Source organism: Paroedura picta, chromosome 7 (assembly GCF_049243985.1).
Source record: "Paroedura picta isolate Pp20150507F chromosome 7, Ppicta_v3.0, whole genome shotgun sequence".
NCBI classification, from domain to species: domain Eukaryota; kingdom Metazoa; phylum Chordata; class Lepidosauria; order Squamata; family Gekkonidae; genus Paroedura; species Paroedura picta.
The window spans coordinates 67,752,712-67,896,890 of NC_135375.1; the positions used below are offsets into that span (position 1 = coordinate 67,752,712).

Consider the following 144,179-nt stretch of genomic DNA (forward strand, 5'->3'; position numbering starts at 1 on the left):
TGGGGATTTCTTGTTATTCTCTCTTATTCTTCTGGTTTCAGACAGAAAATTCCTGCCAGATCAACAACTCTTAAAAAGCTACATGAATTACTGCTTGCAGTCAGCTTTGCCACCCTGAGTCATTTCAGCAACATCAAATGCTGTGGTTTTATCCCAGCAAGTCATTAAAGGAATTAAATATGCTACCTTTGATTTATAAGCATAACAATAAATGAAACTGCTGAGACCTGTAGTATATAACACGCAAATCATGTTGCTTGTGCTATGACAACCTCTCCAAGACATTCCATTCTAGCAATGTACCATCTGGTGTTCTGGAGATCCAACGCGTGCACATACAATTACAAACACACACACTCTTCCATCTTTCTTCTCCTGCCTTTTTTTTCTTTCTTTCCCTCCCCAACACCACAATCAACAGTCACAACTGAACTGATCTGACACTTCATCTGTCCAGAAGAGTCCCTAGCGAAAGGGTATATGTGGTGTGGGGGGGGAGGGTTGTGGAGTGTGTTGAGGGGAGGAGGGGTAAAAGGTTCAAAAGTAAAGCCATCAAAAATAATGAGGCTATTCCGCCCAGCTCCCACTGCAGCAAAGCAGCAAAGTACCCTTTCAAATTGGGTGTCCCAGCACCACAGCTGAAATAACCGGTCATGGAGAGCTGCAAGCAAATTGCTTTGACAAGGCTGTTACTGTTGTATGAGTTCAAGGGTTTGAGACACTAGGTCAGCGGCTGCCAATCAAGCGGACAGAAAAAGCCGCTCGTTGAGCCTGTGATTTCTACCTAGGCCGCAATTATCCCTGACTATTCCTGTACCTCAGCAGCGCCTCTGATTAAACCTGCCTCCCTTTTACATCTCTTTCAGAGTGCGATTCACACACTAATTAGTTGCCTGCTCTCCACTGAGATGTCAGACCCTCAGTCAATTTATCTCTATTTCAGCCTGTTCAGAGTGACTTCCCCAGTTATCAAAATTTAATCATGCCTTCAAAAATGTTGAAAAGTGGTCATTAGAGGCAAAAGGCCACAGGATACAATATTCATTTTTCTCTATCTTCCAGTCATCCAGCTGGCATCTATAATGGATATCCTGGGGGCTGTGAGAACACGTTGATTTATGCAACCTCGCTCTTGCTCTCACTGTGGTGCGCCAGGCTGCTTTAAAGAACAGGTTTTAACAAGGTCTGAGGTGGGAGGACATTAATCATGGTAGCATTGTATGTGAAAAAGGGTGCTGTGTAGTCAGAAGAACCCCCTACAGCAGGGCAGTTAGATTTTTTTTTAAACCACCTTCTCAGTGATAAAGGAGAGTTTGACAATTGATTAGACCTTTCTGTAACCTTGCAGTCCTGTGAAATGATGAGAGAGCGGGAGAGATAGGGAGGGGGAAGGGAGGGGAGAGATAGACGGCAGCGGGAAGAGAGAGAATGAGACTCATACTGACAGTTTTAAATGTGCAATAACTTTATGGTTCTTGACTGAAACGGGCTATCAAAATCAGTCCCAACTCAATACAGTCTAAAAAAGAAGATCATTCTCACTATAAGAGCCTTTTCAACTGCACATGTCAGAGCCAATCACAAGGAGCAGAGACCTGCAGTGCATTTCCTTGCAAACTACAGGTTGCATCAGGAAGCCTTAATACAAATCTCATCTGATAAGGGAAGTCTAAGTTACAATGCAAGGTTCAGGCAAATCAGATGGGAAGAATTGGCATTTGTTGGCAAGGCAGGTTTTGAATCATATTCATCGTTAATGAAGCACTTTCTTCCTTAATTTCTCTTTCTACAACAGATTGCTCTTGGAAAGAAAATGAAACATTGAGAGAGTACTGATCAAGAATAGACTTATTATTGCATGGTTTGGGAAATATATCTGCCTCTATAACCATGTATCCAAGTTTGGAAAGTATATAGGAATGAAGTTTATTGATTGCTGTATTATTTGTTTCGCTTACAAAACAACTGTGGGCTTGATAGGTTTCAACTGGAGTGCCAATATCTATGCGTCAAACCTTGACTTGCAGGAGGGCATTTGGGCTGGAATATGATGCAACACTCAGTTGTTGGGTATAAACAAGGCCACAGCATTATTGCCTCCCCATGGAAGGATTGGCTCAGCACAGGAGAGGGAGCCTGACCTAGCAGTCAGTGGACTGCACCAAAACCCGCAGAGTCCTGAGGCACCCTGGGGATCTGCACTTTTCCCAGCCGGGAGAACATATCCCCTTGCCTACTGAAGTCTGCCCTCAGGGAAGTGTCCCTATGTAGGGGAGCCAACCTCATTTGGCTATCCCAAGGCCACCTGGCAACAAGACCCTGGCCTCCCAGCTGGGTAAGCCACACTCATTTACGTGTTACCTCTTGCGGAGGTCTTGAAACCCAGGGAGTCCAATCACACACCAGACTCCCTGCCAACAGGCTCCATCCCATGCAAAACCCACAGCTATGACAAAATATTAACCATGAAACATCCATCTCAGATACAACCTCAAGGCTGTTTACCTATTACATAGAGTTGGAGGGAGGGAAGTTGCTCTGTGGTGTGCTGGGGGAAGAGGCTGGGCCTCACACACATGGTGCCTTTATAGATGCCAGGGGTCCCACCTGCATTTTTATGCTATGCATGCTGTGTAGGCACAGTGTGCACCCTGCACAGGCTGCTGGGGCAGTCATGTCTGCCTCCAGCCCACCCTCTGCTGCATCAGTTGATTCTTATCTACGCATTATGATTCCCATACAACTCTTAGAACACAGTATAATTTTTAAAAACCTCATTCATACCATAAGGAAGCCAAATCGCCCACCACTGTAAGCATTCCTTGCCATAGATATAATATCTGGAGAAGCACTGTTTGAAATGGATTGCCATTTGCTGTTGCTGCATGAGGGGTTTTCTGCTGGATATTTGTTAAAAGCCTTGTCAAGTATATGGGTAGCTGTCCACACAATGTTAGTAATGCACATTTCAGAGTGTTCTAGAGATTATAGAATTTTCTTTACTTCTGTCCTGTTTCTACACTGATTTGTGATGTTTATGATTAAGTTCTTCAACTTAAGGTATGTAAATTGGGCAGATTTTAAATGATATTGACCATTTTACTCTAGAACTTTAAGTAAGGCCATGACTAGAGAGGGGCCAATAGGACAACTTCATTCTGAGAACAGTGATTTACCTCACCTATGATTTTTCAAAAACCAAGTTCTAGCCTTGTAATATAGCTTCTATTTATACCAGTCTTTTTTACCATTGAGAAACCCCTGAAAAGTTCTTCAGGTTTCTTGAAGCCCCAGAAGTGGTACAATTATGCAGAATATGTTTGGGAAGCATAGCTGTCTACATGCCCACTTGGGACCTCTTCCCAGCCCCTCCAGGCCCATCACTGGCCTTTTTTTTTTTGGGGGGGGGGTATCAACATGACCACATATGGTCATATCACCCACTAGACATTAAACACATTTAAAAATCATATTAAAATTAATTAACTCCCACCCATTTGGGAAACACTTCCAGGGCTGTTAAAAAAAACCCAGGATTTCACAAAACCTTGCTTGAGAAAGCCTGGTTTATACAATGAGATCCTGGTTTTAGAATAAGATATTTTCTGGTTTATAAAGAATCAACGGTGGCTAATGCTCTTCAGATATGATTGTTCTGAAAGCTCCATCCATATGATACTCAACTTCTGCCTGGCCAACATTTCTCCAGGTTGGGGGATACCACCCCCCAACCCCAGGTCATTGATATTGTCACCACTCTCATCATGTCTAAATTATCCTGGGGGCAGGGGGGAGGGAATTCATCTAAAAGTGAAAATCCTGCAAGGTGATTCAAGGTAATTTATAGCCAACCCACCTAGCAAGAAAGACTGCCTATAATCCTGCTGCATGTGATCTTCACTGCCTTTCTTGAAATAGTCTAAGGCTAGATCTTTACAACAGTTTTTGTGCTAGATATGGGTTGAGTTTAACTTGTTTAATTTTATCTTCTTTTCTAGTGGCATAGTAAAGAGCTTGTGTGATAGCTCAAACACTATGGGATCGGGCTGCCAGAAAACCAAGTCACAGCCAATTTGAAGTTGGCCAATGAAAATCAGCTTTTATTAGATTTAAATGTTTTGGGGGGAGGAATCTGACTATAGGAGGCTTAATATGATAGGAGGATCTTCTGCTTCCTAGTGGTGTCTGAAAACCACATTATACATGTTTGTTTGTTTTTGCTTCGCCCATACTATATACCTGAGACAAAGATGAGCATATTAGTCCCACCCCTGCTGCTTTGTCTTAGGAAAGTGGCATGGGGAAGGCGGGAGCCCCCTCCCCATTGCCATTGTCAGGAATTGTCAGGCATTGTCAGGCATTGCCATTGACCGTTTATGCACTGGGAACTTCACTGCCCCAGCTCCTGTGCAGGAGCACAAATCAGGGGTGGATGGTGTGCACCAGGCCAAGTGCTCCTCCATGTGGGTGCAGGAAGAGGTGGGATAACCTGCCACGACTAAAACTCCAGCCTGCAGCCTGGCATGAAACCTTCAGTGCATAAACGGTCATTGTCATGACTTCAGGAAAAATAAATTGGATCCAGGCAACCCAGCCAGACCAGGGCAACGTGGATTCATTTCTTTATGAAATGTTATGTATAGTCTAGTCCTGAGAGGAAGAACTGCAGTTCTAAAGAAATGGCTATTTTTAGTGACCAGTATGGATAAATAATTTTATTTCAGATGATTTTGATGAAGGCTTCAGAGATTGCATCCACCATCTAAGCTGCCAAATTTCAGACATTTCTTAGAAAATACATTTCTTGCTTGCTGAGTTAGAGAATCATATATTAGGCATTCCTAAAAATCAGGCAGTATTACAGAGTAAGTACAGAGAATTGGTACCCCAAAATGGCAGGTAGTTATGGACGTGGAACAAGGAGGTTTTGGCACCTGAAAAAGACAGGTTGCCAGGTACAGACACAGCTCCTGTATGGTATTATGCATAGCTGCCACCTTTTTCTCATTGTCCAGAAAGTGTACATGCCTCGAGGAAGACAGAGCTTGGAATAATAATGCTTTGTAGAAATTAAAGTGTCTATTACAACAAGTGACTTGCACACAAGAGTATTCAGTGAGTGTATTCAGTATTAGGACCAAACTACACAATATTATTAAGAGTCAGCTGCTAACACCAATCTGTAGAGGCCAATTTGTCTTAGGATCATAGTGTAGAGAGATAAGGAGCTCTTGTTTCCCCTTCCTGAATGCCATTTTTTCCCAAACTAAAACAGCTGGGGGTGTTACTTGAAAATCCAGATCCAACTCATTAAAAATTGCAATGTGAAATTTGACCTTAAATAACACAGAAGAGTCAAGTATTTTTTCACATTGCAGATAGTAACAGTATACAAATCACTGAATTGGATCCTACTACCTTGTCTGCAGGAATGGTAGAAGACAGGAAGGCCTGGAGGATCATTGTCCATGGTGTCACAATGGTTCGGACACAACTTCGCACCTAACAACAACAACCTTGTCTGCAGGAAAAATTGAGAGGAGGGGCCTGTTTTGACCCCTACAGTGGCTATGCCAAGGATTTTGGGATACACAAGGGATGGTGCAGTGGTTCCCAACCTTTTCAGTATGGTGACTCACAAGTCCAAATATACTGATGATGACCCATCCAGAGCTGGCCCAAGATGTTCTGGTGCCCTTGGCAAACTATGACCTTAGCACCCATCCAGTATTCCATTTTCTTCAGAGGCTAACCAGATGTTTTTGAGAAACCAACAAACATTGCACAAAGGGCTCAACTGCTCCCACTATGAAGCCAAATCAAGTGGTATTTCAACATACATAGACATTGTATATGGAAGTTACATTCAAGTCTTTGTCCATCTTCTTCAGATTCCCCCTATGATTCTCACTCACTCTAGTGACCATCAGGACACATTTTACTTGATCAATATATACATGAACTGAAGGAAAAATACCACATAATCTATAACATGGAAGATGCAGTGCTAATATTAAATAAAAAGAGACTAGGTTGGAGCTGTGGCTCCTCAGCTGCTCATCATGTAAAAGGCCCCTTTTCAATCCCCAGTATCTCCAGTTAAAAGACTATCAAGTACTAGGTAACACAGAAGATCTCTACCTGGAGAGCCACCATTCACCCAAGGAGACAAAACTAACCTCGAGGGTCCTAGAGTCTGATTCAGTATAAGGCAGATTCATGTGTTCAAGATTAATGTTACTCATTAAATAACACATGCCCACTGGCAAAAATAGCAACTTCTACACATTTAGGTCAGTCATACAACAGTTATGCAACTTACAAATATGTAGTCTCTCTGAGAATAGGAAAATAATGGTGGGATCCAATATTTATATAATAAAGTTCTTCAAAAATTATCAAAGACTGGTAGAAACAATGTGGAAAGAAAGAACCATCAAGAAGAATGGCCACCTTTTTATTAAATTATGAAAAAAATATATTCTTCTTGGCCTAAGTTGCATATTACATCAACTAAACAGTTCCCATTTTTCAAACACTGTGGATGGGAACCATGATATTCCTAAAAATTATAATATAATATAAGCAGAGGAATTCACAGTGATTCACAAAGAAAACTACCAAAATTAAAGGTGGGAAAAAAACATTCACGATCTCTTAGATGGGTCAACAGGTATTTTGTTTCAATAGGTACTGTAGGCATGAAAACAGGATATTATGGCAAATATATTCACATTAAGGTAAAAGTAAATAGCACCTTGATTCCAACAAGGTATCTATAGATAATTATTAGGTGTCCTTAAAATGTGTGGGCGATATTGAAAGCTATAATTTTCATTAAGACTCTTATACGTTTTTGGAAGAAATTATATGGCTAAAGTCAATCAGGAACAATCAGCAACTAAGCAGTAAGATGGAACTTTTATAATATTTATTTCACATTCATGATGCAAATATAGAAACATTTGCAGTTATAAAGATCATGATGTTATATGGTATCACAACTTTACAGATATTTCTTGAAAATCTCTCATAAATTACTAAATAAATTAATCCCAATGAAATATATATTATTTTTGCTTCTACAAAGCATTGTAATACAATTACTTTGAAGTCCCAATTGAGTGCCCTGAGAAGTTGAAATGTTCTTCTACAGGTTTCTCAGGTTTGTGATTCCTGATGTCAGATTTGTGTCTATTTATCTTTTGGCATAGAGTGTGTGCCCTATGTAGAGAACTGAAGAGCATTGTTGGCATGTACAATGTTAGAAGATGAGCTAGTAAATATGCCTGAGATGGTGTAATTGAGGCTGTTAGGTCCAATGATTGTGTTGTCTGGGTGTACAGCAAAGTTGGCATCTGGGCTTAATGCAAACTCGGGTACTATTGTCCATGTTCCAATGACATGTATTATTGTTGGTGAAGAGTTTTTGAGATTGGGGGGCTGACTGTATGCAAGAAAATGTTTGTCCTCCAGTACTTGGAAAGAGAACTGTCATTATTCAGTAGAGGTTGTAAGTTGCTAGTGATGCATTGAACTGTTTTGAATTGAGAGCTGTATATGACCTCTAGTGGTGTTCTGTTATTGTCTCTTTTGGGTTTGTCTTGCAACAGGTTTTCTCTGGGTACCATTCTTGTTTCTTGAATTCATCAGGTGGATACATCAGGTAGGAATCTCTGTCTGTAGGACTGAAACAGTTGCATCTGTAGTGTAGAGCCTGGCTGAATACAATTGATCATAAGTTTGTCATTCAGGGGATTTCCAGTATAGTGTAGTCTGTATGCATCCATTTGTATTTTTACAGTAGCATCTAAGAAACATATTTCTTGCATAGATTGGTTCATTGTTAGGTTGATAGTGGGGTGAAAGTCATTTAATGTCTAGTGGAATGTGTCCAGGAATTCTTTATGATGTGTCCAGACTTGAAGTAGCACACCTATGGTTCTGACGCTTAGTGGTCCAAAAATTGGCATGGGCCACTCTTCTAAAGGTAGCGATTTCCTGTGGAACAAAGAGGAAAAAAGAATGTCTTGATACTACCATTAGCAAAATGGATATGTTTTTTCTAGGTTGACATATTCATAAGTAGGATAAAGATTGAAACAGCCAATGGCTGTCTAGAAGAACAACCTTGGTAGTACACTAGAGTGACCTGCTGCAACTAAAAATATGCCTTTCAGGCTAGATAAATTGGCAATGAAATCAGTGTGGTTAGACTGAAGTAAGTATGCATAGGACTGAAGCAAAAGTGAGCCACATGTTCTAAAGTAACCCCCATCTACCAAAATTATGACCTCGCTATATTTATACACATGGGTGCAGTTTTCATACACTATTATAGCCTCATATTATATATCTTTAAATCATGCTGCGAAAGTTTCTGCCTTCCCCAAATGCTTCCTCTAATTTAGGATGAACAACTACCCTCATAAAGAAAAACTGCTGCTGCTGCTGTTTATTGGGCTGAGAAAGGTCTCGCTGACGAATGTCCCAGGATTAAATGAATGTGGAATAATAAGAGCTGATTTATTTGTGCTCTGCTAGGATAAAGCTGCCACTGATTTTACAAGAAACTATTCATCTGAAGGCTACTATAGCCAGTAAATGGTGGCTGTTGCTGAAATTAGTCTCCAGGCCTCTGTGTAATCTACGGGGTGAAGTTGCTGTGTGGTAATAATGCCATTGTGGGTATTTGGTGTGTTTAAAAGGCCCTGATTTTATTCTTACCTTGTGAAATTGGGAAGTTTCATTTGAAATTCTGATGACACCCACTCAAAAACCTGGGAAACACACAAGAATGTCTATATCTATAACTATGTGTCTACAGCAGTTGATGAAAGAAATCAGAGACCTAAGGTTTAGATTTTGCTATAGTTTGGAGGGAAAATGCCCATAGCTCAGGGACTGAAATGTTAGAAGAGTCTAGGTTCAAATACAAGAATCTTTAGTTAAACAGATATTGTACATCAAGGATGGTAAAATTCTGGATAGCTGTTTTATTTATTTAATTTATACTCCCAACTTTCTTCCCAGCAGGAAGCCAAAGCTTCTTATATCATTCTCTTCTAGAATCATAGACTCATAGAATAATAGAGTTGGAAGGGACCTCCTGGGTCATCTAGTCCAACTCCCTGCACTATGCAGGACACTCAAAACCCTATCGCTCATCCACTATAGCCTGCCATCCCCTTGAACCTTCACAGAATCAGCCTCTTTGCCAGATGGCTATCCAGCCTCTGTTTAAAAATGTCTAAAGATGGAGAAAACACCACCTCTCGAGGAAGCCTGTTCCATTGAGAAACCACTCTGACTACCAGGAACTTCTTTCTGATGTTTAGACAGGATTTCTTTTGAATTAATTTCATCCCATTGGTTCTGGTCTGTCCCTCCAGGGCAAGACAGAATAACTCTGCTCCATCCTCCATATGGTACCCTTTTAAATACTTGAAGATGGCTATCAGATCTCCTCTCAAACGTCTCCTCTCCAGGCTAAACAGACCAAGCTCCCCCAACCTTTCCTCATACATCTTGCTCTCCAACCCCCTCAACATCTTTGTTACCCTCCTCTAAACATGCTCCAGTTTGTCTACATTACTCTTCAACTGGGGTGCCCAAAACTGAACACAGTACTCCAAGTGAGGCCAAACCACAGCAGAGTAAAGTGGTACCATCACCTCCCGTGATCTGGACACGATGCTCTGTTTTATACAGCCCCAAATCTCCTTTGCCTTTTTAGCCACTGAGTCATACTGCTGACTCTTGTTCAATGTATGGTCTACTAAGACTCCTAGATCCTTTCCCCACATACTACCGCCAAGGCAAGTCTCCCCCATCCTATATTGGTGTCTATGGTTTTTCCTACCTAAATGCAGAACTTTACATTTGTCCCTATTGAATTTTATTTTATTCAGTTTAGACCAGTTCTTGAGCCTATCAAGATCTCTTCCATTTTATCCTTACAACAAACCTGTGAAGTAGGTTAGATTGAAAGTGTGTTATTGGTCCAAAGGGACTGATCTAAGAAACTTCCATGGCAGTGGGGATTCAATTGGGACTGACATGCTAACCACTACACCAATGGTCCGCAACCTTTTTCAGGTTGTGGACCGGCGGCGGCAGGGAGGGCGATCACCCGGCTACGCATGCGTGGCCGGTTTGCACCATATGCGGCCACAAACGTGCATGTACGGCCCAGCGTGGCCCTGTGGAGGCAGGGAGCCACGGCCCGGTGCCAGGGCCTGCGCGGCCCGGTGGTTGGGGACCACCGCACTACACCATACTGATTCCCCAGTCAGATTGGACAATATGAAGTTGCATGGTCCTTTTAACACAAACCTAGTATTGGGCTTCACACCCAAGTTACTACTAAGTATGCTGTGAGTAATGGTGGTTAGATATTTACATAGCCATTGATGGATGCATGGACAACTTATTCACAATACCAAATGCTTAAAAATCAACTTCAGTCCAAAAACTACCCAGAAATGAAATGAGCCATGTGTTGTAAAAGATATCCCATCTTTTTGGAGTTCAAGGTAGAGTATACATTTTCAAATAAATAAAAAATCACCATATTATGAAGAGAAAGCTATCACTACATCTCAAATTATGCCTCTATTTGTTTGTGTGGTCTTATAAATATATTGATAGGTTAACACATTTACTTTGAATAAACGTTTGGTTGAGGCCAGGGAAAAGGATGCCCTGAATTTCAATCTGGGGTCCTGCCCTATGATTGGTTGCTATGGAAGATCTCAGCACATGAGAGCTGTGGTAGGCAATGGTGGCTGGAGTGGTGGAGCTATGGGATTCTTTTGTGATGTTTCCGCCATCTTGCTGTTGCTGTTGTTTTAATACTAGGTTGTTTTAATTAGTCTAACATTATGTGAAAACTGAAAAGTCCATGCATTTGCTGAAGCACAAAATATTTTTAAGTTCTACATCCCAAACATATGGACCCATATGTACAAGACAATGTCAATTATAGAATATGTGTTCTACCATGTTTCTGCTAGGGAAAGGAGGAGGAGGCAATTTTTCTCAGTGACCCCTCCTTATCCTTGCACCCAAGCATTTTATGCATGAAGATTAGTCTACCTTTAGCACTGGTGTTTTGAGGGTCATAGAGGGCTCCCTGGGCCAGATAGTACAAAAGGCTCCCTTCCAAAAACTCCTTGCACTGACTGTTCACATGATCTAACCTAACATGTTCATTACAATGTCTGAAATTCAGTGCAATTGTTCTCAAGCTGTACTTCACACAGTACTAGAGGTGTATGTGTTCCTACTGAGAGATTATCTCCATCAAACAGTCTTAGTTACAATATCTCTCATCAATGGCCAATTTCATATCTTGGCAGACTAACTAGAGACCAACCTTATTCATAGAACACATTGCACTTTGCGCTCTGGTTTTTTTTCTTAAATGAAAGGTTATTGGCCCTTTATTTTTGTACAATGTTTTATAATTGAGTTCTCTGGCTTGCAGTTTAGCTGCCCCATCTCCAATTTTAGCTATAGTCAGTCTCTTCTAGATATTATAAACATTTCTTGCAGTGTTCACTTAATGGACTCAGAGAGAAGTCCCACTGAGAAGGCCTATTGTCAAGCTAATACTACAGCTTTAAGTTCCTATTAAAGACTGTGTGAACTGTTCACTCAGATTGCCACATCACTGATAATTGTTGGCAACTTACCACTGCCACTAAGCTATCCAGGTCTTCACACTCTTAAGGCATAAAAGAAAGATTAAACTGCAAGAAACCAGTATTTTTCTGGGGTTGTTAGGCAAGCAAAAAAAATTTAAGTTGAATCTTACTACTCCATCTGTTTTCAAATCATTTTTCACAAACACTTCATATTAATTTATGAAGCAGCTCAATATGTTTTTAATTATGACAGCAAGGAAGTTATTTATTAGTACAGAATGATTTAGTGTTGAATTCTTCTTTCAGTGGATATCAAAGAAACGTTTCCAACACAAATAATAATAATATGTTAATTTCTAAATGAAGGGAAGTGCTAGGTTTCTGTCAAACATGGAACTACCACATTTTCTAAACTGGAACATCCGCCTCTATCAATTGCAGATGTGTTGAGCTGGGCTTAGAGTGCCCAAAAAGGAAGGACTATTACTTTACAAACTCAAATACTTTGGCCACCTCATGAGAAGGAAGGACTCCCTGGAGAAGAGCCTAATGCTGGGAGCGATTGAGGGCAAAAGAAGAAGGGGACGACAGAGAATGAGGTAGAATGAGGCTGGATGGAGTCACTGAAGCAGTTGGTGCAAACTTAAATGGACTCCGGGGAATGGTAGAGGACAGGAAGGCCTGGAGGATCATTGTCCATGGGGTCGCGATGGGTCGGACATGACTTCGCACCTAACAACAACAACAATTACTTTACATATACTCAGAGGTTTACTAATACTTCCGTGATACTCTAAAACAACCTATCAAATACTACAAGTTCACCAAGGGCAGATGGAAATTAAAGGAAAGGGTTCCTCAGGGGGGTTCATTTTGTCCATCAGCCCTATTAAAGTTGATAATTTTTCACAGACTGGAGAAGAACTAAGCTGTACTCTAGCAAGGATATATACATAAAAATAGTTTAAATGCCTGTTTTTGGAGAATCTCCATCTCTCCATTATAAAAGGCTGAGGAAGAAAAATCCAAATATATATATATATATATATATATATATATATATATATATATATATATATATATATATATATATATATATATATATATATATATATATATATATATATATATATATATATATATATATATATATATATATATATATATATATATATATATATATATATATATATTTTGGAGCCATGTGGCTGGAGGCCAAGCCACCATAGAACAAACTTCTAAGAAGCTGTTATTGTCTGAAGCCACCCTCAGAAATATACAAACAAAGGAGCAATCCTCTTTTAGGATTGTCCTTCTCCAGAGGTACCTAATGGAATGATCTAAACTAAATGGTGTCCCCTGCCGTTTATTAGCCTCTGGCACAGAGTTTATACTGCAAGCTGCCAAACATTCATTTTCTCATCACTTTCACTGTGATCTTTTCAAGGATATTTGTGTAGATTAATGGAGGTGCTTTTGTACATGAACAAAAAAGGACAGATGCTCAGATTAATGCTTTTATGTAATTCTGGTAATGCTTACACTGGTAATGGGTGTATATTCCATCCAGAGGTTCAGAGCTGATTCTATTCAATGTCTTCTATAATGCCTGTGTATTGAGGAAAGCTGCTTCCTGTATTTAAGCAGATCACATTTTATTGCTTTAATTTTGTTGGTTACAAATTACTGGTGGTTTTCATCACAGCTGTATACCCCTTTCACAAACATAAGGGGGTATCTAAGCTACAAATAATGAAATTTAGAAAGTCTAACTGTTTAAACTTACCTACATTGATCCTATTTTCTCATTTTCTAATTAGAAGCCTAAGAGACACATGGATCACATTTTGTTCTTTATAATTAACGTGAATGCTTCTTTTGGCCAAGAGCTAAATATACCCATTTTGCAAGCATAAAGAGATTACGGTTACAAATGCTGATAAGAGACTCCCCCCCCCCCCCCACTTACTGCTATCCTGCATGGCTGATAGCCTCTTAGCACAACTCTAGGAAAATTGCCCGGACACACAAAAAGTGTTTCTGAGCTAAATTTACACTCTGTAACCCTTTTAGATGTTCTTGGAATGTCTGATGAAATTTTCTCCCCTTTCACAATAGGCTTTTGTAGTCTTTCTTATTACTGAGGGCCTGAAGCCTGACTGCATTAAACATTAATCCTTTGCATAATGAAACGGTGAGAATAGATTTCTATGAAATTTCACACATTTGTTAGTTTGGTAAGGAAGATGCTCATTTTCATGTCTGGCTCTTCATGTTTTTCTGATATAAAATAAAAATACCTTTAAAAGCACGATTAGATGGGAATATATAAAGAAGTGGAATTCCTCTTTTGGTGTCAGTGTTTCAACAGCATATTGTATAGAACTTTAAATATCTAGAAAATATTGGTGTCTAAAAGATTAATATTCCTTGTTTAAATGTACTGAGCCCAAGCTGTTATAAAGGTACCCTGCATGAGTTTATAAAGGTACCCTGCATGAGTGAAAGCAAGAGTTTTAGTCCCATTTATTACAATATGAGAATTAACCATATACTTTTTTTCATTGAAATCAATGAGTCTTATAAGTGCTTAGTTTCAGATGGATTGTGCCTAATGTTTGGAAATTTCCTATTAAATACTGTCTTGTCATTGGGCACATCTGACTTTTGGAGAAGATACAAATCTAGGTCCAATTCCCAGTATTGTGGGCTATTGGCAAGCTACAGCTCTGGTTCCACAACACAATTGAAAAGCAGAATACTTTGTGTTAGATTGTATCTACTTCTAATGAGAGGATAGTCTAACTCTTACTTTAGATTCTGCTCACTCTAACTTTAGGTGTTGGAACAGGACAAATATTGTTCCGTAATCAAGGTAAAATTCCATTATTGTACATTTTAGCATCTGTTTTATACAACATCGTGGCCAGATTTCCAGCTGCACCCGGGATTGATAGGAGGAGGAGGAGGAGGAGTTGGTTCTTTTATGCAGCTTTTCTCTCTCAAAGTGGCTTACATTCGCTTTCCCTTTCCTCTCCCCACAACAGACACCCTGTGAGGTAGGTGAGGCTGAGAGAGCCCTGATATTATTGCTTGGCCAGAACAGCTTTATCAGTGCTGTGGTGAGTCCAAGGTCACCCATCTGGCTATATGTGGGGGAGAGTACCACCTTGAAAGTGCTGCCTATGGGGGACAGTACCACGTTGAGAGTACCACTTTGAAAGTTAGGTGATGTGGTCCAGCTGTGGCCAGATATATCAAGAAATAACTTCATCCTCAGATTCTTTACAGCTGTGAGCACTGTTGGTCCAAACATAAGTCACTAAAGGGCAACAGAGAGATGGGAGGTACAATTTGGAAGGATAGCCATAGCTGTCAAAAGCCAAGGTTGGATGAATAGGACAAGGAATGACAACAATGGCAGGAGACTAGCTGGAAGCCTGTGAGATGGCTCAGGCTGTCTTCCTGAACAGCTATTACTGGCAGTGTTCTTATTCTGGCTACAGAATAATTAGAGTGAACATTAGGTGACACAGCCCTGAAGGAAATGAACTAAATGTTTGACTTTGTGAGATAAATGAGATGGGAAGGGGTTAGAAGGGCCCTGTCCAAACTTAATTTAGCCCCCTTAAAATGTAAGAACTCAGAAGGCTATGCTCTGTGCTGAGCATTAAGAGTTGGATCCAGGTTAACGTTTCTACCCATAGCACTGGAGTGGCCAAACTGTGGCTCATTTCCATGGATTACAATGGCTCATTTCCATGGACTACAATGACTATGAGCCTCTGCCTCATCACCCCCACACACTCTTACAATCCTGTTCCTGGGAACAAGTAGACCATTGCCAGAACAGAAGAGGGGACATTTGGAGCTGCTATGAGAAGAGGGGAATATGAAAATAGCACTCTGTAGACAACAATCTTTTCAGTCACAGAAATGACCAGTCTGGGTCCAGGCCTAAGTGTACAACCAAAGCTACTGTCCATGATTTACCTGATTATATGTTGGGAACTGGTGACAGTGAATTCTAGTGGTATAAAAGCCTGTAAATCAAGGGAAATTAAATTATGGTGGTTAATTTAAACACGGCAGAATATATCTAATCCCAAAGTGCCAATTCCAGCCAACTAAGATCATACTATTATTATAACAGAAGATCATTTTGCTCACCCCAAGTCCCTTGATTCATGCATATAATTGCCTGTATTTAATATGCATTGGTATAGATGTAAGCCACAGGCTTAAGCTGTGTTATGAAGGCAGTACTTGGCAAGTACAAACATTATAATAGATCAGACCTGTATTTATGCATCAACACAGATGCCACAGAAGAATACTATTTTCTATGTCCCCTTCTTATTCAGAGATGGAATTGGTGACCATATGCCTGTAACGTGAAGGCCATACTGGTGTCAGTCTCCTAGATGTAAACTGCACAGAGCTTTTATTCCAACCCCAGATCGATTCAGTCCCTGCCCTCTTCACAGAATGCAATTTCTGTTTGGATTTGGGACGATTTAAAATTTCCTTCTGCAGCAAGAAGGATTGATCCGGAGTGACCCTACCTTTATTGTGCGATATCTTAGAGTGCTTTTAATCCTGAATATATTATAAAATCGCATTGTTTTGAATCTGGGCTTTCCTCCATGGTAGAGGACCCGTGATTGGCCACAGGTGGTCATGTGACGAATTTGCCTTAAAGGAGACACCCCTAATTTCTCTCAACTTCTGTTGGTCCTGGATTTTTTTCCCCTTCTCTGCCTTTTTCGATCTTCTCCCCCTCCCCTCCAAGAAAAGAAAGAGGCTCCCTGCTTGGCTCCTCTCCCCCCACCCTTCAAGAAAAGAAAGAAAGAGGCTTGGCTCCCCCCCCTTCTGAACTACCCTAACCACGTGCAGAAGACTTTCCTATTTGAATGGGGGGGGAGGAAGATCCGAGTTCAAAGCGATCTGAATTCAACAGGATTGACAATGGAATAAACAAAGTATGTGCAGACTCTGCCACAGATTAATCTATTTATAAGAACCATGGATTTAAGAAACATTTCCTGGGCAAAAATACTTTGAAAGAGAACTTAATGCGAAAATTCATACTGGAGTATGAAAATACCTCCTTTGCAGGTGAAGAACACAATAGCTTTCAGCTGAAGTAGCTCCTTCCCAGAGAGAAAAGTTAGCAATGGAGACCAAAAGCTTTTGATACACAAAAGCAAAAAGTCAGTGTGGTTTTGTATTGATCTGATGAAAGATTTCAAAGATTTTTTTCCCTGACACATTTTCAAAATGCAGTTTTAATAGACAAAAATAAAAATTTGGCAAAGTACCACAGTAATCTAAAGTCATCTCTATTATGTTCTCCAGCCTGCTGTTTTTATTGAAATTTGCAGACTCAGACAGTGCTGCTGAGACCTACCACAGACCCCAGGCAAGGATTCCTTCTTCACCACCCTAGCACCACCCAGACCTAACCCAGTGACCATATGAAAGTAAATCACATGACTTGCCAGTCTTCAGGGTACTTTGGAATTTTCCCCCTTCTTTGTTGGCCCTGGACTTAGCTAGGTGTATACACCAACTCAGCTTATCACCTTTTAACCTGTTTTAAAGGGACAGCGATGCAAGCATTGGTGTGTGTGTGTGTGTGAAACTGTTATGTTGGGACACCTATGCATCTAATCATAGATGTATAGTGCTTATTTTAATGCCGCCACCACCACCACCAGCCTTGAAGCTCAAGAAAAGTAATTTTCTTCATGATTTTGGGAGGGAAGGAGGTCTGAGAGGCATGCTTTGTGGGGGAATTTGTTTTCTCTGTCTGGATGAAGCAACACATATTCATTACTCCAGGCAGTTTGTTACCAAAAAAAAAAAAAGCCCTGTCCTGGGTAGAAGGGAGAGTGAGGTAGGCTCAAGGGCGGGCACTGGAGATGGAGAATGTGCTATTTTGCCCATTTTGGTTATGCACATTTCCTTGGCATGTGGCTTGCTGGTTGTTCTCCTCCCACTTGCACTACACAGCTGGAGGAATCCACTTTATGCGATTCCCAAGCTAGCGCATTAAAATGGAGGATGTAGCTGCCGGTTTGCTGATGTCGTACAAAATTCCAAAAATATGATGTCTGCATAAGATGAGTATTTCCCTCTTTTTATTAGGTGTGGAATGACCCTTGGAAATGGCATAAGGAGGGGAAACAGCAGCATAAAACTGATGCACTTCTGATTAGGACTGGGATATTTGGGACACCCATCTCCTATAACGAGGAAGCAATAAATAAAGGGTGAATTGAAGAACATTATTTTGCAAACATCAGCAAAAGTTGCTCTTTCTCATTGTGCTTTGTATGATCCCCCTCCCCCGAAATAGGACAAAAGTGTCTGTCTATTCAGTGAGAAATCCAAGGAGCATTGCCTTCAGTCTGAACTGCCTTTGTTTGCTGTTGTTGTTTTTGTGACTGAGCAAGAATCCCCAAAGTATTAATTTAAGAAGTTACGGAAAGAAAAGAAGCAGTATTTTCATTCCAAACATGGAAATGAATGAATATTTGGTGCAGGTTTCTAATTAGTCAGGATTAGTATTAGTATTGTTTACATTTTCCTAAATACTTTCCCCTGCTCTGCACACATATTCATAGGATACTAGATAGGATTGCTAGCCTCCTAGAGGAGCCTGGAGTTGTCCTAGAATTACAATTGATCTCCAGATTACAAATATCATCAACCCCAGATAAAATGGCAGCTTCAGAAGAATAACTAGATGCAAAACCATAGAGTCTAGGTGAAACCCCTCTCTAAATCCCCCCCTGTACAGTTATTCTCCCCCCAAATCTTCAGAAATTTATGAGGCCAGAGCTGGTCCACCTACACCTCTTCCCCAGAACATAGCCCCATGCTTTTCTAATACTTTCTGTAAGAAATAGCCACAGTAGCCTGTCAAGAGGTTGTGGTTCCTTCCTACATCCAATGTTTTTAAGATGAAGTCTCAAGATTACTGATTGATTGAAACACTCCCAAAATTATTGTGGCTGAAGTTTCTTCAACAGAAGAATGGTCCTTTTATGTTGCTTTGAGATGCTATGTTCTCCAGGCAAGTACACTCTGAAGCCGTTAATATCAATAACCATGTCACATTTTGGAATCGGTTCTCTTCCTTTCCATCTGAACATCATCCTGGCCACCTGACCTTTCCTGGTGATTTTTCTTTATAGGTGTAATTGAAATAGCATGGGAACAGACTGAAGAGAAGAAGAATGCCCTTGCAACTTTGTAATGTTTGTTTATATGCACCACTGTATACACATGCATAACAAGTTTTAGGATTGGGCCTTCCTGAAAGTGAGAATTGCTTTTCAATGCACATGAGATAATAATTTGCCATGCTTATATATACTGGCATTACAGAAACCAAAAATAGTCTTTGTGAATGTATTCATTCACCATTTGGGATATTGTTTCCATTCTCTGTGCACACATTATTAAACTAGCAGTTCATCTTTCAAGGGCTTTCTCAATGCTTATGATATAGATCATAATTAATAGCTGAGGGAAGCAGTGAATTCTGCTTCGTCCCTGTAGACCAATATAAGTAAAGACAATAGTAAAAAAATCAATAATGTCATTAGGTCAAGGGCACTTGATAGCACAGAGCCAATAAACGCCTCTTGCCCATATTTACTCTGAGTAGGTGTTTAAAAATAAAAAGACTTCAATAGCTATAATACCTGCTCATGTGAAAATCCTTTGCTTCCATAGATGTGGAAGTTACTGAACAGTACATATTTCAACCATCAGGCTTCTTCTGTCATTGCATTTTCAATCATGAAGTGCTTTTGCTGCTGATTTGGCTATTATGGGAGGAAAATGACCTGTTAAAGCTGTTTTGAGGAGCTAAGCATTTTGCATATATTGTAATAAAATGTGAGCTATAAGAAGAAGTGGAAAGGATGAGATTTCGCAAAAGTTGATTCAAGTGTTTATTTTAGATCTTTCACAACATGGTCTTCATGAACTAGACTAAAAAGAAAGAATCAAGATCAGAATTCAGGAACTTGAAAGACTCAGTAAGTGCAAAGTTATAAAATCCTCAAAACAACAAATGAAAACATATACATAATGGGCTCTTTGTTATGTTAACCATGTCACTGAAACCACAAAGTTCCTTGACACACAGCCATCTTGAATGGAAAAGTATGTTCTATATGTGTAGAGTCACTGTGACATAGTGATTAAAATTTTGGACTAGGCTCAGGTCTGAATCTTTGTCCTGTCATAATGACCTCTGGGTGACCAGCCACTCTCTCTCAGCCTGACTTACCTGACAGGAATGTTGTGAGAATAAATGAGAGGTGGGAAATCACCTTCCCTGGTTGGCTCAACAGGTAACATCAAGTTAAAACATTCCATAAAACATTATATATAACAATATGCATAATTTAGATTTTAAATTTTGTTTCTGGGAAATACCTAGAAGTAACATAGAGCAGTTCAAGGAATTGTAGGAAACCTTATGATCTTACTATAATTTCTGGCAATTCCTAAAGCTACTCTGTCTGGGTTTTCCCCAGAAGCAATGTAGTCAGTGTTGAGTTCCTCCAATTTCCCCATCCCCAGCTTGGCAACCAGTAACCCTCTTTTCTATGATGGTGAAAAGGGTGGGAGGTACAGTGGGTGATATTCCTGATATTTTTAAATAATCTCCTCCTATGCCCTGAATGGATCAATTGGAGACTTCCTGTTCCTTTGAGCACACTTTCTCTCTTATTGCCCCCCCCCTGGTGAAGTACAGCAGAATGACAGGGAGTTAGTATTCTCTCTCCTCTCTCTCTTTACAAAGTTGTTTCAATTCTCAATAAGGCTATTTATTCTTTAAGCAGCTGGTGCTGCAACCTTTGCATATTTAAATTCTGCTAACAGCTATATCTATTATCTATGTAGAAAACAATAAACAAAAAATCTTAATAGAAAAAAATAGATGCTGCCTAGCATTCCCATTTGCCTGCTACTACCAAACTACCACCAATGCTCCTACTTCCAAACAGGTACTCAGTTGAGCCGAAAGGGAAACTGGCAGGAAAGAATGTCAGTGACATGTCAACCTCACCTCTAACTGGAACTACAAAGTGATGTCACACACTAGGAATCTTCCCAATATCTGTACGTATTACCATATGGTTTTTTTAAATCATAGAGATCAGTAGAAAAGTTAGACCATTGGTGATGTCACTTCTGAGTTCCAGCCTGTGTCTTGCCAAAATTCATTTCCCCACACTCTGTACTCAAAAAGTTTCCCAGGGGTTATAGACTTATGCCTGACAACCCTAAGAAAGCCAAGCCCAGAGTCAGTGGCCTCTGTGAAACTAGGTCCAGGTGAACCCAACAGTGGCAACCCCTGCAGAACCTGGCCAGACTTTTTTCCAGAAGGAAAGAAGGAAATATCATTGGGATTTCCAAGGGAAGCAAAGAGGAAATACGGAGGGAACATAAAATGAGATCCTCCCCACAAGTCCTTGCAGGTTCCCCATTTATTTTAAGGATAATTTTCTATACTGCATTGTTTGGTAATTAAAATGTATTGGGCCTGCTGTTGATCTTTTTATTATTGTTTACCACCCTGACCACTTTGATGGGCAGCAGCACACAGCAAATATTAGGCACCACTGTGGTCCAAACAAGGCCCATTCAGAGCACAAGAAGACCTAGATTTGGGAGGTGCCAGTCTGGCGTCCACAGTACTTGCATGAAGTTTAAAATGGAGCTAGTTTCTAATGACATCCAGCAGTGGAGAAGTGTCATTAGCCATTATTATATTGACTATATAAAAACAACTGAGCTGTTAAATCTCTTTTTGATAGTTTTGCCCAGAAATCAAACTTACTGTTATACCAGTCTAAAGAGGTTCCTTAAACTTGTCATATCACTACAGGCAGAAGGTGTGTATAAAATTCACAAGAATTAAAGGACGTGTATTTTATTTTTAGCAGAACTGACTCAGAAGCACCTTCACCATATCAACACAGGTAAGAGGTGTACATACCGTTTGCAAGAATTAAAGATTTGTTGTTAGTTTAATTTTAACAGTATTCATAAGTGCTACTACAGAACAGAGCCTGTCAGCTTTTTCCATTAAAAAAGCTTGATTCTGCAGCACTTTGAACTTCAAGTGTTAAAAAATCCACCCCACTCTAGATAGCAACTGGGCAAACAATATCAGAGGTGAGGAAAAAATTGCAGTGTGGAGTTGTTTGAACTGAAGTATGCAGGAGTGAAATGGATGCATTTTTTATAATCTTGCTTGTATCTGAAAGCAAAGTATGAGGAGGGCCAAATAAAACACTCAGAATTTGTAGAAACCTTATTAGAATATTTTTAAAAATATTATTCAATTTATATCCTGCCTCTCACTTGCATCCTGGGGCAACCAACAATATTTTAAATTACAATACAATATAACAACTATAATTAATAAAACTGTTCCCATTAAAATATAAACAATGTAAAATAAACATCTAGCAGCTAATAAAATGCAGAGTTCCATTCACCTTGGTTCCAGGGGTGGGTACACCCAGTTGCCCAAGAACAGTTAATGCTGTTAGTTAATGTAGAGGGGGGTGTTATATATAGGTCATAGATCTCTATGACCTGTCACTTCCAAATAGTTGGTTATCCCTGGCTCCAAGGAAACTCATCTGACGTATTTGCATCCATAGATTTCACTTAGATCATTGCATAATGTGAGTACAAATTTTAGAAAGAAATGGAAAGACAGAAACATGAATGAAACTGATCCCAGCCTCTTGGCCTCCTCTCACTCCAAGGAGAGACACACCTTCCCCATGTTTCTTGGCACCAACAGTATAAAAAGATTTCTCAATCCAATGCTTTCTCAGTTTCTTGATCCCCACATTTTTCTTAGAGTAAACAGAACATTTGATCTCCAGTCTAGCATCCTTCATGACTCTTCACAGTTATGCTCACGTGAGAGCAAAATCATTCATTGTACAAGTAGATAAGCAGAAATCAAAAAAAGAATTTTCACACTCCAAGATGGCCTAGATATCTCTCAGATTTAAATAGTATCCTAGCCTGATTGATTCTGAGTTTGTATACTCTTAAAGCCCTTTTGTAATCAGTCAAATTATTATCAATGAATGGTCATGTGACTTCTAAAAAGGCTGCTCACTGGAACAGTGTTGGGTACTTTTATTGTACTTCTAGTGGCCATCTAGGAGGGAAGACGGCATGGTATAACTCTTATCAAATCTGGGAAGCTAACTAGAGCCAACCCTTGCAAGGGTGACCACCAAGGAAGACACAACAAAGGAAAACCATGGCAAACCACTTCTGTTCATCTCTTATCCTGAAACCCCCTTTCTGTGGTGACCATAAGTCAGCTGTCACTTTACCGCATCTTACTTCATAATTAGCTCAAATTTGCCTCCCAAAACTTTTCTGTTGGAATACCACACTGCTTGCGGGGGAAAACAGCTAATATTTTCACATTAAAGCAAAGAAATGTGAGTGTGGTGAGAAAATATGGAAGCTTATGCAACTACTTCTTGCTTTCAGACATTGTTCATGATGCTGATATTTATTTTCTGCCATATCTTGTAAGACTTCCCATTGCTTTTACCATGCATATCTGTTGGGTTTTTGTTGTCATTCTGCATTGATTTTCCTCTTTTCAGTGTTCAGTTTGCTTTCTGGTTACTGTTTCCTCAGGTTTTCTAAGAGTGGTTTTGTGTCAATTTTCCCCTTGTTTCTCCTCCAACCTGTAAGTAATTCAAAAGCATACAGATTCCCTCAGAGCTTTTCTCTGCTGTTTTCCTGCTCCTTGAAAGTCACTCCCCCATGCACACTGAGGTCATTCCACCCATATTACTCCTTCTGCCATTCTTCCCCCTTCATCAGTATACAAGCACATTTTCCCCTGTTTACATTTTTAAATTTTTGGTTTTTTTAACAAGCCACAGGAGTCTAGTGATATGAGACTTTCACTCATCTTTGAATGCTGAATTAAAAACGTTAAATGACGAGAGGAAAGTTTAAAAGGAATTATACAAGATTTAGTTCCCTGCTGTATTGACTTGAAAGGAAGATTGGAGAAGAGGCAAATGGCAGCAGACCCAGTGCAAAACTTTTTAAAGAATTTCAGTGCTGCATACAAATAAAATAAATGGAGGGGGATTGTCATCGTGGAATGAAATTGACATGAGGTGTGAAGAGAGAGAGACAATGGGATGGGAAACCTAATGTTTTTAAAACAGTTTTTCCTTTAATGCTTTAGTGAACAAAGTGGGGGCGGGCACCTGGCTCCCCATATTAGAGAACGCTACTCTTAAACACTACACCAAGCTGGTTCTCCATGTTGCCAACATTCACAGACTGCAGTGCTAGTGAGTTCTGGACATTCCACATGTTCCCCTGTATTATGAGATCATGTGACACTTCCCCATTTTCCCCACAACACAGAATCCCCTAGTGTTTCGCCATATCAAAAATAGGGCTTTGCAGCTGTTTGTCAAGTTAAAAGAAAAAAAATCTTTTCAATTTCAACATTGTTTTTTTCCCTCTTTGCCTGTGTTTCTTTCTATTCCCTTTCATTCAATGGACTAACACTAAAATGTATGCACAAACCCTAAACCACAAAGATTTAAATGGAAGGCACCTGCTGGATGCTATACATCTGCTATTACAGCTACAATAGGGCTATTGCGTAATTTTTTAAAAGAATTTTGGATGCCACCCACACACACACACATCACAAGTGGTGTTCCACTCAGATTTAGAAGAGTGCATTTTTAAATTGCATCTGCTGAGTAAATACACTGGAGGAAAAAGAATGTTGTGTCAGCCAAGCACAGAATCGGAAGTCAAGATTAAAGGCACCTTGTGTTAATCTGCAGTAAAATGCACGTGCATAATGGACCTGTATCTAAGTGACCACAAAAAACCCTGGTGGCCATTAGAAGAAGACTATTCTTGTTCATTCTTCTGTTTGTTCCCACCTTGTAGGGTTCAGACCTCGAGTTTTTATTTGTTTCATTTTTAGTCATTTTTATTCTACGTTTTATTGCTTGTAACCCCATCCCTCAAATTCTGGTTTTCCATAGATGCACAGCCATGCCTTGCTTGAACAAGATTTGTCTTGAATGCCAGTCACCAAAGCCCAGCATGATAATATGTTCAGCTTGTAGGCACTGGGAAATACATCCTTCTGTAAACACTATATAGGTGAACCTGTTTGTTGGGACAGAAAGGTGCCTGAAAGGACACTGCACACGCTGCCCCAAAGGGAAAATATGATGTACTGTCTCAGGCAGAGTATTAATCATAGCTGATATTTCTGGACAATAAAGTAAAGTAATCCTTGCGAACAATCTCTCTTCAAGGATAAAAAAGAGAGAATAAAGAACCAGCAATATTATATGAGCTGGCGTAGTTTCAGACAGCACAAAGCTAACGGCATCCAGGAGATCTCATTTGGAAAGCAGGTTAATAATAGCTACATGGTTTATTGCAGCTAAAGTAATTTTTCCTCTGACAGTGTCAGGGTCATTCTCCTGCATACACCTGGGCTCTCTGTAAACTTGGCAAACCTGTAGTAAGTGAAAGCATTTGTCTATTTAGACTCGGTCAGTTCACAAGGTCAGACCATTTCTCCCTGAGACAAAAAAAGCACTAGTGTGATCTCAAAGCCCTCAGGAACTAGATGTGCAGACAGTGGTATTGTTACTCACTCTTCAGAAGACACCTGAGCTGTTAGATGTCTGATAGGAGCCAATATGAAGAAATGAAACACAAGCTAAGTGATGGGGCTCTGAAGCTCTGTCTTCAACTAGATATCCAGTTCATTTCAAAGGATCTAGGGCTTCAAGTGGAAAAATAAGAGGAGGGGGCTCAAGCTTACCTACATGACATCTACACATAGCTAAAAGCCCAGATGTCAGAACAATGGCTATGAAAACTGAGGAGTAGTGAATGGCTATGATGCACATGCTCTCCGAAGCACTTTGTCCTTTGGTTTGCTTCACCTTTGTCAGGGCCAAGATCTGGAATTCAGAAACGATTCCAGTAACAGGGAGTTTGCAAATCACAAAGTCTTGGCCCTTATCTCAAAGTCACCAGAAATGGGATTGTTCACTACTCTTCCAAACAAGTCTAACCTGATATAATCAATAGTGGGATTCCAATGCATTTTGTGCATGCTCAGTTATATTTTTGTCCTCTCTGGAATTATCTCTGCATTAGATTTAACTCTGCAGCCACAATTTGTTGCCTTTTCATTGCACCATATTTAAGTTTTCAGCATTACAGATTACTAGAACTCAGTGCCATGCCATATTTAGTGTGCAGTTTTTAACATCACTCCTCCTCTTTTTTTACCGGCAAGTCACAGCCAACCTGTGGTGACTCCATAGTGTTTTCAAGGCAAGAGGCAATCAGAAGTGGTTTGCCATTGCCTGCTTCCTCATCATCCCTGCTTAACTTCTCACCCTCACAGGGTGTCTGTTGTGGGAAGAGAAAGAGAAGTGATTGTAAGCCGCTTTGAGACTCCTTCATGCAGTGAAAAGTGGGGTATAAAAACCAACTCGTCTTCTTGTGCCCTGACTGCAGTGAGAATTAGATTTTAAAAATGAAAGGAAAGACATTCAGCTAGACACATCATGACTCTGGCTTCAAGGGCCTTCCTTAAGTTGCACCTGGGGTAGAATGCACCCTCACTCTTGGTATGCAACTACTACTACTAATAATAAAATATTGTTACGTGTTGTAGAATGTATTCTACAGCTGCTTCAGTTCTGGATTGAACTCTGGCATTCTCAGATTAACAGTATTACTTGTCTGAGTGAGGGCAGGGCAGGAACTAAGATAGTAATGTGGGTAGTGATAAAGAGATGGAACAAATAAGAAGAAAAACAGATTGTGGTGAGGCTAGCCAAGGGCCAGGATTCCCAGTAATTGGGGGACAGGGGAAATATGGCAGTGGAAGGAGGTGGTTAAAATGAAGGATCCGGAGATACAGGAATGTTCATGACCCTTTTCTCATCCTGAGAGACACTGGGGAGGGGTAAGGAAAGATAACCTGTCACCTACATTTGGTGTTGTGCAATGCCAGGTCCATAAATAACAACAACCTTGCATGATTTATTTGTAGGTTGGGGCATGGACCTGGCATGCTTGACAGAGACCTAGGTGCAGGAAGGCAAAACAGTCATTCTGCGACAACTTGCACTACCCATGTTTTAAGTCCTTTACCAATCCCAAACAAGAGGATGGGAAGTTGCAATGTTGATCTGAGAATCTTTGTCCTTTCAGGTGCTCCCTGTCCCAACAATCCCAGAAATTGAATGTGTGGATCTCGTGTATAGCGCAGTAGAGAATTTGGCCATCTTCCTGGTGTACCAATCACCTAACACACTCACAGGTGCCCTGCTAAGCTTCTTGGAGTTAGTCACTGGGTGTCCTATGCAGTTCTCCAAATTATTAATTTTGGGGGATTTCAATATCCATGCAGAGAAGACTGACGTCTTGCAGATCTTGGACCAGTGTCAGCCATGGCAACACTAGGGCCTATTCCGCACACATTGGATAATGCACTTTCCATGTGCTTTTGCAGCTGGATTTTCCTATGCAGAACAGGATAATCTACTTCTAAAGTGCATTGAAAGTGTATTACCCAACATGTGCAGAATGGACCTAGGACTCTCCCAGTTTGTTGCTAGTCCCAAACATCAAGCAAGTAACACCCTGGACTTGAACTTTGGGATGGGGACAAATCTCAACTGGAGTCCCATAGTCAGACCAATATTCTCTGAAGGCTCAGATTGATATACTGCCCCCTCCCTTTATAAGTGAGGAGCAGATTATGGAGACTCATGGATCCAATTTGTTTTCCAAAATATTCTGTGGGATCCAAAAACCCCTGATGCTTCAATCTGGAGGAAGACTTGTGTTGAAGAGACAAGAACATCTTTTAAGAAGCTTATGAATGCTTTTGAAATTGCAGTGAAAACTGCTAAGAAGGAATTTGTGCAACCATAAAATTCAGTGTATGGTAAAAATGTTAATTTAATGCTATTCTATAACCAAAGTTATGTAAACAAGCAAGAATCAAATAAGATTACTGTTTTACAGATTGCAACATTATGCCTCCCCTTTCCTCCCTATTCACACATTGAGATATTTAGATGTAGATCTGCTTCTTTATCCCTTTTCCTTATGAAGCACAGAACTGCCAGATAATTATTATTTCTATTTTGATGTTTGTACTGTAAGGTTAGAAGATTTAGAAGAACCTTTCCTTAAGTCTGGATATTTGTAAAGGTGGTACATCCCACAACCTATCAAGAGATGCCAGTTACTTCATTCATTCATTCATTCATTCATTCATTCATTCACTTCACTTATACCTCACCTTTCTCCCCAAGGCAAACCTGAAATGGCATGTTCCATTCTTCTCTCCTGTGCGACTGAGAGTGTGTGACTGGCCAAGCTTGCATGGCAGAGTACGGAACTGGGGTCTCCAGGATCTTACTCTGATATTCTAGCCACTACCATCCTGGCATTAATATCCTGGAATTATTTGTCTTACAGAGTACATTCCCCATGGGGCAAATAACACTTTAGATCGACAAACAGTGCCGAGGGAAAGGGTTACAAAATCCCTTCCCCCCAGGCCACAGACATGATTCCCATTCCCTACTCTCACCCCATAACAGTATTTGATTTTTCTTTTTAAGATGCTGCAGAGCGGTTGATCTTCCTACATCTCTTCTAGTTTGACTCTAAGTTTATAAATGGATTAGAGCTCAGGAATAGTTCGCTAGTCACCAAGCAGTACATACTGTAGATTAAATAAATAGTGGTTATATGTGATATATATTTAGATTGTGCATTAGACTTTAAAATCTGTAACTGAATGCATTAGGCTGTGTTTTCTGTTTATGTCTCTGCGATACCATGGAAACACAGTGCTGCATCCTAATGGGTCTCTCCTGGCAATAAATAAACAAAGTCTTTGTCTATTCAGGCTTCAATGTCGCTTTTCATGTAATTTACAATTCCAGTGAGAAAAGTGATCATTTTTCCTCCCCTTTTCCAGTTGCTCTTAACGGGGGAAGAGCGGGGGGGGGGGGGAATTAAAGATAAATGCAAAATGCACCTTCTAGTGGCCATTACAAAATCCATCCCAATGCTGATAACATCAGACAATTTGCACAGAGGTTGCTTTTGGGTTTTCAAAAAACATTGGCTATAATTAACCTTGAGACTATAGTTCCTTAGCTAAATTGAAGTCAAACCCAGAGAAAATATCCTTGTTCAAACTAGGAGCTGATATAAAGGAGACACAAAAGCCATCCCCCCGCCCTTCTCTCCCAAATCCAAAAGGCTATTGGCAGTCTCTTTTTATAGAGACAGCAATAACTTTCATAGCCTTTAAACTGCTCCTCCAGAGCTGTGACATACTCTAGCTTCCATTGCTCCAAAACTTATTAGAGCAGACCGAGGCAATCATCCCCTCCCCATCATTGAAACACTCGGGAGCAAGGTGAGCGCAAGAAACCTTGTGCAACAGCACACAGAATCAGTTTGCCATCTGGCACCTGCTGTCCCTGTCTGAAATGAATAAAGTCATTGAGAGGGAAAGTTGTGCTGTAACAGGAGCAACAGAAAGAACTGATCATTATCCATGAGGAGAAGTGGTCAGATTTAATTAAGCTGCTCACAATCTGAACAGTCAACTGAACCAGAAGGCAGCAGCTTCCATGGTCATGGAGGGCAACCAGATGTCCTCCTCTGAACATTCAAGGCAGAGAGAATTAAAAAAAAATCCTTCTAGGGACTAATTTAAGTATTACCAACAGAGCACTTTCTCAGGACTTTGTTTTCGAGGCTGCTAATCAACACTCCTGCCCTCCACAGATCTGTGTTCTCCTCAAATAATGGTTTTTCTGATGCTTATTAAAGGTAGCTCAGAAAGGAGACTAGTCATGGCAAATAAAAACCTTGCCTGAAGACAGGAAACTTGTAAGTATCCATACTTTTTCTTCTAGCCTTCACTTCCTGTGAAAGGTATGTTATAGGGAGAACTCTTCATTTAAAAAGGTCAGCAATGAGATCCCATCATTTCAACAAGCACTCTAGGCGCATGGTGTGCTCTAGGACAGTGGTGCATGTACCCTTCTGAGACACAGGAGTATTCTTGGTGGAAGTAAGAGTTTTCATAAGAGTTTTCATTCTCATGTTCATCTGCAGGTATGATGTGCCATCTCCTGCTGATCCTACCTGCTGTGCATTGTTTATGACTTTTTGGCATGTTAGTAAGAACTGCAGACATTTGTGTTTTTCTTCCCCCAGTACCTGTTGCCCAGCAGCAAGTATCTCTGACATTCTGTTTGCTGCCAGTCCTACCTGCCACAGATTATCCAGTTCTTCTGTTCCTCTCCCATAAATTCTACAGTTATAGCAGAGGAAATCATACTCAACTGTATTATTACAATTTTTAACTATTGGAATTGTTTTAATTGGCTCATGACTAACGCTTGTATAAGTACATGCTTTATTTCTGGAGTATCTCAAATTAAATGATTTTAAGTCTTTTAGGGGTACCAGATACAGATTTGGTAATATATTTCAATAGATTCTAAATTATGTCAGAACTATACAATCCACAATTAGATCAACCCAAAATGCTTGTTATGTTCAGCAATTCTGGAGTGGTTCTAACTACCTTCCAAGGAAATTTCCCCTAGCTTCAGGAGCCCTTTCCAATTTCAGTGGCTCTTCCACCGGAGGAAGAGCCATTGAAATGGGGAAAGTTTGTTTGTTTGTTTGGTTGGTTGGTTGGTTGGTTGATTGATTGATTGATTGATTGATTGATTGATTGATTGATTGATTGATTGATTGATTGATTGATCGATTGATCGATTGATCGATCGATCGATTTCTATACCGCCCTTCCATATGGCTCAGGGCGGTTTACATACAACATGGGGGGATAGATGGAACGAATTAATATATAACATAAACAAATACAACAACAACAATAATCTAAATAACACAATTTCAGTGATCTTAAACAATATAGCAGAAACGGAAATTAGCTTTAGGCTTTAGGAAGGCTTCATGCTTTAATCAGTGGAGTGGTAGGACAGGAGAAGGAGCCACCACACTACTGTTCAACCAGTCCTTCAGTCATCATTCCCAGATGAAATTCACCATATTAATCTTTGGGTTCTGATATCTCTAAAAATGGATTTTTGCTGTGTCTGGTTTTATATCTTTCCTTGGAAACAAATTACTCTTTTTAATTTTTTTGCTATATATTTACTACCTTTGAGATGCAAGATCAGTTCTGTCACAGATGACCTTGTAAAGCTTGTGCTGCTATAAGGAATCTGCAATGCTTTCTGGTCCATCTCAGACTCATATTTGCGAAAGGGGCAAATCCACTGAGGTCTTTTGCTCTTCTGCTTAACTTTCACCACCCACGCTTTCAACTTGCTAGATTTTTTTCAGTCTGTTCATTGGTGAACCAGTTACTCAAACAGCTGCATTTTGCATCATATCATGTTTTTCACTGCAAAATTTTATAGTAGTCCTTCTAATTGCTCAGCCCTCATTACATTAGGCCTGATGCTGCACTAATTGTCTCTTATCATGCTGTGCTTCTTAAATGTACTAAGCATTTGATCCTTTAAAACTGAATCTTAAACGGCTGGTGTCAAGCTGACTGGCCCAATTTTCCACTATGTCTTAAGATCTATTTTTAGAAATAATTGGAGTGTTGAATTAGTAATTTAACTATGTTCAGGGGTTTGTTATTTGGGGGGGGGCTGGATTTGTTCATGTTTTCCCCATAATTCTGATGTCTTGTACCACCTGTCACTTGTCCTTGATAAGAAGGTCTACTTAGAATCCTTCTGGTGTCACGGGTTTTCCAAAAACACTTTTTTATTGTGGATGGATGGATGGATGGATGGATGGATGGATGGATGGATGGATGGACGGACGGACGGACAGACGGATAGATAGATACCTCACCGGAGACAGGCGAGGAATAAATCTAATAAATAATATATATTATTTATTAGGACGGTGAGCGACCGAACTACCCTAAATAATATAGCTGGGCGAGAGCTAGCGGACAAAATTTCCGCAGCAACGAAGTCATGCTTTGCTGCTTTCACTGCCATCTCATATGCCCTCATAAGTGTGCGATAAGATGCTCTTGTCACTATATATGATTAAACTTGATACAGCAATCTCAGTGCTGATCCACAGCATACCCACAACCATGTGAACCACTGACTAGCCCTAAATCTAATGGATGTAACCTTTGTTTCTCAGATATTTTCTGAGAAAAGTCTTCACAACTTGGTGGAGAAGATGAAGCAAAGCATTTGGAACAGAAGCCAGCAAGTATAGTACAGCAAGCAGCTTGAACATGTGCGTGCAAAAGTGTTGTTGCTGTCATTCCATTTTAATCTAACCTGACAGGTTGAAAACAAAGCATTATTATACACTAGCTTGGAAGAAGAAGAAGCATCACACAGAGGACAGAAAATACAAAATACAAATTGGATATTGGATCCATTGCCAACAGGTTTCAGTAGAGGGAAATTGCAGTTGTTATTGTGATGGAGGTGTCTCTCTGGCACCTCCATCAGCACTATATAAAGTGGCACCACTTCAATCTCTTTGTACCTAGATGCTTACATTGACCTGAAGAAAACAGAATGCCATCTTGATCAGGCCCAATTCTCTCAGGCAACATCTGGTGATGGGAAGTAAGTGTAGAATTTTAATAACCACATTTTATGAATATGTATATCATCCAGGCATTCTTGTCAAAAGATATTGTTGATTTTGGCTACTGTTGAACGTGTACTTAGTAGCAAACCTTGGCTTGCTGCTATGTAATATGTGAAATGACTCTGAGATTAATTACAAAGGGTCCACACACAATATCCTGTTGTTTGTACCCATAGAAGAAAACCCGAAAGATCAGCAAAGAGTGGGGTCTTATCCCTTTCTCTTCCAGAGCTAATAACAGCCTTATGGGTCCATAACTCCCTCTCCTCCTCTAGTGCCACAGGCTGAATTATGCCCACATGTGGCGACTATGCCCTTAAATTACTGTGAAGATCCAAGAATAGATTACCCAGTTTCTAGTCTAAATATAACTTTGTTTCCATTATTAATTAATGTTTTAAAGGTAAAGGTAAAGGTATCCCCTGTGCAAGCACCGAGTCATGTCTGACCCTTGGGGTGACGCCCGCCAGCGTTTTCATGGCAGACTCAATACGGGGTGGTTTGCCAGTGCCTTCCCCAGTCATTACCTCTTAACCCCCAGCAAGCTGGGTACTCATTTAATGTTTTAGCACTGGGGTAAAAATGATAATAGTGTTAGTCGCTGAGCACTCAACATTTGTTTTTTTGTTTTGTCTTTGTTTTGTTTTTTTGCTTTGGGGCATTCAAATTATTACCTACAATTCATAGTTTTGGTTTTGTTCCATTATTATTGTATTTGTCTAGTTGAAATATCATACTTTTGTTCGAGTGTGTTCTTATTAATAGATGTTATCCTTTCTGAATTATGCTTGTTTCTTTTTCAAACATTGATTGCTGTCAGCTGAAACCCCTGCGAGATCAGACATCTACACACTGTGTTCACTTTGAGTCTTGTTCCCATAAACTGCTGGGGATATGTTGTCCCAAGTGGATTTGAGATTTACACAGTCTTGTTTTGATTTTCTATCTTGACTCCGCTATTTTAGCTTTACCCGCTGTGTACAAAAAAAAACAGCTTCTCAGATGCAAGGAGTAGGTGGTACTACTAAAACTACCTGTCTCAACTCATTCAAATGAGTAGTCGTGTTGGTCTGAAATAGCACGATAAAATCTAGTCGCATTTTCAAGACCAACAAAGATTTATTCAAGGTGTGAGCTTTCGAGTGCAAGCTCTCTTCATCAGACTAAGAACTGACCATCATAATAGTAGGAATATATAAGCGAAAGTTCATCCTGTTACATTAGTAAACTGTGTCACAGCATCCACACACAGCCACATGATAATTTCCTGATTGGCTGGTTTGGCAGTAGCCATAAGTACACATGAACCTGCCTTTTATTGAGTCAGACCAATCTCAGACTTGCAGCAGCTCTATAAGATCTCAGAAAGAGGTTTTTTTCACAACACGCTAATCCTTTTAACTGGATAACCCAGGGACTTGAACCTGAGACATTCTGCATGCAAAGCAGGCACCCTGCCACTGAGCCATAGCCCCAGAATATTAATACAAATATTGGAATACAGCTGACAAGGTTTGCACAAAGTCACAACATTCTTCTGGGCCTTTAGGTTCAGATCAAGGCCAGGTGTGCTTCCCAGGGTCCAGGGACAACCAACTGATTCAAACCCGCCGAGCGAAGAGCCCTGCGAAGAGCATAAGAAGCAAAATGGGCGTAAGGAGATAAGGAACATAAGTTGAATAAGGAGATAAGCACTCCCTCAGATAGGCAGGCCCAGGCCATGCATGGGCTTAAAGGTAAGATCCGGAAGCTAACCAGTAGCCAGTGTAGCTGCCTCAACACAGGCTGGAAATAGGTCTTCCAAGATGACCTCGTAAGGACCCTAGCAGCCACATTTTGCACCAGTTGAAATTTCCAGATCAGAGATGAGTAGACCTACATAGAATGTGTAAAGTAGTAACTTGTTTTCTGTGCCACATCCTTCCTGTGGATGAACCGGATAACAAAAATCTTTTTCACAACCAAAGCCAAACTTTTTCCCAGTATTGCTATGGGTCATAGCTAGGTGCCATTTTCCTCTTGTGATCCTGTATACAGAATTGCTCTGATGGAGCAAGTATGAACTGGCTCATAAACTGGCAGAAGCTAAAAGTAGATAATAGTATAAGGAGTTTGTCATTAGAACAACCTTATATACTTTCCTTGAAGTATACAAAGCAGTTCACCATTGGAGAGGCTGTACTGAATAAAACTAATAGGCCACTGCTTAAAGCTAGTAAATATTTTCTTATATCTTGGGCTTTCATTCTTCCATAGTACATGTTTCAGTGTGGCAAATATCATTCTAATATTAGGAAAACAAAACTGCATTAACTATAGGTAATCATAAATCTTGAGCTGAGCAAATGGATAGAACTGTGCAAATTTTCCACAGCTCATTCCAGTTCCTTTGACAGAAATGAAGTACAGCTGATGTTTTCTGAACAGGCTGCCTAAGGAGGTGATGAACTCCACCTCACTGGCAGTCTTCAAGCAAAGGTTGGATACACACTTTTCTTGGACGCTTTAGGATGCTTTGGGCTGATCCTGCGTTCAGCAGAGGGTTGGACTAGATGGCCTGTATGGCCCCTTCTCACTCTGTGATTCTGTGATTCTGTGAAACACAGAATAGGGTGCTGCAGATGAAGTCATATTACATCTTTCTGGTGTGGTGTATCCAGGTCCTGTGAGTGAAGTGGGTTGTTTCAGCTCAGAGTCTTTGCCCATAGAGTATATGGAAATATTCATCAAAGGATTGTAAACCCTTGCCCTTATGACAAAAATGTTGTCCGTCCCAACACCTCAGCTAAAGTAGCGATCCCTGGCAGTGTATATCCTGGCGTCAACAAGAGTTTCCCATTCTTGAGATGTAGATCTGCAAATTGATTGTGCTTCCTTCTAACTTATGGCAAAGTGCAATTACAGTTTAAAGGGAATATTTATGTACATTAGTTAACAACATCATTGCAACTTAGTACTCACGCATCAATACTTAATTAGTGTAAGGATAAGTGACATAATTGCTACAAGGCATGTATTCCCCATAATGTGAGGCAATTTCATGCACTATGCACATTTTAAATACTTCCCCTGGAATTTTTTTCCAAGGCTGCATTTTTAACTCAACAGGAGAGCTTTATACGCAAAGATAACTTCTCCTGCTTTCCATTTCAATTGAATGCAGCACTGTATCCTGAGTTGGTGTCATGGTCATTTCCCCAGGGAGCGCTTGATATTGCTTTGCGACACCTTGAGAAGGAAGATGAGAATGGTGGTTCTTTGTCTGAAACAGAAGGATACAAAGCTTTAGTTATATATTGTGCAAACGTGTGTACTATTCAAGTCTCTTCTGACTTATGGCACTCTATTGCATTTTTGCACATGGGGAATGTAGCATGCCAGCCACCGAAGGTTAAGCAGCATATTCCAGCCCCTCCAGATGACGTCACCTACCTCCGGTGGCTAGCTCGCAATATCCGCCATTTTAATCCGTGACAGGGGGAAATCCCACAAAGTGGATTCACTTCCTGAAAAAGTGAAATCCCCCAGCAAACAACCTGCCCACAAACAGCAGCAAGAAGGTTTGAAGGGGGAAACACGCTTTAGCCTTTGCCGCACCTGCTCCCGCCCTCCTTCCTCCATTCCCTTCCAGTGATGGGGGAGACTGGACTAGCATGGACTGGCAGAGCAGCGGGGGGGGGGGGAAGCAGCAGATGGGATGGGGGTCTGTGGACCAAAGAGAACAGGAAGGCAGCATGGAGGTAGGAACACCTAACAGGAGAATTGTGCTGTTTGATATTGGGGGGGGGAGTCTGCCACCTTCGCCATGCCCTCCACTGGCCAGCCATGGTTTTGTGTGCATGTTTGCTGCTTGCACAGCCTGTGGGGAGGGGAAGATGCAGTACGGAGACTTTACTGTATTGTCCTGTTTGGAGGGGGTAAATGCATGATTTGCTTTCATGCTGTTGTAGGCGGGTGGCATCCCATAATGTTGGCCACTGTGTGGAAAGGCTCTATGAAAGAATGTTTTAAAAATGGTTTATCATTAACAGGTCTTACAAACTGAGGGCTGTGGCTTCCTTGATTGTGTCAATCCATCTCATGCTGGGTCTTCCTTTTTTCCCTGTTGCCTTCAACTTTTCCTAGCATTATTGTCTTTTCCAGTGTGTCATCTTCTCATAATGTGACCCAAGTACAATGACCTCAGTTTGGTCATTTTAGCTTCTAGTCAGAGTTCAGGCTTGCTTTAATCAGGAACCCACTTGTTTGTCAAGGAATAGAATATGTATACTGATTTGTTTACAAAAGGAATCCAGAGGAGACCCAAGAATTGAAAAACCAGGTAGCCTGTTTCAGGTAAGTTAGTAGAAACTGTTATTAGAAACAGAATTCTTATCCAAAGGAATAAAACATGTTGAAAGGAAATCAGCATGAATTTTGCTCACCAACTTTCTGGAGTTCTTAGAAGGTTAAGAAGAATGTGGATATTAGTAATCTGGTAGACATTATCTACTTAGATTTCCGAAAGCTGGCTCATCATGGTATTGATTGGCTGTCAACTGTGATGTCACTAAGTGTGATGTTCCCTTTTGCTGTCAAATCAGGAATAGGGTACTAACTCAGGGCCCCATTCTTAGGTTTACACAACAGATACTTGCAAGAAAATTAGGGTTGCCAGGTAATGCCTGGAACTGGCAAAGAGTATGGAACTTACCAGGAGCAAAGAAAGGCCTAGGTCAGAATTACCAGTAAAACAGTGACATCATTTTGGGCACAAAGCAGAAGTGATATCATCACATAGTTGGTAACACAGGAAAGTTCTGGTATTTGCCCCAAAACACATTTTAGAAATCATTTTACTATACAGGTTTTAACCAAATACAAGAGCATCCGTATGTTTCCAGTGACATTAAGATGCCACTGCTAGTGTGTACCAGAAGTGATATTGCCTTATTTATTTATTATTTAAATTTATATCCCACCACTCTCCATGGACTTGTGGCAGGTCACATAAAACAGAAGAACAGAATAAAAACCCCAGTAAAACCAATCAAATACCCTAATAACATAAAAGACAAGAAGCAGCATAATCCCATTCCTCCCCATCCACAGTCAATCATCACAGGGAGGGAATTCACAAAATGGCAGAGCATTGGCCGGATAAGGGGACTCAATTGTTCCTGGTCCCGGCCTCAACCAACCACCTGGTGGAAGAGCTCTATTTTGTAGGCCCTGTGGAACTGAGACAACTCCTTCAGGGCTCTCAGCTCATCTGGGAGCTCATTATACCAGGTCAGGGCCAGGACCAGAAAAGCCCTGGCTCAGGTAGAGGCCAGGCATGCTTCTCTGGGGCCAGGGACCACCTCAGATTAGCACCTACAGATCTGGAGGTGACCGTTGTGTGGATCACAATAGTGCCCAACACAAGGGCACTAAAAGGCTCACCTAGCAAAGATAGAAAAATGCCGTGTGGGCTACACCAGTGACCTGGGCCTCTATTGAAAGGGAGGCATATTGCCAGTGACACAGGTCTACAACATCTCCTGTTGTTGCTGAGTAGTGCCCTGCTGGCCAGTTGTCTTGGGCCAGGGTGGAGGGGTCAAGGATCCTCAACCTCTGGCAGGAGCCTGGCAAACCTAAAGGAGATACATGACTGAGAGCAATGTGTTTCACTGCAAGGAAGGTCATTCAGTCTACAGTTCTAACTAACAAACATAATTAAGCAACTCTTTTTAATACAAACATCCACTTTTAAAAGGTTTTTTAATTAATAAAATATTCCATTCAAATTCATTGTACACTTTGAAACCTTTTTTTGCTTTCTATGGCTACTTGATTTGGGTTCTTTAATAATACAGTCATTCTGTCTTGGGTCTCAGTTAGTGTGGCTTTTATGAACCTTAGAGTATGCTGAAAGTAAACGGAAATGAGATTTTTGAGTTGAACCAGAAAGGATTATGAGTGCAGGAAGAATATTCTTGTTTCACTCACTTGTTTTCATCTTATTTTCTTCCCCTCCTACTCGCCTCCCTCTCTGCTTATTTCTTTTCACCTGCTGAGCTATAGACTGGGGCTGCTATTTGTACTGGCAGGTGGCCAGAGAGACAGCATCTGGTCATCCAACCAGCCAAGGGGAGTGTAGAAAAATGGTTTTACCCTTCTTCTGACTCTCCAGGTGCCTCATACCTTGTTTTGCAAGCATCTTGACAAATACATTCATGAGAATGCACCACAACACAGTGCCTTAGACATCTGCAAAATCAGGAGTGTGGTTTGCCACCCTGAAAACTGTAGTCAGTGGAAAGGTGGCATGGAAATGCTATAAATAAACATTTACACATGCTTAAGTTACTACTGACTTCAAAAGACTTATGCAGGTTTATGGGAATGCACTTAAATACTCCAGATCTAAATTTAATAATAATGGCCAAAGTCATCTTCAGCTAGGGTGACCAACCTCAGACTGGAGGCTGGAGCTCTCTCAGAACTGTCTCCTCGAATTATTTCCCAGAATTATTTCCCAGAATAAAGTGATCAGTTCACCTGGAGGAAATGGCAGCTTTGGTGGGTGAATCCTATGGCATCACTTTCCTCACTGAATTCTTCCCCGTCCCAAACCCCTAATATTGTCTTCCCCGGGCATAATCCTCAAATATACAAAACTGGATCTGGCAATGTTCTCTTCAGCATCTGTAACTGCTCTTGCAGAGCGGTAGTAATAAAAGAGTAAGGGCAATATGGGAGGAGAAAGGGCAGGCCCTGTCCGGCATAAAAACTTAGAGGGCCCCTCTGAGTGTCCATCCAGGGCCAAGCGGCCAATGCGCAATGCTCAGCTCCCTATTGGCTGCTTGGCCCGGCCTCACCTGGCCTAGCCAGGGAGTCGCCGCGCAGACACAGAAGGCAGCCCACACGCTGAGTCCTCCAGCCAGGTTCTCCTCCGATTAGGGAAAGGACCAGGGACACCACATCGAAGACGCGGCATACCTGGTCCTTTCCTGCCCGAGCTCCCTTCCCCCTGGGGAAAGGAGCAGGGATGCGGTGGCCCTGTTTCTTTCCAGCCCCCGCCAGGGCTGCGCAGGCTGGGCGAAGCCTCCTGCCCCCCCCCCAGCCCTGGGAAGCCAGGCCCGACTGCCGGGAAAGGCCTGTGGCCTGGGGGGGGAGGCCTTCCCTGGCAGGTGGGAGTGCAATCACCGGCTCCCAGAGCCAGCGATCGTACTCCCAGCCACTGGGAAAGGCATGTGGCCTGGGGGGGGGGGGACTTCCGCATGCCCGTCCACCTGTGAAGGCCTCTAGCCAGGAGCGGGAACGTTCTATCCGGGGGGGGAACATTGCCAGGGCCACTGGGAATGGCTAGTGCCCGCTGTATTTTTTCTACAGCGGGCTTAATTTCTAGTTCCTATATATTTCAATTTGGTGAGTTTCTTAGTTTTATATTCTCTGTTCATTACTACCCCCTTTTTAATTTTGTTTTCTCCAAAAATGAACATATTCTGTAGTCGTTCTTTAGAGCTGAAATATTCACAATCCTTTCTGGATTCTGAATTTTGCTGTATTGTGTGGGTTTCTATAATGACATTGAAATTACACAGCAGAGTTACTGGTGATGAGCCATAGTACAATTAAGTGTATTTTACTTCTCTGTAAATCAATGAAGCCATGTTTCTACTTTCATATCTTTTAATATTTGTTTATATTTTTATCAATGGTTTCAATTCTCAACTTTCTGTTGTTAGCTTTGTAGATGGTTTTTATTACGTGCACATAATGTTTGGGGTTTGTCAACACATGTGCGATTTACTTTTACAATGTTCACCATGTATTTGTATACTTCTGATTTTTAGTCTATTGAAATAACAAGTGTAACTATTTTATAGCCATAGTGGGTCATAAAACATTTTGAACTTTATTTTGCCAATGGAAGGACTCTGCTGTAGATATGCATGAAAACCCAGCACTTATTAAGAGAGGTATCATTTACCCATTTCTATGTTGAGAGATTTTTTTATAAATTTTTCATGCTGTACTTTTTTGGTCTATCAGCATCTTTTACTTGGGGAAATGGGCTGCTTGACAGCCACTTTCAGTCTCCTTGTCTTCTTCTTCCTCCACATAGGCAAAGTTTAGAAATAATCATGAAGATAAAAAAGTACATAGACATTTAAAAATCTATCTTTTTGGGGAAAAAAGATTCACATACACACACAAGCATACGGCTCCAGTATGAAAGTAATATCAAAGCAATAAAGGTGATATAGACAGCTCCACAAATGTTGAATGAGATGATTTATGATTTATAGAAAAAACACTACTAAAACACAAGATTTCAAAAGACCCAAACTCTGTCTATGTTAGTGATAATGTTTATGCTAGAGGATAGTAAAACAAGCCTCTTTGTAGAGGAGGAAAAAAATCAAATGTATGGGAATCAGTACTCTGTACTTCGAGTCCTTCGCAAAAGCAAAAGTAAGGTTTCACATGAATCCATGTGTGATGACAAATGATGGTCACTATCCAGTTTGTATACTTGCAACAAAGTGGTATATCTACTAGGCGGTGTATTTTTAGTAACATTTATATCTCACATTTCTTCAACTACAGAAGTCAAGGCATCATATATAAACTCCCTGAGACTACACAATGTTTCCTACTTAGGCAATAACCATTCCCAGACTTGCTTCACTTCAGCAGTGGTGTATCACATGGTCTCAAGACAATTTCCTTGGGTTTTAAACATGTTTGTTTTGGCCTAAACAGCACTAATACTGGAGGATTTTGAAATACTATTTGTAGCTCTAAGCTGCAGAATGGTTTAATAAAATGGCTATTTCAATGTAACTGTTGGACATGTGTTTGCAAAGCCACTTTGAGTGGAGACACTTCAGTGAGAAGGGAGGTCTACATCTGAATGGAAAACTTGTGCTTTCACTTGGTATGTGTTTATGTATATTCAACTAATATATCTGCAAATGTGCTCATGTGCTATAACCCCATCCCATCGTGCAGTACTGTGTAAGATTGGCATTTGGATGGTGTTTACCTGGTTGCATTCAGATGCATGTTCTTACCATAGGTTAATGTGACAAGTTCAGAGGAGAAACACAGTTCTTGAGAGACCAAAGGATTTCTATTCAGGGAACAAGATCAGCTAAATATCTTTGAAAGATAGATATCTTTGAAGGGTTGAGGTTCAGGCAACTCCTTTCACTGCTCCCAGACATCTGGCAAAGTTGTTTGGGGGTGTCTCTGGGTGGCCATCCATCAGGATGGGAAACATTTGGAGTTGCAGTGGACAGTAAGTAAGGTCATGGCCCACAGAAATAACCAGACTGTATTTTTCAAACATTTTTCATATCTTTCTTGTCTTTTTTTCATCATCACAATAGAGTTTCAAAGACATGTTTGCCATACTTTTCTTAATATTCTAAAATGGTGTCTCCAGAAACTTAAACACAACATTTTGTCTTATTTCAGATTATCAAAAGATGTAAGAAGAAACAAACTTCCCCTGTGTGGATACTTGCCATTATTAGATGTTAAATGAGACATTCTCTTCTTTGATCATCCAACTTTCATTAATGTCAACGAGTCATCTAGGCCTTGTGTTGATTCCCCACCCTTTTATCATTCTTTGCATCTAATTATGGGCTTCTACATTTAAATATGTCTACAAGAATATCTTTAAAAGCTTCAGAATGTTTATGCATCTTGTCCCTATCATGCTAATTTAAAGTTTATATTAAGAACCGAAAGCTTCTGTGGAGAGGGAGTTGAGTTTGCCAGACTGTTTGATAAGGTTTGGCTAGATTTTCATCTTTACGTTGTCCTTTAGACAAAGTTATGACATTCCGGTAAGTTTCTGGGGGATTCATTGAAATTCCTTTTGGAGAGCTGTTAACAGGAAGAAAACAAGAAGCGTTGGTATTACTGTTAATTATAACCAGCAAAGATTCAATTTACCTGCTGATTTGGGGTTCAATTAGCTGATACATGCTCCTGAGCAAGCTGCATCAAAAGGAACGGAAGAAGCACAATATACACATTCTTATGCATTTTGATGAGCCACAGAAAGAACAAACAAGTAATGGATAGTCAGTGTTTTACATTAGCTCAGGTTTGCACCGGCATTCTTATGCTGCTATTCTTCATACATCACTAGTAAACACGCAAGAAATTGTGATAAGTTAAAACTGTCCCAAGTACTGGCATTGCATCTGCCAGGGTGATGGAACCAATGAATTGCCCAATAAAACAATTAGTCATGCATTTATTCCAGAGACAAGTTGTTACCCCTGAAAAGGCTCTACTATGAACAGCAGCCATCTTGTGAGGATGGACTGTGCCAGGGGTAGTCAAACTGCGGCCCTCCAGATGTCCATGGACTACAATTCCCAGAAGCCCCTGCCACCATTTGCTGGCAGGGGCTTCTGGGAATTGTAGTCCATGGACATCTGGAGGGCCGCAGTTTGACTACCCCTGGACTGTGCCATAGGGCATGTGAATGGATGAGGAGACTATTGGGAGGCATTCCCCTGAGTAGTGTTGCTTTTAAAGCTAGAGTATTTCCGGTGAATGAGAGACAGAGCTATGGCATCAGTACCCAAGCAAACCCACCTGTTATAGCTTCTGTTGTTCCAAGTTAATTGTGGGAATTCTTTTCACTGTTGCTGCTGCTTAAAATGGCCACTAAGCACAAGATGCTTAAGGATAATTTCTACCTATAAGGGTTTTTTTTAAAATCACCACCTTCTATTCATTCTGGTGATTTAGACCAGTGTACTTGCTTATAACAAAAAATGTGGGAAACAGCCACTCCATGGAGGCGTTTAGTGAATGGAGTTATCCGACAGTCAAAATCATTTCCCATTTTTAAATTGCTCCTGTTTGATGGCATGCTTCCACCCTGAATTTTTTTCATCACAGGCTCAGGATAATTTTTTTTTAAGAAACACTGTCTTACTTGTCAAACTGTTTCTTGAACATTTTAAAAAGAGCATACTTTGCTGATTGTGAGATGTTCTTGTCTTATCCATCCCCCCCCCAAAAAAAGCTTCAGCTCTACAAAGTCCAGGCAACAGCATCCCACTGACTATACAGAGATAGCTTTGTCTGAATCCTCATCAGATGCTAAGCCTAACTCATCTCTTTTTCCCTCGCTTCTTTACCCCCCCCCCCATCTATGCCCCCTTTATTCAGAGAGAGAGAACACAGGTGAAGCGAAAGAAAATTATTACAGCATGATGACTGCTGAAATGATAGAAGGTAAAGAAGATGGATTATCACGCTGCTGACATGATTTGTATGGATTTCCGAAATTAAGCTGTTCATTTAAAGTGACCGCCATCTTAGGACCCACGATATTGCAGCTGCCCTCGTAATAACCTTCATCTGCACTTGTGAGCCAAGTGAGCACAGCACATTTCCCATTACCTGTCAAGCGAGTATGTAGAGTTCTTCTGGCCCCGCAGTAATAGCAGGGCTGCTGGTGAACAGAGTAATAAACACCTACTGAGAGGGATGTAGCGTGAAAAGATCTCATCACCTGCCATTAGTACGCTGATGAATAATGTAGGATTCTCGGTGGCAGATGTCAGGGGTGGGAGGAAGAATCACTTCTGTAAATGCTCTGGTGAACACTTCAGCACAAAGTGAGAGGTGATAGCAACAGATGCATGTGACAAAATTACACCCGCTACTGAATTTTTTTAAATGGAAAATTTACTTCACAAATGGCTGGCAGCTTCTCAGGTTCTCTTTCCTTTTTCTTTCAGTTCTGTAATACAGAAAAATAACCGAACTAATAACAGTTTGTGCCTTTGGACTGCATCGTTATCTAAAAAGGACAGAGGCCTTAGAAAGCTAAGCTGTCTTGAGTACTAAATTAAATCTCTTTCTTCTTGTATCCAAACTAGACAGTTGCTCCTGAAACTATTTGAAAAGTTAAAGTAGTATTCTGAATGTACACGATACTTATTTTCTGCAAATGTGGCCATTTGGAGGAGACAGATTTGCTTAGTTTATGATCATACACAGTTAACAGCTCTATGTCTGTATATCCTGGGAGCTTTGATGGGACAGAACCTAGGGAGGAGGAGTGTTATAGACTCTGTGATAGCAGTGGAAGATCTCCAGGTCCCATTAGGAGGTTGGCAGCCCTATCCAGGAATGATGCCACAAAGTTCCCCTACATAATGCTCTAGGAATTCCTCCCCCCCCCAAAAAAAAGCCCCATCTGTATGGGAGACAATAGAGATTACGGTAAAATTCCTAGAGCATCACAGACACTGTTATGTCCCAGCCCTGTTTTTCTTCCACAGCTACCTTGAACAAGGGTGGGGGCAGGAATTAGTTGCCACAGACAGACGAGTGGTTAGCCTAATGATCAACAAGCCTAAAGGTTAAAAGAGCACAATGTTACAGTATTCAGAAAAGAGGTTGGATAATTGGTCCAGTGTCCCTAAAAGATGGCTCCACCACTGTTACAGTAAGTTTATCAGTCTCTGGCAGGAACATAAAAAGTCTGATGGTGTGCCTTCTACTCTATCACAAAATGATTCTTATCGATCACTGGAGGTTTTGTGGGAACAGCCCTGGCTATCTCCTAGAGAACATGAGATTCATAATAGTAGCAGCAAGACCTGATATACTGATTCTAGAGGAAAAAGGACTACAGGCCACACAGAAATTAGCTTGTGCTGCAGGAGGGATATTACTATTTTCCAAAAGAGCAAGGTATATCATTCCACTTTGTGTATCATATTACCGTATTTGCCAGCGTATAAGACAACTGGGCGTATAAGACGATCCCCCAACATTTCCACTCAAAATATAGAGTTTGTTACATTACATTACAGTACTATGGGCCACTATGGGCAGCTATGTCTATCCCAACTGAAGTGCACCCGGCGTATAGGACAACCCCCCAACCTGGAGGCATGTATTTCAGGGGGGGAAAGTAGCCTTATACTCCAGCAAATACTGTAATTGTTTCATTGTATTATTTAGCAATATTACTGCATTTTGCAAAGTATAATTTGATCCCAAGTACTGAACAAGCTTTAGAGCTTCTGGTTACTTTAATCTATTATTATTATTTTACACAATAGCTGATATACACTACCAAAGATTGTGCTAGCAAGGAAAAATAAGAGGAAATGAAGATGAAGGAAGAGGATATACATTTAAATATGAAACAATTTAGTTATTATTTATTTATCAATTTATTGCCCACCACTTCCAAAAGGCTCATGGCGGGTTACAATCATCTAAATAAAACCCCCAATAAAAATCTCCTTAAAACAGATATAAAATCAGATTACATTGTGAATTGTGAATCCATATGTGAGTTTTTAGTGAAGGATTATTTAAATGCCATGACTATGGCTACTGCTACTTTAGCGCTAAACAGGGAAGATCTTTAAAAGCCACAAGTGTAGTGGAGCCAAGCACTCTAGTTCCCCCATGCTTTTCTAGAGCCAAAACACACACAAATGCCAAATGCAGCAATTGAAATGGCGCAGGGGAAAACAATAGTTCACAGGCTTCTGATTGGGCCATCATGACTTTTTTAAAATGCCCAACCCAGGCACACAGTTAGGTCTTGCTGTACCCTCAGCAATATCACAGAAAGGGGATCAAAAGTGGATAAAAGATATGTTTTGTGTCTTGAATTGCATGACTGAGAACTCAAACAATACACTTAGGTGCCATTGTCCAGAATTCAAGCACCTTATGCACAGTCTGGTCACTGCAATAAGTCATGTCGTTTTCTGAGAGCAGACTCTGTAAAGGAATGGACAGTGCTGGTAAGATGCTTCAGGAATGATGAATTGAGGAGGGAATTGACACTTCACTTGGCTTTCAGAAGCTGTGAAAAGCCTGGGTCCCAAGTGGTTGTATGTGATGTTTCTGATCAACATCACTTTCAGGCCAATTCCCTGACATGGAAAGATGTTCTCAAGTAGCAAATAAAACAGGTGAACTGAATGCTCTATCCTTTGGTCAGAGAGGATATGTATACCAGGGTTAAAGTCTAAAGCAAGAAACCTACTTCCAAGGTCACTGTGGTAATTCCTGATCCCTCAACGGATCTTTTGCCAATTCCAGTCCCACCCTGTAGAACTAGAAAAGGTAGTAGATACATGTACACAATAAGGACAGCTGCATAAGTGTTGAATAAGCAGAAATGAGTGGTAGACCAACTCTTTAGAAAGGAACCTCTTGTATACACAAACTTGATGAAAAGCAGAAGTGCCAACTGAATGAACTATAGCTCATATTTATCATAAACTAGGGGCCAAGCCCGTTGCATTCAGGAATACAGCAGATGCTAGATTGGGGGGAGGGGGTGGAAGACAGCCTCTCCCTCTCCCCAGGATCTGGGAAAGCTGCAGGCAGCTGTTAGGGAACTCACTGGCAGGGGCAGCTCTCACACAGCAGAGAGAAGTGGAAAGAGGAGGAGGTGGTCAGGGGTGGGGGATGAAAGGCGATTGGACAGCCACTGGACAGACAGGTAAGCTGGCTGGAGTAGGAGGCACTCAGGGGCAGGACAGCCGCCCTGATTGGGTGTTAAGTGCTGAGTGGCACTTAAGCCATGAGACATGCTCCTCCTCCAAGGCCTAACCAGAAATATATTATGTGGAACAGATGTTATGTCAGAATACAGAGACAATATAAGCAAAACAGCTTCTGTTTAGGACCCAAGTGGATGTGATGGTGCATACATCATGTGTCCATTCTGTTCATATGTAAACTCTGGGGTTTCAGTAAAAAGAGTCTTCAGGACTCAGGAACTGAAGTTTCTCCTTCTAGCACCTTCTTCCCACCCATTCATTAGTCCAGACATTCTGTCCATTCCCAGCTCATTTCTATTATCAGAGCCAGTAAGTCAGTGAAGCACCTGAACAACTGGGGCCATTCCGCACGACTTCAATGTTGCAAAAGGCTTCCAAATTGTAAATGCTACTAATTTGCTACTAATTTGCAGTTATGCACGACGTCGCACACAATCTGCTACACTCCTGTAACCGATCCGCAAAAAGCGATTCGTTGTAGCGCTTAAAGGGAAATCCAGAAAAGTGGATTCACACTCCGAAAAGTGCTACACTCTTGCAAACAATTTGCAACACTAGCGAAAAAGACCTGTGTGTTCCCATTGTTGCGGTTTCAGCAAAGTCCCTCCCCCTGGCTCTCTCCTCTGAACTTCCAGCGAAGCGATCGCCATTTTTTTTCTCGGAGCAATGAGCTGGCGAGCCTTCATTCACTCAGCGAGGCTTCTCTGGCTGCAGTCCCTCCACAGAGCTGCTTTAAAATTCCCCTAAGTCACCAAGCACAACACAGCCCCGTTTGCAAGTTCCCTTTATTTTCAACTGAAAATCGCGCCCGTGCATGGGGTGGGGGATTTTTTTTTTCACTCGGGGGAGCGTGGCAATGATGAATCGGCAGCTCACATGCCAGATGCCAGCTAGATGGGTCTCTCCGTTGCAACGAATTAACACATATTCGTTGCAACGTGTGTTTTTTCTTTTCTTTTTTTAACTTTTCTTAAAGGGAAAGGGGCTTTCCCGGAGCATGATGACAACCGCCCATTGGCTGTTCGTTTGATTGATGGCCAGGGGTGGGACAAAGCACAGAAATAATCGCTTCCTGGATACCGATTTTTGCAAGACCAGAAACCCGTGGGAAACGATTGAAACACTACTGGATTCCACTACAAAGGCAGGTATGCATAATGCTGAATTCCACTATTAAAAATAGCGTTTCCGCTTTCAGGAACCAATTGGCAACATTGGTCCTTGTGTGGAATGTTTCCTGATTTTGGGGAGATAACTATGAATGGGACAATCTCATGATATGAACAATGCTAGGAAGCCAACCTGAAAACTATAAGAGTAGAGTGATGTCATGAAAAGATAAAATGGGAATTTGTAGAAACCACTTTAATGTTCCTTATTGATGTGAAAGCATCTTTAGTGGTGCCCTCCTAGGAGGAAATGTAACAGAGTGACATGGCACACTGGGGAGAAGAAGGATGGATTGAGCAGGGAGGACAGGGCCCCTTGCCATTGCCATCCCCCCCAGGCCAATAACCAGCCACCTGCTGCGATGGTGGTTCTCTGCTGGTTCTGTTGCCACCTCTCCTACCACTGCTTCCACCCCTGCAGGCCATGTCAGGTCCCATACACAGCCATGGTGGCAGCAACCCACAAGCAGCGGCAGGCGGCCTGGCCTTGGTGTGGCAGGCCCTTCCACCTCTGATTTTGGGTTGCCACTGTGGTAGTTATGTGTGGGCCTTGCTGTGGCCTACAGGAGTGGCACTGGCTCCAGGAGAGGTGGTGAGAGCCAGCAGAGACCACCGTTACAGCAGGTGGGTGGAACCAGAGGAGGCAGCAGTAACTGATTGCTGGTCTGAGGTGATGGTGATTGGAAGGAGAGGCAGAAGGGCCCCATCCTCTCTGCTTGCTCCTTCCTTCCTCTCCCTGCTGCAGTGGAATGCCTGCTGTGCTGAGGCCAGGCTGACCCTTCCACTTATGGGTTTCCACCACCAACCTGGGACAGCAGTAATGGCAGTAGAGACAGCAAGAGGGCCAGCAGAGACCCGTTGTTGCAGGAGGCAGGCAGCAGTGGTTGGCTGTTTTAGAATGTGAGCTCAGTCTTAGAAAGTTCCTACAATGAAAAGTATTTTCCAAAATTTACCTCTGCCTGCCTGCAGCAGGTAAAGTGAGAGTCTTCATTTTTTTTATTTTGCGTAAGGGGATTCCTTTAGTTACTTCTGTGATGATTGCAAAATGTTAAGCTGTTATAGTAAAATAGAAGTCCAGTGGCACCTGAACTACTAACACTAGTTTCACTATATCTGAGAATGTGAGCTATCACTGGAGTTGTCAACCTCCAGGAGCTGGCTGAGGAAATCAGGCTTTTACAACTTATCAAGAACCCAAAAGTTGAGCTACAAAACAATATTAAAAATCATTACAAATATTCATTAAACAAAGTGCACCAATACATTATATTAAAAACAATGTAAAAACAATACATATCTAGCTGCACATGGCAGAATAGACCAAACGTGTTTCAACCCACAGGGGTCTTCTGCAGTGGTCAAATTATTTTGTGCTCTTTTGTATAAGATCAAAATCTAAAGGCTTGCTGGGTGGAAAAGGACAGTCTGTTATGTGTAGCTCCAACTGGTGTTTCTAAAGTACCTGATTTAGAGCCCACCTTCTAAAATATGTATTATCTGAGGCTACCACTCTCAGCTTTTTCCTGACTTTACATCAAGAGTGCATTCCCATGTGTGTCAGAAAAAGCCTTGTTTTTAATATAATGTTTTGGTGCACTTTGTTTAATAAATATTTGTAATGATTTTTTAATATTGTTTTGCCGCTTAACTTTTGGGTTCCTGAGTTTTGTTCGTGTTGGGTTTTAGTTTCCTTCTTTGGTTTTGTATTCCAACTGGTGACATATATTAAACAAAAGAGGTTTCATGTGATTCATGGCAGCCTTTGTCAAATTCCAACATCAGTGACAGTTAATAAGTGCTAATATTACATAAACAAACAAACAAATAAATGGGTGACTTAAGGTGGCATAGGCGAGGGGGGGAGGAAACACCCAGGCATTTGTGTCCACCACCCCTACCTCTACCATGAACTTTTCACATTGATCTTATGTGAGAGAGAATTGCAACTTTTTAACACAAAATGATAACAATTTTTATTACCAACAACACATAATTAAGCAAAAAGTTGCACGCTGCAAAAGGAAGCTATTGTTAGGCTTCAACTCTCTATTTTTAATATAACAATTATCACTGATTACTTTTTTCCAAAGCAATGATAAATATTTCTGTTGCATCAATATAATTTTTCTGCATAAACCAGTACTTTGAGAACATTGAAAGCTAAGAAAGTTTGGCTAAAAGGGAACATTTGTCATATATTTTGTACCCTGATATTATTTCTACCAATGTCTAAGGCTAAAAAGGGCCACCTATTTCTGCGGAGATGTATCTAAAAAATCTCTCAAGCTGCCTATAATAATCTCCATTATGTATAATGACCATTTTGATAATAGTCTTTAGAAGAGGTAATGGCCCTGCGGAATGGTTATTACCTGTCTGTTCATGCTGGAAGTAAGATACTGAAGCCAGAGGGGACAGTCAAATGGTCCTTGTGGTGTAGTCTGAAGAAATAAGAAATATTTAACAGAATGCAAGAAATAGAAAAGAAAGTGACTTTCATTATAAAAGCTGCTTGTGCTGGGGCATTACTAAATTCAGAAAATAATTAATGCAAGGCAAATGACTCAATGCAAACAAAAGCTATCTGAAGCCACAAAGAAGAAATCAAAAAAGGTGATGATATTTTGTTTTGTTTTAATGTATACTTGTTATATGGTCTCAATAGTCCAGGAACAACCTTTCTGTTAAGGCCTAGGTGTCTAAATATAGACATGTATGCTTGACCACAGGGGTAACACAACTGGGACTCTAGAGGGGAGCTACTTCTGCTTGTTGAGAAATATCTTCTAGAAGCATGCATTGTCGTGATCTTTCTGTAAGACTTCAAACCAAAACTCTAGATCAGGAGCTTGTAAGGATGAACTAGAAATCCTAGGACTAGGAGCTGCATAAGAGTCCTACGAACTCTAAGAACCCAAAGCCCTATTGAAGTTCATCTTTTGGCACCTCAAAGGAGACAGTTGCTATAAAGCCCCAAGGATTACAGGGAATCCTTGCTTGGACAACAGTCCTTATTGCTGGTCCAAGTTCTCTGTTCATTTCATCTTCTTTCCTGGTCAATGACCTTTGCTTCCTTTGTGGCCTTGGCAGAGTCTGCACTTACTTTCTTTATTCCATTGTCAATCCTGTTGAATTCAGATCACTTTGAAGTCGGGTCTTCCTCTCCCCCCTCCTCCCCATTGAAACAGGAAAGTCTTCTGCACGTGGTTAGGGAGGCTCAGAAGGTGGGGGGGGGGCTCTTTCTTTCTTTTCTTGAAGCCTTTCTTTCTTTCTTTTCTTGAAGGGGGGGGGGGGAAACCAAGCAGGGAGCCTCTTTCTTTTCTTGGAGGGGAGGGGGAGAGGATCGAAAAAGGCAGAGGAGGGAGGAAAAATCCAGGACCGACAGAAGTTGAGAGAAGTTAGGGGCTTCTCCTTTAAGGCAAGCGTGTCACATGACCAGGTGTGGCCTATCAGAGGTTCTCTACCACAGAGCTTTATTTATTTTCAGCACTCCAAGATATTGCACACTAAAGGTAGGGTCACTCTGGATCAATCCTTCTTGCTGCAGAAGGAAAATTAAAATCACCCCAAATCCAAACGGAAATCGCATTCTGTGTAGAGGGCAAGGACTGAATCTATCTGGGGCTGGAATAATAGCTCCGTGCAGTTTACACCCTTGACTCCCAGGTTACATTTCAGCATATAAAGAGCTGCTGCTCTTTCCAGTACCCTGAATTTTGGACTTCCTCCTGAAGTTGGCTCCTGCTGCATGATTTGACAAGGTCTCTGCTTCTAACCCTTGAGTTTCTCCATGACCTGAGCTCCCGGTTTATGACTTTGTATAGTTTCAGTTTCTGATCTTTCAACCCTTGACACCCCATTTCCTTCTGGTTACTGCTTTCCATCCCAGATTTTGTCTAGCTATCACCACCAATTCTAGCCCTGAGACTCCAGAAATAGTAGCTCAAGGAAAGAAACGTCCATCCCCTACTGTTTTGGACAATGGAGGTGAAAAGGGGTGAAAGGAAAGGGCAGCAATGCTGGAAAACATAATATCTTAAATAAGTTTTGGCTCCAATATGTAGGTCATCAGGTACAACAGCATGATGTGAGCATTCAAAAGTACATGATTATCATCTCATCAAAAATGATTGCTGCTGGATTGGGGGTGGGAGTCAGAGAGTTAAAGAGCTTTTACAAGGCAGCCATAAGTTCAGAAGGTTTGAGGAGCTTAATACTAAGAGAATTATTTGCACATACCTAAATCTAATTGTGTAAATACTAAACACAAAATACACAACATTAAACATATATTAAACGAAAGAGGTTTCATGTGACTCATGGCAGCCTTTGTCAAATGCCAACATCAGAGAGACTTTGCCTGCATGGTTGTGGTGTCCCTGACACCCTCCCTCACATTATTTTTGTCTGTCTGGTCCTCTCTAGTCAGTGTGCTCTGATTCAGAATCATGTAGAAAACCTACAGCAGTTTTACAGAAATGAACTAAAATTCATCAAAGTCCTGCTCAGTGAGAAGAACCATGTCCAATTGTCCAAAGTTGCAAATGTGCTATGTGTATTGTTAAAGTTTAATTCTGTGCATTTGTCAGAATCTCAGGTTATGTATTCGGCTTCCTGTGCACACTTTGTATGTTTACTCAAGTTGTGGATACCTTGTATGCATTTGTGTTTTTATGCCATTAAAAGTAATCTATAACTATCTACAGCAATCCACATCATGAGAGAAAAACTTTAAATGAAGCTTATCATACCAATGAAGCATTTACAAAGCTCAGACTGTTATCAGCCTGATTCTCACTGAGATGATTGTCCTATATCTGGGCTGTACCACTTCAAACTGCAGGAGGGGGATAACACGACATTACTTCCACAAAGAAAGCTAGACGTCAGGAAGAAGGTTCTCATCTAGCCTTTTTACTGACATTAATTTTCTTTCAGCAAGGAATATTTTTGCATGGATTAACAATCAGTTGTGTGTGTTGAAATAAGTGACATTGGGGGGTGAAGGGCAATACATCATTCTCAGTGTGCAAGGTTGTTATCTCCTTGGATGGGATGCCTCTTTTTGTCATTCTGGGAGCTGCCCTCTGACCCTTCCTGTCTGTCACTCATTTGGTCATCTCTCTCTCCATATGGACTTCTATGGAGATGTTTCTCCTGTAGACATAATGCTCTCATGCTCCCAAACACATTTTACCAGACAGGCTGGCCGTTTGTGATAGGGAAATTACTCTTTAGATGAGGCTTTTCTTTCTCCTTTCAGCTGCAACCCAAATGTGAATTGGATCTACTTAAATAAATGAAAGTTTACCTTTTTTGAGGCAATTGGTCCACTGTTGATTGAAGACAGAGAGTCTCTGACAGAGGACAGAGAGAAAGCAGAAAGGCTCAGTACTTATTTGGCCTCTATGTTTTCCCAGAAGAATATGAACATATCTAGGGATGGTAGTAGGCAAGGTATAGTGTCTGTGTGGTGAGTTAACATGGGCAGAGAGGTGGTCAAGAAGCTCCTGGCTGCACTGGATGAGTTCAAATCCCCTGGGCCAGATGTGCATGTGAAAGTGCTCAAAGAACTTTTTGGAGAGCTTGCAGAGACTTTGTCCACCATCTTTAATTTATCTTGGAGGACTGGAGAGGTGCCAGAAGACTGGAGGAGAGTGAATGTTGTCCCAATATTCAAAAAAAGGAGGAGAGATGACCCGGGAAACTACAGTCTAGTGAGTCTGACCTCAGTTGCAGAGAAGATAATAGAGCAGATTTTAAAGGGGACAATCTGCAAACATCTGAAGGACAATTTGTTGCTCTGGGGAAGTCAACATGGATTAGTCTCTAGCAGGTCCTGCCAGACCAAGCTGATTTCCTTCTTTAGCCAAGCGATGGGCTTACTCAGTCGTGGAAACTCAGTTGACATGGTTTATCTGGATTTCAATAAGGCTTTTGACAAGGTTCCCCATGATGTTCTGATGGGTAAACTGGAGGACTGCAGACTTGATTTGCAGATGGTTAGGTGGATAGTGAACTGGTTAGAAAACTGCACCCAAAGAGTAGTTGTCAATGATATTCATCAGAGTAATGAGAGGTGAGCAGTGGGGTACCTCAGGACTCAGTACTGGATCCAATAATTTTCAACATTTTTACCAGTCATCTGGATAAAGGGATGGAGGGACTACTCATTAAATTTGCAGATGACACAAAATTGGGAGAAGTAGTGAGCACCCCAGAAGAGAGAGAGTTCAGTGAGATTTGAACATGCTAGAATGAGAACAAGATGCAATTCAATGAGGGTAAGTGCAGAGATCTACATCTGGGTCTCAAAATGAGGAGCATGCACACTGGATGGGAGATACACTTCTGGACAGCAGAGTGTGTGAAAGAGATCTTGGGGTGCTTGTGGACTGTAAGCTAAATATAAGCAGACAGTGTTATGCAGCAGTAAAGAAGGTGAATGAACTTTTAAGTTGTATCAACAAAAGCATCACATTAAAATTGCAAGATGTCATAGTCCCACTGTATACCACATTGATCAGACTGTACCTGGTGTACTGTGTGCAGTTCTGGAGGCCTCACTTCAAAAAGATATGGACCAAATTGAGAGGGTTCAGAGGAGAGGGACAGGGATGATCTGGGGCCTGGGGACCAAACCTTATGAGGAAAGGCTGAGGGACCTAGAAATGTTCAGCCTGGAGAAGATGAGGTTGAAAGAGAACATGATTGCTGCCTAAGTATTTGAAAATTTGTCACTTGGAGGAAGGCAGGGAGAAGTTCCTGTTGGCAGCAAAGGATAGGACCCACAGTAATGGGTTTAAAATATGTGTAGAATGGTACAGGCTAGTTATCAGGAAAAAATGTTCACACTCAGAGTAATTCAGCGATGGAATCAGCTGCCTAAGGAAGTGGTGAATTCCCCCTTGCTGCAGTTGTTTAAGCAGTGGCTGGACAGATACTTATCCTGGATGCTTCAGGATGATCCTGCATTGAGCAGGAAGTTGGACTAGATGGCCTGTATGACCTCTTCCAACTCTATGATTCTATGTATATGCCTATGCATTCACTATGGGAATGGGGAGGTTCCCAGAAATAAGGTAGGTCGAAAATGGAATTAGAGTCTAAATCTTTATTTAGAAATATAGTTCAAGAAAAGCTGAAGATACTACAGGCTCCCACAAACACACAAAAACACACATGCATATAGCATAAAACTTAACCCTAGACAACCTAACACCTAAACAATACAAGCACACAATAAAAAGAGGGAAATGAAAACATATAGGCATCTCCTGATGCCATCCAAGGTCCTGGGGTGGAAGGAGACCAAAGAAGGAAGAAGCAGTGCAGAGACTCAGGCTAGCTCCAGATCTCTGAGGATCCTGTGTTCAATGTTGAAAAGGGGCAGTAGTAAAGAACTCCAGGGAAATAGCTGCTGCAAAATTCCAGTGGTTTGAGAGGGCCTATATTGATACTTATAAAAGTTGGTATGTGTGGCAAAATGAGAGCCAAAGCCAGGTTTGGTTTGGAGCCAAAATGTTTGAATCTAACTTTCCGATTTGATTCTAACTGCCAGGCAGGAAATTTATGGATGGAAATGTAATATGCCAAAGGTTGGGTGGAAGAGATTGGAATTGCCTGGCTGGCTTACAGAATGGGCAAAGAACCAGATGTGAACTGATGGTCATATCTTGAAGAAATGATAGGCTTAAAACAGGGATGATGGCTAATTTAGTCCTTCTGTACTTTCAGAGTGAATTGAGGCTTTTGAACTCTGGTGCTGGAGAAGACTCTTGCGAGTCCCTTGGACTGCAAGGCGAACAAACCGGTCAGTCCTAGAGGAGATCAACCCTGACTGCTCTTTAGAAGGCCAGATCCTGAAGATGAAACTCAAATACTTTGGCCACCTCATGAGAAGGAAGGACTCCCTGGAGAAGAGCCTAATGCTGGGAGCGATCGAGGGCAAAAGAAGAAGGGGACGACAGAGAATGAGGTGGCTGGATGGAGTCACTGAAGCAGTAGGTGCAAACTTAAATGGACTCCGGGGAATGGTAGAGGACAGGAAGGCCTGGAGGATCATTGTCCATGGGGTCGCGATGGGTCGGACACGACTTCGCACATAACAACAACAACAACAACAACTTTCAGAGTGAAGAGCAGACTAGTTCCCTTCATTTCTATTTGGGCTATTTCCCTATTGCTATGTTAGGAAGTGCTTTAGGCCTTGTATTTGAGCAGCTTCCCTGTTGTCATACTAGAGGAAATGCCTTGTTGGAGGCCCATCTGTATTTAAATGAAATATGGGGGTTCCCTTATCAATGTCTCTATGGTCTGACATCAACAAATAGGGTTTTAGGTGTCAGAGTTGAGACGTTTCATAAAAGTGTAATCTGCACAAATTTAAGTGTAAAGCATATACCTGATTTGCATGTTACATAATAAATATGCAAGTAATTCAGTGTAACCCTTTCTGAAAATACCAATGTTAAAATTTCTAGACAGCTTCATTTGGTTGCAATACATTCAAATTACAGCATAGCAACTATTATTGAAATTATATATCATTTGGGTGTAATTAGTGACAGTACATGGAAAATGAAATTCAGAATTTTAATAGCTACAATGTCAAAGGTTTCTAATGAATTTCTATTTGAATTGTACATAAAAAGAAGTACTTAGTGACTACACTGATTTTTTTCTAAATGTCCTCTATACCTAGGTGTAAACTGCACGGAGCTTTTATTCCAATCTACACAGAATGTGATTTCCGTTTGGATATGGGGCAATTTAAATTTTCCTCCTGCAGCAAGAAGGATTGATCCGGAGTGACCCTACATTTATTGTGCAATATCTTAGAGTGCTTTTAATACTCAATATTTTTCAAATCCGGATTGGGAAAGAAAGCTCCGTGGTAGAGAACCTCTGATAGGTCATACCTGGTCATGTGACAAGCTTGCCTTAAAGGAGAAGCCCCTAATTTCTCTCAACTTCTGTGGGTCCTGGATTTTTTCTCCCTTCTCTGCCTTTTTCGATCCTCTCCCGCCCCCCCCCCCTCCAAAAAAATAAAGAGGCTCCCTGCTTGGCTCTTCTCCCCCCCTCAAGAAAAGAAAGAGGCTTGGCTCCCCCCCCTTCTGAACTACCCTATGTCATGAATCCCCTAATTCATGCCATCCTGATCTGTCCCGACCCTGCATATTCTCACACTTCTATGTCTCCCCCGGCCGATTCTGGCCAAGGCCATAAAGCAATAAACCTGTCTTCTGAGAACTTCACTCCCTTCCTTTCCCAGCGGGTGAGGAGCTCCACCAAATGTATCAATCTTACTGTAAGTGTCCTTGCGGAGACAACAAAGTCTCAACAATGTGCCAACTTCCTGATAAGGCTCCTGGCCATCTGGCAGCCTGGGAACAGGCTCTCTTTTGTCACCTCTTTCTGCTCTCCCGCCGAAACCTTCTGGGCCCCCCTCCCCTATCTGGTGAGCCCTATAACTGCCCCACCTGGTCCCCCTGTACTTTGTTATTATCAAGATCTTTGCTTAGGAAGATCTTGGCCTGCTTTAGCGTTCTGTGGACTTTACCTAATAAAGCTCTTCTTGGAAATTTGCAACCGGCTGTTGGATTTCGGATGTGCTTTTACTTGGGACTCCACTGGCTGGGCTCAGCCTGATTCCTGACACCCTAACCATGTGCAGAAGACTTTTCCCTTTCAATGGGGGGGGAGAGGAAGACCCGAGTTCAAAGCGATCTGAATTCAACAGGATTGACAATGGAATAAACAAAGTAAGTGCAGACTCTGCCCTAGACTGCATAAGGGATACTCTGTACAATGTGTCCAGTCCCTAACAGAAACTATTTATCACTACCAATTAGTTCAACAAAACCCATAATCATAAAAAGGAATGGGAATGAACATGTAATCTACCTGATACCAAGTGAGACCAAGTGGTTCAGCTCTATATCATTACATAGACTGGCAATAGCTCTCCATGGTCTCTGGTAATGCAAGTGTCTTTGTCAGCATCTCCTGCCTGAGACTCTATAAGAGGTCTTCTTCATGCAAAAGAGGTGTTTTGTCACTGAGCTATCCCCCTTTCCCAGTGCATTCATCAAGGAATAGGTCCAGTTTCAAACTGAGAAAAGAGAAAGGAAGAGAAGAGCAGATCTTTGTAACCAACTTCTAACTTTTTGAAGGAGCCTCAAAGCGGCTTAAATTGCCTACCCTTCCTCTCCCCACAACAGACATCCTGACCATTTCCTCTTGGAGGCAGCCAAGGCACACTGCCTACTGGTTATAGAACTGCACCCACTTACCGTGCAGTTTCCATCTTCCTGACAAGAGTCTCTTCTCACTTTATCTCCCAGTCTTGTCCTGGGTTTTTGCTTCCTGATAAATCAGATAGCTGACCAGAAGTCAGGACAACCCACTCCCCCCCCCCCATTTTGGCTTGTCAATCACTGTGATACGGCGTCAGCTACCAATCACCTTTTAGCACCATATTTTCACATTCTGGTGGCCCCCAAACACCCCCCAGCATAGAACAGAGAGCTACAGCAACATATAATGATTTAAAGTTAGCCAAGCGTTGTTTTTGTGTCTTCCCTCTACCTCCTTTGTATGGAAGTTCGATAAGTGTCCACATGCTTCTTTCACAGTTGCTCCTCAGAAGAAGAAGAACTGAATTTTTATACCCTGCTGTTTACTACCCAAAGGAGTCTCAAAGTAAATTTGGCACAATCCTTGGAACAGCCAAAAATTGTGTAGAAAATTTTACAAACATTGATGATTTAAGAACACTGATGTGGCAGTACGGACTTCTGTGAAAACTAGGGGCAAAGCCCATTGTATCCAAGAATACAATGGGCACTAGAGCTTGGCAGTGGGAAGAGGAAGGGGAGGAGTTGCCCAGTCTGTAAGGGCAAGGGGTTGAATGTGTGTGTTGTGTGGAAGGTTGTGGTGGTGGTGGCAAATGAGGGCATGGGTGTGGAGATATGGGTGTCAAGAACCTGTGGTGTGGAATGTTCATTCAGTGTGGGAGAGGACTGACCTTTGGGGATTGTGGCATAGTGGTTACAGATGAGCTTTCCAGAGCCATGTCTTCAGATATATGAAGGGAAAATCAGACTGGAGACTCTTCTTAGGGGAAGATTACAAGGCAACCAATACCTCCCAGTTCTGCATCATTTCCCTTCTTGTGTGAATTAGGCCACAGACACTGAAATGCCCCTCTGCCCTAATACACATGGGGTAGTCACAGTACACAGGTGTCCACCCTGTTCCTTCTTCTGCATTTTTTCACTGTTGATAAAATGTTATGTGCCCACATGCTTCTTTCATGGTTGCTCCTTAGAAGAAGAACAGATTTTTGTACCCTATTGCTTACTACCCAAAGGAGTCTCAAAGCGGTTTACAAAAACCTTTTCCCTTCGTCTCCCCACAGTAGTCAACCTGTGAGGGATGTTGGGCTGTGAGAGGTCTGAGAGAACTGGGAGTGGGCCTCAATGACCCAGCAGGCCTCAGGTGTCTTAAAGCAGTTTCCAATTGTCTTCCCTTCCTCTCCCCATAGCAGACTCCCCATGAGGGAGGTGGGGTAGATAGCCTCACATGGAAGCTGGCAACCATAAGAAGAAGTCTCACTGTGCACAGCAATTTTCACCTTAGACAAGTTTATGGACACCTAGGTAGTATGGAATTCCGGAACACGAACTTACCTTACCTCCTCTCTGCAATGTTTTATTGACCTGAAATAGGTCAGGGGATGCTAGGTGGCTGTGGGGGGCATTATACATTTTTGAGGCCCCAGTTCCAGACTTCAAGGAATATATTCAGACCAGGGAAAGCCAACCTCCAGGTGGAGCCTGGAGATCTCCTGGAATTGCTACTCATCTCCAGACTATAAAGATCAGCTCCCCACACAAAAATGGCTGCTTTGGAGGGGTGGTTCTGTAGCATTGTACCATTTTGAAGTCCTACCTACAAACCTCCAGGAATATTTCCAAATCAATGGTAGCCAACATCCAGGTGTGGCCTGGAGATCTCCTGGAATTACAGCTCATCTCCAGACTATAAAGATCAGCTCTCCAGGCAGAAATGGCTGTTTTGGAGGTGGACAGGGCTGTTGTGCAAAAGAAACATTTAAGGCCTCCCAAGGAGGTTGTCGTGGAGTTGAAACACTTGAGGCCTACTGCATAGGTTTGTTGTGCAGATGAAACAGGAGGCAAAAGAACCTCTACAACATCATATCAGACCAACCTTATCTCTTTTGTCAAAAAAGTAACTACTTTGCTACCTTATGTGATAATTTTTTTACTTTACTTATATTTGTCATATAGAAAATCAAAAGTATTTTCTGTATATATCTGTATATATAGTATTATAGTTTGTATCTGTTTTCCAAAATACATTTAACAAAACTATTTTAAAAAAAATAAAATTTGCACACATTTGCTTCCCAGACTCAAGGCATAATTTCAAGCAGGGAAATAAAAATCGTCGTGCCCCCCCCCCCCCCCCGCCACATATGATGCTGCTTTACACAACATGGAAGAGACAGGAAAATAGGGTTTCCAACTAGCAAATTCCAGGTAGCTTCTCAATGATATGTACACTCCAATCCATAACACATGAATGTAATGACAGACAAATGAATTTAGCAGTAACAGATTAGAGGAAAATCCCACACATCAATGTCCTAGGGTATGAAATCTCTGCTCCAAGAAACATGCCCCATGGCTTGTACTCCATAGGCTTGCTCACATGTCATTCGGGTGCATTTAAACTTCTAAAATGAGTAATGGCCTCAAATGGTCTTTAACAGTTTCAGCGTGCCAACCTAGGCACACATCTTGAATTTCCTGCACACTTTTTAAAAAATCATGTGTGTACACTCACAGACACACACACAAAGCAGGGAAACTAGAGAGAGAGATAAAAGTTAACTGTCTCAGTTCTCTTTTTCCTTCATTTACTCTCTACCCCAAGGGGCTTCAAGGTGAGCAGGCCTGTTACAATCCTTAGGGAAAGGGGAATAGTTAATGGCACCCAGCCATAGCCATAAATAGCCATAAATGCAGTTGTCCTGTTGCAAGTCAGCCCACGGGTCCATCTAAACTCAGTATTATTTCTGGTCTGACTAGTGGCAGCTCTGCAGGATCTCTTCCTCACTGACTGCAGACACCAGGAGCTGGATGCTGGATTCTCTACATCCAAAGCAGAGGCTCTTCCAAAGAAGCTCTGACCCTGCTTTCAATAAACTTGGAAAACAAACAGAAACAGAGGGAGGGGGAGAGCCTGTTTGATAGCCTTTATTATTTAAAAGAAGGGACACGCTATAAATGAATTTTCCAGATAGAGAACATTGTGAAGCATATCAAAATATGTCTGAAAATCCATCTATTTAAACCACTGTTACCCCATCTCCCCTCCTATCAAGAATGAGAAATATCCACCTCAAGAGCAGGAGGGCTGGAGGGCAGCTCTCCTCCATCACTGCTGCCCCCTGAACAGCCACCAAGCCAGCCAGCTGTCCTTTATAAATCAGAGATAACAGACAGCTCTGCTGTGTACGCAGCAGTCTGGAGGACTGAATGATTCCCAAACAGTGTGCCTTCCTCGGTATAAGTTGCCCCATGGTTAAAACTGCCCCCAGGCTAATTGGTTAGCAGAGTGTTAAAGGGTTTTTTATTTTAAAAAGGTGAAGAGAATGAAAAGAGTTACAAGGATTTTTTTTTAACGTCAACTTGCCAAGCCTTATAGAAAACATCACCTCATAGAATCCCCATCTTTAATTATCCTCAGATTCCAGTGCTGCCAGGCTTTGGTTGTGGCCCCTTCCTATGCCAAAACATACCTTTTCTTTCTAAACACCTCAAAGGCCACTATAGGATCCCTTCCTGGGTTTACAAGCCAAGGCTTAAGCTACATACTTATGTAGTCTGTTTTGGAAACAGGTGGGTCCCAGTGCTTTGCCCGCCTTGGATCAAATTATCTCCCAGGAGCAGCCCCACTATATGTCCCCAAAAGCACACACACACTCAAAGCTCAGGGGAAACCTCTCGAGCACATTTAACTATTAGCAAAGAGGTATGAGTGGAAAGGAAAGTCAACAATTCCCCTTTGTACATCTAGACATGGTTTGTGCACATACACAGACCATCAGGATACTGGTCTACATTGTCTGTTCTTTTCACTGCTTAAGTAGTTTTACTGAATTGATGGTTTCAAATAATAGGAAACAATGCAGAAATAAGCACATGTAAATTTGCATGCACCTTCTTTGCATACTGTGTGTTTTGCTTACTCAAGGGAAGATGAAGCTGGGGCAGCATTTTATTTACTTTAAAACATTATGCTGGGGAAGAAAATGTTCAAAGGTTGATGAAACAGTCTGACAGGCTGATTAGCAATTTAAAAAACAGGCATAGTAAGTGATAAATATTTGTGCCACACACTGGAAATCAGTTAACTGTCTGGTAATTTATTCTGTGATGTAGAACTTGGTTTCTGTCATAGGGGCTTTTTTGGCTGTTATTTTCCACAGTATTTTTTCTATTTGTCATGAAAGTTACTTGCTCTTTGGTCTGTTAAGGGAAGACTCATGACAACACCAGCTGAGATAGGGAAGGTCATTAAAATGTTCCTTGACTATCTGTAGATCCACTTTTGTTTGATGGTACCTGCATCTTTATTCCTAACCGAAAATTGTGACATTTCTTGCTGTTCACACAAAAGATAACCTACTGCAAGGCTGGTCTGTCAAACCACAGGAGACTTCAGACACTTTGGAGAACTAGGGGTATATTTCCATTTTCAGTTCAGGGTTTTTGAGAACTCCTTAACCTGTTTCTGGGGGGTTTCCTTTAATCTTTCTGAGGAAGCACTCACTTTAGAAGGATTTCTCTTTGAAGTGCCTCAGAACACGATAGCATCATTCTGATGAAAAGGATGAGCCTTTAAAATATGGCTTCTTCTCTGACTGCATCTCCCTTTTCTATCTATCCCTCAAACAGAACTCATGCTTGCACAGTAGCATGGCACAATGTGAGTATTCTATGTGTAAAGCAGATTATGACCTTTGAGCATTCTGACTGAGAAACCAAAGGTTAGGTTACATCTGAATCCTTGGTTCTAGCAAAACCTTTCAGGGAAGGAGAAACAGATGACAGGCTGACTTGGGTGAATGACCATCAGGTGCTAGTAATCAGCCATATTACCATGGAAGAGGCAAAGCAAGATAAGATGAAGTAGTTGAGCAAACTGCATCATATCCTGGCGCCTGAATGAGTAGAACTAAAGTGAGCCACCAATCCTTATGCAACTCCATTATGAGGTTTGACTTGCAAAAGATTGAGTTTATTGAAAGCAAGCAAGTTAACCTAAAGGCATTCTCTTGTCTGTGTTTGCACTGACAGAGGACTTGACCCACTGTGGAAGCTTATAGCATAAAATAATTATTGTCACCCTAACTGCTATGGCCTAGAAGACTCTATCAAGTTTGCCTATTTTGCCTTTTGTGTGTGAGGGATAGTGCATGGATTCTTTGGGGATTATTCAGTTATCACTATGACCGTTTATGCACTGAAGGTTTCATGCTGGGCTGCAGGCTGGAGTTTTAGTTGTGGCAGGTTGTCCCACCTCTTCTTGCACCCACACAGGGGAGCATTTGGCCCAGTGTGCCTCACCCACCCCTGATTTGTGCTCCTGCATGGGAGCTAGGGCAGTGAAGTTCCCAGTGCATAAACAGTCTATGTGCTGCAATTTCCTCATGTGTCTATGGTAGACCTTTGTTGATGAGCATTGTCATAAATATTCAGCATTACTAAAAACTGGGATGTGTGGCAGTGTCATCACAGATAATATGGAAGCTGTTGGGGTTGGTACATCATATACGCTAACATCAATGGTACATAGAATTATGATGTAATGCTGGTGTGGCTATGTCACAGAGACTACTGCCATAGAAAGGTTATAAGATTTGCCTGCCTATCATTGTAACTATGATCAACCATAAACTTTTCTAACTAAATGGGGAGTTTACACTTAGAGTCACTGTGGTTAGTAACATAACTTTTATCAAAGGGTAAAAACTGTAGAGCACTGATATGGCATGCTGAAGATCTCACATTCAAGCCCTGGCATCTGGTGATATAAAAGATCTCCACCTAAGACTCCAGAGAGCTGTTGCTAGTTTGAGGAGATGATACTGGTAGAGACAAATGTGCTGTGGCCTCAGACTGGGAGCTGATCCTTTAAACCTGAGCTCCAGTCCCCAAGGCATCCTCCTTAGCATTTGACCTGTGCTCCCATTTCGGACCTTGGTGGAAATTGCATGGAGCTTTTATTTCAATCCCAGATCGATTCAATCCCTGCCATCTACACTGAATGTAATTTCCATTTTGATTTTGGGCAATTTAAATTTTCCCTCTGCAACAAGCAGGGTTGATCTGGAGTGGCCCTACCTTTCCCCTGTGATATCCTGGAATGGATATAACCCTCAATATTTGAAAAATCGGCATGAGTAAAGGTGCAGCTCTCTGCTTTTCCTAAACTAACTAGCTGCCTGGAGACTGTAGAAAAGCCTTGATTGGCCAGGGTATCAGTTCAAAGGCTTCCTCACTCCCAGGTTGCAAGGCTTCCCTTAAAGGGGAAGCCCTAATTTCTCTCAGCAGAGGCTCCAGAAGCCCTAACATCTCCTCTTGGAAGAGATTTTCCTCTTGGATTTATTCCCCTCCTCTGTTGTCTCCAATCCTCTCCTCCCCCCCCCCTTCAAGAAAAGAAAGAGGCTCCTGCTGCGCTTGGCTCCGCCCCCTTTCTGAGCTTCCCTAATCACATGCAGAATACTTTTCTGTTTTGAGGGAGAGACTCTAGTTCAAATCTATCTGAATTCAGCAGGATCTACAATGGAATAAACAAAGTAAGTGCAGAATCAGCGCTTCTCCCCATGACATCTCTTAGACCACTGTCCCCAGAGCTGCTAGCTGTGCCTGCTAAACTTCTCTTGGGGCCAGTCCACATAGCGGCAGCCATGCCAAGCTGCTGCCAGTGTGATGCTGTAGAGCTTTATGCTCCACAGTTTTATGTGTCCCCACAGGTGACACATTTCAGTACCGGATCTGCTCCTGTACAGAAACGTATCCCCCTAGGAAACACAGTGGTGGATAAATGGTTCCATCACATGAGGGGTTATTTTGCAGGATTGTGTGGAACGTAATCCTACCTTCCTGCAAAATACAAAGAAATGCCCTGGTACACCCCACAGTGAGGTGAAGTACCACAAAACCAACCAGGGCATTTTTTCCCCTCTCTGAGCCACTGTAGGGCAGGAGCTGGGCCTAAAAAGCCTGGCTCTTCCCTGTCCACACAGGTATGCTATGGGAGAGGCCCTGTTGGCCCCCGCAGCAGGCTAAGAGAACTTGGCTTCTCCTGTGTTCCCTTAGCCTGGGGCAACTCAGGGCCTGATCAATGGCAGGCCCAGCAAGGGGCTTGTCCAGGGGTTGTATCATGTGGAAGCAGGGATTAGCCCTGTTTCCATAAGACCACGCTTTCAGCCTTTTCCGCCCATGCGGATTAGCCTTGGTGAATTCCATCACCTCCAGCAGCTTATGCAGTCTTCATTTGCCCTCCCCAAGGCCTTTTCTGCAATTGCTGCTTCCAAACCCACAGCCAGCAGCTTAGAGCTGCTTCACTGTACCCAGCTGTTTCTCTACTTTTCCAGCCAGGCATAGGCTCTCGAGCATCTGCTGTTATCATCTCCAATCCCTCCCACTCCCACCAGGTCATTGCCTTAAACAAATGTGTGGCTCACCCATGCTGGTGTCTTCTAATCCTCCACAGCCCAGCCAAATTGGGGTGTTTGACATTTCCTGACACTGGTCAGACCTCAAGCAACTGACCTTGATAGATAAATGGCCTCATTCAATATAAGGCAGCTTCATATATTCAGATAATTCACAATCATGTTCACAAAGTATGAGATTCTTTTAAAAATCTCTCTAGTACTAGATGACCCATGAGGTCCCTTCCAACTCTATTATTCTATGATTCTATGTACTATACAAGTTGTTGTTATGTGCGAAGTCGTGTCCGACCCATCGCGACCCCATGGACAATGATCCTCCAGGCCTTCCTGTCCTCTACCATTCCCCGGAGTCCATTTCAGTTTGCACCTACTGCTTCAGTGACTCCATCCCGCCACCTCATTCTCTGTCGTCCCCTTCTTCTTTTGCCCTCGATCACTCCCAGCATTAGGCTCTTCTCCAGGGAGTCCTTCCTTCTCATGAGGTGGCCAAAATATCTGAGTTTCATCTTCAGGATCTGGCCTTCTAAAGAGCAGTCAGGGTTGATCTCCTCTAGGACTGACCGGTTTGTTCGCCTTGCAGTCCAAGGGACTCACAAGTCTTCTCCAGCACCAGAGTTCAAAAACTATACAAGTAGTTGTATGTTTGTTTGTTTTTTGCAGAAGGGGGAGTCTGGATCCAAGCCAACGAATACATTAGATATACACATTCTGACTTTCAATACTCTTCCAACAAAGTAAGAAACCAGACAGACTTTCAGGTGTCTCTCCTTTTCCCATGAAGAAAAGACTGGTTCTCATATATCGTTGAACATAAATGCATTCACTGTTTACAGCTCTGCTGTATTTTTCCTTCAAAGCTCCTTATATTCTTGATATTTCAGCTTTTGATAGGTCGGCAGTAAATGAGAGAGACAATTTTCTGTATCAAGATTTATAGTGAGGCGACTGACTTTCCTCACTGCATAAGCACTTTCCCCTGGTCTACTAAAACAGATAAGTTTAGCTGTAAAGTGTGTCGCAGTGACAAAAAATTGTGGAATTCTCCCTAGTTGTTTAGCAACCTATTTTCAATCAGACTGTCCAACTTTACTAGTGAGGGGCTGCTTACCCACTTGGAAAAAGAGTATATCAGTCTGCACCATCAAGTTGTCACTAAGAAGTAAAGAAATTGTCCAGGTCAGGATGCTGCTCTGCACAGACAGAAAGCTAATATCATCATTCAAAGCTCCAGAAAGACATCAGGATTTCCCATATTGTTATTTATCTCTCCTATCCTCCACCCTAGTGCTTTTAGTCATGCTAATTTCCATAAAGTATATTATATTTTGCGGGCAGAAGTTCAAGAAAAAGGATACCCTAGAACCCTGCTATGATAGATACCTCTCTACAGGCTTTGTAGATGTTCACAGCTTTATCTCTTTGCCTTTGGTCCGGTACAATCTACAGCAGTGCATTGGATGGACCACTTTGCTTTGAAATCCTGAATCAGTGCCCTGCTACCTCCCAGGCAGAGAGCAGAGTTATGCTCACCCAAGGAGAGTCATGGATCCAATAGGTTTCTGAAATGCTCTTTGGGATCCAATACCCCCTGACAACTCAGTAGATGTGCTGGTGAAAGACTGGCATAGCCATCTATCCAAAGTCATCAACAGGATTACTCCCCACTGCCCTTTCTGTTCCTGCCCCAAGCTGGCTCTGTGGTACACTTTTATGGAAATGGGACCTGAGATAGCAGGAACCAGTTTGTTGAAAAATCTTTGATGAAACTTCAAGAACATCTTATAAGATGGTTATGAGGACTTATGAAATGCTTATAAAGGCCATTAAGAGGTAATATTTTGTGGCCCATATTGCCTCCTCTAGCTCATGCCAAGAGCAGTTATTCAAAAACATTGCCTGTTATATTCTTAGTTACAGAACCTCATGAAATTAAATGATTGGCTATCAGCTGTGAGACTTTTGTGAGCATCTTTCTGTCACTCCACCATGCCATCCATTGATCTTTTTATACATTTATGGAACTGGAGGCCCCTTGGCTACTCTACTTCAGGCTACTATGGACAAAATTTTGGTAGCTGTTTGGTCTATCACATGTCCCCTTGACCCATGTCTCTCATGGCTGGTGAAGGCCAATGGTGATAAAATCTGGGTCCCTCTCCTGAAGATTATTAATCTGTCCCTAATTTCAGGAACATTCCCATAGAGATGTAAGGAGGCCATGGTTAGGCCAGTTTTGAAAGAAAAAAATGGGACTGGATCCATCCAATCCAATTAGTCAGCACTCAGTTTTACATTGGCCATTTCTGGTTAAGATGGTTGAGAATGTGGTCGTGAAACAACTACAGGTTGTTGTTTTTTTTTGGGGGGGGGAGGTCCTTGATTCATTCCAATATGGCTTTTGGCCCAGTCATGGCATGTAGATGGCTCTGGTTGCCCTCTATATGATCTCTGGAGACAGTTGGATCTAAAGTCTGCTGTTTAGATCTAACAGCAGCATACAACACTGTCAGTCATCAGTCTAGCTGACAAGGGGATCAAAGATGCCACCCTCAAATGATGCAATCTCCCAGGGGCAGAGGCTGATGCCAGGTGAAAGATCCTCAAAGCAGCATGTCCTGCTATGTGGGATTCTGCAAGGAGCTCTTCTCTCTTCAGTGTTTTTCAACATCTATATGTGTTCCATGCTCAACTGGTCCAGAGTTTCAGATTGTGATGTCATCAATAAGCTAATGACATGCGGCTATATCTGTTGATGGATGGCCATTTTTCTGATTCCCCCATATTTCTTGATCTGATGTCTGGAGGCCATGGTGGATTGGCTCAAGCAAAATTGGCTTAAGTTAAATCCAGCTAAGATGAAAGCCCTGCAACTGGGTCAGTTATGAGATGGTGCAATTCCTGGCTCTTGACAGGTTACAATTAAAACCTTTTGTGAATGTAAAAAGTCTGGAGGTAATCCTGGATGTTTCTTTATCTATGCAGGCCCATTTCTCCAATGTCGCTCACGAGGCATTTTGTTTTTACCAGGTGCAGTTATGAGCACCCTGTCTGTTGGCATCTGATTTAGCCACTATGATCCATGCAATGGTCACCTACAGGTAAGACTACTGTAACTCACTTTACACAGAGCTGCCCTTCAGGTTGCTCTAGAAACTTCAACTGTTTGAAAAATTTGGCAGCATGGGTCCTTACTGGGACCCAATAGAGAGCATAAATTCAACCTGAGCTATCCCATATAGCTACCCCAGCTATATTAGCTCCAGATTGAAGACTGGATCAAGTTCTAGGTTTTGGTTCTAACTTTAAAAGCCCTAAATTGTCTGGGACCATCATATCTGCAAGATTGCCTCTCCCACCATGTCCCCCAATGAACATTTTTACTTCTAAAAATTGTATTTTTAAGAAATTTTAATATTGAAAATATTTAAATTCTAAATCTGTTAAATTAAATTGTACATTGCCACCTGCGCTGACCCTATAAGGAAGGGCATATTATAAATGTAACTATAAATAGATAAATCTTTCATATTAGTTAACTGACAAGTTTTGCCACTGTGTCCAAAAACATGTTAATTGTTAATTTAGTCTGTTGGAGTTTTCCTGAATTCTCCTCATTCTTTGAAAGTGGACAGTCCCAGTTTGTGCCATAATTTTCTACCTTCCTGGATGAATTTGTAGTCCACTACCTTCTGAGGTGACTAGAGCTCTACTTCATACACACATATCTTAGGAAATGCATCCCTGGTTTACCTTTACAATGAGGCAGGGTACTCCCTCTCTTTCTTAAAAGGATTCTCCTGCCAATTTGGCTTAATTTGGGAATAAACACTTGACTACCATAATTCTCTCTACCAAATTACTGTTCTAGTTGACCAGAGATTGTATGAATTGGCTGTCAGTAGAAAATTCTGTTCTCTCACAAGTTTCTCTTCAAAGGAATTTGTCAACTAAGGATCTGTCAGACTTCTCTTTCTGATACATGATTTCCTAACACATGATCTCAGTACATAGCCAGGAATGTTCACTCACATTCAGCTGCTGCTGGCCAATCACAGGGCTGAGAGCAGCCTAGTGGGGATTTTAACCCCTCACTGACTGTTGTTGTTACAGCACTCAGAACCTCATTTTCAAGATGCTGTCCATCCGACCAACATTCAGAGAAATGGCAACATAAGCAAGGCCTGGTCTGGGCCCTACTTGGCCATAACCAGCAACCAATCACACAAGTGAAAAGAGAAACTAAAGCAAAGGCTTTTACCTTAGGGATCATGTTAAAATAACTATATCTTGCAAAATGGGAATGTCAGCCAATTTATGACTGTTCATGATGTAATACTGTTCATTATTCTATCTAAATAAATAATGGGGTCCAGGAAGAACAGCTGTTGCAACTAACAAGAAAATGGCCATTGTAAAGTGACAGAGCATCTGTTTTGCATGCAGTGGTCTCAGGTTCAATCCATGGCATCTCACATGAAAAAGATTCAGAAGTAATTGATATGAAATACCTCTACCTGAGTCCCTGGACAGCTATTGCCTGTCAAAGCAGCCATTGCAGGCCTCGATAGACCAGCCCCTTGACAGCCTCTGGTTGCTGGCAAGTTTTAGAGCTTCTTCCACATGACAACCTCTGCATCCCAAGGCTGTCCAGGCTTGAGTTTTGGGCAGATTTGCCTCAAGATGAGGGAAATCAACAAAACGGGTTTTGCCACTTGTTTTCTCACTTCACATCAGGGAGCAACCAGGGGCATGCCTGTGTGGAGAGAGAAATGCATGGCAGTCCCTGCAGCGTTTTGCCTGCCCTTGCATCTGCCCTCCCCTCTGTTTCCTGCTCCAAGATTTTTTTTTTTAAATGGCACAGTCCACATTGCTGCAGGACCACATAGCTACCTTGCATACATTAAAATAAAATTTTCTCTAAAGTACCCATGGTCATTTTGGGATCAGGCAGGCAAAACACAGTCCTGTTTGTGTTTTCTGGCAGAGGTGAATGAACGGGGAAAGGAGTGGGCCTGGTGAAGCAGCCCTCTCCCAATCAGCTAGGCTTCCATGCTCTTTGTTCTTAAGCTTACTGTTTACACACAATCACTCTTTGGGGTCCAGTTACCATTTCCAGCCCCTCACAACTCGATCCAAACATAAAGTCCAAAACACCTTGAATCCCCAAGGGGGGGGGGGGGGGTAATGCTTTCTTGTTTTGGCATTTCTCCATAGCAATGTGGAAGTGTTGATTTTAATTAAAATGCATTTACATTGTGGCATTACTGTATAGCAACATGGAAGTGCACTTAAAAAAAAATCCAGGGCTCGGGGGGAATAGAATTTTAAATCCTCAAGACAACCACTGTACTTTGGTTGGTGGCTTGCTGTGATTGACAAGCTGAAGAGTGAAGGGGGGGTTTCAACCTGTTTCCCCTTGTCACTTCTATGGGAGGCAAAAAGCTGCAGTGAGGTGGAGAGAAAATGTGGGCAGGGTCTCCTGTAAGGAGGCTTCCAAATACTCAGCTTGAAAATGCGTGGCTTACAACCGTGTGTTTGCAAGCAGGAGGCAGCACAAATTTTGTCCCTCTGTGTGGAATTGGTCTCAGTGTAAACCATCTCCATGTATCCAAATATCCAAAGGTGAGTGAGTGACAACTGCTACTCCTAGAGGTAGCCACTGCTTATTTGCCAGAGTAGATGAAGAGGAAATAGTGGTGACTATGAGCAGCAACAGCCCCTATAGGCCTCTTGCCTTCTCCCTTTAGGGGGAAAAGGCAGAAAGTAAACAAAGTAGGTACATAAATAACTAAATCACAAGGCAAACACTGTAAATAAACCTTTTCAAAAGAGAGAGGTCACATGTTCTTTGGTCAGTAAGCAAGTGAGGCACAGCCCAAAGATATGCAGGATATGTGAACCTGCCCAGAGTCATCTGGCAGAATTTGTCCTGTTGCACTGCCTTCCTTTGTTGAAAGAGAATGTCTCACCTTGCCTAGCTTTGTGTGTCTCCTGCCTAAAAATGGCAAAAACTATATTGACTAAACAACAATAGTGCAAATACCAATTTGATAAACAAATATGCTTTTTTTCCCATTTTATCTTTGTGTATGTTCCCCTTTGATATTTATTTTATTTTGAATTCCTGAATCACCTGAGAGATAGCATCCTATTAGTTCCCACAAGCACAAACAGGAGCTGAAACACTTATAAAAATTGCAAAGGAGGAGTTCAGCATTGTGATGTTGGCTACAAAACAGAGGAGCCTTTGGTGGGTAACCTAACAGAAGCCAAGCTCATTTTACTCATTGGAATGATAGCTACATCTTTTCACTAGATAATCTTTTATATTTCCTGACCATTAATTTAATTATTGGTCTCTGAGTTTGGGATTCTTTACATTTTACAGTTTACATGCTCATTTCATAGAACAAAGTTTGAATCCATTGGTACCTTTAAGATCAACAAAGTTTAATTCTGGGATACAAGCTTTTGTGTGCATGCACATTTCTTCTGAATTTAGGAAATCTAAACCCAGAATTAAACTTTTTGGTCTTAAAAGTGCCACCGTATTAATACTTTGTTCTGCTGCTTCAGACCAACACAGTTACCCACCTGTATATATGTTCATTTTATGTTTAAGTAGAGATGACATAAGAAATGTAATACAGGAAGAAAAATGACACATCACTAGCTAATAGGGGAAAAAACTGTTCTAAAACCATTCAGAGAACTTTAAGAAGCCATATTCATAAATATGTGTGTAATTTTTAAAATGACATTTACTCTAATTTTACCTGCAGGCAAAGTGATAATTAGATTATGTAGCTGTGAATGTGATGACAAAGAGGGAAAGCAATGTATCTTCACATTAACCACTTTTTGCTAATTGGAGCCTGACCCATAATATTCTAAAATCCAAATATATCTAGCAGAGAATTTTTGTCTCTCTGCCATAATTGTAGAACTGGGGGAAATTATATTCAGGACAGAGAAAAGAAATTACTTGTTTATTAACTTGAGGGTTTCACTATAACAGGATGTGGTGCTGGTCACTAATTTACAACCTTGAAACGAACTTATAGGTCGTTCAGTCCAACACAGGAAATCCACAACTACATAATTCCTGAGGAAATTTATTCTGGATACAACTATAAGTGTTTATTATGGGAATGTTGTTCTGGGAACTCCTAGGCAATTTCCACACAGAGTACTCTGGGTCCTGCCCACAATTGCAGGATAGTAAATGGTGCTATTTCTCTCCTCGACACTCTGCCACTGCATCTCATCTTTTCCCCTAGCAGGGGAAAAGGCACAAGAAAGAGCAATGTGCTATTTAACTCACTGCTCCTCATCCTGTCAATCAATGGGGGCAACCAATCGGAGGCTTGTCTCCAAAGTACCCCAAACACAATTTAAACAAAAAAAAATGAAACCAACGCATGGTGATGCGTACTCCTTGAAATGCATACGTTTTGCCACAGAAGATAGAGCACCCCAAAAAGAGAGAAAGAAATCCAAACCCAGCCAGCCTCTCATGTGTCAAACACCGCATCCCTTCTGCTCCCCCAGTCTGCTCATCTGCTGCTCAGAAAATGGCATAAACGCTTATCAAAATTAGCTGACCAAAGAGAAAGATCTAGCCGATCCCTGCTACATGTTTCCACATGCAGGGAGTTATGTATATCAATACAGTTTGGGGTTTTTTTTCCAGTACCTTGGATTCCTGCTCTCTTTCTCACTGAGCAATTCTGAAGGGATGGTGCCATCCGAGCCACTGCCACCGCCTCCCCCCCCTAAACACACAGGCTTTGTGGGGAAGCACCATCTGCTAGCAAGTTTGTGCATGTGCATACATGTGCCCATCTGGGACAGGCAGTGGAAGCAGCTTGGGGGGGGGGGGGACAGGAGAAGAAGAGATGGGGTGTGACACAAGAGGAGGGAGGGAAGGAGGCAATTGGGCAGCGAGATGAAGGAAATGGAGGAGAGGTGAAGGCGGGTACAAGGGTGGGACACAGCTGTTCAGACTATAGCACATTTTCCTCTCCTTACTGTCTTTTCCCTGGTTGCTTACTAGTTGCTCACAGGTAGCTTGTGTATTTTAGGGTGGTAAATCCACTTTCCTGGATTTACTGCATCGTGATTTTAAATTGTGAAATTGCAAGCCGCCTACTCAGGATGTTGGCAACATCATGTGGAGGGGGCTGAATATGCCACCAACATTCAGAGGCTGTCCAGCTACATTTTGCACGTGCAGAAATGGCCCTATTTTCTTATTTGCTAAGTGAATGTATTTTGTTTCTACTATTAATAACTAATTCAAGTATAATATTGACTTGTGCCTTTTAAAAACAATGTGTCTGTTCAAAGTGTTATTTAAATAAGTATTTCAGACCAGTCCTGAACGTTTCTTATTCAGATCCAAGGAAGACTTGTTTGACCTTACTCATGTAAAGTATGCCCCATATTATCAGTGCATTGCACATGATGTTTCTGGAAATCATGTAGACATTTGCATATGTTACAATACTAGATTTGCATAGACTGGTACTTCTTCTACATCCTTTATGGCTTATCTTGTCATCCACTTGTAATTCCATTTGTCTGCTACTGATTTACCTTATTCCAAAGAAATCTGTTATAGGATGTCTCTGCTTTTCATCTCCCGCAGGGGATCACAAAATCCTGGCATATTTCCACTGGGTTTGGTTTGCTTTCCAAATTTTACACAAATTTTAGCAGATCCTCACAGCCTACTGAAAGGCACTCCCATCCAGTATTAGCTTCCTATGTTTGACAGCACTGATTCTAAGAATGATTTGGTCTCTTTGCAGACTTGACCATAGCTATATCTCTGGTTCAGCTACTTCAGTCAATCAAATTCCTTTGCTTCACTGCTTTGTCATCTGGAAGTTAACACCTTTCAAAAGTGTCACTTCTTTTTAGAATGCAATACTCTTCCAAACTTTTCATCACTGTATCACAATTTTACTGTTCTGTTTTGTATAGCTCCAAACTATTGTATACAGTTAGAAGTACCTGTCCTACAATAGTCAAAACAACTACTTTCTGTTTTTGTAACTCCTTTGGAGCTTCTGTTTTTGTAGCTCCACTGCCAGCATGTAGAAACTGAAGATTTGCTTACCTTTTTTTTTTCAGCATTCAGCTCCACTGCTGGATAGCACCCACTCTTCATATATTTTGAAGTGCTGCCTATTGGCTGTTATGTAATAAAATCTAGAGGTGCAGTTTGGTAGAAATAAGCTGGCTTGGTTGACATATTGCATTATTGATATCGGACTACCTATTTTGGATTGTATGGATTCATTGTTGTCTGAGTTGCTTTTGCCCTGCCAGACCACTGCAGATGGACAAGTACCATTTACACAAAAGGAAAGTTACCTTGTCTATAAAATGATCCCCTCTAAAGAAAAGTTATAGAAGATATGTAACTGTCACTCGTATGCAACTCCTATTTTTCTCCTCAGCATTCTTGGAGTGGGATCTTCCTTCCAGGTAAATAAAGCATATTTTTTTAAACTTTAGCAGATGGGAAAACTTGATCCCATCCTGATCCAAACCTTAATCCAACTGAATTTTGCATCCTGATCCAATCTATACGAGCCAACTAAATTCACCTCCGGATTTCAGATCTGAGAAATTCCAGTGCCTAGATCAGACATTTGGAATAACATTTCCTTTATAAGAGCAAATTGATTTTGGCATCCCCAGTTTCAACAGTAAACTGAAAAGCGAGAGGGAGTGGTTAAAAATAAAGAATCCAGAGACTGCCAGAGTCTTTGCGTCAGCATGTGTCTGGCACACTGAGGTCCCATCCCAGTCAGCGACAGCCTGAATTCCAGCCTGATCTTTGCGTATCAAATGATCATCGTAATGATTCCTCTTGCCACTTTGCAATCGGCAGCAATGCACATCTTGCCTCTGCAGCCGCACTGAAATTAGCCCCTATCTCAGCTGTCCCTCTCTAAATGTTTCCCCGTTATCTCCCACTTGTCTTGATAGCTAATACAGTTCCTACAGCTGCTGTATCATATTAGGTCAGAGTGATGAAAACGAATGCCATTTTCCTGATGGCTTATGCAGAATTGTTGTAATTTGAATCAAGTCTCCCTAGCTTTTTTTCTTTCACTGTCTCCATCTCTCTCTCTCTCTCTCTCTCTCTCTCTCTCTCTCTCTCATCCCCCGCCCCACATAGAATATATATTGGGGCACTGGCGGCCAGCCATTCTAACTGCATATTAGAAATGGTAGCGTTTTCTTCTATCTGATTCTATAAAATGAGTTCACCAGAAGGTGCAGACCCAGCATATTTGTGGTTTTTCCTATAAATTACTTTAACACTGTGTCCAATCATATATATAATTTCAGATTTTCAATTTCAACTCCAGTGCTGTGTCAGCACAGACTCTACTGATATGTCTAATGTATTTAGCTTAAAATGAAACGGATGGCATTTCATTACCAGGAAGATAATATTTTTGAATATGTTTGCTGCATGGCAGGATCCATCATTATTCTGCCATTTTATGTTCAGAGAGTGTAATAGCTTTTTAATGCCTTGATGTATTTTATTTATATGTGTAATATTTTTCTAATACCACAGGGTTGTTTAACTCATTGGATGCATTATAAACTCTTAATTGAATGCTTTTAAACAGTATCAAGAAAGGAAAAGGCGGAACAAATTGCCAATATATTATTTGAAATGAAGTAATGACTAGCAAGGGCCACACACATGCAATCCTTCCATTCTCCTGTTTCTCCTCCTAGCCCCTTCCAAGGCTCAAAATCCTTTGAAGAGAACTAGAGAGACACACAGAGAAAGAAAATCCCAAGGTCCCTTGAGATGTTTGAAGCTGACAGCATGAAGGTAAGTAACACAGGAAATGTTGAATGTGCCCAGCTGTGAATGACAGAAGCCTTCTCATTGGCTAAAGCTTCTGACAGGACTGAAATCCCCAGCACCAGGTTTTTGCAGCCCTTTGACCAAAGTGATGGAATTTTAAAATGATGTGGTACTCCTCTTTCAAAAATAGAAATCCCCAGCATGCTATTCCTAATTTGCATTGCTATCACAGGTATTGGTATTCCAAATTAACAGCTGAGAATTAGATGCTGCAATGCCACAGAAATCTACCAGGTTCTATTTCCCATATGCATATTGTTGTCTAGTGGTGCAGACAATTATCTCAAACCTTCATTATGTGCAATCCTATTCAATTTACTATCTATCAGGGAAAAAATCATAATCAGCAGCTAGATGTGCAAACTGTTGCATGAGCTAGAGAGCGCAAAGGTGGAATAGTGTCTGAATATGCATGAGAATATGCATCCATGTGTACATGTCTTTCAGTATAGCATTACTTTCATATGGATGCTCATTTCAATAAGCATTTCAATGCATATTCCTATATACAAGCAAGCATAAAGAACTGCATGAAACTTGAACTGTATCAAAACATATGCAGTGCAGTAAAATAACATACATGTACCAGCCCACCTCTATAATACATGTAAAACTTCCTGGAGATATCCAATAGTAATGGAGAGGGAAACGAAGCAAAAATATTCATGAAAATAAAGGGTAGTACTTGGAATTCCCTAATTAAAGGGTGCAATGGCTATTAGTAGCAAGTAGTGAGTTTTTACTAGATTTTTACTGCTTTGTTCTTGCAGTATTTTCTCATGTATTCTGTGTACTTATAATAAAAGCTTCACTCTAGAAGTCCTCTAAGAGAACTCTTTACCCATCTGTTTCTCGTGGCATTCTTTTGCTTAAATCATAGCATTTACAGTTCATATACAAATCTCAAATAAATATTTCCTGAGATAACTCTAGGGAGAGTTGGCAGTCAGTGAAGTGTAGTGGTTAGAATCAGAGTAAGTCTATGGAGACCCAAGTTCAGATTCCCATTTGACAGGGAATTTTATTGAATGACATAGGGCCATTCTCTCTCTCTTAGCACAGGGGAAGAATGAGAATAAAAAACAACCTTGGAAAAAATTCAGGCTGGCTCCTTTGCATGCCTTTAAAGGCAGATGATAGTACAGCCTTTCTTAACCTTTTTACTATGGAGAAATCCCTGGAACATTCCTCAGGCTTTCAGAAACCCTGGAAATGACATCAGCAGGCCACACCTTCCTGCCACTCCCCCCACAAGTCACCAGAAGTTACATGACGCAGACACTCCCACCAGTTGTGACATAATACTCAGTTGCCCCCACCCCAACACAGAAACATTCCAGCAGTCTATCCTGCTGGGGAGGAACAGAGTTGGGGCAGGCCTCCATCACTCTGTTTCTCCCTGCCCCGCCCCGCATGCAGTTAAGTTAAAATGCAAGTACTTACCGCTCTGGACTCCAGTCACGAACATATGCGATGAGCCTCAGCCAGCAAGGACTTTTATGACCTCCTCTTTCCACCCCCTCCAGGTCCATCATTGGCCACTGGGGGGGGGGCTGGTCAACATAGCTATATATGGTCATATCACTCAATATTTTTTTTTAACTTTAAAAATATATTTAAAATTAATTAACTCCCACCCAATCCCTGTGTAACTGACTGAGGTCCCACCGTGTCCTGATCTCTCTTGGCAGCACATTCCACCAAGCTGGGGCCAGGGCTAGAAAAACCCTGGCCCTGGTCAAGGCCAATTTCACCTCCTTTGGGCTGGGGATACTAAGCAGGTGTTGATCCAAAGATCTTAATGCTCTTAGGGGATTGTAACAGAAAAGATGGTCCAGCAGGTATGCTGTTTCCAGGCTGTTTAGGGCTTTAAAGCTTCACACCCACACCTTGAACCTGATTTAGTCTCCAATCTGGAGCCAATGCAGCTGAGAGAGCACTAGTGTTGTATGTATCCCTGTCAGAACTCGAGCCGCTGCATTTTGAACAATTTGGAGTTTTCAGATTCGAAAGCCCTACAGATTTCAAAGGAGAACTGTTTTATTTCCTTAAAACAAGGAAAAGCCTCTTCATTTTAATGTTGAAGGCTACCAGTGATTTGGATAGTTTATTTAACTGAAAATTGACACAACATAAATCAGACTCTAAAAGGTCTCTAGATAGAGTAAGGCTGCTGTCCTGCAGCTCTTTTAGCCATCACTTCTCTCACACCATTGGACTGTTCATCAGAAGCACAATCCATGCTGTCATATGAATGGCATCAATTACCAATATTTGTTTAGAAGCTACTCTTGATTTGTAGATCAATTCCTTTTGTAGTTCTTATGCTACCCAACAAGCCTTCAGGGAAAGTAATTAAATTTAATCAAAGCTTCCCTTCCTCATCTGGAAGCTGCCCTCTATTTAAAGCAGTACAGAAAATTAATTAAATAACAAAGAAACCAAACCTTGTAAATGAAAACATGAGGTAAAATGCAATTCACACCTGTTCACCAACAGCAACCCAAACTGATCTATTGGTGAGGTGTTTCCCCTCTCATTTTACTGACCATTAGGATTGCAACTGGGATACAACTTCCAGGAATGAATCTGATCACACTATTGCAGCCTTGGGCAAAATAATCTATACAGATGTGTGGCAAGAATGTTTTTTAGGGCACTAGTTTCCCTAAAAAAGATAGTTTCCCTTCCAAAGGCATTTACCCAGTGCTAACAGAGAACTCTCCAGTGACCAGTTGAAAAATGGGCTATTCTCACCATCATTTCTAGCATGCTAAACATGGAGCACAGAGATTTCCAGCAGAGATGCCACACATGAAGGAATGTGTTAAAAGTGTGTTGAAAGCAGCACTAGCTCAGCATGCCTCTTGAAGGGAAGTCTTTCAAGCACAGCACTGTGCTAGGAATAAGATCCATGCAGAATTCTCTTTTCTAGAGCTGCCTCAGCATGTAGTGTCTAAATCTGAAAAACATCAGGAAAGATTCATGATCAGATCTGTGCTTAACTTCAAATCCCCATGTTCCCCAAGGTTCTCCTGGACTTGCATTAATTCACTATTGGTAGCCTGACCTACATATTCACCGTAAACCATGTTCAGAGTATTCCTCATGTTTAGCTTTGTCGTTCTTTTAAAAATTCATCCTGAAGGAGAATTCCTTTAACTTTATATCCTTGCAGTCACCTGGGCACCAGCTTGCCCTCCCCTACAAGGTATTCTCTGACCTTTACATTCTTAATCAATTCACAGTTTCCCTAACATCCTAATGCTTATTTCAGCCAGTCCTTCTCAGGACATGTGTATTTCTTTTCCCCTGGCCCTAGTCTTTTTTATTTCCAAAGTTCTTTAAAGAATCTACCAGAACTACAGTAGAGCCATCCCATTTTTAACTGCTTTTATTCTTGAAGGTGTAAAAGTGATTTTGATATTTATTTAGGCAAGTCTCTTGGCCTTGCCCTAGGCACTGGCTGATTGCCTGAGGGCCTTTCCTTTTGAAGGTTCTGCCTTATACTTGATGCTTAGGTGTTTTCTTTAACTGGAATACCTTGATGCTTATCCTTTTTTAAAAACCCTGACCTCTGGCTCAGAACAGAAAGGTGAAGGTTTGTCAATGTTTCTCTCCCTTCATAGTCTGTGTTTTTTCATGTTCCTCTTATACCAAATAACAAGGATGAACCTGCATGGTATAGCCCTGTCTTCTCAGATCTTGGAGTAAGTAGGGTTTGGTGTTTGGATGGGAGACCATGAAGGAAGACTCCAGAGAGGAAGGACCAGCAAACCACCTCTGCTTCTTACTAGCTTTGAAAGCCCCTTGCTGGGATTGCCATGTCACACATGTTAGTCCAGTCCTTTCTGCAAGAGTGCATGGGTATATCATTACGCCCTGAAGGCCTGGGTCAACATCCCATTCCCTCCCTGCCTCTAACCTTACAACAGCTGCACAGTGTTACATGACAACTTATAATATGAAGAATAATATGAATTATATGAAGTGTTACATATGAGGATTAATAATTACTAAAACCTAGTCCATTTCTTGCTCCCACACACCTCTCAGCCTTGAAAGTATAGAATGTCTCCAAGCCCAGGGACTGAGACTAAAGAAACAGCACAGCACCCAGGTCACCTACTCCTTTCCAAAGTGAACCAGGCCTACCACAGGCAGGCTCTAATTCGAAGACCCACAGGCAACCATGGGGAAAAAAACAAAATCCCAACCAAAAGATTAAAGGATCAGTTGTGATCCTGACACCAGGAAGATTAAACTGGCCTTAACCAGGGCCAGGACCTTAGTGTTGGCCTGATGAAACAGTTTACCAAATGAGATCAGAGCCCTACAGGACCTTAGACAGTTCCTCAGGGCTTGTCAAACAGCTGGTTCTTCAGGCTTATAGTTGGGGCCTGTAGTAACATCTGACATCTGAATCTACTGACTTCTCTGCCAGAATTCCACCAAGCTAAAACTCCTAATAAGAGTTATTCTGTATTACCCTTTCCCCTTTTCTCTCCCCTATGAGAGACAAAGGCACTAGGGGCAGTTTTAGAATTTAATTCTTTGTTTTAATCCAGTGAGGATCAAAATGAGTCAAATATATGTTCACATATATTTGTAACTTGCTGTCTAATTCACACGGACATTCAACTTTCTAGGCCCTAAGTATTCCAGTTAGGTTTTTTGTTAATGTTTTCAAAATCTACATTGAATTAATCCATTTTTTTTCTATTTTAGGATTTTGGAATTTTATGTATAATTTTATCTTGGTTATAATTCACCATGATTCTGTGGTGATATGGTGGAATATGAATGTCATAATCAATAAATAACAAAGTTAAGAGTTGGCTGGTCTGAATCAAGTTAGAATCAAAGTTTGGCAAAAACAGCTGGAAAAGGGATAGAACCAGGACAGTGATACCAAAATAGCAGTCAGGTGTCCACTTTGTGCTCATTAATATTCAGACCCTAGGACAGATGAATCATCTGAGCTTATCGTAACAAATCAGTATCCATTTCTATATTTTAAAGAGGAAGCAGAAGATATGAACACCATGAGCAGATGAGGGGGACAATGAAGACAGGCAGGATCATGTAATAGTTAGAGAGTTACAACAGGAACTGTGCAATCTGGATTCAAATGTGTGTTCAACCATGAAACAAACTGAATGACCTTGAAAATCAATCAATCAATATCTCTGTGTGTCTCTCTCTGTCTCTCTCTCGTTGGATATCTGAAGAAGTTATTGAAAGGAGATGAAGATGCAGATTCAAGAGCATTATGCTCTACTGTTTCTTCCAGGCATGCCTCATAATTAATCCAGAAATCACACTGGTTCTTTTTGGCTTCTACTAGAATGGTCAGCATTGATTGGGATAAGAAGGTTAAACTCTGCTTCCTTTAGTGCAGCATCCTCTAGTTGGAGGAGATAAGAAGGAATTGGTGATTGGAAGACCCCTGTGGCCACAGCTTGGTAGAAGAACAAAGCCACAAAGAGAGAGAATAGTGGTCATGATTGGGAGAACTCCAGATTAAGTGATTAAAGGACAGGATTGAAAGCATTTGGGGACAGGCAGTAGACAGACTAATAGTCAGAATCCTCCTGAATTTGGAAGAGAGGTGGTACACCACCTCCCTTTTATCTGCTATTTAGCTGTAAATATTGGTATGTATCCATGTTCTGTGTGACATATCACTGAAAGAAGCCACTAGTCTGCTTGTTTTTGCTACTTTTACTAGCATTTATTACCATATGTGCGTCGCTCCGGTGTAACGAGAAACATGTGTAGCAGACAAACAGATGGGTGGGACCTGATTACAAGCAACTGACTACATAGGCAGCACTCTCCAAGACTTGGGAATAGATTCCATGGGGAAAAAAACATTTTATCAGCTACTACCAGCTTGGTGTAGTGGTTAGGAGCGTGGACTTCTAATCTGGCAAGCTGGGTTTGATTCCCTGCTCCTCCTCCATATGTAGCAGCTGGGTGACCTTGGGTTGCCCCAGCACTGATGAAGCTGTTCTGACTGAGCAGTAATATCAGGGCTCTCTCAGCCTCACAGGGTGTCTGTTGTGGGGAGAGGAAAGGGAAAGCGACTGTAAGCCACTTTGAGACTCCTGGTTGAGAAAAGCGTCATATATATAAGAACCAACTCTTCTTCTACCATACCAATGGATCATTTAAGTATTTCCCCTGCCATGCAAAAAACCAATAAGCCACTCTCAGGTAACTGAAAGAATGCAAAAAAGGATCTCTTTTTCTACCTGCCTAGTGCCTTGCTGCTATTTGTCTCCTACATGCTTCCTGCTCTGTAGTCTGATCCTGTGCAGCCAGCTATATGTCTTCCACCTTAAGTTAGCTTCCAGTCTGCCTTGTGAGCTCCACTTCTTGTAAATTTTTTAAAAAATTCAGAACACTTGCCCTCAAAGCTTCATTTTCCTTCAGCCTTTTAAATTTTTTCTGCATTAAGATATACCTTTGGGTTTTGTATAAAAATCCACCAAAATCAGTTGAGCTCTGCCCCCAGACTTGAGCCTGGGGATGGTGGGGTTCAAGGAGAAGGCCCCATGAGACGGCAGAATTTATATTCCAACAGTTAGCCATCATACTTCTGCATCAAGTCACCAGCAGCCTTTCTAATTTCTGGGAGATGTCTCCATGAGGATTTGGCCATGGAACCCCTTAATGCCTCAGGGATCCCAAGCTATCCAGACAGGCAGCTGAAAGACAAGGAGTTAGTGGACCACATTCTTCTTTGGCTTATTTTCTGATAGATTATGTTGAAAGAAGTAGGGGAATTTCATCATCTTGCATAGTGAGAGGAAATTGTGTGGTTTTGTTTTAATTTTTAAAGTTTCATTATAAATCAAAGCCTCAAACAGAAAGTAAAAACACACAAACACAATTAAATGATGACAGAACCTAAACAGTTCCACAGAGCCTGCAAAAGGGAGCTCCTCCGCCAGGCATTTGGTTGAGGTTGACCAAACTACCACTTCCAGTTGGCCCTCAAGCTCCCCCCCTCTACAATCAACATTAATCAGTTGTAAGGGTTGAGCTGAGGCTCATACAATTTCTATTTTATGGTATCATTGTTATGATCTTGTTAAATTATTATTGTTATAATATTACTGCTGTTACTGTTACCTGTTACCATGTGTTAATTGTATCCCTCCCTGTTTTCTGTAAACCGCCCTGAGCCCTCAGGGAGGGCGTATATAAATATAATAATAAATAAATAAGATGTCATAGTCCCATTGTATACGGCACTGGTCAGACCACACCTGGAGTACTGTGTACAGTTCTGGAGGCCTCACTTCAAGAAGGACGTAGATAAAATTGAAAGGGTACAGAGGAGAGCGACGAGGATGATCTGGGGCCAAGGGACCAAGCCCTATGAAGATAGGTTGAAGGACTTGGGAATGTTCAGCCTGGAGAAAAGGAAGTTGAGAGGGGACATGATAGCCGTCTTTAAGTATTTGAAAGGTTGTCATTTGGAGGAGGGCAGGATGCTGTTCCCATTGGCTGCAGAGGAAAGGACACGCAGTAATGGGTTTAAACTACAAGTACAACGATATAGGCTAGATATCAGGGCAAAAAATTTCACAGTCAGAGTAGTTAGCAGTGGAATATGCTGCCTAAGGAGGTGGTGAGCTCCCTCTCACTGGCAGTCTTCAAGCAAAGGTTGGATACACACTTTTCTTGGATGCTTTAGGATGCTTAGGGCTCATCCTGCGTTGAGCAGGGGGTTGGACTAGATGGCCTGTATGGCCCCTTCCAACTCTATGATTCTATGATTCTAAATGACAAGTTTAACATCTATTAAAGGTTTCCAGATATATAAAAATGTGTCCCTGTGCAATTGTCTCTATATGATACACTAAACTGTTGATAAGGTCTTCTGTCATTACTGAAGGTAGGCATTTATTATTCCATTGTTGTAATATAAGTCTTTTGGCAACAATAAGGGCATGGAGGGTCCATTTTCATTGAGCATCAGTTAGTCTGCAGCAGACAGGCAAACAATTAAAAGTACAGAAGCATCCTCAAAAATCAATGAATATTCTAATACAAAATTGATGTGGTTATTACTTCCTCCAAAAAATCCAAGTTTTTTTGTTTTAGAGATGCATCAGGTGAGTTGCAAACCCCACAATTAGACCCTTTATTTAGTCCTTTAACAAGAATAGATACCCTAAACATTTCTTTTTTGCTGAATAAGTCACTGCTTGAGGTTTATAGAAACAGCAAGTATAAGATTTAGGACCACATCCCATTGCTTTGGCAAAATAGGGCATACTGCCTCCTTATGACAGTTGGCTGAGATCACCCATGTGACTGATGCAGAAATGGACAATTGTATTCATATGCCCTTAGTCGTATGTCATGCAATCAAATGTAATTGATCACCTTGGCATGGCATCACAATGTGTGTTCTTTGATTGGTTGGAATCAGATCATACTAGGAAACAGAAAAAAGCCATAAGAAGAAATATTCTTATTCTTATTAATTAATTTTTAGACCGCCCTTCTCCAAATAGGTCTCAGGGCAGTTTACAACATAAACAGTTAAAACACAATAAAATCCCAATAAAAACCCCAATTTACATCAAACAACATGTCACATAATAAGTACATTATTTATAATAAATACATTGTTATACCAAAGTGGCAAAGTGAACCAATGGCAAGGAATAGTAGCAAACAGATAAAAACAAAATGCATGTTAGGGGCTTTTCCAGAGAGGTGGGTGTGTCCAAACTGGGACACTTCAAAATCATAATATTTGCAAGGCCTTACAACTCTTTGGTGCCGTTCCTCCCATTGGTCAGGATTGGTCAATTTCATCAGATTAAAAGGCAGTAACAGACTAGATTGGATTTTTTTCGGATCTGAAGACAGAGCAGTTGTCCTGCTACTCCACTCTATATGTCCTGGGATCATTTGACTAAGGAGCCTGAGAAAGAGTAGACAAGGCACCATATGGCTGTTTTTACTGATGAAAACACCTCACCCCCCCCCCCACACACACACAGTGGTCAGAGCTATAGGGCCCAACTGACATAACATGGCTTTTATGATAAAGCCTTCAGAAAAGGTTTCCCAACTTTGTTGTTGTTATGTGCGAAGTCGTGTCCGACCCATCGCGACCCCATGGACAATGATCCTCCAGGCCTTCCTGTCCTCTACCATTCCCCGGAGTCCATTTAAGTTTGCACCTACTGCTTCAGTGACTCCATCCAGCCACCTCATTCTCTGTCGTCCCCTTCTTCTTTTGCCCTCGATCGCTCCCAGCATTAGGCTCTTCTCCAGGGAGTCCTTCCTTCTCATGAGGTGGCCAAAATATTTGAGTTTCATCTTCAGGATCTGGCCTTCTAAAGAGCAGTCAGAGCTGATCTCCTCTAGGACTGACCGGTTTGTTCGCCTTGCAGTCCAAGGGACTCGCAAGAGTCTTCTCCAGCACCAGAGTTCAAAAGCCTCAATTCTTTGACGCTCGGCCTTCCTTATGGTCCAACTTTCGCAGCCATACATTGCAACTGGGAAGACCATAGCCTTGACTAAACGCACTTTTGTTGGCAGGGTGATGTCTCTGCTTTTTAGGATGCTGTCTAGATTTGCCATAGCTTTCCTCCCCAGGAGCAAGCGTCTTTTAATTTCTTTGCTGCAGTCCCCATCTGCAGTGATCTTGGAGCCCAGGAAAATAAAATCTGTCACTATCTCCATTTCTTCCCCTTCTATTTGCCAGGAATTGAGAGGGCCGGATGCCATGATCTTTGTTTTCTTGATGTTGAGTTTCAAGCCAACTTTCGCACTCTCCTCCTTCACCCGCATCAACAGGCTCTTTAGTTCCTCTTCACTTTCTGCCATTAGAGTGGTATCATCTGCATATCTGAGGTTGTTGATATTTCTCCCTGCAATCTTGATCCCAATTTGTGACTCCTCTAATCCCGCATTTCTCATGATGTGCTCTGCATACAAGTTAAATAGGCAAGGCGACAGTATACAGCCTTGCCGAACTCCTTTCTCAATTTTGAACCAGTCAGTGATTCCATGTTCAGTTCTCACTGTTGCTTCTTGACCTGCATATAAATTTCTCAAGAGACAAATAAGATGCTCTGGTATTCCCATCTCTTTAAGAACTTGCCACAATTTGTTGTGCTCCACACAATCAAAGGCTTTAGCATAGTCAATGAAGCAGAAGTAGACGTTCTTCTGGTACTCCCTAGCTTTCTCCATGATCCAGCGTATGTTGGCAATTTGATCTCTAGTTCCTCTGCCTCTTCGAAATCCTGCCTGTACTTCTGGAAGTTCTCGGTCCACATATTGCTGGAGCCTAGCTTGTAGGATTTTGAGCATAACTTTGCTAGCATGAGAAATTAGTGCAATGGTGCGGTAGTTTGAACATTCTTTGGCATTGCCCTTCTTTGGGATTGGAATGTAAACTGACCTTTTCCAATCCTGTGGCCATTGTTGAGTTTTCCAAATTTGCTGGCATATTGAGTGTAGCACTTTTACTGCATCGTCCTTTAAGATTTTGAATAGTTCAACTGGAATGCTGTCACTACCACTAGCTTTATTGTTGCTCAGACTTCCTAAGGCCCATTTGACTTCACATTCCAGGATGTCTGGCTCCAGGTCAGTAACTACCCCATTGTGGTCATCAGGGATGTTAAGCTCGCTCTTGTATAGTTCTTCTGTATAATTTTGCCACCTTTGTTTAATCTCTTCTGCTTCTGTGAGGTCCCTACCATTTTGGTCCCTTATCATACCCATCTTTGCATGAAACGTTCTCTTCATATCTCCAATTTTCTTGAAAAGATCTCTGGTCCTCCCGATTCTATTGTTTTCTTCTATTTGTTTGCACTGTTCATTTAAGAAGGCATTCTTATCTCTTCTAGCTTTTCTCTGGTATTCTGCATTCAATTGGGTGTATCTTTCTCTTTCTCCCTTGCCTTTCACTTCCCTTCTCTCCTTAGCTATTTGTAAAGCTTCCTCAGACAGCCATTTTGATTTCTTGCATTTCTTTTTCTTTGGGATGGTTTTAGTTGCTACCTCTTGTACAATGTTGCGAACCTCCGTCCATAGTTCTTCAGGCACTCTGTCTATCAGATCTAATTCCTTAAATCTATTTGTCACCTCCACTGTGTATTCGTCGGGGATATGATTTAGTTCATACCTGAGTGGCCTAGTGCTTTTCCCTACTTTCTTCAATTTAAGCCTAAATTTTGCAACAAGAAGCTCATGATCTGAACCACAATCAGCTCCTGGTCTTGTTTTTATTGACTGGATAGAACTTTTCCATCTTTGGCTGCAGAGCACATAGTCAATCTGATTTCTGTGTTGACCGTCTGGTGATGTCCATGTGTAGAGTCGTCTCTTGGGTTGCTGGAAAAGAGTGTTTGCTATGACCATTGTATTCTCTTGACAAAATTCTACCAGCCTGTGCCCTGCTTCATTTTGTACTCCAAGGCCAAACTTGCCAGTTATCCCGGTTATCTTTTGGCTTCCTACTTTAGCATTCCAATCCCCCATGATGATAAGCACATCATTTTTGGGTGTTGCTTCTAGAAGGTGTTGTAGGGCTTCATAGAACTGATCAACTTCATCCTCTTCAGCAGCAGTGGTTGGGGCGTAGACCTGGATCACTGTGATGTTGACTGGTTTGCCTTGGATTCGAACTGAGATCATTCTGTCATTTTGGGGATTGTATCCCAAGACTGCTTTTCCTACTCTCTTATTGATTATGAAGGCTACTCCATTTCTTCTGCGAGATTCTTGTCCACAGTAGTATACCTGATGGTCATCTGAATTAAATTCACCCATTCCTGTCCATTTTAGTTCACTGATTCCTAAAATGTCGATGTTCAGTCTTCTCATTTCTTGTTTAACCACGTCCAGCTTGCCTTGATTCATGGATCTGACGTTCCAGGTTCCTATGGAATAAAAATCTTTACAGCATCGGACTGTCTTTTCGCCACCAGTTACTTCCACAACTGAGCGTCCTTTCGGCTTTAGCCCAGCCGCTTCATTCATTCTGGCGCTACTCGTACTAGCCGTCTGCTCATCCCCAGTAGCATATTGGACACCTTCCGACCTGAGGGGCTCATCTTCCAGCGTCATATCGTTATGCCTATTGGAACTATCCATAGAGTTTTCATGGCAAAGATACTGGAGTGGTTTGCCATTTCCTTCTCCAGTGGATCACCTTTTGTCAGAGCTCTCAGCTATGACCTGTCCGTCTTGGGTGGCCCTGCACGGTATAGCTCATAGCTTCACTGAACTACGCAAGCCCCCTTGCCACAACAAGGCAGCGATCCTTGAAGGGGGTTCCCAACTTTAAATGGCCCCAAATCTCTGCTATTTTTTTCCAGTAAGTGACAGCACCTGAATTTTTCCCCAACAAAGAAAACAGTCATTTGCGGAATAATTTTAGATCAAGAAAATGGCACAGGGGAAGGATTAAGCCATCATCCCACATACCAGGTTAACAGTCTGGATCTGGTCCCTCTGTACTTGCCACTACAAAAAAAAAAACCTCACTGGAATTTCAGTTCACAGAATTCCCAGCATCATATTTTGTTTGACACCTAGTGACATCTCTTGACAAGCATATTTTGCTAAGTCTTTTCACTTCTAGATTACAAACAAAAGTCATAATTAAAGTCTGAATTTTAAAATCTGCAGAGTCAATATTTCCATTTTTACATTGTGATTTTTTTTATGTGGAGGGAAGTCTAGGATTTGTACATCTAATAGAAAACAGTGCTGTGTTTAATCAAATACAATGTATATAATAGATATTCATGGACTGTGACTGAATTCAGCTTACCGGCTTCTGTTACCATAGCTTGGGCCTTGAAACTATAGCACGATGTTGGCATTATGAGAGAGTTCCAGGCAAGGAACTACCTTCCCTTGTCTAGTAGAACTCATTTCTGCCCCTCCTCTTCCAAAGGTACATTGTTTTTCTTTATCATTTCATGAAGTGACAGAAAAATTTAATTGTCCTATTGCTTGCAAGGTCAATCTTTCTGGAGATTCAGCTGCCTGTTTCCATCATGAAGGCCAAGAGGTACTGAGCATTTCCCTCCAGACAAGCTATATGGTCTGGCAGTTTACCATGTAAGTGATGCTGTATCGATTTCGGCCATAGCCTCCATAGCTGACCTGAGAATCAGAGCCTCTGACAATAGCTAACAAGTTTAAGCCATTAGCCCCATTTGTAACTGCTTGCTGAAAGGGCTGTCAGTCACAACATCCAATAGACGGGAGCTTTTAGTGGGTTTCTTATCCTGTTCTTTTTGCCACAATGACCCCTGTAGTTAATGGGTACTATTGAAAAATTATATTTTTCAAAGTTTTCCCACTTCAACCCCCCCTTACTCTAATTCTCTTCTTTTGGGAACATAAAAGCCATTTAAGTTACAATGTTAGAAAGCAGAAATGCAGGCAATAATCTGTTAGCTCTCTGTGTGAATGTCTGTCTCCCTGTGTACAGTATGCTGTGTCTGAAACCCCAAACCAACCATGTCAGTCATGTGCCAGCAAAGTAATGCTACAGGAACAGAAAGACTTTCTTTGAACCACAATTCCCTTTGAACAATGATGTTGCAGTCTTCCCTGCTTTGATACAGAAGAATTTTTATTAGGGTAATTGTGTCCTATTGATAGCTTTCTTATACATGATATGTTCCAAACTTTAATTTCTCCTTAAAGGTGCCTCTTCTCATAATTAACTCATTTCAAGGGAGGACTCACAAGATACCTGCATGGGATGTTGCTGTTTCCTGTCCTTCTGCACTCTCCTCCTGCATGCTGCCCCATCCATCCATCCATCCACCCCACCACTTCCCCCTATTTGGCTATTGCTTTTCTCTCAAAGTGAAAAGCATGCGCTGTACTGTGCTGCCCTGCTGGGCTGCACCTACTCGGATGGGTGGTTGTGCCGAGTCAGAGGGCTTGCAAGAATACTGAGTCCAATCCAGGAAGTTGAGAGCCAAGGGATACACAGTTCACAGCAAACAGGGAAGGGAGCGGAGTCAAACTGAACAGAACCAAAGTTGAAAGCCAGAGAGTCCAAGAGTCAGAAACCAAACTGAAATAAGGAGTGGAGTCAGTACATGAGCTGAAGGTCAAACAGCTGGGGCATGGTTGAAAGCCAAGCTGAGGGTTGAATTACCAAAGATGTAGTCAAAGCTGAGTCGGATGTCTTGAACCAGGAACTTAGTCAAAGCCAAGACAAAAGTCTGAAAACCAGGAGTCAGAAGAGCAGAGCTTCACCATGGCAGAACAGGAACCATCTGGGTGGCACACACATGCCCCCCCCCCCCATGACCTTTTCTCGTTCCTTCTGATATAGCCAGAAACCAGGTGGGGCAGCCCTCAACCAGAGGGGCTGCAGCTGGAGTCAGTCTTCACCAGAGGAAGCCAGTGCATCTGGGCCCCATCTACCCTGACAGCATGCTGATCTTCAAACAGTTGCTGCTATTAGGGGCTTGCTGCAGCCTCCAGTGCTGTTCCTCCTGTGAGTCTTCCAAGCTGGTTGCTGACTTGTGTAGTAGGTGTAGTAGAGCTGGATCTCAGCCTGGCTGCTTGTCTCCTAGCTAATCAGGCAGCTCCAGGTCTCCTAGTGCCTCCAGGAGATCCTCTGTCTCCGGAGTGCCTCCTGGTGCTGAATCCGAGAGTATGGGCATGATATATACTGACCAAGGTGAATTACCCCATCCAAAATCCAAAATTTAAAATAAAGGTTTGTAAGAACAAGAAGAGTTTTTTTATACCCCGCTTTTCAGTGCCTGATGGAGTCTCAAAGTACTCCTGATGGAGTCTCAAAGTACAATTACGTTCCCTTTCTCTCCCACAACAGACACCCTGTGAGATAGGTGGAGCTGAGAGAGCTCTGACAGAACTGCTCTTCAAGAATAGCTGTGACAGAACTGTGACTGGCCCAAGGTCACCCAGCTGGAGGAGTGGGCACATGGAGGAGTGGGAATAGAACCCAGTTCTCCAGATTAGAGGCCACTGTTCTTAATGACTACACCAAGCTGGTAAGTGATTGTATATTTAGGACTTTTACTTATTATTATTATTATTATTATTATTATTATTATTATTATTATTATTATTATTAGATTTATAGCCCGCCACTCCCTTGCGGCTCGTGGCGGGTAACAATATCGCAATTCCCCATTAAAACCCCATAAAACAATAATAACATTGCCAATATTGCCGGCATGGCAAGAATGGCAACTCAACTCCCCCCCCTCCCTCCCACTACTAGCGGGTGGAGAGGAGGTCCTGGTGATGTTTTTCTTCGGGTCCAGAACCCGTCCCCGGGGGAGGCATAGATCTATTTGTTTGTTTGTTACATAAGTCATTTGTGTGTTCTTTTTCTTCATTTGTAGGGGCATGTCTGGAGGATTTGTTGTGAGAAGAAACAAGGTAAATCAGAAAAGGTGCTTAGTATTGGGAAGTAAATGGGAAATAAGGTTGCCTGCTCTGGGTTAGGAAATATCTGAAGATATAGGTGTGGAGCCTGGGGAGGGTGGGGTTTGAGGAGAAGGACTTCAATGTCATAAAGTCTACCCCCTAAAATGGTCATTTTCTCTAGGTGAATTGATCTCTGAGTTCAGTTGTAACCCCAGAAGATCTCTAGGCACCACTTAGGTGAGGCATTTAAGTCTCGTAATGGTTGCCATCAGGCCTCACCAAAATGTATTTCCCTCAAAAGCCCTGGAAAGAACCCTCCATCCTCCCCATATCTTTTACTGACATAGTCTAAAGCTTGAAGGCTGGTAGTACAGTTTTGTTGCCTAGTGACCATCACAGAGTTACAGGCACTGCTGTTGTCATTTTAGAGAACTTTGACCCATCAAAGTTTCGTTTTGTTTTTTAGATTTCAGGGGCCTTTCCGCACAAGGACCAATGTTGCCAATTGGTTCCACAAAGCGAAAACGCTACTTTAAATAGTGGAATCTCGGCGTTCTGCATACCTGCACTTGTAGTGGAATCCAGTAGCGTTTCATCCGTTCTCCACAGGTTTCCGGTCTCGCAGGAAACTAGAAAGGAAGCGATTTTTTCTGTATTTGTTCTGCCCCTGGCCGTCAATCAAACGAACAGCCAATGGGCAGTTTCATCATGCTCTGGAAAAGCCCCTTCCCCTTTAAGCACAGTTTAAAAAAAAACACACACACACACACACACGTTGCAATGAATACGCGTTGATTCATTGCAACGGACAGACCCATCTAGCTGGCGTGTGAGTTGGCGATTCATCATTACCATGCTCCCCCAAGTGAAAAAAAAAATCCCCCCCACACACACGGGTGCAATTTTCGGCCGAAAATAAAAGGAACTTACAAACAGGGGGCTGTGTTGTGCTTGGGGACTTAGGGAAACTTTTAAGTTTGTTGCTTTCCCCGACTGCTCTGAGGGGAAAAAATTGGCAATCGCTTCGCCAGAAGTTCAGAGGAGAGAGCCAGGGGGAGGGACTTTGTTGCAGCCGCCACATTAAGAATGCACAGGTCTTTTTCGCTAGTGTTGCAGGTTGCTGGCAGGAGTGTAGCGATTTTCTAAGTGTGAATCCACTTTTCTGGATTCACCAGAAATCACTACAATGAAGCGATTTTAGCGCTAGGGTAGCAGGACTGTTGCAGATTGTGTGCGACGTCATGCGGAATGGCAAATTAGTAGCGTTTACCATTTGCAAGCCTTCTGCTACTTTGAACTCATGCGGAACGGCCCCAGGTTTTTCTGTAGACCTAGGGCTTTCCTCAGTTCTGTAGAAAGATGTGTGTTTTCTGTCTATCGCCCCAGATTTAAATATCCATGGATGAGATCATGTTGAAAATTAAGTACACAAGGATTCTGTGATTACTTGAAGGATCACCTCCTCCCATATAATCCATCCCACCATTTAAAATCTGCCTCACAAACCCTGCCATCTGGACTCCATCTTCAAAATTGAAGCAGATGACAACCACACAGGACTTTTTCAGGAGTGGCACCTCACTTACAGAATGCCCTTCCCCTTGAGGCTCACCTGGCATCTATATTGCTTTATTGTAGATGCCAGCCCAAAGCATTCCTGTTCACCCAAACTTTTAATTCATTAGTTGATATTTTAACACTGTTTTAGTTTAAGTGGTCTGTTTTTAATGATCTATGTTTTTATACTGTCTTCAATTAAATAATTGCATAAGAAGCATTATGTTCCTTAACAGATAGTTTGAAACCATGTCCTTTAAACACAGGAAGAAACCAGTCAGATTTGTCTGAGGCATCCATTTTTAAAAAAGAGATGGTTCAATTTTGTTGTATGGTGTCAGCTATCTTCTATATTTGAGAAAAGTAAAACTGATCCTTTTTCTTAAGTAGTTTGTATTACAGGTATAATTTTTAATTGTATGTCTGTAAAACACAAGAATGTCATTTGACTTGGACTTTTTAAAAGGAAAGGGAAAGGTAAAAATGAATTATTGAGTGACATCTTGTGGTAGAATGAAGGTATTAGCTGATCAGAGGAAACAATGGCGATATTTTATCCACTAGAGATCTTAAAACCACCTCACATATGGTTCCTGGTTGTATTAATAGCTGATGGAGAATTATCCCTCTACCCAAATCACAGGATCTTTAAAAAAATGAATGAAGCTATCACTGTGTGCAATTATAATTAATCAAATTGCACATAAAGGTAAATGTATCCAAGCAAGTGTATTTAATCAGCAGTATTATGTTCCTGTGTAGTATTTTAATAGAAGAGTACAAAGGAGACTTGAAGACTGTCACCTTGCATGCTTGCAGCCTGTTCAGCTTCTATGAATCTACAATGTGTGAACATTTGAAATTATAAAGCAATCAATAAATAATGTATTATGATCATGGAGAAAGTATATATGTATATATTAAAAGATGTACTCCTCATGTTTTGATTCATTGAACCACAAAAAGGTGGCTAATAGCTGTCTTTTAAAAGCCCATTGCCAACTTGCAACAAAAATGGAATATTCATCAGCTGAAGTACCCTGTACTGTGTTTCTGGACAAACAGTTCTTATTATGACACTGTTCAAGGACCATGTGGCCATGAAACATTTTCCCAGTAAGAGTAGGTATTTTAAGATAATGGGTCTTAATGTATTTTAGAAGCCCCAAATGAGCCATGTATCACCAGAAGCATCTGAAAAGAAAGTCCCTACATGAAAGCTGTGTAAAGTTCAAGGGAGCATCTCCAGGTGTGCTTGTGGCTTTTTGAAAGCTACTTTCCATTCTTCCCCTCTTTTTCCTTGCCTTGTTGTTTTTTTCTGAACCAGTTCTTAGCATCATTTTAGATGCTGCAGTGCTTCAGTATTTTTAATGGGTATTGATGGTTTCTGTCCCTTAAAAAGAGAATGGCTTGTTGTGAATAATAAATCACAACTTGATTCAGGAAGAAAAAGTGCTCAAGCACTTATGGCAATTCTGTTTCTACCCCATCTCCTCTCAAAATACTAATAAAAGCCACAACACTTCGGATCCTGATTTAAGCAGATTTGCTGTTGAAAGATGGGCCAAAGAGGTTATGAATAATACAAGTGTTTCCAAGGACCGCTTCACACATTACAATTATCCTACACAGGGTAATCGCCCTTTTGAATTCCAGCTTCCTCTAGAAGGTCTCGGCAAGCATTCTTGTAACTTGCTGTTGAAATATGGTAGTGCTAAGCAATTGGCAGAGAAGAATGTCAGGATTAAAATAATTAGGACAGATTACAGAGTCATGGACCTCTTAAGTAATGGACTATATTCTCATTGGTGCACAAACAAGTCTCATGCAAAAATCTAGTAACGTTCGTTTCAGAAACCCAAAGAGCTGATTCCTTCTCTTCCTGCCACAACAAGCTGAGGGCCAAATTATATCAGATATTGAAGATCTGTGATAGGAATTCCAAATCTGTCATTTGGCCCCTAAAAAACAAATAGGGATGGAGACATGTATCACAGTTGCAGCACTGGGAAAGAGAGCTGGTTGTTCTCTCTCATACACTATTTCCTTGCTCGGAAATGTTCCTTGCTGGTTTTCTCTAATCCCTAGGGGTGGACATGTTTATTTATTTACAAAATATCCCACTTTTCTGCTCCCACAAGGGCCAAAAAGGCAGCTAACTAATGAAAATATACATAATAGAATAATAATTTAAATGATTTAAATACAGTTAAAATATGTAAAACCACATAAAAACAGCGCTTCTGATGAGAAATATGGGGATAACTGAAAGAAGGTCAAAAGAATCAATAAAGATACCACCCACTGAAAATGCAACATAAAGGGACAGATGAATCTCTGTGGAGAGAGAGTTCTGGAACTTTCAAGCCATGAATGAGAAAACCTACTCCTTGATTGCCACTAGCCTAATCTAGTGTGCCAGGCACCCAAAGCAGGACCTCCAAGGATGTCTGTAATGGTTGGATAGGTTTATTAGGGAGGAGGTAGCCCTTCAGGTGTGTTGGTCCCAGACCACAGAGAGTGTTAAAGTCAACACCAGCAATTTAAATTGAGCCCAGAAACAAAAACAGGAGCTAGTGTAGATAGACAAGACTGGCTGCATCCTGGCTGCAGTGTTCTGTATCAGCTAAAGATTCCAGACACTTCTCAGGGACAATCAAGGTACAACATACTTCACTCTTTTCTTTTTCTTTTTTGCATACTGTGGCTTAAAGGAATCCAAAGTGCTTATTTTTGATCAAGGAAACAGTGCAGAGAGACTTTAACCCCTCCTTTCCTACCACTGCAACATTGATCCATATTGCCTGCCCCACACTCCTCCAGCTTGGGTCTGGCAATCTCTCAGAAATACAAATGGATAAATCATGTCTGGATAAAATAGCTGCTTTGGAGAATACCAAAGGTGCCACTGATGGAAAGGTGCCATTGAGGTCCATGAGTGACTATTAGCCAGAAAGTATAGATGAAGCACAGTGACTGGTACAGTGATGCTCTGTATTCTTGGTGTTTGGGGGCAACAGTTGAAGTGCTTCAGCAGTTCCAGCCCTGCTGGTGGACCACCTGATGGCACCTGGTTTTGGCCTCTGTGTGACCTAAGAGAGACTGGATAGGCTTTTCACCTCTTAAACATGGCATCTCTAATATTCTTATGAAAGTGAGCTGCATAGCATTGTACCCAGGTTCCAAGTCTAAATCTCCAGGAATTTCCCAACCCTGTGTGGACAACCCTACCCTGAATGTGCTTTTGGGGGTCAATTCATGGGTTAGCTCTAGCTAACTTTTTCACCCAGCCCTTTCCCACACTTCAGTGTTGACTCTGTTTCCAAGCAAGTTGAATTTTCAGGTGATGTACCAATTTTGTGGCACCCTTTCTGCTAAGGGGCATTTAAATTTGGATCCAAACCTCCCCAGGTGTTCCACACTTCCTTTGAAAGGGGGTTATGTGGCTGTTTCATCATGTGCTTTGTCAGTGATGAAACCTCCTTTTTTGTGCATACGTAATGACATTATAACAACATAACATTGTTTTGTGAATATGTAGTAATATAAATCCATAACATTGTAAAAAAAAAAAAGGCTGGGTGTATTGTGGGGTCAATGATTGTGAAACTGGAGACACCAATTCATAACAGTGTTATTCAGCAACAGAACTTCCTTTTTTGCATGTGTAGTAATGTTATAACATCATAACATTGTGGGGGGGAAAGGCTGGATGTATCATGGAAAACATTATGGTTTTCCATAATGGCTAGTAATCATATAACTGGATACAGCAATTCATAACAGTGTTAGACAATAATTATGAAGTACACTAAATATGTCATCATGTACTTCCTTAGTCATGAAACATTTTTTTTGCACATATGCAGTAACTTTATAACATCATAACATTGTAAAATAAACTAGCTGTATCATGGTAAACAGCATGATTGCTGCCACTTTAAAAGTCCCAGCTCCTTGTTAGTTGCCAGCTAAGAAAATGGCTGGTGAAGATTCCCACAAAATCCTAATGAAAATAGTATTCCATTAATGATTGTCAAATTGGATACACCAATTCAAAACAGTATTCTTCAATAATTACAAGACACACTAAATGGAAACACTGCACATGTAGAGTTTCCATGACCATCAGATATAAATTATATAATTCCATTATTTTCAGATGTTTAAAAGACTGAATTGTCCTCAAAGAGACACTGAGAACTACGGGGAATAGAAAGGGGAAGGAGAAAATGAAGAAACAGAACAAGCACAAAGTGACAAAACCTACCAACAAAAAATATTGTGAGAATATTATTCTTGTGTAAAATCTATGTGAATACATCAAGGCTCCTATCAGTTCACAAATTCTGTTAGTCTGAAAGGTGCTCCTACGTGTAGTCTTCAGGGGGCTTTATATCCCAAATAAATCCCTCCCATCTACACTGAATTCAATTTCCATTTTGATTTTGTGTGCTTCAAATTTTCCCTCTGCAACATACATGATTGATCCGCAGTGACCCTACCTTTCCTGTGATATCCAGGAGTAGATATAAGCCTCGATATTTGGATAAGCTGCAACCACTATAAGTGTAGATTTCTACTTTTTGTGAATTAACTTACTGCTCCGTGCCTCATAGCAAAGCAGTCTTCCCTGATTGTCCAGGGCATCAGTTCAAAGACTTTCTGGTGTTATTGTTATTCAATTTACTGCCCGCCACTCCTGAAACTGGCTTGTGACGTGTTACAGACATCCATTCAAAACCCCAATAAAAAACAGTTAAAGCAGACAATGAAAGCAGCAACAACATGGCAAAATTACCTCCTCAACCCCCCCCCCATCCCTACCTCAAGGGGGAATATAAGAGGGTCAAGGTGACACTGACTGCTGCAGGGGTCCCCGCAGATCTTCCTTGCTACTCCTGGCCTCAACCATAGACCTGGCAGAAGAACTCCATTTTCCAGGCCATGTGAAATACCAAAAGCTCTTGCAGGGTCCTCAGTTCACCCCGGAGCACATTCCACCAGGTTGAGTCCAGGACCGAAAAGACTCTGGCCCTGGTTGAGGCCAGGTGTGCTTCCCTGGGGCTGGGAACAACCAATAAGTTATCACCTGCAGAGCTTAAGGCTCTGAGGGGAGCACAGGACGATAGGCGGTCCCTTAGTTATATGGATCCCAGACCATGCAAGGCCCTAAAGTTTAAAAACAAAACCTTGAACCAGATCCGGACTGCCACTAGTTGCAAGGCTTCCCTCTCTGTTTTAAAGTGACTGTGCTCCAGAAGCTCACACTCTGAGAGGCTGGTGCTGGTTTGGGAGTCAAAAGATGAGAAACTTCACCTGCCCCCCCCCCCCATTCAGGAAAGGTAGTTCAGCTTCATGACCAGCACTCCCCTCCCCCCTCTGAGCTTCCCCAATCAAGTGCAGGAGGCTTTCTGTTTCAATGGGGGGGGGGGGAGACCCCGGTTCAAACCAATCTGAAATCAGCAGGATTGACAGCAGGAAAAAAATGTAAGTGCAGAATCAGCCCTAGGCGCTTGCTCTTAACAGAACTGAAGAAGTAAGTAGTAACTCATGAAAGCCCCTCTGCCATTCGTGCTGCACTTTTGAGGGGCCTTGCCACAGCCACAGAGGAAATTAAGCAAGTCAGAGTTGCCCTTGACCCCACCCCTGCCCTTTGTTTTCCTCGAGCCCAGAGCCCCTTGCCTCAGCACAACCCTGCAAAGGAAACCCAGCCCATCTCCACTGAGGATGGAACGAGCTGTCAGGTCACAGCTGGACCAATTGCTTCCCTCCCCAGCTTCCAATGCCCCCATATTAGTCCCCTCCCTTTTGCATTGAGCAGCAAGCTGGAGGGTACCTTGCCTAGCTCAGAGCTTGTGTTTGCAGGGGGGGTGGTAATCCTTCTCCTTCTCCATTGGAGGTTCAGTGCAGCTTTCCAAGGGAAAGGAGGAGGGTGTCCCCAAAGGAGCAGAAGGTGGTCTGGAGATCATCTGTAACTTTGGGAGATCTCTAGGCAACACCAGAAGGTTAGCAATTCTAAGCAAGACCTGAGAATATATTTTCCCAGAGTGAAAAATGGCTGTGAAGGTAAGAGGAAACCCGTGGAGAAAGGAATCCTTGTGCAAGCTGTGCATAGTCCTTGCACTGGATCCAGGTACAGTAGTTCTCAGCTAGGGATACCAGCCTCCAGATGGGATCTGAGGATCCCGTGAAATTACAGGTCATCTGCAGACTACAGGGATCAGTTTCTCTGGGGGGAAATGATGTTTTAGGGTGTTAACTGTTTGGCATTGTATCCCATCAAGGTCCCTGCCTTCACAGGCTCCATCCATTATGCAGATGACACCCAGCTCTTCCTCCTGATGGATGACTGCCCTGATTTTCCCCAGAATCCTTAGCCTGATGCTTGGAAGCAGTGATGAGAGATGGCTCAAGCAGAGTCATTGGATGCTCAACCCTTCAAAGACGGAGGTCCTGTGGCTGGGTAGGAAGGGACCAAGTGAGAAAGTACACCTACCCAGCCTGGATGGAGTGCAACTATCTGTAGCTCACTCTGCCAGGAACCTAGGTGTGAACCTTGATGCCTCCCTCTCCATGGAGGCACAGGTCATGAGAGTAGCAAGGCAAGCCTTCTACTATCTATGCCAAGCCAAACTACTGGCACCCTACTTGGCCCAGAACATCTAGTCACAGTGATCCATGTGACGGTCACCTCTAGACTAGACTTCTGCAACTTGCAGGCCTACCCTTGATCCAGAACCTGCATCTGGTTCAGAATGCCATGGTCAGGAAACCCACAAATACAGCATGGAGATCCTACATCCGGCCAGTACTTCAACAACTCAGCTGAATCCTAGTCAAATTCCAGATCAGGCTTAAGGTTTTGGTAGTCACCTTCAAGGCCATACTCAGTCTGGGCCCAGTGTACCTGAGAGACCATCTCTCTGCCTATAGACCCAAAAGAACCTTACACTGCCACTGCCTACTGGCTGGTGATCCCTGGCCCCAAACAAGGACCAGAGCCTTCTCTGTCCTGGCCCCCACCTGGTAGAACAAGCTCCCGGAAGAGATCAGGGCCCTCTCTGAACTCCCACAATTCCACAGGGCCTGCAAAAGGGATTTGGTTGAGACTGACCTACCCAACTATGACCACTGGTCCCCTGCCCCCAAGACATGCCCCTCCATGACCTGAACCAAACTGACCTTCCTAGGGGTTCTTGTTAAAGTTGTTCAATTGAATCTGTGTAATATTCTGTTAAATTTGGAACCACTACTGTTATTGCTGTTGAGGTGTTGTGTTGTGATAATGATGTATGCCTTCAACATTTCATGTAACCTGCCTTGAGCCTTATGGCGGGGGCAGTATAGAAATTCCAGAAATAAATAAAATAAATCTGAAATCTCCAGGAGTTTCCCAACATAATGTCTAGCTTCTAAAGCTCCCCCCCCCCACTCCCTATCACCTCAAAACCTGTAATATGCCTTTTACCAGTTTGGGCCGCTTTGCCAGCTGCAACCATTCCTGAAGAAAACAGACCTGGGCAATGGGATGCCAACCTCCTGGTGTGACCTGAAATTACAGCTCATCTGCAGACTGTGATTTAACAACCATATTCTACGTATATTTAACAGAATTCCCATACTAAATCTTTATTGTTTTCAGCACACATTACTCCCAGCTACACGAATTATAACTTTAATTTCGTTTTTAGAAATCAAGATAGAAATCAAGTTTTGCCCCACTGAAATTGATGGTATGAGCATTGACAGGGAAGTCATTCCAAGTGAGTGCAATGATACCCATTCCCAAGTCTTCACTAAATAGTATACCGTAATCCAATTAAATCCAAATCTGCACATTTGAAGTAACTTTAGTGAACTGAAGCCAGACCCACAGCCCAATTCTATGCAGAGGAGGTGAGCAGAACCTTCACGAGTCCAGCATGACTAAGTATGCAAGACGTCATGTTCTGCCTCCTTGCCCACCCTCCTGAACCAGTGCCCCAGCCACTACCTCCTGAGGAGAAGGAGGAAAACCATTAACAATTCTGGGGCACCTCCACCTCTCCTTACCACCACCTTTTCCTCAAGCCAGAAATCATCTCTGCCTCTGCCCACCTGCTGCAACAGTGAGCCTCTGCAGGTCCTCTCACCATCTCTCCTGCTGCCAACACCACACATCATGGTAGAGCCCACCTAAAACCATGGCAGTGGCAACCCACAGGGAGCATTGGAAGGGCCTGCTGATCCTGAGGTTGGATTGCTTGTGGGTTGCCATCACCATGATTGTGTGTGGATGGCCACTTGTCCTCCTGCTCAGGAGGCATTGGCTGAGGAGGGTGGGCAAGGAGGCAGGATGTAGGTGGGATGAGCTGAGGCAACTCCTCGCCTCTCTCTCTCCACACACACCCCTTTACTTCTGCCTGTTAAAAGTTCTCCTAGGAACCACACAACCAATAGGGTGCCATGGGGGACACAGGGGCATGTATTTCTATTACAGACTTCTGTTGCATTTATCTCACCTGGTGCAGCATAAGATATTTTCACATCAAAAAAGGAAAGGAAAGGAAATTATTGGACATGGACAAGGAAATACTTGCATGGAGAAAACTGCATTGACAAAATCGCTGCTCATTTTGTCCCTGAGTTATAAAACAGTAAGATTATTATGTTTTTAACAATCATCTTCATAACACAAGCGAAACTACACTTTTAAAAATCAGTCTGTTGTTCAGGGGACTTGGGGGACAAAGTGCACATATGACACTGACATCACAAAAGGGTGGCAGGAAACAAAATTCAATGTTGAGAGTTCCCCACTTGAAAACTATGGGTTAATACCCAATAGGGGGGAATTGCACGAAAAGTGGGTCTTGAAAATGGAGTAATAGGGCAGTAAATTCGGCACAATCCTTGGAACAGCCAAAAAAGAAAGTTTTACAAACATTGATGATTTAAGAACATTGATGTGGCAGTACGGACTTATGTAAAAATGGTCTCACACTAAGTTCTGTACAAGATTTCCCACAAATGGAACTGCACTTAGTTCCTTTGTTTTTCATTTGGTTTCTTAGGCATGCATCCATGAAACTCCAATTGTCATTGATCCATGGCACAGACATTATGTTCTCTTGAGCCAACCACCATTTTTTACCAATCAGTAATATACAAGCCAAATATACAGTTACACAAATGGCTGGAAGCAATGCAATAACAATTACAAGGATCTAGTTTTCCGAACACTCATATATATCATGGAGGGAGGAGTACAGATTAAAAAGTACAAATCCCAGGATGAATTTTAAATACTGCAGCTTTTATCATCAATTCTTGTTGCCTTATGATTTTACATTAATTTAAGTTGCCATCTTCTCAATTTTAAATGTTTTTTTTAAAAAAGACTGAAGGCTATGATCTGATGTTTTAGTTATCTACTAACCTATAAAAATAATGGATTTTAAATTTTGGTAGCTTGGATGCTTCTGCCTCTAACAGCAGCTCTAAATATTTCTTTTTAATGTAATAGATAAATACAAAGAGTGTGGGGAAAGGGAGAAAGGGAAACCGTGAGATGCCTTCTGTTTACTTAAGTTAGAAACATAGTCACAAAGCACTATACTCAGTAATGAACAGCTGAGCCTCTCTGTGAAAGAGATTTCACGAGATGAGAGCTAGGTCTTGTTTATTACTGCCATATTTTCTCCTTGGGAAAAAGCAACATCCATTGCAATAAAACATTTAAAAGAAAAGAGGAGGGGGAGAAGCATCTGATGTATAACATGATTTTGAAACTGGAATCATAACCTATATCAGGGAGAAGGGAAATTTCCAGCCGTATTAGAGGTTAGCATTCGTTTCAGTTCCCTTATTCCCCATGTGATCCATGTGGATAAGCAACGAATAGGAACAAGGTCAAGGTCAAAGGGACACTACAGCAATGATGAAAATTGGAAGCAAACAAATATTCTTCATAATATCCTCAATGGCAGGCTGGAAGAGAGTTGAGTTATCTAGAAATCAAACATAATGTGCATTGGAGTGTGTTGAAAGCGAGAGAAAGCCACTTGGCTTCGATGACATTGCTATACAATATATAAAGAAGTTTCATAATCTGAATCAAGCAGTATGTAGATTCAGCCCATACTGACTAATAATCTTTGTGAATGGAGAGATTGTCACCACAATCCTGGAAATGGTCCATGATGTTACTCTGCATAATATATTATGAATCAATTAGATTATGCTGTATTATCCTGTTGGATGTATACAGAAATCTACTTGCGCTACGACTTCAGATCTTCCCTCCTTCCCCTCACCCAGAATTTTCTTCTATGCCTTGGGAAATTGTTTCTTTGGGTTGCAAGGACCATGTAAAAAAAATGGCCATGCGGGTCAGTGGGATTTTGTTAGGAAGAGGCAGAAATCATTCCCTTCTGCCTCTTCTGTCAGTGCAGTTCTGCTGATGGAAGAGGCAAGAAGGGCAATATCATTCCCCATCTTCCCTGCCACCAAGTAGACCCTTGTGTCTACTGCTGCATGTGGGTCTCACAGCCCTGGGAAACAACTCTCCCAAAAGCAAAAGTGACCACTGCAGGGTATTGATCTGCAACCAGCAACACCTTCCGCTTACCTATTGCTGGAGGCTCTAATCTTGTGTGTGGAAACAATTGCATGAAAACAACTGGCCATTTTATATATGTATGAACTACTCCCATAATATAAGAAATAGTGAATTCCTCTCCTTTTATACACATATAGTCCTTCTATATACAACACATTGACTTTATGATAAATGTCATACAACTTTTCATCACTTGACCTCTAATAACTGTTCACATGAGAGTAAAACAAGGAATGGGCATTCTTAAATCATAAGTGTACAGCATTAAGAAATACTACAGGGGAGAAAAGAATATTCACGCTCCCTGGAAACATTTTATTCCATATGCAGAATCAATATTGTTAAGACAACAGGCTACTTTGGCTCCTTCTTTATTGTACAGTAATCAAAAGGCAGCTTCTGTTAGTTATAGGTGATAAAGCCTGTCATGTCTATCAAACTAGTTAAATAACCACTGAGTGCACTGTATTCATTTCTAAGAAAAGATTTCCAATGTAATGTTAATTTGAAAATATCCCATTGTTCTTCGCTTTCCAGCCTCGCTCCTTGTCATACAAATCAGGGTCAGCCCAGGAGAACAAATTGTACTTTCACAGAAGCCAATGACAAATCCCCCACTGATTTAGTTTGACCCAGAGTTTGTCTCCCAAAGTCAGGCAATTCATTAACTGAATGGAGCCACAATTGTATGCAAGGGAGGCCTGAATCTATTGAATGCTCTAGGAGCAACTGAAAAAACTTCAGAGAGCCTGGAAGTGATCAAGCAGAGCAGGTCATCACAGGAATATTTTCCCCCCACAGGAAGCAGACAAATACGTCAAAGCTGCACTGGGAATAAAACAGGCAACGAAGAAGAAACCTTCAGAACAGGAAGACGTCCCCTTGCCACAATGTTGGGCATGAGATGAATTTGTAGGATCTTTGAATGTTCAACATTACAGGGCTTGAGTATGTTAAGGGTTCATTAATCTAATGCTGAAGACAAATATTTTTCTAATGCTACAAAAATGGTTTGCAACAACTGTTTAAAAATTGTGTAATTTGGGACATAAAAACATAATCCAGTGGCACAAGATACTTTGGATTGGCATTAAATCATTTATATTTGAACAAGTTGGCTGTTAAGATAACAGAATTGCTATAATTATTAGGGATGGAGATGTATTTGTCAAGGTGGGCCCTATGCCAGAGGCTGGAGGCAGGCAATGGACACAATCAAGCTGGACATGTGGAAGATGTCCGAGCATTTTAGCACAGTGGCTCTTCTGTATCACTTCCAAGTGTCCAAAAAACTGTTGGAGCACAATTCAATCAAAGCTGAGCACTTTTATGTCCTGCTAATTACAATAGAAGAGATTTACCACATGTTTAACTCTCCTGTGAAGCCAGAAGATCTTTAAGGGAATTATTTTAAATGGGTTAGGGCCATTAGCTTTTTCAGAGAACTGAAAGTAGCATGGCAGAGCCATAGCTGAGTACATTTTGCTATTATCTCATCAAAAGACTTTTCCAGGGCCATTTCTGCACAGAGGGGCAAAACACAAGTGGCTTCCTGCTTGCGAACACTGGATGGTAAATCTCGTGTTTGCAGCCCTCCTCACATTGCGGCTTTCTGCCTCCTGATAAGGCTGCAAGAGAAAACAAACCAAACTTCTCACTCCCCTCCTTGGCTTATCAATCACAGCAAACCACCAATCAGAGCACAGCAGTTCTCTCGTGGACTGAAACTTTCTCCGGTTTGTACAGAACACCACAGTTTGGCTGCTATTGGGAACTAGGCAGAAAATAACATATCACACATATTGTTCAGTCACTTCACTGTTTAGTGATCAATTATTGGGTTCAGGTCAAGATACCTACAAAGCCCTTTATGACCTTGGACACACATACTTCCAGGACCTCCTGTCATGATACTCTGTCATGATAGCTTCACTCATCAGTTTCTGGGGGTATTACCTCACTAATGGGTAAGACTGGCAACTTTTAATTAATGTTCATACTCTACAGTGGTTCCCACGTGGAAAATCTTTACTCAGTAACTCAGCTGTGGAATTCACTGAATGTTATGCTGGCCATGAGTACTATGGACTTGAAGAGGGGGTCAGACAGATTCAATGGCTACTAACCATGGTGAGTCAAGAAAACCTCCATATAAAGAGATGGCAAAGCATAAGGGGAAGTTCTTGACCACTGGACGTTGTTGGTTGTCCCTCCAGGGCAAATGGTTTACTGCTGTGTGAAACAGTATGCTGGAACAAATGGACCACTGAGCGACATAAAACTGTAACACTTCCTGATGTCTAAAATCCTGAACAGCTGAAAATGTTACTATAATTCATTATTCTATTAACTTTACTGATATACTAGAGTAGAAAGCACTAAAAATGGTTTTCAGGTGGCTGATCTAGAGGTTAAAGAGAATGAGTCTCTTGCCCCCTTCTAAATGCTTCTTTGCATATCTTATACACTCAAGTCTTCTCTGAGTTGCTACAGACATCTGGGAAAGCCAACTGTTAGTGTTAATTAATTTTATATTTAGTGCTCGGCTGCTGTCACCATTTGTTCTGAGGTTTTTCTTTTTCTTTATTATCATAATATTTGTTTTCCTCACAAATTAAAAACAAACAATAACATTTTGAGGTATGGTGCCATAAAATAAAGCTTCCAGCATGGGTGGGAGAGGAAAACAGACATAAAAGTCTCTTTAGGAAAGTATGTCCCTGCCAACCACATGCGGGGATGAATCTAAATGAGTGAATTTAGTTAATTAACACACAACCAAGTCTAAGAAATATAGTTGGAAAAACTGCCAACCACCAATTACCTGTACAGCTTTAAAAAAGAGAGACAATGAGGATTTCCCAAAAGCTTTTCTATCAAAGCCTTGTTATCACTATCATTGTGGACACTCTTCTCCAGATAAGCAAAACATTGTTTTTTTTTAAAGACAAGTAACAGTGGGTAGCTTACTTTCAATAAAAAATATTAATATAGGCACCTGGTGAATTACCAAAGAGAGGCTGGGAAACAAGTTGGAGATGAAGTTAGGCACTCCTGGTTAATGCTATCACATTAGTCTCAATGGACAGTGATAAATCCAGGAGAACACTCAGATCATACTGAACAATCCCACCCAAAACCAGGTCTTGGGACTCATAGCACATAGTACCTGTCTGAATTCAGCCTTAATTTATCCAGCTTATTGCTGCCTCCAGGCAGGATCAAGGATTTTGACTGCCTCTCCTGACTCAAAAGCAACAGAGAGATAGGTGTCATCATTGTACTGATGGCAGCACACTCCAAAATCCCTGATGCCTCTTCCAATGGCTCCATATAGATGTTAAAGAGCATAGGAGATCAAACCGACCCCTGGGGAACTCTAAATGAAATTTGCAGGGCATCAAGCAAAAGTCCCACTAGCTAATTTCTGGAGTTGACCATAGAGATAAGACACAAGCCATTGTAGAGCAATATCCAGTCCCCCAGGTTGCTCCAGCAGGATAGCATGGTCAATGATATCAAAAGCCACTGAAAGATTAAGAAGAACCAACAGGGTCATATTGCCCCTATCCCTCTCCTCATAAAGGTCATCCATCAAGGTAAATAAGGCAGTTTCTAAACCTAGCCCCTTTGTGAAGCCTATCTGAAATGGGTTTAGATCACACAGAAGCTGACCTGCCCCATCTCACATCTGCCATTTCTAGGGAAGGTGATGGAAGAGGCTGCCATGGACCAATTACCAACATTCCTTAATGAAGCTTCAGTCTTGGACCCAGCCCAGTTGGGCTTTCAGCTTGGCCATGGGGTAGATACAGTGCTGCTTGTCCTGATGGATGACATTTATCGCCAACTGGATCAAGGCGGGTCAGCACTGCTTGTATTGCTTGATCACATAGCAGTGTTTGACGCAGTTGACTATAAGCTCCTATCTCGCTGCCTCACTGATGCCAGGATATGAGGGACAGCCCTTCAATACTTGTTCTCTTTCCTTCAGGGTTGTGGACAGATGGTAGCAATTGGAGAGAACCAATCATACCGCTGCCAACTCACATGTTGACTGCCACAGGGAGTGGTTCTCTCCCCAATTCTAGTAAATTGCTTTATTTGTCTTCTCACTCAGCTGGTACAGAGGTTTAGACTGGGATGCCATCAATGCTGATGACACTCTGCTCTTTCTCCTGATGGATTCCTGATTCACCCCAGAGTCATTAGCCAGATGTCTGGAAGCAGTGTCTGGATGGCTCAGGCAGAGCTGTCTGAAACGCAACCCTTCAAATATGGAGGTCCTGTGGCTGGGTAGGAATGGTGGTAGTGAGGAAGCCCAATTGTCCTGCCTCCATGGGGTGCAGATATCAGTGGCACACTCTGTCAGGAACCTGGGCATGATCTTTGATACCTCCCTCTCTATGGAGGAACAGGTCATAAGAGTAACACAGCTGGAATTTTTCCACCTGAGCCGAGCTAAGCTACTAGTGTCCTACCTGGCCCCAGAACACCTAGCCACAATGATCCAGGCAACAGTCACCTCTAGACTGGACTTCTGTAACTCACTCTATACAGGCCTACTCTTATCCCTGAATCGGAAACTCCAACTGGTACAGAATGCAGCAGCCAAGGTTCTCATGAGAACACCTAGAAGGGGGCCACATTTGGCCAGTATTCCAACAGTACTCCAACAGCTGCACTGGATAACAATTGAATCCTGGATCAGGCTGGGCCCTGTGTACTTAAGAGACCACCTCTCTGCCCCTCAGAGAGTACTACACTCAACTAATTCCAACAAGCTGGTAATCCCTGGCTTCATGAAACCCCATCTGGTCTCAACCAGGGACAGATCTTTCTCTGTCCTGGCCCTCAGTGGAATGAGCTCCAAGAGGAGACCAGGGACCTGCAGGAGCTTTCAGATTTCCACAGGGCCTGCAAAATAGACCTCCTCTGCCAAGTTTTTTGTTGAGGCAAGCAACAATACTATTGACTAGGGCCAACTAGAACCCTCCCCACCAGATATGCCACCATATACAGCACAAGGCAACCAAAGTCCAGCCACCACACCAAATAACAGTTTTTGTTATACAGTTATATTATTAAAAGTTTGAACATTTACAATGCTACAGGTTACCAGTTTACAAATTTACAAGGTAATGAATTAAATTTTCTACGTATGATACAATGAAATTGTAAACTGTGAATTCATGCTATAAACTGCCCTGAGCCACAAGGGGGAGTGTTATAAAAATGTAAGAGGATGGATGGATGAATGGATGGATGGATGGCAGGCTAGACTGAACAGTTTGGAGTTGAATAAGGATAGAGACAAGAGCCTCTTGTGGTGCGGAGTGGTAAGGCAGCAGACATGCAGTCTGAAGCTCTGTCCATGGGGCTGGGAGTTCAATCTCAGCAGCCGGCTCAAGATTGACTCAGCCTTCCATCCTTCCGATGTCGGTAAAATGAGTACCCAGCTTGCTGGGGGGTAAATGGTAATGACTGGGGAAGGCACTGGCAAACCACCCCATATTGAATCTGCCATGAAAACGCTAGAGGGTGTCACCCCAAGGGTCAGACATGACCTGGTGCTTGCATAGGGGATACGTTTACCTTTACCTTAAGGACAGAGACAGAGTGAAGAAATGTATGGTCAAATGGATGCAGAATTTTGGACATGCAATCCAGTATGAGGAATGGGAGCAACTATGGTCCAAAACTCTAAAGCTAACCAAATCCCAACAATTAATAGAGGGCAAGATGTTTTATAGGTGGTAAGGTAAAGGTAAAGGTATCCCCTGTGCAAGCACCGAGTCATGTCTGACCCTTGGGGTGACGCCCTCTAGCGTTTTCATGGCAGACTCAATACGGGGTGGTTTGCCAGTGCCTTCCCCAGTCATTACCGTTTACCCCCCAGCAAGCTGGGTACTCATTTTACCGACCTCGGAAGGATGGAAGGCTGAGTCGACCTTGAGCCGGCTGCTGGGATTGAACTCCCAACCTCATGGGCAAAGCTTTCAGGCGGCTGCCTTACCACTCTGCGCCACAAGAGGCTCTTATAGGTGGTACATCACTCAAAAAATACAAGGAAAATATCTCAAAAAACTGATGGCAAATGTTGGAGGTGCAAAAAGGCCATTGGATCATTCAATCATATGTGGTGCACCTGCAAAGTTATCAAAATATCTGGGTCAAAATTCATACCCAGGTGAAGAACAGCATGGAATATAAATTCCCAATGCAAGCCAAATTTATGTTACTGTGTTTTATGCCACCAAATATGTCAAAACAGTTGAAAGAATTGTTCTTTTACTCAACACAGTGGCCAGGTTAGTAGTGGTGCACAGATGGAAACAATAATTGCTGCCCGAAACAGCGACATGGATAAGTAAGCTGGAAGATCTTGTTTCAACGGTAAACCTAACAAGCTTGTTACATAGAATTGCATCTTGGACCCTAAGGGGAAATAATTACATACATGTAAATGTCTTGAAACATTTTGGAGACTCAATAGAGTGTGAGCCAAATTTAACCCTCTCCTTTTACTCTCCTCCTCTTTCTTCTCTCCTCACTCTCTCTCTCTATAAAAAAGGATAAATAAACAAATATTTTCATTGAGACGGGTTCAGCTTCATTTTCAGGTGGTAGTGTAAAGGTACCAGTCAGCTTGATTCCCTGAACAAACCAAATCTGGGTTGTTTATTTTCTTATCTTTCAGATATATCAGGGACCAATACCCTATGTCAATGAGCAAATAAAGTGGCAATCTGAGATGGAAAGGATCTCAACAAGCTCATTAATGCCAAATAAGGTTATACTGCAAACCTTGAGCAGATCAAGAGGGCATTTGGACACTTTCTCTGAGGAAGAAAAGGAAGAGTTGAAGACATGGCTCCTGGGCTAGATCCTGAACAATGTTCTCCTATCCCTCTGGTGAAGGGCTCTGTTACTCACTTTAATGATATTACTGTGTTTTTAAAAAACCTTACGGGTTGGTCTTATCTAAACAATATGTGATAATAGATAACAACAGATGCTGTATTACTTATATATTTTAGAAGCTTGTATATTTGTCAAATATAAAAATAAATAACAGGATAGAGACAGATATCTCACCCCCATTTATATGGAGCTTACTTGGTGGGGTAGAGGCAGAGATTCAGGCTTAGCTCCTCCATCCATACAAGAGATGGTAGAAGCTTGTACTTTTTTCTTGCAGACAGGCATCACGTTGTAAAGGGAGGGGGCCATACCAGCAAAAGCTAAAGATTTTCTCCAACAAAAGATAGATTTTCTGGTTTACAGAATGGAAACATGTAGGCAGATGCAAAATCCTGGCCCTCCCCACACAGCCTCCCGACGCGCCAGGCTAGCGGCAAAGGAGCACCTGTGAGGCGCGCTGTGCGCGCCTTGCAGTTGCTCGGGGCTGGAAATCGGAGGGACCAATCGGCAGGCGCAAAGCGCCTACCGATTGGTCCCTCCGATTGTCTGTCCGGGGGAAGGGTCCAATCCGGACCCTTCCTCATCCCGGACACATCCCACCCCTAAAGCCCTTACTGTATTATTTAGTCCGCGGCGCCCATGGCGCCACGGGCAGTGTTAAGATGTTTCAATAAGCCCTCACCTTTCCACAGTACTTCAGAGAGCTGAGTAGATGTGGAAAGTTCATAGAACCAGGGTGGCCATAAGTACAGACAGGCAACAGTTACAGGCTTTCCTCTCACCTCAGTCCCTCTTCCCCCAGCCTGCCTCTATAGGACTCAATGGGATTTTGACTTTTCCCTCTAATAATTCAAAATAACCCATTCATATTCAGAATGTTGTGTAATATTCTTGATACAGCATTATTTGGTGAATTCCAAGTTTTTACAAATCTGTATTTCTACCCCTGCTTTTTAATATATCTTTAAGATCTGAATACAGAAATAAATGATTTAATTACTGTCACTAGGGCTGATTCTGCACTTACTTTGTTTATTCCGGTATGGATCCTACTGAATTCAGATCAATTTGAACTCTGGTCTTCCTCTACCCCCCCCTCCCAGTGAAGCAGAAAGTGTTCTGCACTCGATTGTGGAAGCTCAGAAAAGGGGGGGAGCCAAGTGCAGCAGGAGTCTCTTTTCTTGAATAGGGGTGGGGGTTTGGAGACAGCAGAGGAGGGGATAAAAACCAAGAGACAAATCTCTGCTGAGAGAAGTTAGGGCTTCTAGAGCACAGTCTCTTTAAGGGAAGCCTTGCAACTAGGAAGTCTTTGAAATGATACCCTGGCCAATCAGGGAAGACCTCCTTACTTTAGTGTTCGAGACATGAGGCACAAGACAGAGTTATTTCACAAAGACCACAGATCTGCACATTTACTCATAGCGGTTTTTGAAATATTGCGGCTTATGTCCATTCCAGGATATCATGGGGGGAAAGGTAGGGTAACCACAAATTAATCATGTTTGTTGCAGAGGGAAAATTTAAAGTGCCCCAAATCAAAATGGAAATCGAATTTAGTGTAGAATGTAGGGATTTAGTCAATCTGGGACTGAGTAAAAAGCCCTGTGCAGACTACACCTAGGATTCAGTCACAGGCCTGGACATACTTCCAGTACCAACCTACAAGAAGTGAGCCAACATAAAGTAGCATGTTCCTGAGTCCAGTATCTTTCATTTGCCTCTGACTAATCACAACCAACCTAACTCTGCCTGAAGCCACCATTAAAGCCTTCCAAGGCTTCCATGCAGAATGGAGTCCCGACTCTCCTCATTTCATGGACATACTTCCTTATTTACAGCAGTAGATGAAGCAGAACCTCTTGCCTATAGTACAAAGCTTGTTGCTTTTTCCTTCTCTGTTTTTCATATGTGTAACTTTGAAATTCAGTAAAGTGGTCCTGCATTTCCAAGTCTTCCTTTAATCAATGAATCAATAGGCTGACAAACTATAGACACATGTGGTGGCCCCCCTCTCAATTTCTTAGGTTGCTTCTGCTGCAAAACATTTTGGGATATACCACAGAGTCCATGGGGGAATATAATCCTGTCCCTGGCCTTTGAATCACTGTAACTGCTAACCTAAGAAGAGACTCTCACACAATAGAAAACAAATGAGAACTTCTACACTGAAGAATTGCTTGTATAAATTATTTTCCCCAGCAGTTTTATATGTCCCATGATTGTATTAATTCATTTGATATTATTCACTGTAATAACACTGAACACAATGAATTCATTTGGTATTAAAATGACTCTGAACTCCACTTTCCCAGTAATTCAGAATTAGTTAAATGTACCATTCAAATAAAAGGTAGCATATTCTATCTCTGTGTCCCTACACTCCCACCATCCCATTTTTGTTGTTGCTTCCATGGCTAAGCTAAAGCACTTTCTTTTCTACTACCACTATTTGGCCATGTATCCATTCTATAGTTTCCAAGTAAGAATGTGGAGCATTCTTCACACTCCTCGAATTTTCATCGTGGGAAAGGTAGATAAAACGATTGGCTGATGAATAAATGTTGCTTTGGTGACACAAAAGAGCCCTCACAAAGAAACCTTCTCATGTGGGCATGAATCAAAGGCAGGAAACCTTTTCTCCTCTCCCAGGTTTGGGGGTTGACAACAGCAAAGTGGGAGATTTTCCCCATTTTTTAAATTTATTTTTATTTTTGTGATTCTTTTTCCAAATGATCTTCAGCACACTATCCCAGCTGTTGTGGGTGGTTTTTTCCCCTTCCTTTAAAATTATAGAAGTACACCTCACCAGAAGACTGTCTGCTTTTTATTGCACTAATGTAGTTCTACAAAAACACTTTATCACTCAGAAATTGATTGCAGGGCTAGGAGGCATGAAAATGAGAGTGCATGAAGGTTAAGTAACACACACCCTGATGTGAGAAACAATTCTAATTAATGAAGTGAAATATGAATAGGATGTAATTGTAAACCATTTCTCAGCAGAAACTGGTTTTCTGGGGCAATGGGTCTAGGAGAGCTCTCCCTCAATATACAGAGAGCGTTGCTCAGACACTACTTGATTCTTGGGGACTGATTCTCATGACCTATGCAAATGAGCAACCCTCTGCCAAGAACAGCAATGACTGAAAGTGCCTTTGATGAAGGACTGGCAAAGACTACCGGAAAACCTTGCAGGGCCCACATCCAGTCGGTGCTGAGGCAACTGCACTGGTTACCAGTTCTGGCCTGGATCAGCTTCAAGGTTTTGGTATTAACTTTTAAGGCCATTTGCACAGTTTTCTTGTACAATTCTCACCCACTTCTGCTTTGAGAGTATAAGAATGGATCTAAACATCTGCATCCGTCTTGAGGTCTGTTCCTGTGGTAAGGTAAAGTGTGCCATCAACTTCTGGCAACTTGGTGGGGTTTTCAAGACAAGAGATGAGCAGAAGTTGTCTGCCTCTGGCTTCCATGGAATAGCAGCCCCAGTCTTACTTGGCAGTCTTCTACCCAAATACTGTCCTTGCTTAACATCTGAGCTCTGAGGAGATCATGATGAGGGTTCCTTCATCACTGGCCTCTCCTGCCCCACTTCTGCTGTGTGGGTCTGAACTGGAGGGAGCTCCTGCAAGCCTTAGGATAGTGGAGAGAGGTTTCAGAACCTTCACCCTCTTTTCTTCCTTGGACAGCTATCTCTCTTCCAGCAGGAAGTCCTGTCCACATCCTGCAAATGCTGGCAGGGGCTCATGGGAATTGTAGTCCATGGACATCTGGAGGACCACAGGTTGACTACCCCTGACCTAGAGCTTCTGTTCTGAAGAGTGCCTGCCTCACCCACCTTTATCCCAAGCCCCAATCACAACCCTGCTCTTCAGACTCTTCACTTGTTCTGGCTGAACTAGAGCTGTGGGTTGGTCATTCACCTACACCTTGGTGGCTGCTGGCTTCTCCTTAATCCCTCCCTTTCCTGGCTCCTCCTGTCTCTTCTATGGATGAGGGCTTGTCTCTACCCCCAGCCAAATTTGTCCTGATATGCCTCTGGCCTCTTGCTTGGGCAAATGCTTCTTCTGGGTCCATTGACAAGGCTTTTGACCTGTCTGGTGCAAAGCCCTTGACAACAACATGAAGCAAACTTTTCAGAATGACTAATATTTTAGAGGTGGCAAAATTGTTGGCAAATAGAAAACAGTATTCTCATATATCCAGATCTGCAAACTAAGTAGTATGTTGTTCAGACCACAAACAAACATATAGCTATACAATATATATAATATATTCAATCTCTATAATGGTTAAAAAATATACCCTCCTCACATTTATAATCCCAATATATAATAAAAATTGTCTAGTTCTTCAAAAATTTGTCCTTGTACTTTTAGGGAAACAAGCTAGGAAAACAAGCAATCTTCCAAATTCTATAAAGCCATCCAGATATTATATACACTTCCAGTAGCTGGCAATACATATTCTAGCAACAATTATAAGATTAGTCACCAATTCCAAAACTGCATTTTTGATCACTTTTTTTAAATAGCATAACAGAATGACTTTAGGGTCTTTCCGGTACTGAGAACAAAAACCTCTATTTTTCAGAACATTCCCACCCAAAAGATGCAAAATTGTTTGGAACAACTTTTCTTAGTCATGGTGAAAAGTGCCATGAAGTTGCAGCTGATAGGGTTTTCAAAGCAAGGAAGGGACAGAGGTGGTTTGATATTGTCTGCCATTGCATAGCAACCCTAGATTTCCATGGTGGTCTGATCTCATGTCCAAGTCTTAATCAGGGCCAATCCTGCTTAGCTCCTGAGATTTCACAAGTTAGGCTACCCTGGGCCATCTAGGTTAGAGCATCTTTTCTTGGCCTGGACCAGTACAAGATAGCACTAAACAAACATGCAAGAAAGAAACCAGTTTCAATCACCCTACTCCCCTTTAACAGAATCTCAGCTTCTAACATTCACAGGCTTCCTCTGACCATACTGGTCCATAGATATTTGTAAGTTTCACCCTCCTAATTTGCCAGGATTCTATCATTTATATATGAAATATAAACCTCTGTCACAGGAGTCTGAAGACACACACTTTTAGTTAGGCATTAAAAGAGCTGAAGAAAGGAATTATGGAGCAGGAGCAGCAATGTTACCAGTAGGGAGAAGTTACTGAAGAAAAATTCATTTTTCATAAATTATGGGGCTTGGTTTTATTGCTGGGAATGCAGAGAAGATTAAAGTGAAGTCTATATATCACAAATAGGATGACCGAATGATTTAAAACATTTGCTATAATGACCTGTTTTGGAACAAAGAATCAATTTCTTTTACAACAAGGATCTGTTAATACAAGAGAAAGGGGAGCACTAGGAAGAGTGCCGGCTCTGTATCATCTTAACTTTGCATTTAACTAATGGCATCGGCTGTGGTTATTATCACTGCACCATATGCTTAAAAAAAGCAATGATGAAAGAGAATAGGGGCAATGCCTAAAATTTAGAAAAGGTTATTACTGAGGATTCCTGCAGCACTGTATTTTATTTTATTACAAACAAATGTAAGCACTGCACTGCATTGCTTATAAAAGTTCACAGTTCTCCTGATGCTCTCCTAATCACTCACTACTCATACTGAAGTACAATACAATAGATGGAGTAATGGCTTTTTCAGGTTTGAAATTGGATTTTTCTCCTCCCAAAAGTAGGTGCCTAAAGTCAAGGATTAAAACTCGTATTACAGATTATAATATAGATAATTTATATTTTAGGCCCAAGCCTAAAACAAATCAAATAACATGCATATATACATGACAACAAATAATTTATACACATCATTTCTTAAATGTTTATTGATAGGTTAAATCAGTGTGCCAATGGAAGAAGTTGGTCAATAAAAACATTTGAAAATTGAGAGATTGGATTGGATCTGCCCAGCTTTTCTATTACTTAAAATGAGCAAGGGATCTCCTTATACATTGGGGATCCGGCAGGATATATTTGTTTTTTTACAAAATTTGTGTGCTGCCTTTCTGCCTAATAAGGTCAATGAAGGCAGCTAACAATCAAATAAATCATTATACTGTATAATTATAAGCATAAAATAATTAAAACCAAAACTAAAATTAATATTAAAAACACATAAAACAATAATTAAAACATGGGACAGGAAGGAGATATTGAAGGAATGCTAGTCAAAACAAAAGAACTTTGCACACTGGCACAAGACAGTGACAGAGGAGACAGATTAATACCTCTACGAGGAGATTCTATAATGCTGGGGCCATGGCTGAAAAGGCCCTCTTTTGGGTTGCCAGCACTGCCTCAACAAATAACACGACTTTTGAGGGTGGTGCTGGAATGATCTCAATGGTAAAGGTCATAGAAGTATGTAGAAATTCACAAAGTATCACTGTGGACTCAATTTTCTGCCCATTCTTTTTTGTCTGAGGACAGGGAATTGGGGTTGAAGGAATGTGTCCACCAGTTCCAAATGGGAAAATGGCAAATTTGGGACCTGCATATACAAAAGCCATGCCTATAGAGATAAGAATTGGGCAAGATCAAGTGAAAAAAACTAGCTGGATCCAACCCAGCACTTTGATGTTGCTGCATTCTTCTAAAGCATACTAGATCAATCATTGGGATTAAGATTTTTAATAAAAGATCAGGATTTTTAAAAATTGTAAGAAAATAATTAAGGTTGTATGTATGATAAGCCAAATTACATGATTCTCTACAAAGATCAAATCTAATAAAAAAACCTAATAAAAGAAGAGGTAGAAGGAGGAAGGCAGCTAAAATACAACTATATTTAACTGATCCCTGCTTCCACAATAATTTTATAGCAATGGAATAAAATAATCTACCTATATTGTAGCTCAGTGAGAGTGTATGGCCTGCAGGCACATCCATACAAATCAACAACTCATCCTCATGCCTCATCAGTTCTGAAAACTTCTTTGTGTAAATTACACTGAATTAAATAAAGTTTTAAACAAAACATTTCAATGATTGTTGTTTTGTTTTGTTTTTAACACATCAACCCTTAATGTTATTCAGGTTTCTACCTGCCAACACTTGTTAGCTGAAAATTCCCTTTGAGAATGACAAGGCAGATAAACCAGCCTCTGCAATAGCTATGAAATGGTTGCCAGGGGTAATGCTGGATAAAGACTAGTTAGGAGGTAAATCCCCTTGATGCTGTGAGTTTGTTTTCCAACTTGTATCCCAAGCAGGTCTTTAATCAGTAGTTTTGAAACCCCACCTGGATAATAACGGTAGTGTCATGGACCAGCCAGCTCCATCAGAATAACGTGATGAAGAGGACTTCTCAAAGAAAGGGGCAACCAGCAGACCTGATCCAAACCCAGACCTAAAAACAGAGACACTGCAGGAGGAGGCAGTCTCTGAGGAGCCAGACCTGGATCCACATCCAGGTCCCAGTAAAATGGCCTTAAAGCCCCTCTTTCCTGAGTTGGCAATGGAGAGTCATCTGCCAAACAGTTCACCTCCCCCATCACCAGAGCCTCAGGAACAACATAGGAGAAGAATAAGAGGGAAGCTGCAGGGCAGAAGGCATAGTGCCAGATAGGCTACATAGCACCAGCTCCCTACCAGCAATGAGAATAAGAGTGTCAGGAGCAAAGCTGAGATGGCTGGCAGCTGTGATCATCTTGATAAAAGCAGCCATCAAGTGAGTGGCTGCATGGAAATAATGTGTCCATTAGTCACTGACTTTGGAGTAACTAATATTTGGACTTTGGTCTGGAATTCTGACAAATCCTGACGGCTAGTTATTTGCCTTGTCTACATGCTGTGTCTATAGCAAGACAGCCAGACCATATGCTGGAAAGTTCTTTTTTAGTGATTGTCTTTATGATGACAATCATACTGTCAAAAGTATATTGGTCACTTATTGAGCACTACCCCATGTTCACAACCATATCAGAAAGGAGGAACAGGAGAACAGCAGAAGCTGGCCTGTGTCTTGTGGCCATCATGGAAGGTTGCAAGAACAGTGGTCTCCTCCCCAGTTTTACTTTTTGCCACCAAGGAAGAGCACAGTGGCATTTTCTTTCCCTCTAGACAGCTTATTGACCCTCCAACAGTGTGGGAACCCTGATGGTGGGAGAGAGAACGATCCATTTTCTGGGCCATTTTGGCCTCTCAGTCCATCTTTGCACATTTAGAGTGAACAAATGCATACCACCTCAATGATTAATGCATTAAAACTCTACAATATTAAAATATTCATCCAACTGACTCCATATTATTGCCCCACTGTTTGTCTGTAGGCTATCCTACTTTCTTCTCCAAGATGCTAGTTCATCTTCATTGGTTCAACGGACTTCTTCTTCACATTATGATGCTAGCTATAATTTCCCTCTATCCCCTCCCCACTCTTATGGCTGTTCAACCCAGTTTTCCTTAGTTTAAATTCTTGTATGTGTGCTTAATTTGTTTTGGTATGTAATTTTGAGTTCTCACTTTCTTCTAAATAAAATCCATTTATTTCAGACTGGTTCATTTTGAGAAATTCTAAGGGAATAACCCTGGTATATACTGGTGGAAATCCCATTATTGCCCCTTTTGCTAGCTAAATTCCCTGTTCCAGTATGTAATTTGGGTAATACTGGCAGCATAATAAATATTGGATTAATAAACTGAACTGGACAAATTAATGCAGAGCATTGTATGAATATTAATTCTTCTTTAGCCCAATGCCATCACTCTGGATGTCAGGACCATGGGGGCTTTTTGTTCATTTGTTTGGTTTTTAGTTTATTAATATGTGTGCTGGTGGAAATGACTGCAAGACGCAGATTTATTCAGATTTATTCAGGTCCAAACTAGACAAAGTTCTGAAAGATCCATGACAAGATCTGTGATCTGACAAAGTTAACACTTCCCCTCCCCATTTTGCCAATTTCAGTTGGTTCCCTCAGATCTGCTATTTGTCTCATTAGGACAAACATACAAGTTGTCCCATTGGGATAAGCATGCAATTGGTACGTTTTCTCAACAAGACAAATAGCAACATGGGGAGACATTTAAGACTACGAAAACACTACAGATGTGCATCTAAAAAATAGTATTTTGGGAAGGGCATAAATAGCAATATTCAGTGGCATTTAGGCCCCCAGTACTGTTATGGGATTTTTCCAAGATTCAAGAATTATTCTGGTTCTATTAATCCCTATGGGGGGGGGGAATCTTTTCAGAAGTGCTGGAGTAGCTGGCTTGCATCATCCTCCCTGGATTGGGGAAACGTCCAGCTGCCAGGAGCCACCTTCTCCAGGATGAGCAATATTTCCTCAATTGGATCTAGATGGAAGGATGAAATACCACTACCGGCAAAATCTGGAAAATCAAAGTAAAACAAGATGTTTGCTGATGATGATAGTACACACACAAAAAAACTAGTGAACACAAAAAACTACACTGGGAGGTAAATTTCACCAGAGATCTGCAAAGTAAGTTGCATCTTGCTGATGTAATGCTGCCTTCCTCCCAACGGAAGGCCATGTGTTAGCACTGCGCTCGCTGGGAGGAGAGCTGATTAGCCAGGCCTCACCTCCTGTGCTTAGAAGGACCGCCAAGGCAGCTGACAGCAGGTGGCTGGAGTAAAAAGCAAGGTGCCACTTGCCTTTCTCTGTCCGTGACCTTCACTCCCACAATAGCAACAAACCAACCACATCCTTTGACACAGTGCAATTAGGATGCGAGCATTTTACCAAATGGAAGGAAGGAAACAAAAGAAGAATACTTGTTTTGCAGCCTCAGTAATTAGTCCTGGAGGATTTCTCCAACTGCTACTGTTGGCAAGGAGAGCTCAGAAAGAGAGCCACCACACTTGCTGTACACATTGACTGTGGCACTGGCTTCCTGCTTGAAATTCAAATGAGCACCGCTCTGACCTTTACTGTCACATTTTTATTTCGTAGACAGTTTACAAGGCCTCTCCACCATGCAGGTCATGTTTTAGTTTAAACAGAAATACTCTCGTAGGTGTTAGATGCTAGTTAATGATTACACTGAAATCATTCTAATTAGGCTCAGTTGTTACATGCTGCCCTTTGGGGGCTGCTCCTGTTATCATATAAAGTATTTGGTAGAAAAATAATTGGTCTGAGATCTTTGTTTCTCTTTTTTCACCCTCTTTTTTAACAGTATTGATCTTGCATGCACTTGATCTTCTGGAATATGGGAGGCTATGTGGGTGACAGTCTCTCCCCAGTTCTAGAACATTAAGGGGGGGTTACCTCAGAGGGGAAGCAGAAAGGGCTGAAAAACTGCATGATATATGTGAGATTTATTAACCGTGATGGGGAAGAGATTATTTTATTGTGTCCTTTATCTACCCTCAGCATTGTAGTTTGGTGACAGTGTATTTGGAGATTAGCAGGCAAAGGAACATAATGGGCACTTCTGCACAGGCATTGGGGGTTTTATTTATGGGGTAGAATGATATTTGCACCATGGAGAATCCAGGTGGTTGTTCAGTGTGATTGTGGAAGCAATTGCACTCTTACTGTGTGGGTGCAGGGCATACTATTGTCACAGGAAGATCTACTCCTATATAACATTACTCCAGACCTTGAACTGAAAATTTTCACACCAACCCTCTTTTGCCCAGATATTCAGTACAATCCTATGAGTTGCTCCAGTCTAAGCCTATCAATGAGATTATATCAATGAGATTAAAGTGCAAGAATTCTGCCTAGGGCAGAGTCTGCACTTACTTTGTTTATTCCATTGTCAATCCTGTTGAATTCAGATCGCTTTTGTCAGGATTGTAGAATCTCTGTCATAAATTAGCCTGAGTTCCTCCATGTCAGTTATATTACTAGATGGGGCCCGGCGCCTGCTAGTCCCGGCCTTGTAGTTTGTAAGCAATAAAATAGAATAGTGATGTTATGTTAACCTTATCTTGTTATGGGCAGAAAGGGCTGTTTGTCACCTCTTTCAAGGATGGGAGTTTGGAATCCTGTTTTGGTTTCACATATGTCTTTTCTCACTCACCTCCCCCCCTTGGGAACTGTCAAGTTTTGGGCGGGAGAAATGTATTGATAAGCTGAGGCAAATCTGGCTTCTAGTCAGATTTGACTTTTCAGTCCATTGCGTGTAGTGCTAATCAATAAAACTATTTTTCTTTTGAATAAGTTTTGTTGTGAGTTTCCTGTGCGCTTGACATCAAGTCAAATCTCACAACTCCTTTCACCTGCAAAATGCAGGGCGAGGGACATACTTTTTCTGATCAGGGAGAGGGCCTGGATTGGGACCTCTCCCAGGCCGAAGGCGCTGGTGCGGGGCCGCACAGCTCGGCCATGATGCGGGCTGTCTCGGGGGCAACCCCGGGACCCGAGGAATTTTTGGAACGTCACATCACCCAGCGCAGGCGGTTGTCAAAATACGACCGCCCTACTGGGGATGAACGTTGGCCGGAGCACCTGGGACTGCCTAGCTACGCGCTGGAGCCTGTGGGTGAGACACAGGACTTGCAGTACAAGCTGGACAGGGTGACTAACTGGCTGCAGGACCTCTCGGGTCGGCTGGATCCGGAGGAGAGACGCCGAACACAACGCCTGCTAAAGGACGTGCTCGGTGGGGGTGCACACGATACCAGTGCACGGAGAGAGAGCGGTGGGTTTGCACTGCAGGAGCACGGCATGGCGGCCGCGCAAGCAACGGCAGAGGCGGCTGAGGCGCTGGCCAGAGCCCGGGCTCAGCTAGAGATCGAAGCCGAGGCGGAAGCACGCGCAAGGGCGCAGAGGGAGAGAGAAGACGAAGGCGAGGAACGAGAGGACGAAGGTGGCGCTGGCGGCGACGGTGCTGGTGGAGACGGCGCGGACGGAGGCGAGGACGCAGCAGCGGCGGCGGCGGCACGGGCAGCGGCGGATGTCGCGGGAGCCGAGGCGGCGGCAGCAGCGGCGGCGCGTGAAGCAGCGCGAGCGGCCGCGCGAGCAGCAGCAGCGGCGCAGGCAGTGGAGCGAGCGAGAGTGGCGGCTGGGAGAGGGAGAGGCATTGGCCGGGGTGCAAGACCCCCGGCCCCGGCCCCAGCACCGGCGGACTGGGGCCCAGGGCGCCTACCTGCCCACCTCCGTGGAGTGGAAATGCGGAACACCTATAAGTTCAAGGCAAAGTTTTCTGGGGACCCCTCCGATTTCCCCACGTTCCTGGTGCACCTCCAAGCCTACATGATGGACATGGGGTTCACTTTCCAAGACGACGCCGAACGGGTGCGTTTCGTGGGGCAAGCCCTGGAAGGCAAAGCTGCCAAATGGTTCGTGGATTTGTACCGTTACCACCCCCAAGCCACCCGCGACTACAACCATTTCATGAGGGCCCTGCGCCAGATGTACGTGGAACCGTTTGAACGGGAGACTGCGGAGAAGAAACTCCGGGCTCACCGGCAAGGAAAGTTGTCCGTGGTTGAGTACGCCAGGGAATTTAAGGAGCTGGCTTCCTCTGTACCAGACTGGACGGAGCCCCAACGTGTGCTGGCGTTTGTAGGGGGCCTCAATCCCACTCTGGCTGACAAGTGCCTCCTCCTGGAAGACCCACTCACTGTCGAAGGGTGGGTCCAGCTGGCTGGAGAAATGGAAAACCGCTTGGAACGGGCCTCAATGGTGCAAGCCCTGGCCGGGAAAACCATGGCGAAGACTTCCACCCCGGTGAAGACCAAGCCCCGAACCAAATTGGAACCGGCGGAGCGCACTCGGCGCATGGAGAAAGGGCTGTGCTTGGGATGTGGCCAAGCCGGGCATTTCCTCGCACACTGCCCAACGAAAGCGGCATCAACCCCGAAAGCTGCGAGCAGCGCCCCATCGAAAGCCACGCCTGCCAAGAAAACCACCACCAAGAAAAGCACCAAATCTCTCCTGGTTCCAGTGGCGGCCGTGCCGGCGGTGGACGACTCGGAGGAGGGAAGCGGGCTGGAGGACGAGGATCAAGCTGAGGAGCAGTCGGGAAACGAGGACGGTCTGCTGTAAAGGCGCCCCGCCAGCAGGCCGCCAACAGGGGCAAACGCGTGGTGAGTGATTCCCCCTTGCTACTCCTACGTGCCAACCTTTCTAACCCCAAGTCGGGGAAAACGGTGGGAATCCGCTGTATTGTGGACTCGGGGTGCACCCAATCCCTAGTGAGCCCGGCACTGGCCGAGACTTTGGGGGTGGGGAAAGTGGCACTGAAAGAACCCTTGCCAATCACCCAGTTAGATGGGAAATGCGCTCCCGGTGGGGAAGCCACGGCAAAGACTCGCCCCATGGACTTGGACATAAAAAAACATTGGGAGCAAATCCAACCTTTGGTGGCCCCTCACTCTGCCTTCCCATGCGTGTTGGGGTTGGATTGGCTGAGGGAACATGATCCCCTTGTGAAGTGGAAGGAAGGGACTGTGGAATTTACCTCCGCCGCTTGCGAGCAGCACACGCGGCAGCAGGGTCCTCCGAGATCCGGGGTGTTGGCTGCATTGGGGGTGGGGGTGGACGCGCTCCCCCCTGAATACCGGGACTTTGGTGATGTGTTCGCGGAGGTGGAGTGCAACCAGCTTCCCCCCCACCGCAAAACTGACTGTGCCATCGAATTAAAGAAGGGAGAGCCTCTCCCCAAAGCCAAACTGTATTCCATGAGCCCGCGAGAGATGGCAGAGCTTAGAGAATTTTTGGATAAGAACCTAGCGAGGGGTTTTATTAGACCAGCCACATCTTCCTTGGCAGCCCCGGTCCTTTTCGTTAAAAAGAAGGACGGTTCGCTAAGGTTGTGCACCGACTACCGCGGGTTGAACGCGGTCTCCACCTGCAACGCCTACCCGCTTCCCCTGATAAAAGACTTGCTGGGCCACTTGGGGAAGGCGCGCGTTTTTTCGAAACTGGACTTAAGGGAAGCCTACTATCGAGTTCGGATCAAGAAGGGGCATGAATATTTAACAGCTTTTAATACGCCCCTGGGGCAGTTTGAATACACCGTAATGCCGTTCGGCCTCGCCGGCGCTCCGGGCGTGTTCATGAATATGATAAATGAAATTATGCATGATTTATTGTACCAAGGGGTGTTGGTTTACATTGATGATATTCTTGTGTATTCAGAGAATGTTGAGAGTCATACAAAGCTGGTCCGCGAAGTGCTCCGCCGCTTGCGGAAGCACCAGTTGTTTGCTAAACTGTCAAAATGTGAGTTCCACCGCGAGGCAGTGGAGTTCTTGGGTTTCCGGGTCTCCCAGGCTGGGATCGAAATGGACCCTGGCAAAGTGCGTGATTTGCTGGCATGGGAGCCTCCCCGCACCAGGAGGCAATTACAAAGTTTCTTAGGATTCGCTAATTTTTACAGGACCTTCATCCCCAACTTTGCCAAGGTTGCGCTGCCCCTCACTGACTTGTTAAAAACCAAAGGGGGGAAGACGGCAAGCCGACCTGGGGCGCCTCTCCCTTGGACTCCCTCCTGTCAGGAGGCGTTTGATAAACTAAAGCTGTTATTCACGTCTGAACCTGTGTTGGCCCATGCCGACCCCTCTAAGCAATTTACAGTACAAGTAGATTCCTCGGACGTAGCAATGGGGGCCGTGATCCTCCAAGAGGGGGGGGACGGGAAATTGCACCCCCTGGCCTATTTATCAAAGAAATTTTCAGCGGCAGAAAGAAATTGGGCAATTTGGGAAAAAGAGGCGGCTGCAGTGAAATTGGCCCTTTCCACGTGGCGGCATTGGCTGGAGGGGTCCACAATCCCGTTTGTAGTCTGGACGGATCATAAAAACCTTCAGGCCCTCAAACAGCCCCGCTCGCTTTCAGCCAAACAAATGAGATGGGCGGAGTTTTTCGCTCGTTTCAACTTCTCCCTAAAGCATCTTCCTGGCAAACTGAATTTTTTGGCTGATGCACTATCGCGCCTGCCTCAGTACAACAGCAAACGAGACCCATTGGTAGATACCGTCTTTACTCCCGCCCAACTGGGGATGGCCGCTGTGACGCGCAGCCACACAAAGACTGTTACGCCCATCCCAGGGGGCTGGGTCCAAAAGGACTTGTCAACTGACCCAGAGTTTTGTTCCCTCCGCCCTGATTTGTCTGAGAAGGGGGGGCTCTTTTTCAAAGGCGAAAGACTCTTTGTGCCTGCCGCGGCCCGGGGGAAGGTTTTGAAACTTTGCCACGATGCCAAAACCGCTGGACATTTTGGTTTTGTGAAAACTCTGCACCTGGTCAGGAGACAGTACTGGTGGCCATCCTTGCGTAAAGATGTGGAGAAATATGTGCAGGGGTGCCCCATTTGTATTGCCTCAAAGCCAATTGGGGGCAAGAGGAAAGGACTTTTGCAGCCGCAGCCCACCCCCTCACGTCCATGGACTGATGTAACTATGGACTTTATTACAGACCTTCCCCCCAGCCAAGGGAATACTGTTATATGGGTTGTAGTGGATGCTTTTTCCAAACAGGCTCATTTCATCCCCTGCACGGGCGTGCCCTCAGCACCAAAGCTGGCCTCTCTTTTTATTAAACACGTGATACGTCTGCACGGGATCCCGACACGTGTCCTGACGGATCGGGGCCCCCAGTTCGTTTCCAAGTTTTGGAGGGAGCTTCTTAAACTATTGGGTGTGGAGCAAGCCCTCACCTCGGGCTATCACCCGGAGTCAAATGGCCAGACCGAGAGAGTAAACCAAATCCTGGAGCAGTATTTACGCTGTTTTATCAACCACCAGCAGGATGATTGGGTTTCTTTATTGCCACTTGCTGAATTCGCCTATAACAATGGGGTCCACTCCTCAACGGGGGTATCGCCCTTCAAGGTGGTGTATGGGACTGATTTAGTGTCAGCCCCCACTTGGGGACTTAGCTCCGCAGAGGTCCCTGACATAAACAAATGGGCAGCCTCCATCAGTACGGGCTGGCCAGAAATCGTTGCTAGCCTCAAGGAAGCCAAAGATGCCTATAAGGCTCAAGCTGACAAGAAGAGGGTACCTGCCCCTGATTGGAAAGTGGGTGATTTAGCCTACCTGTCTACCAAGAACTTAAGGTGCCAGCAGAAATCCAGGAAACTTGGTCCAAAGTTTGTGGGACCATTTAAAGTGGTGAAATTGATAAATGCTGTGACTGTGGAGCTAGCTCTACCAAAAACTTATAGGAATGTGCATCCGGTTTTTCATTCCAGCCTGCTGCGAAGAGCTCCAGCCCCGGACGAGTGGCACCCTCCTCCATCTATGCCTGTTCCAATTTACATCGATAAGGACACCCACTATGAAGTCAACCAAATCTTAGACTCTCGCTTGCATAAGGGTCGCCTTCAATATTTGGTCGATTGGAAGGATTTCCCCTCTGGGGATAAAGAGTGGGTTGAGGCTGGAAATGTGAAGGCACCCCGCCTTCTCCGGGCTTTCCATCGAGCATTTCCTGATTGTCCTCGCCCGGTTGATGCCGGCTAGGTGGGGGAGTGAAGTTAGTTTTAATGCGGAGGGATGTCAGGATTGTAGAATCTCTGTCATAAATTAGCCTGAGTTCCTCCATGTCAGTTATATTACTAGATGGGGCCCGGCGCCTGCTAGTCCCGGCCTTGTAGTTTGTAAGCAATAAAATAGAATAGTGATGTTATGTTAACCTTATCTTGTTATGGGCAGAAAGGGCTGTTTGTCACCTCTTTCAAGGATGGGAGTTTGGAATCCTGTTTTGGTTTCACATATGTCTTTTCTCACTCACCTCCCCCCCTTGGGAACTGTCAAGTTTTGGGCGGGAGAAATGTATTGATAAGCTGAGGCAAATCTGGCTTCTAGTCAGATTTGACTTTTCAGTCCATTGCGTGTAGTGCTAATCAATAAAACTATTTTTCTTTTGAATAAGTTTTGTTGTGAGTTTCCTGTGCGCTTGACAGCTTTGAACTCGGGTCTTCCTCTTCCCCCTCTCCCCATTGAAACAGGAAAGTCTTCTGCACGTGGTTAGGGTAGTTCAGAAGGGGGGGGAGCCAAGCCTCTTTCTTTCTTTTCTTGAATGGGGGGAGGAGAGGAGCCAAGCAGGGAGCCTCTTTCTTTTCTTGGTGGGGAGAGGGAGAAGATCGAAAAAGGCAGAGAAGGGAGAAAAAATCCAGGACCGACAGAAGTTGAGAGAAAATAGGGGCTTCTCCTTTAAGGCAAATTCGTCACATAACCACCTGTGGCCAATCACGGGTCCTCCACCACGGAGGAGAACCCCGATTCAAAACAATGCGATTTTATAATATATTCAGGATTAAAAGCACTCTTAAGATATCGCACAATAAAGGTAGGGTCACTCCGGATCAATTATTCTTGCTGCAGAAGGAAATTTTAAATCGCCCCAAATCCAAACAGAAATCGCATTCTGTGTAGAGGGCAGGGACTGAATTGATCTGGGGTTGGAATAAAAGCTCCATGCAGTTTACACCTAGGATTGTACTGTTGTATGGTGACACTATCACAGACTCTTGTGCATTCAAATAAAAACAACAAACACTGTTCGTTGGTGTAGTGGTTAGGAGTGCGTATTTCTAATCTGGCGAGCTAGGTTTGATTCCCCACTCCCCCACATGCAGCCAGCTGGGTGATCTTGGGTTTGTCATAGCACTGAAAGAGCTGTTCTGACCGAGCAGTAATATCAGGGCCCTCTCAGCCTCACCTACCTCACAGCATGTCTGTTGTGGGGAGAGGAAAGGGAAGGCAATTGTAAACCATTTTGAGACTCCTTCTGGTAGATAACAGTGTCATATATGAACCAACTCTTCTTCTCCCTCAGCCTCACCTACCTCACCACACAATGGTGGGGGGTGGCGGGGGGTGAGGCGACTCCCTGGTCAGTTCCACGGCTCCGCCGATTATGTACAGCACTGGCCCAACCTAGCCCCCGCTGGCACCCATGGCATCCCATGGAATGAAGAAGATTCTACATTCCCTTACTGCAGGCCTTCCGGGGTGCTGTGCCGGGCCAGGGTTGGCATGACGGCAGCATTGTGCACAATCGGGGCTGTCCTGCTGCCACCGCTCTGGATTACCTGCCCTGTGCATAATCGGTCAGAGTGTCTGTTGTGGGAAGAGGAAAGGGAAGGCAATTGTAAGCTGCTTTGAGACTCTTTCTGGTAGAGAAAAGTGGCATATAAGAACCAAGTGTTCTTTTTTTTCCTTTAAATGATTATGTGGCCTCACTCCCAAAAGCTTTAAAGAGATCATTTGAAACACATAAAACATCCATATGAAATTTTAGCGTACACAGGAAAAAATACTCAGCACTACTGATCCATTCATCCCCAGTAACATTAACCATTTCACGATGGGAATTAGAAATTTGAATAGACAGCTCATCGCTTTTCCCATGCACAGTTTTTTCCCATGCACAGTTGTGTCCTGTGCTCCATTGGGATGCCATTTCTCTCAGTTGGAGCTACTGACGCTATTGAAAGTAACAACATGATTTTAATATTACTGCATAAAATTCAATGAAATTATAGTGAAATTTTGGGGAAACCATCCCTCAAAAGAAAATCTGAAAATAAGATTTAAAGTTTCTGAAATATCTGGAAGCTTTTGATTCTCTTTTCTGCTCTTTGGCTAATAATTTTCTACAGATTTCCAAAAATACATTTGGAAGGGTTCCTATTTATTCTCCATATTTTATTTCTCTCCTTTTCTCCTCTTCTCTTCAGCAATATCTGTTCTCTTGTTCCTGCAACTGCTGTCTGGAGGAATCTGAAGTCTAGCTGCATTCACAACCTCTGGTTCACACAATGAGCTGCTCAATATAGTATCTTTAATGCCATAATATTTAGACCATAGAGGCATCAGTTTTGGTAAATCTAGGCAAATGCAGAGAAAATCTAAAATGTCAACAAAGTTACTTCCAATCCGCATGGCTGTACAAGACAGAGAATAAATGTAAATCAGCTACAGCTATTTCAAGCATCACCGCAACCATACAGCTGTGATAGTACTTTGCTAACACCTTTATCACTGCCCAAACAAAGCATCAATAATTAAATTCCCATTTATAAAAGACAGGAAATTATTCATGCCATCAGCACTCTCCATCAATAACAGAAGTAAACCTAACTATCTCATTATCCAATTGCAGTGTGTGCAGATAGAACTGCCCGTTGTTGACAATAAATATTTGATAAGCAAGGAAATAGGAAGGATAAAGTAAGGGTGTCTAGAAGGGGCTGCCACAGAAATAGACCCAGATGACTATGGTTTACCCTGCTTATACCTCAACTTATTTCCTTTTTCATTTTAATGGAAAAGTGATCCCAGCTGGGATCAAGTATGTAAAACCAAGAATGGCAGCCATCTGTTCACCCTCTTTTTTTCATTATGACAGAACTGCCAATCCTTGTACAGATCCATCCCTTTTTATTGCTTAGAAAACTTTTTTCAAGGGAGAAAGAATGTACTTCAAAACACATAAAAATCCTCAACAATCTGGAATTTTCCCTGAACCTCTTTTTAAATAGATCCTGGCTTCCTTTAAAAAAAAACACACTCAAGGTGCTGAGGTATTAATAAATTAGATATAGCTTGCGTTGTTTTGAGGATCAGAGCCCAGTTCTTCATTATGCCAGCACATAACTACCCTGCAGTTCCCTAAGACGTGTTCAGGGGAAAGTGACAATGCTTTAGATCTCAGTTATAGAATCATTGTTTGTTATCTCAGGCCATGAAAAATGGATACAATAAATTATGGGATGAATGATCAGATGCAAGGTTTCCCCATCTAAATTTTGCAAGAAAGAAATTGGATTGGATCCCATAGTAGTGCAAGCAGAAACAGCTTGCAAAGGTTGATCTTCCCCTGCCTTCACTTTCCTGCAGTAGCTCCATGAGTGCTCCCAAAATTGTCTGTAATGAGCCTTCTCAAACCAAATGGGTCACAAATGGGAGATGCACTGAGAAGAGGGAGCTTGGCAAAATCACCTCCTACTCCCTTTGCACAAGACATCAGTTGGGACAATTTCACCCAGTTCTCCTTTTTACTACAATTTCATACTAACGTCTTTCATTTACAAGGGTCACTGACCTTTACGGGAGGATTATTTACACATTGTTTTTATATGGATCTCTGAAGCCTTTGGCTTTAAAAGTCATGGTGTCAATACAGCTAATCCTAGGAAGACTATAGAAATCCTGAAGTGGTACCTAAGGGCCATTTTGGAGTAGATGCAGAGCATTTATTTTTGTTTGTTTATTTGTTTGTTTGTTTGTTTGTTTATTTGGATTTTTATACCACCCATTCTTTATGGGTCTAGGCGGTTTACATAGAACATTGCATAAATTTACATGGAACATTATAACAATCTATAACACAACGCAGCATGAATAGCAACAACACTGGGAAGATCAATTGTTTATTTATTTATTTATTCATTTATTCATTCATTTATTTATTTATCATACTTCTATACCGCCCTCCCCGGAGGCTCAGTTCAGTCATAGAAGGGCATTTTAGGGGGGGGGACCAGCAGATGTTCCGAGTCGGTCGGCCTCAAGCGAATACTTGGTGGAGTAATCAACTGAAGCTTAATTCTGACAAGACAGAAGTGCTTGGAGTGAGAAGAATGTCTAAACCAAGTTTTAAGGTGGCATCTATTATGGATGGGATGCACTCCCCATGAAGGAATAGGAGCCTAGTCAGGGAGTTCTCATGGACCCAGGCCTATTACTGCATAAGCAGGTGGCAGCTGTGGCCAGAAGAGCCTTTTACCAGCTTTGAATGGTTAGCAAGCTGTGGCCTTTCCTGGGCAGAAAAGATCTGGCCTCTGTGATGCCTTGGTTGCACCTAGACTAGATTACTGCAATATGTACTATTGCCCTTGAGAAGTGTTGAGCAACTTCAGTTGGGACAGAATGTTGCAGCTAAAACGTTGACTGGAGTGGGTCGTAGGGGCCATATCACTCCAGTCTTGGCCCATCTACACTGGCTCTCAGTTTGTTTCACAATACAAGTTACTGGTCTTAATCAACAGAGCCCTATACAGTTGGAGCAAACATACCTAAAGGACTCCCTGCTTCCTGCCAAGAAACTGGCCTTCTTTGGCTGTTTTTTGGCTTTCAAACTCTGCTTCAGGTTCTGGTGTCTATTTAAGTTGCTGTTTGAGAAATTAACATCATGTTGTTTCCAGAGTGACCTAAGAGATGGGATTGAGTCAGATACAGATGAAAGTGAGCTCATGGGACTGGGAGCTTCAAGGCCAGAGGTGAAGAGGGTGTTTCACACCCACATTCCATCTCATTAGCACAAGGAACTCTGGTCATGAGAAAGTTACTTGGTGGTGAATACATGAATAGATGCAGACAGTGACATATGTTAGCAACATACCTGATTATCCTAACAGCATCAGGCCAGCTGTTGGCAGTGTTAAATCTGCAGGTTCAGGACATAGTCATTGCAAGTGCATTTCAACTCTTTATTGACCCCAGCTCAAAGGTACAACTGAACTGAGAAAACAACCCAGAAAACATCCAAATATATACAACATGAACAATAGAAAGTTCCTGCCACTATGTGTCATTGGTCACTTTCACTTTGAACTGATTGGATCCAACAGTCAGGATCTGACCATGCACCAGCCAACTGTAATTGCAGAGTTATGGTCCTGCCTCAGACCTCAAGTTCAGTCCTCAGCAGATCTGCATACCTAATAGGAAGTTTGGCATGAAGCAAGATAATTCAATTTAGTTTGGCCTTTCTAGCCATACTTTTGACTGTAGGTTGGGATTTATGCAGTTGTGCTTGATGAATTTTGGAGCCTGGAATTCTATCTTTTGTCTAGCCAGCTGACATTTGGATTAGAAGACTAAAGATTGAATAGGTATTTTTTTTTGGAACTCAACCTGCAAGTGTCAGAAGGCTGACTTCTTGATTAACACCTCATATGGCTGCAGGTGCAGTCTCTCTCAATCTTTCAACTGAGGCTAGTTCAGAGAGACTGTTGGTGCTTACCCTGGGCAATGAGGATTCACTCCGCAATATGATGTGTTTTGCTTTTGACCTTAACTCGAAGCCTTCTTGTGGGATAAGGCAGCTTTGATACTTCCTTATGAGCCTGCCCAACCACTATGGCCATCTTTGGAGGCCTTGTTTTGAGTGCCTATGACTTCTGAAATAAGACTGTGGCATCCTATGAAAGGGCCATCTCAGTCATGCCAGTAAGCTCTGTAACCGTCTCTGCAGGAGTTGCATCTTCCTCTTCTGTTGACCTTTTTGTTTCATTTCGCATTCCCTCAGTGATCTCTCCTTCCTAACCAATGTTTTAATTGCTGGTTTTATGTCTTATACATATTTTAACTCTGTTTTTTATTGTTTCTATAATGTGTGTTGGGGTGATTTTAATGGTTTTTAAAAGTGATTTCATCATGTATGTTTTAAACCACTAGCCACTTTGGTGCCATTTGTGAGGGCAGAAAGGTGGGATAAAACTTTTGTAAGTAAATAAGTAAAATAAATTTTGATAACCTTTGTTATCCTTCTCTCTCCCCCCCCCCCTCTCTCCCTCCCTCTCTCTCTGGGACTGTTCTAGTCTGAATGGAGATTCTGTGCTGATACAATTGTTTGCTGAAAGGACAAAGCAAACCTTTTTTTAAAATGTAAACTGCATTGATTTATAAAATATTCATTGGACTAAGAAGTTCACTGTAATACAGTAAATAAAACAAATAATTAAAGGCAAATAATGACTTTTTCTTCTTTTGAGTTATGCATACTTGTACACATTGTGAGCTCCTTTTCAAAAATATGCATCTAGGAGAGTTTTAAACTAAAGCGACAAAGACGCACCGGCACTACTTCTTTCCCGCCTCCAAGCCCCTGCCTTGGGTGTGGGGGGGGGGAAGCCTCGGGGGGGAGCACCCTTCCCCGCCACCGGGCCAGTGCGGCCACCAGCTCGAAGAGCCGGCGACTGCGCTGCCCGGGCAGCTGGGAACACCTGCAGTCTGGTGGGGGAAGCTGTTCCCACCCGCCCGGGCACTTTATAAAATCCCCAGACGATTATGAGCATTTTGCCAATGTGATATTACAATTACTACTATGACAGTATATTGGAAGAGCAACCACTGACAAAGATAGAACAGAAAGCGGGTCACTTAACCTAGGATCCCGTTTTGGTTGACTCTTTATGTTTGATCATATGTTTGACCATTTAGACTTTATGTTATAACCTTTTCACTTATAAACATAGAGAAGACTACTTTATCATTGTGCCTCGTGATTTCCTTTTTTCTTCTGAGTACCAGATCAGTGTCATCCCTACAACCTACACAAAACTTTCTTTCCCTTCCTGATCATAACCTGGCTCGTAGTTTAGAAATCCAGGGGGGCAATTACTACACTTCTTCAATCTTACCTCGTAATATTGTGGAGCAGAACCATCCCTCTTGCTTAGCAAATTCCCACCTACCCACAAAACACATACTAATATGTTGCTTTTGTTGATGATAAATCCTCACTCAGACACCATATTCACAATGTAGTTCCTCATGTGATCTAGCTAACTTGCCTTTCACAAAGTACCTATATTAAGAAGGATGTATCATGTGAGCAATTTTTTTAGTCCATTTGGACTCTGAGGAGCTGTGGCATGTACTGTTTAGAGTCAAACTTTATGGAATGCTTCACTTTCCCCCTCACTCCTACTTGTTGAGCTTACTTCTGCCTCTAAGCTCTTATATGCTAAAGAGCTTTCTTCTGTCATACTTTTTGTAAATCCTGTTGTTGCAACAAACTTTATATAATGCAATTCTGAATATGTGGGACTGGATTATTTCTCCAGCTCTGCTAAAAGAGATGAATTAATTTGCCTGATGGTTAAGGTTACCAACATCATAGACAAAAAATGTCATATCCTTTTAATAGACATTAATATGTGGAAATGGGCAGGAGAAGCTTTTCATGACATGGTAAGTAACATTACTTGGTGCATAAAATCAGTTTAAGCCTCATTAAAGGGATGGGATGCTTTTTACCCAAGGAGTTAGCAACTCTACTGATAGCACTCTGCTGGAGATTAGTGAGATACAAAATGCAATGTGTTTTATGTTCAGAAAAGGGCTATTACATTATTTGGAACTAGTAATAAAGCCCGCTGTATGACGAATACAGCGGGCGCTAGAAACTTACAGTCTTCCGTGTCCCCCCGGGCGGCGGTCTCACGGCGGCGGCGGCAGCTCTGTCGGGCGGCGGCTCTCTGAGGCAGCGCCCTGACACGGCGAGAGGTGGTTCGCGCCTCTCACCGCATCAGGCCAGGAGCAACAGCAAGCTGCGCTGCGCGCAGCTCGCCGTTGCTGGGGCTGGGAATCAGAGGGACCAATCAGCAGGCGCTTCGCGCCTGCCCATTGGTCCCTCCGATTGTCTGTCCGGAGGAAGAGTCGAATCCGGACCCTTCCTCATCCTGGACACATCCCGCCCCAGAACCCCTTACCGCGGTGTTTAGATGTGGAGAGATATGAGGTATGATTTTTCAGCTGATCACAGGAAGACTCATAACAAGACAACAAACATTGTAATAAATTTGCATACTCAGGCATCCCATAATCCCATTAACTAGAACTGTAACTTTCTATGAGTTTAATCCCTCTAGTATCAAGTTTCTTGAATATATTACTTCAAACATGATAGTCCTGCCATGGATCATAGACAGGTTGCTTCCACCAAATATACATTTGCTCTTAGTAGTACATTTTGTTGAAGACCAAGAGAATTTCTGGATATGAGGTTTTCTCCTTATCTTGTTGAGCTTACCTCTGCCTATAAGCTCTTATATGCTAAAGAGCTTTCTTCTGTCAGAATGTTACAGGTCATACTTTTTGTTGAAGACCAAGGGCATTTCTGGATATGAGGTTTTCTCCTTATCCATTGCTCCTGTCTGATGATGATGTCAAGGAAGGCTGCAGTGAAACATGAGAATATCCCTTGGTAGAAAAAAAAGTTGATGCCCAATTAGGTTTAGAAAGAGTGACAAAGAGTTGATGCCCAATTAGGTTTAGATAAAGCTCTTCTCTGTAAACCTCAATTACCTGTGATGCCTTATGACATTCAGCGTTTACAAAGTATAATTACACAATAGTGTCTGACATTTAACGTCTATGGATAATTTCAAAGACTTCTACTTCAAAAGGGCTGCTCATGAGCAACAGTAATCACTTCAATTAGCTTGGCACCATTACAATGTAACAAGACCATTTGACTGCCTATTAGAACCAGCCAAGCTCTTCAAGTGTGTTAATTTAGCAGTCATTGCTAATTTCTGGGCTTTGCTACATTTGCATAGGAAAACATAGCCCTTTTAGCCAGAAAAGGAGTTTCACTCCCATTACAACTTTCTAGTATTAGTAGAATTTTTTTTAATGTTGTTGTCATTTGCAGCCAAAAATATATTTCAAACAATGTGCTTCTGTAAACAAAATTATCTCATTTTATCAGGTTCCTGGATCCGTGTCCAAGGTTATTGATACAGCTAATGAACTCATTTGGCAGGAATGAGATTGTATGTGGTTTATACAAATGTACTTACATGAAATTCAATGAAATCTCTTAAATGATTCCATTAATGGTGATGGTCCATTCTGCCTATTAGTGAAGGCCATTGTAACTGAAGTCAGTGAAGAAAGGATGAATGGATAGGGCCTTGAACTTGGAAGCAGAATACATGAGTTCATATCTCAGTAGAGTTCATATCTCAGTAGAATGGAGTTTTTAAAAAATGGTTGGTTCCCATCCATAAAAATGGAATCATCCCATGACAGTTAATGGGCCACTCTACCTATTAGTAAAGGCCACCAGTTAATGAAGAAAGGACAAGTCTTGAATTTGGTTATGAAATACATGAGTTCCTATCATAACAGAGGCATTACATTCTCCATTGCTTTTGAGAAAATCTTTGGATTACCTGTCCATAAAATAGTAATAATCCATAAATGGTCCTGTTGGTTTTAATCACCTGGCTTGTACACAACAGAAAATACTTCCGTTTTCCAATAGATTCAGGTGGGTAGCTATGTTGGTCTGAAGCAATAAAACAAAGTTTGAGTCCAGTGGCACCTTTAAGACCAACAAAGTTCAATTCAGGGTGTAAGATTTCATGAGATGCCATCTGAAGAAGTATGCATGCACTTGCTGGTCTTAAAGGTGCCACTGGACTCAAACTTTGTTCCATTATTCAATGCATGAATTAATGGATTAATGTGAAAAGTGGCTTCTTAAGGACTTCCACTAAGGTTTATTTTCCATTCCAATTATAACTTCTCATTGACACTGATAGGGGTCAGTACCATTTCTGTTTTTCTACCTTTTCAGATACAAATCTTTAAGTGGGCTTAAAACCAAAATACCACACTGACATTCCTTCAGGGAGGGATGGCTGTTTCTAGAACAGGCCACAGCCTGCAATGTCCAACAGATCACTTCACTTCTTGGTAACCATAACCATGGCCCCTTAAATTGTTATGCTGGAGCTGAAGCTAAAATAAGACGATATATTCCAAGATTCAAGTTACAGTTACTAACTACTGTATGAAATCAGCATGCTTTCACAGATCAGAAATTAGGAAAAATGCTCCAATAACTTAATCATCTTAGTTGCCATCTTCTACAATTTTTCTAGCTCTACAATACCTTTTTTTGGAGTTTAGATACCACAACTTTGCACAGAATTACAAATGAGTCCACACTGTCTCAAAAACATCTAAAAGGTTGGGTGGGAGGACTTACCTTTATAGAAACCATCCTGATTTCTCCCTCAGCCAGTTTTGTTGCTCTGTGTGCTTTATCAATTTCTAACTATTCGACTAAGTGACCTGTAACTTACTGTTGGAAGGCCAACTCTACTAAAACTTCATTTCCCAAAAAGTGGAAGGGGCAACCTTCTGAGACTTTATTCTCACCAACAGGGAAGAATATTGGTGAGTTGATGGGGGGAAAGTTGTAGGTGCGCTTGGTAGTAGTGACCATGTGATTTTGGACTTTATGAACTTGGGGAAGAGAAAAGCTGTACATAGTCACACATACAAGCTGGGCTTCAGGAGAGCAAATTTTAATAACCTTAAAGTTGTGTTGGGTAGAATCCCATGGTCAGAAAAATTTGAGGTGGAAGTCCAAGAAGGTTGGGGGTTTCTCAAAAGTGAAATAGTGAAGGCACAATCACAGATAATTCCTTGAGAAGGAAAACTGCGAGAAACCCAAGGAAACCAGGGTAGCTTCATAAGCAGCTTTCAAAAGAATTGAATAATAAAAGACTCATTTAGGAAATGGAAGGAGAACCTTGTATCCAAGAAGGAATATAAACAAATAACCAAGGCATGTAGGGAATAGGGTTGTGTGGTTCAGCTGCCAAAGTGGCCGTTCGAGCCCAGAGCAGCCAGCAACGCGGCACGGGGGGAGGGGCGGCACTGGTGGCTGTGCACACCCAGCGGCCGCACTACATTAATGTTGTTTCAGTTAAACTCCTTTTTTTCTCCTGTGATTTTTAAATTCAGTGCCAGTTCATGCTGAAGCAGTATGTCTGCTACTCAGTGGTCAGGGGGAAAGGGCCTCTTATCAGTAAGGTAACTGGGGCATCACTGTGCAAATACATTGCTGTTGATTGACCTGTAGTACCAGGCATGAATTAATGAGGTTATCCATCTGTGTCCCAAGAGGACCCTGCTATAGATTCCACTAACAATTCTGCCTTGCTCCTGCAAGCAAGGTATGGGATTGCTGCATGGTCTCTTCATTCTCACTGTGTATACTCCAAATGCTTAAATTATTAGTTTGTGCAGTTTTAAAGTCCCCTTTTTGAAAACCCAATTCATCAACTCCCCCTTCCACTGCAGACCTCCAGCTCATTAATGCTCATTAAGAAACCTTGGACTTAATCAGCCCCTTGGACTGTCAAGGTCAGTACCTTGTATTTGAGGAAGTGTGCATGCACACAAAAGCTTATACCTTGAATAAAAATGTGTTGGTCTTAAAGGTCCCACAGGACTCAAGCTAAGCTCAGTAGTGTCTACTCCGGCTGGCAGTGGCTCTCCAGAGTCTCAGGTTCTTTCATATCACCATCTTCATGATCATTTAACTGGAGATATCAGGGATTGATCCAGGGCCTGCTGCCTGCAAAGCCACTGAACCATGGACTTACCCCTTATACTGTTCCTGAGTGTTCCCTGTCCCACAGAAGCAACATTTCAGGGAGCATTTGGGGCTGCAGCAGGATGGGGTCAGTGGCAGAAATAACCTCTGGACCCACTACTACAAACTAAGAAAGTTTAATTTCGGATTAACCCTTCCTGAAACCATATAAAACTGAAAAATATCAGTAAACAATTAAACATTGTTTGTATATTGAAATAAAGGTAATTGTCTCCTTTTCATTTTAAAAATCATGAAAAAAGGAGACCAAACAAATAGTCAGGAAACAAAACCAGCACAGGATGTAATAAGAAGGGAAGCATCAGCATAAAACAAGCTCATCAGCAAAAACTGTAATGGGGAAAATGGCCAGTTGACATATTTGTTCAATGTTGGAAATATACAGTAATTTAGCCTCTGTAACAATTCTTATAAACATGCATCTTTTATAAGAGACAAGTCCCATCAGCAGCATATTACTACTTCCTCTATTGCCCTTCTGGTGTCTGTTTCCACTTATTGCCTTAAAATAAACTGACGGCTTCTATGATTGCTCTTTTCAGCACAATTTTCACAGTCATATGCTCATCTTGTGGTCAGGCTTATTCTGCCGCTCTTGGAAATGTGAAAAGGTTGTTGTTGTTTTTTAAGTTCTGGGCTCACTATTAACATTCCTGGAAATTGACTTCATATATGGAAAGGGTATAACAGTGCAAAGCAGAAACACATGAAAATTCATGGGGAGGTTTATCTACAATATGTGTTTGGCGGATGACTTCTAAGCATCCACAGTATGAGGTTCTTTCTCAGTCAATGGCTGACAACCAGTTCTTATTAGGTGTACTGAGACCTTGACAAAAAATATGATCAACATTCACAATTACCTTGTTTGAAAATACCTTTTCTTTTTTTCTTTTTTACTAGTCATATCTTCCTTTTGATCACCTCAGTGATCTACTCGCCATTCAAAATGAGCAGTATTTCTGGCAGTTTTGCACTTCTGTAACTGTACAGTGGCAGTATTCAGCATGGTGGCTGACTGGGTAGTTGTTGATCAAGCATGCTTGATTTCTATAGCCAGGTCATGAGATGACTCTTTTAAAAGATTCTAGGTTGTAAGCAGTGCTTTGGCACAGCTCCTGTTCCACTGTGACATTCTTCCAGTTTCTCCATTTTCCTTATACATGTGTTGCAATGTTCCTCTCTCTCTCTCTCTCTCTCTCTCTCTCTCTCTCTCTCTCTCTCTCTCTCTCTCTCAAGTTGTTCATTATTTCCCAAGCATGTACAGCTCTGTGACTAAAAAAGCTTAGGTCAAGTTCATTTCAGCGATCTAGGTTCCTCCAAAGCATATTCACTCAAGTGTCTTTCAGAGGAAGATGGCCATGGCTTTCATTCCCCTTATTAAGTCTGCATTTCCCCCTCATCTCCCACCTTTAATCAATCAAATCACTTTCATCCAGATGCATCCCAACCTGGCCACCCCTTCTGAGTGCTTTCTAAATGGCTGGAACCTACAAGCAGAGGGAGAAGGACCTACGTGCATAATTCCAACTAATGAAAATGCTATGTTTTAAAGTCACTGGAGCTACTCTATTGCTTTTCTTTTTAAGGGACATACTAGAAGGGTGTTCTTTATGTTCCCCTACCTGAGTAATACATTTTTAAAGTGGGGGGAGGAGGCTTCTTTCTTATTCAGAATTATATGAATGGAATCTTGAAGTGGATGCCTGGGGATGAGGAAGCCACACAACATCCTTCTAAAAGGAGCTGTTGAGCCCCTTTATTGCATAGCTGCTCAGTAGCTGGCAGATATCATAAATGTGTTGAGGCAAAAGCTGGGGAAGCAGTGAGGAAGGAGACAGCCTCTTTTGTTGTCATTAAATATGCCACCTCCTTCTGGGTGGTGGAGAAGAGAAAGCCATTACAGATGTGAATCCTATTAATTTGCAAATTTTAAGTCAGTAGTTTCATAGGAAGCTGGATTAAAAAAAAATACTCTAACTCCTATTCTGCTAAAGCCTTCCTGAAGCAGCAGAAAGAAGAGCGCTCTTTGCTAGCTCATGCCTGAAGGGGAGATATGATCAGTTGTAGCACAATCAACATTGACAAGGCAGGAGTGCCCACATGTCAGAGCTTTTTATAATCAGAACTTCCCCACATTGTCCAAGTGCTTTCTGAATATCTGGAGGCTAAGAGGAGGGTAAGAGGGAAGAACCACTATAACATAATATATGGTGTTGTAATCTTCCTCCTAGCTTAGGCAATGGCGGAACAAACATCCACTCTGGATATATTGTTATATATGTGGCCTTTCCACAGCAAAAAAAAATCATATTATACTGACACAATATACAATAATGTGTTGGAGATGGGAGCAATCTGGGAATGCTAAGGTGGCCAAGAAAGGAACTAAAGTTAAGCAGCCGATAAAATATACATGAAGGGGAACCCATTTGATTTAATCACCATAAGTAAGCTGTAAAATCACTTCATCACTTCATGTCAGCTGAAATATTCAATGGCTTTGCCAACCCTCTCTTGTTCTTTCAGCTGAGGAGACATAGAGTATCTTTGTCAGCAGAGGCAGCTGCTCAAGGGGCTGAGACAAGACCCGCCATCTGTCTAGAATAGATTGGATCAGCTCAGCTCCAACTGGGGCAAGACTCTTCCATGTGCACACGAAGAAACAGAGCTGGGGAAGGGAGTAATCCCATACTAAAAATAACCCAAGGCTGTTTTTTTAGCTCTCTCTCGTTCTCACTAATAAAAATGAAATATTGTAATATATTGAGAGATGTTTAGTTTAGTTTCTTTTTGATTTATATACTGTCACTCATGGCAATTGCTATCCCATGGCGGTTTACAATATAACACAGTAAAAAAAACTGCAATAAAACCCCATAATTCTCCAATAAAAATTACCAAAAAGAACAAAATATGATGGCATAAAATGCAAAAAGAATCTCTCAGTCCCAGCTCTACTATTCCATCCTAGGAGTCTAGGCATAACCTAGATAATATAAGCCCAAGGGTTGATATCAATGCATAACCAGGGGGGACCCACAGCTGACAACGCCAGTCATCCAGCCTCAATCAAACGCCTGGTGTAAGAGCTCCATCTTGCAGGCCCTGCAGAACCTAGGTAGTTCCATCAGGGCCCTCAGCTCTTCTGGAAGCTCATTCCACCAAGCAAACGCCTCAGCCAGCAGATTCCTATCCGCAGAGCGAAGAGCCCTGCGGGCAGGGGGCATAAGCAGATGTATTTTTGTACTCTTCTCATTCTTCTCCACAGAAGTTCCTTGTAGACTGTAACCCCAAAATGAAAATATTAAGAACAGTCAGAAGGAAACAAATTGGAAAATATATCACTTACCCAGGAAAACGAGGAATATTGGAGCAGGGGGCAAAGAAACACTAAAAGACCACTAGAATCTAATCCAGAGTAAGTGTTTCTCAAAGCTGTAACTAAAGTACTGAAGGGCAGTCATATGGTAAAACTGTTCCTGGAGTCCTGAACTATCCAAACTGTAGATACGAGACTACGAGAATATTTCTCCATTATTTTTAAATAAACTGCCAGTACATAGCAAGCTAGAAATCATGGGAAAGGGCATGACACTGTGCCCAGGGCATTATCTGGAATCTGTTGTAAATGGAAGCTTATAGGACATTCAATCTTAAAGTGTGCCATAGCCTTACAATTTGGATTATATTCCTTTTGGAACAGGCACTATTCTGTTTCCTTGTACTGCTGCAACACTAGCAAAAACCTGGAAGTGACAAGAAAAATGACTCAGATGAGAGCAGGGGAGAAACTGTTGCCATCGCCTACCTCCTGTACACAGACATGTCATTATCCAGCCGTTGGAGAGTTCGTCCATGTGAAACTTTGGAAACTCTGACCTGAAGTCTGAAGGAGAATTAGCCTCCAAATTACTAGATACTTGGAGCGACACACTTTCATTTCCTTAGAGAATTATAGCCACTTTATGAAGTCTGCCTGCCTATTCCTTTGGCATAACATCTATAATAGCTCATCTTCTCTCTGCTGTTTCGTAGAACTCTATTCAATGTGCCTAACAGTTTTTCACTTTTTATTTTTTGAGGTGATTTTTTTTCTAGTTTCACCTCCATCTTTAAACTAAGTAACCCAATGTCTTCCCTGTCTTCCCCAACTTGGGGGGGAGGGAGGATGTCCAATCCTTTTAATAGAGGCTTAGTATGCAGAAATATACAGCCAACAGTTTTCATGGCACAGAGCTAGTTAACATTAAGTGATAATTGCTGAAGATCAGAAAAATATAAATGGGACAATTGGAGGGCCCAGTTTAAAAGGTGAAACTGTTAAGGGAACTTGTTTTCTTGGTTAAAAACTATATTTCCCCATTTGCTCTTCTCAAATTATGGAAACTAGAACAGTTTTTTTTTTAATGGATGTGGATTTTAATCAAGAAAATCTTGTTTTCAGACAAGTCAGCAACATTTTGTGATGTGTTCAACAGTGGCATGTGCTAAACTGAAAGAAAGGGAAATAAAAATGCATCTACTCTAACTTTCATAGATGGAAGAAGTAGGAAGAGTGAGTTTGCCTACTTTCCCCTGTTCTACAGCCACTTATCCTGCACGGATTTTCATTGCGACAAGTCTTCTGATCCACAGCATTACATGGTTCACACACGGCTGCTGGGAAAAGGGGGAGGCAGGAAAAATCGTCATCAGACAGCTTTTTGCACTGGCCC

The 144,179-nt window shown here is 42.2% G+C and overlaps 3 long non-coding RNA genes across 5 annotated transcripts; 2 read left to right on the forward strand and 1 right to left on the reverse strand.

Annotated features, from left to right (window-relative positions):
• The first annotated feature begins 20,675 nt into the window (after positions 1-20,675).
• Positions 20,676-76,825, forward strand: LOC143841051 (uncharacterized). 3 transcript variants are annotated; one of them, XR_013232537.1, is made up of 6 exons: positions 20,676-20,795; positions 21,623-21,658; positions 43,629-43,837; positions 47,982-48,153; positions 68,981-69,051; positions 76,724-76,825. It is a non-coding gene; the product is annotated as an uncharacterized LOC143841051 (long non-coding RNA). The 3 variants fall into 3 exon arrangements; XR_013232536.1 differs by lacking the exons at positions 20,676-20,795; positions 21,623-21,658 and adding an exon at positions 30,679-32,431; XR_013232538.1 differs by lacking the exons at positions 20,676-20,795; positions 21,623-21,658; positions 68,981-69,051; positions 76,724-76,825 and adding exons at positions 30,679-32,431; positions 55,912-56,027.
• Positions 44,167-63,128, reverse strand: LOC143841054 (uncharacterized). The gene is made up of 3 exons (XR_013232541.1): positions 63,040-63,128; positions 50,547-50,615; positions 44,167-44,205 (listed from the first exon to the last, which is right to left on the reverse strand). It is a non-coding gene; the product is annotated as an uncharacterized LOC143841054 (long non-coding RNA).
• Positions 76,826-91,723: 14,898 nt separating the features above from the next.
• On the forward strand, positions 91,724-92,802 carry LOC143841053 (uncharacterized). Its single transcript, XR_013232540.1, has 3 exons — positions 91,724-91,900; positions 92,258-92,294; positions 92,749-92,802. It is a non-coding gene; the product is annotated as an uncharacterized LOC143841053 (long non-coding RNA).
• Positions 92,803-144,179: the final 51,377 nt, after the last annotated feature.